The 144,179-nt window shown below is 41.6% G+C and overlaps 1 protein-coding gene, 3 long non-coding RNA genes and 1 pseudogene across 4 annotated transcripts; all 5 read right to left on the minus strand.

The window, feature by feature from the left end:
- Positions 1-4,451: 4,451 nt before the first annotated feature.
- LOC120032457 lies at positions 4,452-108,235 on the minus strand (annotated as a pseudogene).
- On the minus strand, positions 23,292-24,500 carry LOC120033040. Its single transcript, XR_005473895.1, has 4 exons — positions 24,397-24,500; positions 24,272-24,311; positions 24,066-24,146; positions 23,292-23,963 (listed from the first exon to the last, which is right to left on the minus strand). It is a non-coding gene; the product is annotated as an uncharacterized LOC120033040 (long non-coding RNA).
- Positions 49,600-51,861, minus strand: LOC120033041. The gene is made up of 3 exons (XR_005473896.1): positions 51,759-51,861; positions 51,627-51,666; positions 49,600-51,140 (listed from the first exon to the last, which is right to left on the minus strand). It is a non-coding gene; the product is annotated as an uncharacterized LOC120033041 (long non-coding RNA).
- LOC120033030 (B-cell receptor CD22-like) lies at positions 60,003-79,840 on the minus strand. Its single transcript, XM_038979321.1, has 11 exons — positions 79,713-79,840; positions 77,605-77,654; positions 63,592-63,669; positions 62,981-63,310; positions 62,470-62,673; positions 61,954-62,292; positions 61,629-61,871; positions 61,087-61,350; positions 60,453-60,492; positions 60,261-60,339; positions 60,003-60,178 (listed from the first exon to the last, which is right to left on the minus strand). The coding sequence occupies exons 3-11, from the start codon at positions 63,644-63,646 to the stop codon at positions 60,116-60,118; spliced, it is 1,617 nt and encodes a 538-aa protein (XP_038835249.1). The 5' UTR covers positions 63,647-63,669; positions 77,605-77,654; positions 79,713-79,840; the 3' UTR covers positions 60,003-60,115.
- A 17,235-nt stretch (positions 108,236-125,470) lies between the features above and the next one.
- LOC120032529 lies at positions 125,471-129,296 on the minus strand. The gene is made up of 3 exons (XR_005473832.1): positions 129,256-129,296; positions 128,329-128,406; positions 125,471-125,495 (listed from the first exon to the last, which is right to left on the minus strand). It is a non-coding gene; the product is annotated as an uncharacterized LOC120032529 (long non-coding RNA).
- Between the last annotated feature and the right edge of the window lie 14,883 nt (positions 129,297-144,179).

The following is a 144,179-nucleotide window of genomic DNA, read 5'->3' on the forward strand; positions in this document are numbered from 1 at the left end:
TGCCGCCTGCACTGCCCGTCTGCCCAGTGCCGCCTGCACTGCCCGTCTGCCCAGAGCCGCCTGCACTGCCCGTCTGCCCAGTGTCGTCTGCGCTATCCGTCTGCCCAGCACCGTCTGAACTGCCCGTCTGTCCTGAGCCTTCAAAGCCGCCCGTCTGTCCTGAGCCTTCAAAGCCACCCGTCTGTCCTGAGCCTTCAAAGCCGCCCGTCTGTCCTGAGCCTTCAAAGCCGCCCGTCTGTCCTGAGCATTCAAAGCCGCCCGTCTGTCCTGAGCCTTCAGAGCCGTCCGTCAGTCAGGAGCCGCTAGAGCCGTCCGTCAGTCAGGAGCCGCTAGAGCCGCCCGCCAGACAGGAGCAGCCAGAGCCGCCCGCCAGACAGGAGCAGCCAGAGCCGCCCGCCAGACAGGAGCAGCCAGAGCCGCCCGCCAGACAGGAGCAGCCAGAGCCGCCCGCCAGACAGGAGCAGCCAGAGCCGCCCGCCAGACAGGAGCAGCCAGAGCCGCCCGCCAGACAGGAGCAGCCAGAGCCGCCCGCCAGACAGGAGCAGCCAGAGCCACCCGCCAGCTATGACCTGCCAGAGCCGTCAGCCAGCCATGACCTGCCAGTGCCGTCAGCCGGCCATGACCTCTCAGTGCCGTCAGCCGGCCATGACCTGCCAGTGCCGTCAGCCGGCCATGACCTGCCAGTGCCGTCAGCCGGCCATGACCTGCCAGTGCCGTCAGCCGGCCATGACCTGCCAGTGCCGTCAGCCGGCCATGACCTGCCAGAGCCGTCAGCCGGCCATGACCTGCCAGAGCCGTCAGCCAGCCATGACCTGCCAGAGCCGTCACTCAGTCCGGAGCTGCCCCTCAGTCCGGAGCTGCCCCTCAGTCCGGAGCTGCCCCTCAGTCCGGAGCTGCCCCTCAGTCCGGTGCTGCCCCTCAGTCCGGTGCTGCCCCTCAGTCCGGTGTTGCCCCTTAGTCCGGTGCTGCCCCTTAATCCAGTGGGGTTAATATGGTGGGTAGCCATTAGGAGGAGGCCACGGAAGCGGGGATTAACTATGGTGGGGTGGGGACCACGTCCAGAGCCAGAGCCGCCACCGTGGACAGATGCCCACCCAAACCCTCCCCTATAGGTTCAGGTTTTGCGGCCGGAGTCCGCACCTTGGGGGGGGGATACTGTCACGTTCCTGACCTTATTTCCTTTGTTTTGTCTTTGTTTAGTTGGTCAGGACGTGAGCTGGGTGGGCATTCTATGTTATGTGTTTCTATGTTGGGTTCATTTTCTATTAGCCTGATATGGTTCTCAATCAGGGGCAGGTGTTTTACGTTTCCTCTGATTGAGAACCATATTAAGGTAGGCTGTTCTCACTGTTTGTTTGTGGGTGATTGTTCCTGTGTCAGTGTTTGTGCCACACGGGACTGTTTCGTTCGTTCGTTCGTTCATTCGTGTGATCCTTCCTGTTCGTGCGTTCTTGTTTTATGTTCTCAAGTTCAGGTCTGTTCACGTCGTTTATTGTTTTGTAGTTTATTCAAGTGTTTTTTGGTGTTCGTCTTTCTTTATAAATTAAGTATGTATTCAAACCACGCTGCATATTGGTCCGATCCATGCTCATCCTTAGACGAGGAGGAGGACGAGCGTTACATCATGTCCATAAAATGTCCCCCATTTCCACTTTATTTAACCTTTTACGGGGGCAGCCCGACACCGGTACACTTATGACAACATCCAGCTCAAAGTGCAGGGCGCGAAATTCAAAATCTGTTTTTTTTTAATATTTAACTTTCACACATTAACAAGTCCAAGACACCAGATGAAAGGTGCACATCTTGTGAATCAAGCCAACATGTCCGATTTTTAAAATGTTTTACAGGGAAGACAAAATATGTAAATCTATTAGCTAACCACGTTAGCAAAAGACACAACTTTTCTAACTCCATCAGTTTCTTACTCCATCAGGTGCTATCACAAATTCGACCAAATAAAGATATAAATAGCCACTAACCAAGAAACAAATTCATCAGATGACAGTCTGATAACATATTTATTGTATAGCATATGTTTTGTTCGAAAAATTTGCATATTTCATGTATAAACCATAGTTTACATTTCAGCTACAATCCGAAATTGCACCGAAAGCAGCCATAATATTTACAGACACCAACGTCAAATAGCTAATTACTCATCATAAAACATTTCTGAAAAATACATAGTCTGCAGCAATTGAAAGACAGGCATCTTGTGATTCCAAACAATATTTCCGATTTATTAAATGTTTTACAGCGAAAACAAAATGTATCGCTATATTAGCGTAGCTACAATAGACAGACACAATTGGGCGCCCACGGCCAGTTCACATGCACGACAGATATATGAAATAACATCATAAAATGGGTCTTACTTTTGCTGATCTTTCATCAGAATGTTGAAGAAGGTGTCCTCTGTCCAGATGAGTCGTTGTTTCGATTCAGAATGGCAAATTTCCCTCTTCAATTAGCATTGGCACTAGCCGATGGCATAAATTTCTCCAACGTAAACACAGTCAGAGGACGGAACACGGCAAAACTCCCGAATAAAGTTTCAATAATCTGATTAAACTATATTGAAAAAACATACATTACGATGATATGGTCACATGTATCAAAAAAAATTCGAGCCGGAGATGTTAGCCGTTCGTTACGAAGGCAAAACAGAAGTCAGTCCCACTTCCTTCAGAGTACCGGAAGTGGACGGTCAAGTCAAAGAAATAGGTTTTTTTCCACCACAGAACAAGATGAGCACAAAAATTTCTTCTCTGACATCCTCTTTACACCAATAGGAAGGCGTATAGAGTGTCAGCAGACTCCTAAGTGTCAAGACCATGTATAGGCATCAAGTTGAAAAGAGCATTGATTTCTGACATTTCACTTCCTGGTCAGGAAAAGTGCTGCAGAAGGACTTCTGTTTCACTCAGAGAAATAATTCCAACTGTTTTAGAAACTAGAAAGTGTTTTCTATCCAAAAAGAATAATAATATTCATATTGTACGAGCAAGATTTGAGTAGGAGGCCGTTTGAAATGGGCACGATTTCACTGGCTACTCAACACTTTGCCTTGCAGCCATAAGAAGTTAAATACAGAACCATGTTAACAATATGTTGATTATTCTATATGGAATGTTTATAATATATTAGAATGTGTTGCCTTGTCCCTCTGAGTTCTACATGGAACAGGTCAAAGTTCCATTTACATTTGGTCAGTTCCATGATGTCATTCATTCTATTCTACAAACCCATTCAATTTACACTCATCATCAGCTGTATCAAATGGGGGGACAAACCCTGCAATGACCCCCTTTAGTGTCTACAACATGGTTGTCGTAGAGGCAGTTACCGGGGAAACGCTACCCTCAAGATTCTAATGATGACATCATCTCCATCATATGGCATCAATGATGAAATTCTTCCCAGCTCAGGCCGAGAGAGAGGGGGAAGGAAATCAGAGAAGCACTCCTCTTCGCTTTGACACTTCACACACTCATACTGTGTGTCCAGTATGCTGTCTGTGCTGTGTGCCAGAGGACTACAAAAGGGGTGACACCCCCCAACACCCCCATTCTATCCAAGCCTCCTGTTCCCTTTTAAAGTAGGGACACAGTCCCTCCTCCTCTTCTTCAATCTTTGTATTCATTCTCCTCTTCCTCCCTCTGTCATATCCGGACGGTGCATGGTGGCCATGGTGGTCAGTGTTGTTAGGGTTGCCATGGTTTCCTGTCTCTTCTTCTCTGGTCAGGCTTCTGTTTGCCAGCAGCATACCACCCTGCCTCCCACTGCTGGCTTGCCTCTGAAGCTAAACAGGGTTGGTCCCTGGATGGGAGAACAGGACGCTGCTGGAAGTGATGTTGGAGGGCTGGTAGGAGGACTTCTTTCCTCAGGTCTAACAAACGATATCTCAAATGCCCTGTGTGGTTGTGGTCTTTTGGATGGAACGTTAAACAGGTGTCCTGACTCTCTGTGGTCATTAAAGATCTCATGCCACTTACCGTAAGAGTAGTGGTGTTAACCCCTGTGTCCTGGCTAAAATTCCCATGCCACCTAATCATTCCCAGCTTCCAATTGGCTCATTCATCCCCTCTCCTCCCCCCTGTAACTATTAGTTGTTGCTGTAAATCAGAATGTGCTCTCAGTCAACTTATCTGGTAAAATAAGAGAGCGAGACAAACAGTATGAAAACACAAATACCGGTGCTCCTGCCCCCACCTTCTGTCATTTGTCTGTCATTTTGTAAATGTCAAAGGTTGATATGAGTTGATTGGTAACACTTTAGAATAACTCATAATTAACACATTATAAATGCTTATATATGTTTATAAATGATAGTTGACGTTTTGACCAACAGAAGGTTGTCCTTACCCTGTGGAGGCGTACTGGGAGGCTGAGGAGATGTTAAGGCCTATAGGGTTGGTCCTCTGAGGAGAGGGAGGGGTTTTCTGCATCTAGCGGTCCGGGAACCTGATCACCAGCTTGGTGCTCTCCAGCTCCACCCCTGGACAGGAGGACAAACAGCAGGCACAGTCGAAATACATGCAATGGGACCAATAGCAAGGTCCCAAAAGTACAATGGAAATAATGTCATACTCCCAAAAGGACAATGGACTTAATAACATTGTCCCAAAAGTACAATGGAACCAATTACATTATATTTGGTTGTATTACCGGCACAAAGCTTGTTTTTCCTTTGCTGCCAGAAAGGAGTTGAATCGTTGTACTTTTCTCTCTGTGTTGGACAATGATGACAGTATTTATGTGCAAGACTCAAGCTCTCCACTGAAGGCTCTTGACTCTGTGTTATATGCAGAGACGTCTAACTCACCATTGTGATCTCTACAGTGCTGTCAGGTGGACATCAGTAGCAACACGCAGGCTCAAACCCTGGTACATTCTTATTCAGAAGACCATTTAATAAGGAAAACTGCCATTTTATATATCCTCTCTTCTAGCATGAAATGAGAACACATACAAACTCAGATCTCAATCTTGTTTTATACTAATATTTGTAAATGTAAACCAAACATGGAAAAACATGGAAAAAGATCCTTTCATTATTCAGCCCCCTGATCTTGAATTTCCCTCCAAGCCAACCTAAAACTCCAGTACCTGGTGTCTGGAGGAGTTCAAAGGACAAATATGTGAACAGTTTATTGAGACATGTACTGTGGCTGTTTCTAGTTGTCACCCCATGTCACTAGTTTGCATTGCCTCATGTAAGGAAGCCTGTTGTTTTACACCACACAAGCCTGCACACACACATACAAACACACACACAACCACCATTATTTTGTTGTTGTATTTGTGCTGTTGCCAGGGTCCTTTGTCTGTGTTGTTCGTTTAGTCATACTTCTTTTTTTTATTCCCCGTCCCCACAGGAGGCCTTTTGCCTCTTGCCAGGCCACCATTGTAAATAATAATTTGTCGTTAATTGACTTGCCTGGTTAAATTAAGGTTAAATAAATAGTGTCCTAAAAGTACAATGTAACCAATAGCATGGTCCCAAAAGTACAATATAATCAATAGCAAAGTCCTAAACGTACAATGGAACCAATTTCATAGTCCCAAAAATGCAATGGAAACAACAGCATGGCCCCAAAAGTACGATGGAACCAAATAGCATAGTCCCAAAAGTTCAAACTCCTAAAGTTCAAGCTAAATAATTGAGAGCACAACTCACATAGTTGATAGCATGTGACAGCATGTAGCTGCATCCCACCTCTCACCTTTAGCCTCTCCAAGGTGCAAGTGGCCATGTTGGCATTCTTGAAGTTGACAAAGGCACATAATCTCTCTGTTGGCATTCTTGAAGTTGACAAAGGCACATCATCTCTCTGATGGCATTCTTGAAGTTGACAAAGGCACATAATCTCTCGTATAGAATTCTGATACTCTCCCCACACCTACAGTACAGAACGTAGAATTAGAATGTAGAACTCTGATACTCTCTATCTCCCCTCACCTACAATAGAGAGTATCAGAGTTCTACATTCTAATTCTATGTTCTGTACTGTAGGTGCAGGGAGAAAGAGAGTATCAGAGTTCTACATTCTAATTCTATCTCCCCACACCTACTGTACAGAACGTAGAATTAGAATGAATAACACTGATACTCTCTATCTCCCCTCACCTACAGTACAGAACGTAGAATTCGAATGTAGAACTCTGATACTCTCTATCTCCCCTCATCTACAGTACAGAATGTAGAAGGGAAGAAGGGGACCACGGTCAAAACACATCCATTATAGCAACATTATAACAACCCAACATTATGAATTATCCCTAAATGGCACACTATTCCCTACATAGTGCACTACTTTTGAACAGGGCCATAGGGTATAGGAATATAGCAATAGTGTGCTATTTGGGACAGTCTATAGAACCTATAACTGTAAGGATGTATACACACATTACATGATGTATAATTTAGATGTGGAACAACTAAACAACAGACTGGGTGTGATTTCAGTGAATTAAGCTGGTCTGTAATGATGAGATAACCTTGTCTTAGATCTGGAGATTCATGTACGTGTCATGACGTTGGCAGTGGGGGTAGGTTTATGACAGTCATAAATACCTCTTTCCCCTTTTTTCTCTCTCCCTACTATAACTGATGTGACATAAGAAAACCCCTTGGTTAACATAGAGATTCTGGGTAACATCAGAAGTTGGGGGAAATGAACTATATTCTGGTAATTCGACCAACTGAACATATGCGGGGGTACTTAAGGTATATTATGTCAGTTCGGTTGCCCTCTGACACATTCTCATCAATGATAGAATGACATAAACTCTACTGTGGAAAGTCTAACTGTCAGAGGTATCGGATTCACATGGAATTGTTGTTTAATTCAAATGTTTGAATATGACATTATTTGTGAAGAGGTGAAATGTGATTTTAGCTTCCAAATGAGAGATCTGTGCTTTCATAAGTTTTCCTCTGCTCACAGTGGTCCGCCCCTGTGAAGAGGCAGGGGTTAGAAACTTTTCAGACACACCCCTCTCCCTCCACTATAAAAGCCACGAACAAGAATATAACTTGCTGTTCCGGGTACGCTAGGATGACGATCCAGTGTCAGAATGGTTCAGATAATAACTATAGATGAAGCCAACATCAGCATGGACTTTGATTGTGAATGGTATGAACTTTGAACTCGTATTCACTACAGAAGTGATATCTCCTAGCCTTTGAGTTAGCAACAGCTAAACGCAGGTTCGGAAGGACAGTCCAAGTATCCCGTCTAATACACACAACGTTATCCCGTGACTACCAGAGACATTCTTCAAAGGACAGAGGACTCGGGTTGGCGACACGGTCCATCTACCACCAACCTACTGAAGCGCAGCTCAGAGTAAATATTCATTGCATTTTCCTCTTCGAATGGGCGGTAATTTAGAATGCATAAGATACTGTATTTACGATAGTACAGCTCGCCTATGTTCAAGTCTCCCGCTCTTTCACTAGGACTCAGCCCTTCCCTTTGTGTAACAAGCTGTCATATCGATTCTGCCCGCTAGGGACGTTTTTCTGTATGACGTAATTTGTGATCAAGTTATGATTTAATTGTGTATGTGTGTTTCTGTGTGATTAGTTAGGTATTTAGTAAATAAATAATTAAACCCAATTTTGTATTGCTGATTCAACTTGTTAGCCAGGATTCTTGCAGATAATCAAGGACTTACAACTTTCAGATGAGACTGAATAAAATGACGATTAATGTGACTGCTATTTAGTAAAATATTACTAAATCTTTAACAGTTTATTCGAAAGATAACAGCTCTATAAATATTATTTCGTGGTGTCCCTCTCTAGTTAATTCATATTTACATGATTAGTTCAATCAGGTAATATTAATTACGGAGAAATTATTTTATAGAATAGCATGTCATAGCAATTAATCTGGCATAGTCAAAGACACGACATATTGGTGCCCCCTGTGAGGAGTCTAAGATAGAATGAGGCTTTCATTTTGATTCAGCCTGGATAAAATTGAAAAGCAGATTACATAATATACCAAGTTTATTATACACATTTTTGGAGTGATAGACAAGCATTTTTGGTTGTGTGTGCTGAAGATTCCCCCGCCCCGCGCTGTTCTCTGACATAGTCAGTGGATAACGTAAGCGAATACATTTCTTGTATGAGGCTGAGAAAGCTAATTATAGAAATCTGAGAAATAGTGCGTTTGGCCAAACGCAGGGCTATTTCTGCCTGGCGCGTTTCATACGCTGGTAGGGCAGGTCATTATTAATTTCTCGAGCGAGGACAAAGAGCCAGCCGATTGAAATTCAGGAGATATAGCGCGACCAGCGATAATTATCTCTCTCTCTCTCGCGATTCAACGCGAAGAGACCACGGGGCATTTCATGTTTGCCGCGTGTTCCGGTTAAAACATCGTCAAAAAACGCCGAAAAGGGTTTGAACATAATACGTTATTAGTAAAACCTTTTCCCTGCCAAGGGAATCCTACGTGCTACATTTTCAGGATCAAAGGAGGGTTAGCTGGCACGAGGTGCTAAAGCTAACAGGGAAAATAGCATTTTTTTTTTCTTCCTGGTGCCACGCTGGAATTCCTCCGCCTAGCGGAACAGAAGTCCCGCACCGGGTAGTTCCGTTTTATTTCAGCGTGTGAAGTCAGTGACCGCTGAAGTGGGCCCAGTATATTCGTTCATGAAGAATTATTCAGGTCACACTCAAGTCATTACTTATGATATCCAGACGAATATCAATGTCTTATCCAATTGAACTAATAAGTGTAAATCTGGCCATTTACATTCTGAAATGGATATTTTAAATAATATCCAAATTGTTGAGTTCTCTAAGACATTGCAAACTTTTTCCAAACTAATCTAGATGAAGCAACTTCTCAGGTTAATTAAAGTTTAATTCACAAATTGCCTATACAGGTTTGATTTATCATTAAATTGATTAATCAGTAAAATTTGGGTTTTTCAAAACCCATTCAGTATTCCAGTACTGACAGAATCCCCGCCCCAGCGGGAATCCCATGTGGTTTCGGCCTTAGGGAGAAGTGCCACAGTGTGGAATGTGCCCAACATTTGGTCTACTGACCACACTTATGATATCCAATCAACAGAGATTGTATGGATTATCGTCTCATTCAATTTCATAAGTCAAATTGTTGAACATAATTTAATGTTCTTCCAATCAAATGAGACACTTTTAAACTTCTCATATTAAGCACTTCTCAGGTTAATTAAAGTTTAATACCCAGATAGCCTACACAGGTAGGATTAATCATTGGCATTGATTAATTAATTCAATTTGTTTTTGTAAATTAATTCACGTCCAACTTCCACATTACTGGTACAGTACTGGTAGTTCGTCAACATCTATAAATAGATTAAACTTGTCTTTGCATCTTCCAATTAATTCCAAACCCAAACTTTGAATAAATTTAGGGAAAATTTTTCCTCTAAACTTTTCTAATAATGTGCAAGCTATCAAAGGAGGTGATCACCACTCCTCCGCTAAGTAGTGAACCTCCACCCATAAAAGGATTGATCTCTGACCTCAGCAGCGATACCAACCCTAATTATGCCATTAGTGAAAAAACAGCCGAAATTGCGAACGCTCTCCAAAATCAACCATCAAACACAGGCTTTGTGACGGTTCTCCCCACTTTTGCACTAATGTATCGCCATAAGAATGTGGCATCGGTTCAATACCACCGTGCACAGCTGAAGCACGTGCCAGTCATGGCTAGCATTGGGGTACAGGCGGAGAGAACTGAGCCACTATTGACAAGCAGGAAATGAAAACATTCTGCTAGTCGAGGAACTGCGTTTGAAATCTGAACAATTGAAAGTAATTGCAAATACTTATGACGATGAACGAGCACAAACTCTTCAACACAATCGTTGTCTCCAGGAACAACTCGAATTAGCCAAAACTAAATACGAGGTAGTCCACTCCAAACTAGATAAATCTGTTGAGTTATCTACAAATAGGAGCGCGCAATTTGATAACATGCAGGCAGTTTTATTGAACGTTACTCAGAGTAACACGGTTCTACTCAAAATTCTGCAGACCAAAGACGATCAGTTTATGAACACAATGACGAAGTTGGATGACAAATCAGCAGAACTCATTGAAGTCGCTGAACAAATGAATGATGAGAGAACTCGGGTGATGAAGATGGAAATCTTGATTTCTAAGCAAGAGGAAGAAATCTCATCACTGAATCTCTCGCTCCGTACTCAAGACCTCTATTTGCAAACCATGACAGATAAGTTTGAGCAAGCGCGACACTCACGTGTCCAAAATCAGTACTCTAAGCGCTCAAGTGGACTCTTCAATGCAGCAGAATACCACCCTTAGGTACCATCTGGAGGAAGTCCAGAAGGGTCACGCTCTACAGCGTGACTATCCATCCAAGCAACCGGAGCCCGGTACTCAAAGGAGTGAAGACGATAGGTTTCAGACATTGCCTCCGTCAGGTGTCCCCCAGTCTTCTCCGTTTGGCCATTCGGCACCGAGTAATATGGCGCCTCTTGGCCAACAAAGCCAAAGCTTGGCTTCTCCTCTTGGCCTTTTGGCCCCACTTTCCCCACAGGATAAAGCCCACCCTCTCCGCCCGCTTGACGCGGAATACCTTGACAAACTCGTCAAGTATTTCCCCACCTTTGACCCCATTCCAGGTCAGCCAAATGATACTGAGACGTTCCTAGCTGACATAGAGGACGCGTTGGATGGCTACCCGAACGCTACGGGTTCTGACAGGGTTTACCTGTTGAAGCGAACGTCGAATAGACACGTGACAAGGTTCATTCGCCTACAACAGCAACACGTGCTAAATGACTACGCTAAACTTGCCACAGCTTTGAAATTAGAATTCAGTGGTTCTGCAACTCGCAAACACGATAGCTCACTGGCTAACACGGTCAAACAAGCTCGGAATGAACACCCACAAGCTTACTATCATAGGCTTCGTTCAGCTTACTTTGGCCTACTCACTGAAACAGGCATGGAAGACCTGTTACCATTTAACCTGTTTGGGCTGCAAGCCCTAAGTCGGGATCAATATGACAACAGCCACTTCAAGTGCAGGGCGCGAAATTCAAAATCTATTTTTTTTAAATATTTAACTTTCACACATTAACAAGTCCAATACAGCATTTGAAAGATAAACATCTTGTCAATCCAGCCAACATGTCCGATTTTTTAAATGTTTTACAGAGAAAACACCACATATATTTATGTTAGCTCACCACCAAATAAAAAAGAGGACAGACATTTTTCACAGCACAAGTAGGATGCAAGTAGCATGCACAAGCCAACCTAACTAACCTAGAACCAACCTAAATAACCTAGAAAAAACTACCTCAGATGACAGTCCTATAACATGTTACACAATAAATCTATGTTTTGTTCAAAAAATGTGCATATTTTAGCTATAAATCAGTTTTATATTACTGCTACCATCATAGGTACAGTCAGAAATCGCACGGGAGTAGCCAGAGAAAATACAGACACCAACGTCAACTACTAATTACACATCATAAAACATTTCAGAAAAATATATGGTGGATAGCTAATGAAAGACAAAGATCTTGTGAATAGAGCTAATATTTCCGATTTTCTAAGTGTTTTACAGCGAAAACACAATATATCGTTATATTAGCTTACTACATTAGCTAGCACACAGCAGCATTGATTCTAGTCAAACGGTAGCATAGCACAGTTCGACAGATATATGAAAAAGCATCCCAAATTGGGTCCTTATCTTTGTTGATCTTCCATCAGAATGTTCTCCAAGGGGTCCTTTGTTCAGAAACGTCTTTATTTCGATCCAGAACGAACGATTTCCCTCTTGAATTAGCAAGCACACTGGCAGTGCGACGCTAACCTCTCCATCTTGACAAAATTCTTGCGTCGCATCACGTCTAAAGTCCAGAATAAATTTCAATAATATAATTAAACTATATTGAAAAAACATACTTTAGGATGATATTGTGACATGTATCAAATAAAATCGAAGCCGGAGGTCATATTCACCTTTAACGAGCGTTTTCCAGGAGCCAAGTACAGGTCCTACTTCGCGCCCAGAAAAAAAAAATAAAGTGCGCAAGTCTCACTCCAAGAGGTTGTGTTCAAACCCTGGACGAGATATTCAAGTCCTTTCTGCTCTCACTTCCGCATGACACCCAGGGGAAGGCGTATGACGTGTTTCTACAGTCCTAAGTGACATGCCCTTTTATAGACAAGGTCTTGAAGAGAGACATCGATGTTGGAAATCTCACTTCCGGATAGGAAATGGGCTGTAAAAATAGTTCTGTTCCACTTAGAGAAATAATTCAAACGTTTTTAGAAACTAGAGACTGTTTTCTATCCAATAGTAGTAATAATATGCATATTGTAAGAGCAAAAATTGATTAAGAGGCCGTTTGAAAATGGGCACATATTTTCCAGTTTTTCAATACGCCCCCTGCAGCCATAAGAAGTTAAACAAATGTTCCTGTCGAACATGTATCCCACCTTCATTACCTACTTGGGCACTGCAGCCCACATTGGCTTGCCTATCTTACAACTCAGAGAGCTTGCAAGCACAGCTTTTGAGGCATCAAAAGCTCGCAACGCCAAGAGCCCTGACCACTCGGTTTTGAAGTTTGACCAGGAGCACTCACTCCAGTCAGAGGGTGCATTATCAGGTATTGGAGCGTTAAGAGATGACGCACAACAACAGTTTCTACCACGAAACCATGATTCCAATAACCTCCGCGGTCGAAATAACCGTAAAGCACGTCGCCATCAAAACGACTACCGCTACAATCGACCTGTTCACTACGTTCCTGCACCCAACCCATACAAAGTGTCAGAGCACAAGGGTAACAAAGGGTTGAAGGATGATCAAAACGTAGACCAATGTTCTCCAGAAGTTCCACTAGGTGAAGAACTAAAGCGAGAAACATTTGAGAAAAGGGTAAAAGATAAGTCACAAGGACTAGACAGGGAATTACCGGACTCCAGGTCCGCAGGAATTAACACCCATAGCAAGGACGTTAAAATTCAAATCCCTCCTGCTTTCACTCGAGACCCTATCCAGGGCCCGATTGACCAAGAAACAAGCCCACGGGCTTCGTCTATAAACTCTGATACAAAGGTTGCGAAGAAAAAGGTCAAATGCTTCGTTAAAGCCAAGCCCACTCAAAATCGTAAAATTCAATCTGCTTCCACCTTGAACAGAATTGACACATCACGTTGTTGCGAAAGACCACTCCACTTTGTGGGGAACATGTCCACTAAACACGAATCGAAACGACCATACCTGGAAACAGTCCTGGAGGACTGCTTAACTTGTCATGCGCTAATTGATTCGGGTGCGACAATATCGCTCGTCCACCCTGTGTATGTCACTAGCCTCGAAACTGCTAATTGGAGCAGACTTGATGGATCGGTTACTCCCATTGATGGATTGGAAAACCAACCAGGTATGGTCACAGGCTACCGTGCCTTCTCCACCGACCACACTGTCTTTCCCTAACGCTAGCTGCAACGCAGTCATTCACGAGGGGTATCTGTCGAAAGCACCCCTTGGGAAAAAGACGTTTAAAAACCTGTTGGTGCAGAATCAGATCCAAGGGGATATTACGATATCTCAACACATTCCATCTGCCAACCTGATTGACCATTCTTTTCAGGATTTCGAGCCAGCTGTCTCTGTTAATAAACAACTTCCCTTCTCCGTGCAGTCGTGCAATACGGTAGTTGAGATGAATTCCTCTTGCCCTTCAGACATTTCCGCAAGCACTGCGGCCGTCTCAGCAAGAAAAACATTGATGCGCAGAGTATACTCTTCTTCCGATGATACACCTTCCGCTTTGTTGGGGACTGTCAACCCTTACAACGACACTAATGGCGTCAGTCCAGCAACTGACCCGATGATTCCCACTGGTGAAACACTTTGCGATATCACAGACCGATATCCTCGTCTCAGTTCACAGGTACTGAAGAGGTTGCCACGCGCGGACGCGGTGATGACTGACAGACCTCGACAGCCACTGAGGGTGTTGAAGCACAAACACCAGGAGATTTGGTTGAAAGGTTGCAGCCATTCTCATAATAACGCGGCCACTGACAACTCGTACATAGGGTCCGAACCTTTCGTTTGCGCCTCGGATACCAACACCACATGCTGGTGGGGGGGTCCCGAGACACAAAGGGGGGGAATAGTAGCCCAGACCCATGATGAGCCTTATCAAGGCCGGTGGGGGGGTCGAGACTACGGACAACACCGTACGAGGCTGCCAGAGCATAAATCAAATCTAGTTGTAAACTCCCCTTTGAGAACAGTGAGGAGCAGACATAATCCCTGTCTAGGGGCCTCTTAGAACACATCTAAGATAGTACTGAGGTGTACCACACTGGTCGTAAAGGAAGTCCAGTGGACTGAGAATGAGAATGAGAATGTGAGCAAGAGCGAGAGAAAATAGAATCCTCCGTACAGGAGAAAAAAGTTATTAGAAGTCAGGAACCACGATCACACCACGTACGACTGGTCTAATACTTACAGTACTTCTGTCATGAGGTTAGCTCCTCCGTGGATAACATAGCTATGAAGTATATTTCTTCATACCTACTGCCACTACAATAGTGGAAGACAGTGACTGGTAGTAAAACCATTACAGACTCCCTCGACACCAATTCTGACTGACCTCCAGGCATTGACCTGAAAATTACCTGACTACGTCAGACTCATTCTGAACAAGTTGTAATCTGCCAGAATACTTGGTTTCCTTCCCTTGGCATGTGTGCTTGCATAAGCATAAACGCACATGTACAACGGAACATCCAATTAGGATTTATGCTAGGATCACTTAAGGGTCCGAGCAAAATACCAGCCTTAGTAAAGTTTAACATTTATTTTGATTTTACATTTATTTTATTTTGAACTCTACAGCTACAGCACTCACCAGTTTTCTTCTCAGAAGTCCATAGGTCATCCCTGTAGACTGCCCAAAACTAGTGTCTTACAGCTGTAGACGTATCACATAGTTATCAACTTAGGATAGTACCTTAACCAACACCCCGCAAATTAGAAGAGCCCTAGATATGACATTAGACAATGCCATGATAGGGTCATTTTGCCAAGACCATGGACGTAGATAGAATACAGTCCAATTAGATGGTTAAGGTGGCATAACTATATTTTGTTTTGTTTATGCTTTCATTTCATTTTGTTTCATTTTCTTCGGCATGTAGAAAGTGATAGCCATAAACAACTTCCCCATACAACCATCAGTTAGTGCCACAACGCCGCTCATTTGGGAGGAAATGTAATGATATATTTCATGAGTGTGTGTGCATTGTTAACATCTGCCTAAGTTACTGCCCAGATCTTCCAGTCTGGACGACCAGACAACGGGTCCGGAACGGCGATCCCAATCCGGACCTCCGCTGCCCAGCCATGGAGCAGACTTCTTCATTTGCAGACACCCTACCCGGGTCGACCACACCAGAGGGGGGACTGCAACAGCGATCACCAACTGGACATCTGCTGTCCAGCCATGGAGCAGACTTCTTCATTTGCAGACACCCTACCCGGGTCGACCACACCAGAGGGGGGACTGCAACAGCGATCACCAACTGGACATCTGCTGTCCAGCCCTGGAGCAGACTTCTTCATTTGCAGACACCCTACCCGGGTCGACCACACCAGAGGGGGGACTGCAACAGCGATCACCAACTGGACATCTGCTTTCCAGCCCTGGAGCAGACTTCTTCATTCGCAGAAACCCTACCCGGGTCGACCACAACGATGGTCCACAACCAGGACAACCCACGGTCATTTGTATGTTGGTTTGCAACATGCAGGTTAATCGTAAGATTGAACCCAACACTGAAACAGGACCCAAGTGGTATATATAAAGATCCAGTCCATTTAAAAAATTGGAGACCTCTTACACTTCAGTGTTGTGATGCAAAAATCCTAGCAAAATGCTTGGCGCATAGAATAAAAAAAGTTTTGTCAGATATTATTCATCCTAATCAGACAGGTTTTTTACATGGACGATACATTGGAGATAATATAAGGCAAGTACTGGAAACAATAGAACACTATGAAATATCCGGGACACCAGGCCTGGTTTTCATAGCTGATTTTGAAAAGGCTTTTGATAAAGTACGACTGGAGTTTATATATAAATGCCTAGAATATTTCAATTTTGGGGAATCTCTTATAAAATGGGTTAAAATTATGTATAGTAACCCTAGGTGTAAAATAGTAAATAATGGCTACATCTCAGAAAGTTTTAAACTATCTAGAGGAGTAAAACAAGGTTGTCCACTATCGGCATATCTATTTATTATTGCCATCGAAATGTTAGCTGTTAAAATTAGATCAAACATTAATATTAAGGGATTAGAAATCCAGGGCCTAAAAACTAAGGTGTCATTGTACGCTGATGATTCATGTTTTCTTTTAAAACCACAACTAGAGTCTCTCCACGGCCTCTTAGAGGATCTAGATACATTTGCTATCCTCTCTGGATTAAAACCAAATTATGATAAATGTACCATATTACGTATTGGATCACTAAAAAATACACATTTTACATTGCCATGTAGTTTACCAATTAAATGGTCTGACGGAGATGTAGACATACTCGGTATACAAATCCCAAAAGAAAGAAATGATCTCACTCCAATAAATTTTTATAGAAAGTTAGCAAAAATAGATAAGATCTTGCTACCATGGAAAGGAAAATACCTGTCTATTTGTGGGAAAATCACCCTGATTAACTCTTTAATCATCACAGTTTACCTATTTGCTTATGGTTTTGCCTACACCTAGTGACCTGCTTTTTAAATTATATGAACAAAAAATATTCAATTTTATTTGGAACGGCAAGCCAGATAAAATTAAAAGGGCCTATTTATATAACGAATATGAATTCGGAGGGCAGAAATTATTAAATATTAAAGCATTAGACCTCTCACTAAAGGCATCAGTCATACAAAAGTTATACTTAAATCCAAACTGGTTCTCTAGTAGATTGGTACGAATGTCTCATCCTATGTTCAAGAAGGGCCTTTTTCCCTTTATTCAGATTACACCTGCTCACTTTCGGTTGTTTGAAAAGGAAATAATCTCCAAAATATCTTTATTTTTTAAACAAGCCTTAGAAAGTTGGTTGCAATTTCAGTTTAATCCACCTGAAAGGACGGAACAAATAGTACAACAAATATTGTGGTTAAATTCAAATATAGTAATTGATAAAAAAAACTGTATTTATCGAAGAAATGTTTAAAAAAGGTATAATTTTTGTGAATGATATCATAAATAGGACTGGTGGAGTAATGTCACACATGCAGCTAACACAGACATATGGAAATGTCTGCTCTACCCAAAATTACAACCAATTAATTGCAGCATTACCACAAAAATGGAAGAGGCAAGTAGAAGGGGAAAAAAGTAAGGAACTTGTATGTCGGCCCTATATTAAAGAACATAAATGGTTAAAGAAAAGTGTGATAAATAAAAACATATACCAATTTAATTTAAGGACCAAAAAACTGACAGCTGTGCCATATAAATTGCAAAATAGTTGGGAAGAGATTTTCGATGTACCCATTCCATGGCACATGGTTTATGAATTGATACGCAAAACAACGCCAGATTCAAAACTTCGAATTTTTCAATTTAAATTATTGTACAAAATTCTTGCAACTAATAGAATGTTATATATATGGGGGATACAATCTTCCCAGCTCTGCAGATTCTGCTGTGAGGAGGCAGAGTCATTAGATCATTTATTTTGGTATTGTCCGTATGTAGCTCGTTTTTGGTCACAGGTCCAGGAATGGTTGAAGAATTGCAACATTTGCGTAGAACTAACGCTACAGATAGCAATACTGGGGGATTTGAAAAGCCATAGTCAATCAATCAATAATATAATAATTATTTTAGCAAAAATGTTTATTTTTAATTTACAATCCGTGGAAGCTATGAGAATAGGAAGATTCAAATCTTTTGTGAAGCATCACAGCACAGTTGAAAAATATATGGCAAATAAAAATCCGAAATGGATGATGTTGGAAGATAGATGGGAAGGGTTGAGTGGAGCTGAAGGGTGGGACTAATAACAAGATAAACAATGTAGGGCATACGGGATCTGTGAAATGTGTATAGGTGCGGAGCCTTTGTGAAATAGCACAGTTACAAGTGGAAATCAAACTGGATGGACAACAGAAATAGAGGAAGGACTAAGAACAAACAAGAGAGAACTATTATAAAGTAGACTGTGTCTGTAAAATGTGTATAAGATGTATAAATTGAAGGTAAAAACAGAAATGTTTATCAGTTTACTCCAATTGGGGGATCGGTGGTAGGGTTTGCGGGGAATAATAATAAAGGTATACTCTTTAAAAAAGTATGTATGTCTATATAGGTATGTGTATGTATATATGTGTATATGTATGCATACGTGTATGGATATATATATTTACCCAAAAAAATATGGGGGATTGGAAATGATGCAGACAATTACATTGGAAGCAACATTCTTTCCGCAATATTAAGCTGATCCACCCCTTAAAAAAAAATAAAAAAATAAAAATAAAAAATAAAATAAAAAAGATTGAACCCAACATGGGGGGACTGTCAGGACATTGGCAGTAGGGGTAGGTTTATGACAGTCATAAATACCTCTTTCCCCTTTTTTCTCTCTCCCTACTATAACTGATGTGACATAAGAAAACCCCTTGGTTAACATAGAGATTCTGGGTAACATCAGAAGTTGGGGGAAATTAACTATAGTCTGGTAATTCGACCAACTGAACATATGCGGGGGTACTTAAGGTATATTATGTCAGTTCGGTTGCCCTCTGACACATTCTCATCAATGATAGAATGACATAAACTCTACTGTGGAAAGTCTAACTGTCAGAGGTATCGGATTCACATGGAATTGTTGTTTAATTCAAATGTTTGAATATGACATTATTTGTGAAGAGGTGAAATGTGATTTTAGCTTCCAAATGAGAGATCTGTGCTTTCATAAGTTTTCCTCTGCTCACAGTGGTCCGCCCCTGTGAAGAGGCAGGGGTTAGAAACTTTTCAGACACACCCCTCTCCCTCCACTATAAAAGCCACGAACAAGAATATAACTTGCTGTTCCGGGTACGCTAGGATGACGATCCAGTGTCAGAATGGTTCAGATAATAACTATAGATGAAGCCAACATCAGCATGGACTTTGATTGTGAATGGTATGAACTTTGAACTCGTATTCACTACAGAAGTGATATCTCCTAGCCTTTGAGTTAGCAACAGCTAAACGCAGGTTCGGAAGGACAGTCCAAGTATCCCGTCTAATACACACAACGTTATCCCGTGACTACCAGAGACATTCTTCAAAGGACAGAGGACTCGGGTTGGCGACACGGTCCATCTACCACCAACCTACTGAAGCGCAGCTCAGAGTAAATATTCATTGCATTTTCCTCTTCGAATGGGCGGTAATTTAGAATGCATAAGATACTGTATTTACGATAGTACAGCTCGCCTATGTTCAAGTCTCCCGCTCTTTCACTAGGACTCAGCCCTTCCCTTTGTGTAACAAGCTGTCATATCGATTCTGCCCGCTAGGGACGTTTTTCTGTATGACGTAATTTGTGATCAAGTTATGATTTAATTGTGTATGTGTGTTTCTGTGTGATTAGTTAGGTATTTAGTAAATAAATAATTAAACCCAATTTTGTATTGCTGATTCAACTTGTTAGCCAGGATTCTTGCAGATAATCAAGGACTTACAACTTTCAGATGAGACTGAATAAAATGACGATTAATGTGACTGCTATTTAGTAAAATATTACTAAATCTTTAACAGTTTATTCGAAAGATAACAGCTCTATAAATATTCTTTCGTGGTGTCCCTCTCTAGTTAATTCATATTTACATGATTAGTTCAATCAGGTAATATTAATTACGGAGAAATTATTTTATAGAATAGCATGTCATAGCAATTAATCTGGCATAGTCAAAGACACGACATACGCAAATAGGAGCTAATACCTAGACTTTAGCTCAGTGGGTTAGCATGGTCTAGAGTCACACTAACAACCCAGGTATGATACCCAGAGTTAAACATACACACCCAGTAGAGTCCTGAGGGGGAGGAGAGGTCCACCACCGGAGTCCTGAGGGGAGGAGAGTTCCACCACTGGAGTGCTGAGGGGAGGAGAGTTCCACCACTGGAGTCATGGGAGGAGGAGAGGTCCACCACTGGAGTCCTGAGGGAGAGGAGAGTTCCACCACTGGAGTCCTGAGGGGGAGGAGAGTTCCACCACTGGAGTCATGAGAGAAGGAGAGGTCCACCACTGGAGTCCTGAGGGGGAGGAGAGGTCCACCACTGGAGTCCTGAGAGGAGGAGTGGTCCACCACTGGAGTCCTGAGGGGATGAGAGGTCCACCACTGGAGTCCTAAGGGGAGGAGAGGTCCACCACTGGAGTCCTGAGGGGAGGAGAGATCCACCACTGGAGTCCTGAGGGAAGGAGAGTTCCACCACTGGAGTCCTGAGGGGAGGAGAGGTCCACCACTGGTGTCCCGAGAGGGAGGAGAGGTCCACCACTGGAGTCCTGAGAGGGAGGAGAAGTCCACCACTGGAGTCCCGAGAGGGAGGAGAGGTCCACCACTGGAGTCCTGAGGGGAGGAGAGGTCCACCACTGGAGTCCTGAGGGGAGGAGAGGTCCACCACTGGAGTCCCGAGAGAGAGGAGAGGTCCACCACTGGAGTCCCGAGAGAGAGGTCCACCACTGGAGTCCTGAGGGGAGGAGAGGTCCACCACTGGAGTCCTGAGGGGAGGAGAGGTCCACCACTGGAGTCCTGGGGGGGAGGAGAGGTCCACCACTGGAGTGCTGAGGGGGAGGAAAGGTCCACCACTGGAGTCCTGAGGGGGAGGAGATGTTCACCACTGGAGTCCTGAGGGGAGGAGAGGTCCACCACTGGAGTCCTGAGGGGAGGAGAGGTCCACCACTGGTCCTGAGAGGAGGAGAGGTCCACCACTGGAGTCCCGAGAGGGAGGAGAGGTCCACCACTGGAGTCCTGAGAGGAGGAGAGGTCCACCACTGGAGTCCCGAGAGGAGGAGAGGTCCACCACTGGAGTCCTGAGAGGGATGAGAGGTCCACCACTGGAGTTCTGAGAGGGAGGAGAGGTCCACCACTGGAGTCCTGAGGGGAGGAGAGGTCCACCACTGGAGTCATGAGGGGGAGGAGAGTTCCACCACTGGAGTCCTGAGGGGAGGAGATGTCCACCACTGGAGTCCTGAGAGGGAGGAGAGGTCCACCACTGGAGTCCTGAGAGGGATGAGAGGTCCACCACTGGAGTCCTGAGAGGGATGAGAGGTCCACCACTGGAGTCCTGAGGGGAGGAGAGGTCCACCACTGGAGTCCTGAGAGGGGAGCCGAGTGCTGCCTGCATTGTGGTAAACTTCTCCAGCAGCAACGATCTCTGCACTTCCTCAAAACCCAGGTCCTACATGAGAAAGAGAGAGAGATAGACAGAAAACCAAACCTCAGCTTCAGACACATTGAGTTTTCCAACTCTACTAGCACCAACTCCATCACATTTACATTTAAGTCATTTAGCAGACGCTCTTATCCAGAGCGACTTACAAGTACATACATTCATACTTTTTTTTTTGTTGCCCCCGTGGGAATCGAACCCACAACCCTGGCGTTGCAAGCGCCATGCTCTACCAACTGAGCCACACGGGGCCCCTGTCTCCCCTCACCATGATCTGCAGGACCTTGCAGTTGAAGACCTCAGTAGAGGACTCATCTCAGTCCTGATCCAGCTTTAACACCTAATCCATGGCCCTTTCTGCCTCACCATACTGCTGGAGAGAGAAGATGGGAGGGATGGGAGGAGGGGTGCGTGAGGGGAGGGAGAGAGGATGGGGGAGAGAGGGGAGATGAAGTGAGAGAAAGCAGGGGGAAAAGAGGGGAAGATAAGATGAGGGAGAAGAGATTGAGTCAGATTTCACCGACAGACACACACACACTGTCAGCAATTTCCACTTTCACAGTAGAGTGCTCAGACACTGACCTTTAACCCTATCAGTGCACTCCCCTTGAGGAAGTATCCCTTTGGCCAATCAGGGGCGAGCTGGATGGACTTCTGAGCGTCTGATAGGGCAGAGGGGTAGAGCTCCAGACACCATTAGGAGTACAAACCATTCCCAAAGAAATACAAGAAATGAGATCAAAGTAGAAATAGTCCATCCAGATCTTTACCACCTAGTAAATCTGTTGGACCACTTACATTAGAGTACTCCTTCAGTAGTCTAGGGAGCAACATACCCATACAGACATAGGCATTCACAAGAACAAATCCATACATTGTCTGAACTACTGGGAAAGAATCTGGCAAGGTCTAGACATGTATGTATGTATGTATGTATGTATGTATGTATGTATGTATGTATGTATGTATGTATGTATGTATGTATATGTATGTATGTATGTGTGTGTGTGTGTGCGTGCCCCTAGCCACTCATGGTTATGTGGTTCAATGGTTCCATCATGTGTCCAATAGGCAGAAATACAAGAAACGAGCAGAATGGATTTAGTTATGAATCAATGCATGTTAGTCAAACAATCAATTTATTTGTTGTCTATATATTGTCTACCTTTGAGCTAATTTACAACATATATTCAATGTATCTAAAATACGTAATAATTAATAATTTGATAATAAAACAAGCAATATCATGACGCTGAACAATATGGTATTACATAATATAAATTATAAAACGACCAATAACGACTGACAGCAGTGCAAAGTAAAACATCTTTAAACACATCAGGAGCAACTCGAGAGCTAAAAATATTTAAAAGCCCCTGTCCATGTTATTAATTTTTGTGTCACTAAGACAAGCCAAAACTTTATATGTTAAAAAAATCTGGAATTGGCAAAATCCCATAAAAAAAGATAAGCAATACAATCTATAGATAGTAAACAGATAAGTTGACATTTTGTGCCTGTAAACGAAACCCACAAATGCTGATGCTCCAGATACTCAACGAGTCTAAAGAAGGCCAGTTTTATTGCTTCTTTAATCAGACAACAGTTTTCAGCTGTGCTAACATAATTGCAGTATGGTTTTCTAATGATTAATTAGCCTTGTAAAATGATAAACTTGGATTAGCTAACACAACGTGCCATTGGAACACAGGAGTGACGGTTGCTGATAATGGGCCTCTGTACACCTATGTAGATATTCCATAAAAAAATCTGCCATTTCCAGCTACAATAGTCATTTACAACATTAACGTTAATGTTTACACTGTATTTCTGATCAATTTGATGCTATTTTAATAGACAATATTCTTTGCTTTACTTTCAAAACCAAGGACATTTTAAGTGACCTCAAACTTTTGAACGGTAATGCACATACTGTATTTATCATTAGGAGAACAATCTAAATTCCAGCATTCACTCAGAAGTTAAAGCTCATTGTCTCAAACCTTCTAGACTATAAAGCATTATGATAGTAAGAGAATAGCATTGTGAGGCCTAGCTTTGGTTTGATGCTGTTGCTCTTCAGTCCAGGTTCTGTTGTGGTTCTCTTCAGTCCAGTTTCTGTGGTGGTTCTCTTCAGTCCAAGTTATGTGGTGGTTTTCTTCAGTCCAGGTTCTATGGTGGTTCTCTTCAATCCAAGTTCTGTGGTGGTTCACTTCAGTCCAGGTAATGTGGTGGTTCTGTTCAGTCCAGGTTCTATGGTGGTTCTCTTCAGTCTACGTTCTGTTGTGGTTCTCTTCAGTACAGGTTCTGTGGTGGTTCTCTTCAGTCCAGGTTCTGTGGTCGTTCTCTTCAGTCCAGGTTATGTTGTGGTTCTCTTCAGTCCAGGTTCTGTGGTGGTTCTCTTCATTTCTCATAAATGGAGGGCTCATCATCTATTTGAGGGGCTGTGTGTGTCACTGCGAAGTCCCTCACATTCTGAAAGAAGACACATTGAATGAGAACTTTACAAACCACTCCCTATAACATTTTTATGTACACGGACACACAAACACACAAACTGCATTATAAGCGACTTACTGCCAGGGTGTCATACTCTGGTGACCTGGTCTTCATGTTCAGAGCCGTGTACATGTCACTGTTGGGGTCAGGATGGACACTCTGTGGAGAGAGACAGAAACACAAACACTCAATACTGCATAAAACACAAATACATGAATTAATTTGCTTACTGTCTATGTCTGTGGTATTGGGATTGAAATAACTTTGGTTGTTTACATTATTACCTGTGTGTCTGCTGTGGCATCACTTCCTCCTGTAGATCTCCTGCAATGAGGGACAGAGTGAGTTCTGCTCTCTACTGACCTCTAGTGGAAGTTACTAATACAGTAGATGTAAATGGCTGGCTCACCTCTTCATATAGCAGTAGATGGTGACTAGAAGAGCTACAGCAGTCAGGACAGCCACCACCCCCACCACAGGAACCCAGGGAAACACTGCTGCAGGATCTTGAGGTTATAAATGCATGGTGGAGATATGACATAGAGGAAACCAGGGAAACACTGCTGTAGTATCATGAGATTATAAATGCATGGTGGAGATATGACATAGAGGAAACCAGGGAAACACTGCTGTAGTATCATGAGATTATAAATGCATGGTGGAGATATGACATAGAGGAAACCAGGGAAACACTGCTGTAGTATCATGAGGTTATAAATGCATGGTGGAGATATGACATAGAGGAAACCAGGGAAACACTGCTGTAGTATCATGAGGTTATAAATGCATGGTGGAGATATGACATAGAGGAAACCAGGGAAACACTGCAGTAGTATCATGAGGTTATAAATGCATGGTGGAGATATGACATAGAGGAAACCAGGGAAACACTGCTGTAGTATCATGAGATTATAAATGCATGGTGGAGATATGACATAGAGGAAACCAGGGAAACACTGCTGTAGTATCATGAGGTTATAAATGCATGGTGGAGATATGACATAGAGGAACCCAGGGAAACACTGCTGTAGTATCATGAGGTTATAAATGCATGGTGGAGATATGACATAGAGGAAACCAGGGAAACACTGCTGTAGTATCATGAGATTATAAATGCATGGTGGAGATATGACATAGAGGAACCCAGGGAAACACTGCTGTAGTATCATGAGATTATAAATGCATGGTGGAGATATGACATAGAGGAACAAAGGGAAACACTGCTGTAGTATCATGAGGTTATAAATGCATGGTGGAGATATGACAGAGGAAACCAGGGAAACACTGCTGTAGTATCTTGAGATTATAAATGCATGGTGGAGATATGACATAGAGGAAACCAGGGAAACACTGCTGTAGTATCTTGAGATTATAAATGCATGGTGGAGATATGACATAGAGGAAACCAGGGAAACACTGCTGTAGTATCATGAGGTTATAAATGCATGGTGGAGATATGACATAGAGGAAACCAGGGAAACACTGCTGTAGTATCTTGAGATTATAAATGCATGGTGGAGATATGACATAGAGGAAACCAGGGAAACACTGCTGTAGTATCATGAGATTATAAATGCATGGTGGAGATACGACATAGAGGAAACCAGGGAAACACTGCTGTAGTATCATGAGGTTATAAATGCATGGTGGAGATATGACATAGAGGAAACCAGGGAAACACTGCAGTAGTATCATGAGGTTATAAATGCATGGTGGAGATATGAGATAGAGGAAACCAGGGAAACACTGCTGTAGTATCATGAGATTATAAATGCATGGTGGAGATATGACATAGAGGAAACCAGGGAAACACTGCTGTAGTATCATGAGGTTATAAATGCATGATGGAGATATGACATAGAGGAAACCAGGGAAATACTGCTGTAGTATCATGAGGTTATAAATGCATGGTGGAGATATGAGATAGAGGAAACCAGGGAAACACTGCTGTAGTATCATGAGGTTATAAATGCATGGTGGAGGTATGACATAGAGGAAACCAGGGAAACACTGCAGTAGTATCATGAGGTTATAAATGCATGGTGGAGATATGACACAGAGGAAACCAGGGAAACACTGCTGTAGTATCATGAGATTATAAATGCATGGTGGAGATATGACATAGAGGAAACCAGGGAAACACTGCTGTAGTATCATGAGGTTATAAATGCATGATGGAGATATGACATAGAGGAAACCAGGGAAACACTGCTGTAGTATCATGAGGTTATAAATGCATGGTGGAGATATGACATAGAGGAAACCAGGGAAACACTGCTGTAGTATCATAAGATTATAAATGCATGGTGGAGATTTGACATAGAGGAACCCAGGGAAACACTGCTGCAGTATCATGAGATTATAAATGCATGGAGGAGATATGACATAGAGGAAACCAGGGAAACACTGCTGTAGTATCATGAGGTTATAAATGCATGGTGGAGATATGACATAGAGGAAACCAGGGAAACACTGATGTAGTATCATGAGATTATAAATGCATGGTGGAGATATGACATAGAGGAAACCAGGGAAACACTGCTGTAGTATCTTCAGATTATAAATGCTTAGTGGAGATTTGACATAGAGGAACCCAGGGAAACACTGCTGCAGTATCATGAGATTATAAATGCATGGAGGAGATATGACATAGAGGAAACCAGGGAAACACTGCTGTAGTATCATGAGGTTATAAATGCATGGTGGAGATATGACATAGAGGAAACCAGGGAAACACTGATGTAGTATCATGAGATTATAAATGCATGGAGGAGATATGACATAGAGGAAACCAGGGAAACACTGCTGTAGTATCATGAGGTTATAAATGCATGGTGGAGATATGACATAGAGGAAACCAGGGAAACACTGCTGTAGTATCATGAGATTATAAATGCATGGTGGAGATATGACATAGAGGAAACCAGGGAAACACTGCTGTAGTATCATGAGATTATAAATGCATGGTGGAGATATGACATAGAGGAAACCAGGGAAACACTGCAGTAGTATCATGAGGTTATAAATGCATGGTGGAGATATGAGATAGAGGAAACCAGGGAAACACTGCTGTAGTATCATGAGATTATAAATGCATGGTGGAGATATGACATAGAGGAAACCAGGGAAACACTGCTGTAGTATCATGAGGTTATAAATGCATGGTGGAGATATGACATAGAGGAGACCAGGGAAACACTGCTGTAGTATCATGAGGTTATAAATGCATGGTGGAGATATGACATAGAGGAAACCAGGGAAACACTGCTGTAGTATCTTGAGATTATAAATGCATGGTGGAGATATGACATAGAGGAAACCAGGGAAACACTGCTGTAGTATCATGAGATTATAAATGCATGGTGGAGATATGACAGAGGAAACCAGGGAAACACTGCTGTAGTATCATGAGGTTATAAATGCATGGTGGAGATATGACATAGAGGAAACCAGGGAAACACTGCAGTAGTATCATGAGGTTATAAATGCATGGTGGAGATATGAGATAGAGGAAACCAGGGAAACACTGCTGTAGTATCATGAGATTATAAATGCATGGTGGAGATATGACATAGAGGAAACCAGGGAAACACTGCTGTAGTATCATGAGGTTATAAATGCATGATGGAGATATGACATAGAGGAAACCAGGGAAATACTGCTGTAGTATCATGAGGTTATAAATGCATGGTGGAGATATGAGATAGAGGAAACCAGGGAAACAATGCTGTAGTATCATGAGATTATAAATGCATGGTGGAGGTATGACATAGAGGAAACCAGGGAAACACTGCTGTAGTATCATGAGGTTATAAATGCATGGTGGAGATATGACACAGAGGAAACCAGGGAAACACTGCTGTAGTATCATGAGGTTATAAATGCATGGTGGAGATATGACACAGAGGAAACCAGGGAAACACTGCTGTAGTATCATGAGATTATAAATGCATGGTGGAGATATGACATAGAGGAAACCAGGGAAACACTGCTGTAGTATCATGAGGTTATAAATGCATGATGGAGATATGACATAGAGGAAACCAGGGAAACACTGCTGTAGTATCATGAGGTTATAAATGCATGGTGGAGATATGACATAGAGGAAACCAGGGAAACACTGCTGTAGTATCATAAGATTATAAATGCATGGTGGAGATATGACATAGAGGAAACCAGGGAAACACTGCTGTAGTATCATGAGGTTATAAATGCATGGTGGAGATTTGACATAGAGGAACCCAGGGAAACACTGCTGCAGTATCATGAGATTATAAATGCATGGAGGAGATATGACATAGAGGAAACCAGGGAAACACTGCTGTAGTATCATGAGGTTATAAATGCATGGTGGAGATATGACATAGAGGAAACCAGGGAAACACTGATGTAGTATCATGAGATTATAAATGCATGGTGGAGATATGACATAGAGGAAACCAGGGAAACACTGCTGTAGTATCTTGAGATTATAAATGCTTAGTGGAGATATGACATAGAGGAAACCAGGGAAACACTGCTGTAGTATCATGAGATTATAAATGCATGGTGGAGATATGACATAGAGGAAACCAGGGAAACACTGCTGTAGTATCATGAGATTATAAATGCATGGTGGAGATATGACATAGAGGAAACCAGGGAAACACTGCTGTAGTATCATGAGATTATAAATGCATGGTGTAGATATGACATAGAGGAAACCAGGGAAACACTGCTGTAGTATCATGAGGTTATAAATGCATGGTGGAGATATGACATAGAGGAAACCAGGGAAACACTGCAGTAGTATCATGAGGTTATAAATGCATGGTGGAGATATGAGATAGAGGAAACCAGGGAAACAATGCTGTAGTATCATGAGATTATAAATGCATGGTGGAGGTATGACATAGAGGAAACCAGGGAAACACTGCTGTAGTATCATGAGGTTATAAATGCATGGTGGAGATATGACACAGAGGAAACCAGGGAAACACTGCTGTAGTATCATGAGGTTATAAATGCATGGTGGAGATATGACACAGAGGAAACCAGGGAAACACTGCTGTAGTATCATGAGATTATAAATGCATGGTGGAGATATGACATAGAGGAAACCAGGGAAACACTGCTGTAGTATCATGAGGTTATAAATGCATGATGGAGATATGACATAGAGGAAACCAGGGAAACACTGCTGTAGTATCATGAGGTTATAAATGCATGGTGGAGATATGACATAGAGGAAACCAGGGAAACACTGCTGTAGTATCATAAGATTATAAATGCATGGTGGAGATATGACATAGAGGAAACCAGGGAAACACTGCTGTAGTATCATGAGGTTATAAATGCATGGTGGAGATTTGACATAGAGGAACCCAGGGAAACACTGCTGCAGTATCATGAGATTATAAATGCATGGAGGAGATATGACATAGAGGAAACCAGGGAAACACTGCTGTAGTATCATGAGGTTATAAATGCATGGTGGAGATATGACATAGAGGAAACCAGGGAAACACTGATGTAGTATCATGAGATTATAAATGCATGGTGGAGATATGACATAGAGGAAACCAGGGAAACACTGCTGTAGTATCTTGAGATTATAAATGCTTAGTGGAGATATGACATAGAGGAAACCAGGGAAACACTGCTGTAGTATCATGAGATTATAAATGCATGGTGGAGATATGACATAGAGGAAACCAGGGAAACACTGCTGTAGTATCATGAGATTATAAATGCATGGTGGAGATATGACATAGAGGAAACCAGGGAAACACTGCTGTAGTATCATGAGATTATAAATGCATGGTGTAGATATGACATAGAGGAAACCAGGGAAACACTGCTGTAGTATCATGAGGTTATAAATGCATGGTGGAGATATGACATAGAGGAAACCAGGGAAACACTGCAGTAGTATCATGAGGTTATAAATGCATGGTGGAGATATGAGATAGAGGAAACCAGGGAAACACTGCTGTAGTATCATGAGGTTATAAATGCATGATGGAGATATGACAGAGGAAACCAGGGAAATACTGCTGTAGTATCATGAGGTTATAAATGCATGGTGGAGATATGAGATAGAGGAAACCAGGGAAACACTGCTGTAGTATCATGAGGTTATAAATGCATGGTGGAGGTATGACATAGAGGAAACCAGGGAAACACTGCTGTAGTATCATGAGGTTATAAATGCATGGTGGAGATATGACAGAGGAAACCAGGGAAACACTGCTGTAGTATCTTGAGATTATAAATGCATGGTGGAGATATGACATAGAGGAAACCAGGGAAACACTGCTGTAGTATCTTGAGATTATAAATGCATGGTGGAGATATGACATAGAGGAAACCAGGGAAACACTGCTGTAGTATCATGAGGTTATAAATGCATGGTGGAGATATGACATAGAGGAAACCAGGGAAACACTGCTGTAGTATCTTGAGATTATAAATGCATGGTGGAGATATGACATAGAGGAAACCAGGGAAACACTGCTGTAGTATCATGAGATTATAAATGCATGGTGGAGATATGACAGAGGAAACCAGGGAAACACTGCTGTAGTATCATGAGATTATAAATGCATGGTGGAGATATGACATAGAGGAAACCAGGGAAACACTGCTGTAGTATCATGAGGTTATAAATGCATGATGGAGATATGACATAGAGGAAACCAGGGAAATACTGCTGTAGTATCATGAGGTTATAAATGCATGGTGGAGATATGAGATAGAGGAAACCAGGGAAACACTGCTGTAGTATCATGAGGTTATAAATGCATGGTGGAGGTATGACATAGAGGAAACCAGGGAAACACTGCTGTAGTATCATGAGGTTATAAATGCATGGTGGAGATATGACACAGAGGAAACCAGGGAAACACTGCTGTAGTATCATGAGGTTATAAATGCATGGTGGAGATTTGACATAGAGGAAACCAGGGAAACACTGATGTAGTATCATGAGATTATAAATGCATGGTGGAGATATGACATAGAGGAAACCAGGGAAACACTGCTGTAGTATCATGAGGTTATAAATGCATGGTGGAGATATGACACAGAGGAAACCAGGGAAACACTGCTGTAGTATCATGAGGTTATAAATGCATGGTGGAGGTATGACATAGAGGAAACCAGGGAAACACTGCAGTAGTATCATGAGATTATAAATGCATGGTGGAGATATGACATAGAGGAAACCAGGGAAACACTGCTGTAGTATCATGAGATTATAAATGCATGGTGGAGATATGACAGAGGAAACCAGGGAAACACTGCTGTAGTATCATGAGGTTATAAATGCATGATGGAGATATGACATAGAGGAAACCAGGGAAACACTGCTGTAGTATCATGAGGTTATAAATGCATGGTGGAGATATGACACAGAGGAAACCAGGGAAACACTGCTGTAGTATCATGAGATTATAAATGCATGGTGGAGATATGACATAGAGGAAACCAGGGAAACACTGCTGTAGTATCATGAGGTTATAAATGCATGATGGAGATATGACATAGAGGAAACCAGGGAAACACTGCTGTAGTATCATGAGGTTATAAATGCATGGTGGAGATATGACATAGAGGAAACCAGGGAAACACTGCTGTAGTATCATAAGATTATAAATGCATGGTGGAGATATGACATAGAGGAAACCAGGGAAACACTGCTGTAGTATCATGAGGTTATAAATGCATGGTGGAGATATGACATAGAGGAAACCAGGGAAACACTGATGTAGTATCATGAGATTATAAATGCATGGTGGAGATATGACATAGAGGAAACCAGGGAAACACTGCTGTAGTATCTTGAGATTATAAATGCTTAGTGGAGATATGACATAGAGGAAACCAGGGAAACACTGCTGTAGTATCATGAGATTATAAATGCATGGTGGAGATATGACATAGAGGAAACCAGGGAAACACTGCTGTAGTATCATGAGGTTATAAATGCATGGTGGAGATATGACATAGAGGAAACCAGGGAAACACTGCAGTAGTATCATGAGGTTATAAATGCATGGTGGAGATATGAGATAGAGGAAACCAGGGAAACACTGCTGTAGTATCATGAGATTATAAATGCATGGTGGAGATATGACATAGAGGAAACCAGGGAAACACTGCTGTAGTATCATGAGGTTATAAATGCATGATGGAGATATGACATAGAGGAAACCAGGGAAATACTGCTGTAGTATCATGAGGTTATAAATGCATGGTGGAGATATGAGATAGAGGAAACCAGGGAAACACTGCTGTAGTATCATGAGGTTATAAATGCATGGTGGAGGTATGACATAGAGGGAACCAGGGAAACACTGCTGTAGTATCATGAGGTTATAAATGCATGGTGGAGATATGACACAGAGGAAACCTGGGAAACACTGCTGTAGTATCATGAGATTATAAATGCATGGTGGAGATATGACATAGAGGAAACCAGGGAAACACTGCTGTAGTATCATGAGGTTATAAATGCATGGTGGAGATATGACATAGAGGAAACCAGGGAAACACTGCTGTAGTATCTTGAGATTATAAATGCATGGTGGAGATATGACATAGAGGAAACCAGGGAAACACTGCTGTAGTATCATGAGATTATAAATGCATGGTGGAGATATGACATAGAGGAAACCAGGGAAACACTGCTGTAGTATCATGAGGTTATAAATGCATGGTGGAGATATGACATAGAGGAAACCAGGGAAACACTGCAGTAGTATCATGAGGTTATAAATGCATGGTGGAGATATGAGATAGAGGAAACCAGGGAAACACTGCTGTAGTATCATGAGATTATAAATGCATGGTGGAGATATGACATAGAGGAAACCAGGGAAACACTGCTGTAGTATCATGAGGTTATAAATGCATGATGGAGATATGACATAGAGGAAACCAGGGAAATACTGCTGTAGTATCATGAGGTTATAAATGCATGGTGGAGATATGAGATAGAGGAAACCAGGGAAACACTGCTGTAGTATCATGAGGTTATTAATGCATGGTGGAGATATGACACAGAGGAAACCAGGGAAACACTGCTGTAGTATCATGAGATTATAAATGCATGGTGGAGATATGACATAGAGGAAACCAGGGAAACACTGCTGTAGTATCATGAGGTTATAAATGCATGATGGAGATATGACATAGAGGAAACCAGGGAAACACTGCTGTAGTATCATGAGGTTATAAATGCATGGTGGAGATATGACATAGAGGAAACCAGGGAAACACTGCTGTAGTATCATAAGATTATAAATGCATGGTGGAGATATGACATAGAGGAAACCAGGGAAACACTGCTGTAGTATCATGAGGTTATAAATGCATGGTGGAGATTTGACATAGAGGAACCCAGGGAAACACTGCTGCAGTATCATGAGATTATAAATGCATGGAGGAGATATGACATAGAGGAAACCAGGGAAACACTGCTGTAGTATCATGAGGTTATAAATGCATGGTGGAGATATGACATAGAGGAAACCAGGGAAACACTGCTGTAGTATCATGAGGTTATAAATGCATGGTGGAGGTATGACATAGAGGAAACCAGGGAAACACTGCTGTAGTATCATGAGGTTATAAATGCATGGTGGAGATATGACACAGAGGAAACCAGGGAAACACTGCTGTAGTATCATGAGGTTATAAATGCATGGTGGAGGTATGACATAGAGGAAACCAGGGAAACACTGCTGTAGTATCATGAGGTTATAAATGCATGGTGGAGATATGACACAGAGGAAACCAGGGAAACACTGCTGTAGTATCATGAGGTTATAAATGCATGGTGGAATATGACACAGAGGAAACCAGGGAAACACTGCTGTAGTATCATGAGATTATAAATGCATGGTGGAGATATGACATAGAGGAAACCAGGGAAACACTGCTGTAGTATCATGAGGTTATAAATGCATGATGGAGATATGACATAGAGGAAACCAGGGAAACACTGCTGTAGTATCATGAGGTTATAAATGCATGGTGGAGATATGACATAGAGGAAACCAGGGAAACACTGCTGTAGTATCATAAGATTATAAATGCATGGTGGAGATATGACATAGAGGAAACCAGGGAAACACTGCTGTAGTATCATGAGGTTATAAATGCATGGTGGAGATTTGACATAGAGGAACCCAGGGAAACACTGCTGCAGTATCATGAGATTATAAATGCATGGAGGAGATATGACATAGAGGAAACCAGGGAAACACTGCTGTAGTATCATGAGGTTATAAATGCATGGTGGAGATATGACGTAGAGGAAACCAGGGAAACACTGATGTAGTATCATGAGATTATAAATGCATGGTGGAGATATGACATAGAGGAAACCAGGGAAACACTGCTGTAGTATCATGAGGTTATAAATGCATGGTGGAGATATAGAGGAAACCAGGGAAACACTGCTGTAGTATCATGAGATTATAAATGCATGGTGGAGATATGACATAGAGGAAACCAGGGAAACACTGCTGTAGTATCATGAAGTTATAAATGCATGGTGGAGATATGACATAGAGGAAACCAGGGAAATACTGCTGTAGTATCATGAGATTATAAATGCATGGTGGAGATATGACATAGAGGAAACCAGGGAAACACTGCTGTAGTATCATGAGATTATAAATGCATGGTGGAGATATGACATAGAGGAAACCAGGGAAACACTGCTGTAGTATCATGAGATTATAAATGCATGGTGGAGAAATGACATAGAGGAAACCAGGGAAACACTGCTGTAGTATCATGAGATTATAAATGCATGGTGGAGATATGACAGAGGAAACCAGGGAAACACTGCTGCAGTATCATGAGATTATAAATGCATGGTGGAGATATGACATAGAGGAAACCAGGGAAACACTGCTGTAGTATCATGAGGTTATAAATGCATGGTGGAGATATGACATAGAGGAAACCAGGGAAACACTGCTGTAGTATCATGAGGTTATAAATGCATGGTGGAGATATGACATAGAGGAAACCAGGGAAACACTGCTGCAGTATCATGAGATTATAAATGCATGGTGGAGATATGACATAGAGGAAACCAGGGAAACACTGCTGTAGTATCATGAGATTATAAATGCATGGTGGAGATATGACATAGAGGAAACCAGGGAAACACTGCTGTAGTATCATGAGGTTATAAATGCATGGTGGAGATATGACATAGAGGAAACCAGGGAAACACTGCTGTAGTATCATGAGGTTATAAATGCATGGTGGAGATATGACATAGAGGAAACCAGGGAAACACTGCTGCAGTATCATGAGATTATAAATGCATGGTGGAGATATGACATAGAGGAAACCAGGGAAACACTGCTGTAGTATCATGAGGTTATAAATGCATGGTGGAGATATGACATAGAGGAAACCAGGGAAACACTGCTGTAGTATCATGGATTGATAGTACCAGTCAAAAGTTTGAACACACCTACTCATTCAAGGGTATCCTTAATTTTTTTTACATTTTCAACATTGACATAGAGGAAACCAGGGATTAACAAAATGAAACAATATTTATTTAATTCTATGTCATATGGTATGATAAGTGTCTAATATTGATAACTGTTATTTATTGTTGTTGACCTGTGTGATTATCAATGAATAGATGAAGATTAGGTGTACTTACACTGAACGTCCACAAACACAGAAGAAGAGTTGAGACGTCCATATTTATTCTCAGCCTCACAGTAATATTCTCCTCTGTCCTCAGAGATGATGTTAGTGATGCTGTAACTCTGTCCTGATGCTTTTGGTGAGGTTACGTTCTTCTTGTACCAGGTGTACTTGTCCACAGGTGGGTTGGCATCACTGCTGCAGGTCAGAGTCACTGAACTGCCCTCCACTATTTCATCAGAGGGACTGACTGATATTGAGGTGGTCTTTGGTTTATCTGATAGAAAAATGTGTCACAATACTTGCCTTTTGAGTTCAGGAAATATATCTGTCGAATCACATATAAAGTAAAATAGTGTAGAAAATGGAGATGATATGCAATACTTACACAAAACATTTACAGTAACACGCTTTGATATTTTGTCTCCAACTTCATTCTCAACCTCACAGTAGTATTCTCCTCTGTCCTCAGAGCTGATGTTAGTGATGCTGTAACTCTGTTCTGATGCTTTTGGTGAGGTTACGTTCTTCTTGTACCAGGTGTATTTGTCCAAAGGTGGGTTGGCATCACTGCTGCAGGTCAGAGTCACTGAACTGCCCTCCACTATTTCACCAGAGGGACTGACTGACACCGAGGTGTCCCTTTGGCCATCTGGTAAAGAGGATGCCATAAAAGGTAAGAGTACACAGAATCATAAAACACGGGACGAGATGTTAAAACTGTCCATTGTGCCAATAGATGGTATGCACTCACATGAGATTTGCCGTGATGTTGACAAAGTGGCATGGGAGGTTTATTTCTTAGACTGGGTCAAGATGTCAATTTTGGGACACATCCTCAGTAGTGTGCCTTCGAATCAGTGGGTGTTTTGGCCTTTAATCACTAAACACCCTCATCAAAGGTGGCCAACTAAAGGGTGATCAAGCCTTAGCTTGTGTCCCATGCCCAATTAAGATTTCCCACGGGACTATGCAAGGCAGGGGCGTCCTCTTCCCTGAGCCAGCCCTACAGCTGACCGCATACCTCAGATCTGAATTGGGTTCTCAGGTGGGGGTGGGGGGTCATGAAGTTATAGCCCAGCAAGGGTCCTTCCGTTTGATCCAGATCCACTGGCTGCCTCTGACGGTCTGCCGCAGAGCCGGTCCATGGATTCCAAGTTCTTTCAGCAACCTGATGGTGGAAGAAGCCACGAGTCCTCTGCATCCCACTTCAACTGGCCGGACTTTTGCATTCCAGCCACGCTGAGTTGCGTCTGCTGCCAACTCTGTGTAACGCAGTTTCTTACGCTCGTAGGCCTCTTCAACAGACTTTTCCCACGGGACTGTAAGCTCTATGATGTACACAGCCTTTCGTGAAGGGGACCAGAGTACCATGTCTGGCCTAAGGTTGGTAGAAGCAAAGCAATCTCAGGTGGAAAAATGAGTTGCTGGCCAATATCGACAAGCATCTTCCAGTCCCGGACCATGGCTAGGTGTCCAGTTTCTGGCTTCGTAGGAGGATGCTTGGGCCTTTTCTGTCCCTCCCAGATGAATGTTGCTGTTTTGACGGGATTGCTTGCTTTTGGAGGTAATGAATTGGTTGCACTCCTCTTGGTCTCAAGTGCTGCAGCCAGCCTCTTGAGGACCTGATTGTGCCTCCAGGTGTAGCGGCCTTGTGAGAGGCTGGTCTTGCAACCTGTCATTATCCTCTTGAGCCTATGGGGGGTGCTATTTCGACTTTGGAAAAATGTGTTCCCAAATTAAACTGCCTCGTACTCAATTCTTGCTCGTACAATATGCATATTATTATTACTATTGGATAGAAAACACTCTCTAGTTTCTAAAACCGTTTGTATTATTTCTCTGAGTGAAACAGAACTCATTCTGCAGCACTTTTCCTGTCAGGGAGTGAGATTTCAGAAATCGAGGTCCCTGTTCTGAGATCAGTTTATAAGTCTAAGCTATGAGGGTACATGCACTGCATACGCCTTCCTCTAGATGTCAGTAAGCGGGGAGATTTTGAATGGAGTGGATTGCGCAATCTGGGCCCTATATATAGACCCTGGAGCGGAAGGACCTTCCTTTTCAACAGTGCGCTTGACGCATGAAGACATCACAATGGCGTCCTGCAAACGCTTTCGTTTTAGTAGTTCTATATCTCCGGTCATGTTTTTATTCGTTATAGGTGTTAAAGACATCATAAGGTAGTTAATTTAAACCGACTTATAGCAGTTTATAGCAGTTTATTGTGATTTTCTGGGATTTCTTTGTGACGCGCTTCCACTAGTTGGGCACCTCTCCAGTGGGTGGCTAACGTTATCGGCTAATTCGACAGGACAAGAGGACATCTTTCAGCCAAAAGACGATTGTTCTGAAGAAAGGACACCTTGCCCAAGATTCTGATGGGAGCTCAGCTAATAGTAAGCAGTCTTTATGCTGTTAATTCGTACTTATGTTGACAAATGTCAGATAATAATTCCGCCATGAATTATGGTGCGGTCTCGCTTTAGCGCACGCTGTATGCTTGAAGTAACGTTAATTTTAAAAATGTAACCCAGCGATTGCATTAAGAACTAATTTGTCTTTCAATTGCTGTCCAACCTGTATTTTTTTAGTCAAGTTTATGAATAGTTTTCGATAAGAATAGGTGCCGTTCCAAGATGGCGCCGGACAGATTGCTTGACGTTATGGACACTATTATCATTGTATAAGCACGATTTGTGCCGCTAAATATGCACATTTTCGAACAAACTCTATATGCATTGTGTAATATGATGTTATAGGACTGTCATCTGAAGAATTCTGAGAAGGTTAGTGAAAAAATTTATATATTTGGTGGTTTATACGTTATTGCTATGTTTGGCTTGAATCAATGCTGTTGTAATGTTTGCTATTGTGCTAAGCTAATATAACGCTATATTGTGTTTTCGCTGTAAAACACTTAGAAAATCTGAAATATTGTCTGGATTCACAAGATCTGTGTCTTTCATTTGCTGTACGCTGTGTATTTTTCAGAAACGTTTTATGATGAGTATTTAGTTATTCCACATTGGTCTCTATAATTGCTCTGGCTGCTTCGGTGCTATTTTTGACGGTAGCTGTGATGGTAGCTGCAATGTAAAACTGATTTATACCTCAAATATGCACATTTTTCGAACAAAACATAGATTTATTGTGTAACATGTTATAAGACTGTCATCTGATGAAGTTGTTTGTTGGTTAGTTTGGTTGGTTCTTGGTTAGTTAGGTTGGCTTTGTGCATGCTACCTGTGCTGTGAAAAATGTCTGTCCTTCTTTGTATTTGGTGGTGAGCTAACATAAATATACGTGCTGTTTTCGCTGTAAAACATTTTAAAAATCGGACATGTTGACTGGATTCACAAGATGTGTATCTTTCATTTGCCGTATTGGACTTGTTAATGTGTGAAAGTTAAATATTTCAAAAAAATATTTTTTGAATTTCGTGCTCTGCCTTTTCAGTGGAATGTGGGAGGAGTTCCGCTGGCGGAACGCCTGAGTCAGACAGGTTAAATGCCTGAGAGTTGCTGGAGCTGGGCAGAGGGGGCAGGTCGGGTCTTCGCCATACCATTGATGTAGGTTTTTTGGTGATGGAAGCACATCATAAACAGCTCTTATGATGAAGCTGATGTTGCTTGCCTCCATTTGCCAAAGCTCACTCCAGTTGATCTTTCTCCTCTCCAGGCCTTCCCACCGCGTCCATTGCCCTTGTTTAGCAAGAGAGACAGCCTTTGCACTTCTTGCAGTCTCCTCCTGTCTGTGCACCTCCTCGACCACCAGCTTCCTGCGTTCAGATGTTGTTGCCTTATGGAACGTTGGTTTGCTTGCTCCCAAGCCAAAGCCCCCTCTTCCATGCTGGATATTCCCCACAATGTCTTGGTGTCTCAGGGATGATGTTGCTTGCTGCACAGCCTTGGATGATGTCCATTTCCGTCCAGTTTGTAGGGGAGGTGCAGCCTTGCTAATGGTCTGGTCTTTGGAGTCCTTCAATGTCATCTGAAGTCTTACTTTAGAGCACTTGTACTCCTCCGTTAGACTTGTAAGAGGTAGTTCAAGGACCCCTTTGCCATAGAGGCCGATGTTACTCAGGCATCGTGGGACACCCAGCCATTTCTTCTCGTATGAGGTAATGGTTCGCTCCATCTTCTCCACTGTTGTTATTGGGACCTCATAGACGGTGAGTGGCCACATTACCCGGGGAAGAAGTCCAAACTGTAGGCACCAAAGCTTGAGCTTCCCAGGCAGTAGGGTCTTGTTGATGTTCTCAAGACCGTCGGCGATGTCCTGCATTACTTGCTGCACTTGATCTTTATCCCGGAGGCTTTCGTTGTACCATCTACCCAGGCTCTTGACGGGTTGCTCAGACACCGTTGGTATCGGGTCATCTCCAATGCAGAACCTCACATCTTTAAGCTGTCCCTTGACTATGGATATGCTTCGAGATTTGCTTGGCTTGATTTTCATCCGGGCCCACTTGATGTTATCCTGCAGTTTTGCAAGTAGCCGCCTGGTGCATGCTGCAGTGGTGGTCAGTGTAGTCATGTCATCCATGTATGCTCGGATAGGTGGGAGACGGAGACCTTCCTTAGTTCTCTCACCGCCGACCACCCATCTCGATGCCCTGATGATGACTTCCATGGCCATAGTGAAGGCCAGAGGTGAAATTGTACAGCCTGCCATTATGCCTACTTCCAAGCGCTGCCATGTTGGTGTGAAGTCAGGTGTTGTGAAACACAATTGCAGGTCTTGGAAATAGGCCTTTACCAGTGTAGTGATGGGATCTGGTACGTGGAAAATGTTGAAGGATTCCCAGAGCAGTTCATGGGGAACTGAGCCAAAGGCATTGGCCAGGTCGAGGAAGATGACATAGAGGTCTCTCTTGTCCTTCTTAGCTGTTTGGATCTGGTGCCAAATCATACTAGTATGTACCAGGCAACCAGAGAAACCAGGAATGCCTGCTTTCTGTACAGATGTATCAATGTACTTGTTCATTTCCAGGTAAGTGGACAGCCTCTGTGCTATTATACTGAAAAAGATCTTCCCTTCGACGTTGAGAAGGGAGATTGGTCGGAATTGACTGATGTCTGTCGCATCCTTCTCTTTCGGGATTAGCACACCACCAGCCCTTCGCCATGCCTTTGGTATTATTTCTTTCTGCCACACTATCCTCATGAGCCTCCAAAGAAAGAAAGCGTAGAACATCCGGGGCGTTCTTGTAGAGCTTGTATGGTATTCCATTAGGCCCAGGAGCCGAGGCCGCTCTTGGATTGTCGGACAACGTTCTCTACTTCCTTCCATTTTGTAGGGTCAGTGTCCAGATTGAATTCTGGTGGTTGAATAGGTGGGATGTCATGTGGGAATTATCTGCTCATGCCTTTTTGTGTCCTGGTGGACCTTTTCCAGATGTTTTTCCAGTTGTGGCTTTGGAGTTTTTAGGATTCCGCACTTTTCCTTTGCGAAGAGGTCTTTGACAAACCTAAAGGGGGTTTTATAGAACTGTGTTCTTGAGTGTTCCTTCTTCCTACGAAGTTTCCTTAAGTTTTCCGCTCTTAGCAAGGTTGCCAGCCGACATTTGATGTCTGCTTGGAGTAGGATGAGACCTTCTCTCTCTGCATCAGAGGCCTTCTTCCACTGCTTTCTCACATGCCTTCTCTCTCTGACAAGTATCTTGATCTCTTGCTGCCTCCTAGATTTGACTGGCGCAGGTGGTGTCTTGCCATTTCTCCTTTCGTTTACATAGTATAATGCAACAATGTGTACTCTTACATTGCTCAGAAAACAGAAAACTTGGGGGGTGGGGCAAATAAAACCACCGCCTGTTGTGGAACCCTGGTCCATGTCATGGAAAAAGCAGGTTCTTAATGTTTTGTATACTCAGTGTATAGTTCTAGAATTATATCCCACATACTCACATGTGACAGTGAGAGTCTCTTCAGGAGAGTGGAGATCCTCATGGTTTTCTACAGCACAGGAGTATCTGCCTGTATCCTCACTGCTGACTGGCTTTAGGTACAGGTACTTGGTCTCATGCCTGATCAGACGTTGTCCGTTCTTGTACCAGATGTAAGAGGGGTTGTCCTGCAGAAAGCATATGGACTCACAGAACAGACAAAGACACTTTCCCTCTATGATGTTGGTTGGACCATTAATCCGCACCTGAAGACCTGGAGTAAAAAACATCATTAAAACCCTGAATCACCTGATCTATTAGAATAAACAAAGACTTTCCTACACAGAAGGTTCCTATTGTATCAATGTAAAATAATAGATTGAGATATTCATCCATCCACTGCTGCATTGTCACTGTGGCAGGAACAGGGTTAAACAATTCTGGTAACTCTCCAAAAATCCCCATGTTTTCCAGAATTTTCCAAGAATCAGAAGGAATTAATCCTCCAACCAGGATTTCTGGAATTTTGGGAAAGTTACCAAAATGTTGCATCACCAGGCAGGAGTCACATTCACTTGTAGGTTGTGAGTTCACTGTTACCTGTGACAGTCAATGTTGTTCCAGGGAAGCTGTACCCCCATCCTGAGGTTTCTGTGTTGAATATGAACTTGTACTCAGCAGAGTCCTCTTCTCTCAGATCTGTGATTCTCAGGGTGGAGTGACTGCTCTCCTTCTCTCCAACATACTCCACACGACCTGCATACCCTGGGTCTGTGGTTAGGTCCTCAGGGATCAACTCATGCTTCCAGCTGGCACTCCTTTTATAACTAAACCAGAGTGATGATGTGACAGTATCATAACCACTGTCATACGTGGAGGATATGTCCACTGATGACCCCTTCAAGGCACAGACTCCCTGATGGGGGTAAGTCACACTCCAACAGTTCTGACCACGGACACCTTAAACAATAACATGACAATATAGTGTTTTCTGTATTCTGTTCTCAGATCTTTCTGTGTGATGAGTGTTTCAGATGTGTAATTCACCAACATGAATGAATATAGCCTACTGAGGAATACTGTAGTTGAATCTACACTCACACACTGCAGGAGAGTGGAGATCCTCATGGTATTTTACGGCACAGGAAAAACTGTCTGTATCACTAATGTAGTCTGAGTACAGGCTGGAAGGGTCCTCCTTTACTTTGTGTCCGTTCCTATACCAGATGTAGGTGGGGTTGTCAGTCAGAGTACACGTGCCACAGTTCAGGGTCACCCATCTTGAAAACAGTGAAGTTGTAATCTTTACCTGAAGATCTGGAGAGAAATACAACACATGAAATACTGTATGAATTTACTGAGTTCTCTTCTGATGAAATGATACAAGCCATTCCTATTACAGTCTGTACAGACTATCATCCTGACCCTTATACTGAATAAACACAAATCAAGATATGTGTTGAACAAACCGACAATAACTAGACCATTCATTTTGTTTGAATACAAATTGTTAGTCCGTAGATTGATAATGCACATTTGTATTGAATCTTGATCTAGTATTTAGCACGGTATTACCTGTGACAGACAGAGTAACTCTGTGTTATACTGCCCTCCTAAATCTGAATAAACTATTTTAGAGACAATAATGATAGTCATTCTCTCTCAGGTCTCTGTTTCAACTACACCGAACAAAAATATAAATGCAACATGTAAAGTTTTGGTCCCATATTTCATGAGCTGAAATAATAAATCCCAGAAATGTTCCATATGAACAAAAATCACATTTGCCTCCTGCAGCGTGACACATCTCCTTCACAGAGAGTTGATCAGGCTGTTGATTGTGGCCATACACGTGGTCTGCGGTTGTGAGGCCAGTTGGACGTACTGCCAAATTCTCTAAAATGACGTTGGAGGCATCTTACGGTAGATAAATGAACATTAAATTATCTGGTAACAGCTCTGGTTGACATTCCTGCAGTCAGCATGCCAATTGCACACTCCCTCAAAACTTGAGACATCTGTGGCATTGTCTTGTGTGACAAAACTGCACAATTTATAGTGGCCTTGTATTGTCCCCAGCACAAGTTGCACCTGTGTAATAATAATGCTGTTTAAGCAGCTTCATAATATGCCACACCTGTCAAGTGGATGGGTTATCTTGGCGAGGAGAAATTCTCACAAACAGGGATGTAAACAAATTTGTGCACATCATTTGAGAGATGTACATTTTTTGTACATATGGAACATTTCTGGGATCTTTTATTTCAGCTCATGAAACATGGAACAAACACATTACATGTTGCATTTATATTTTTGTTCAGTGTCCAGTATGTCCTCTTATCTGAAATACTACATTTGGTATCACATACCACTACTGTGTCTGTATGACTGCCCTTAATAAGGTAATTACAGTAATAGATGTGAGATGAGTGACAGATTACCTGTGACAGTCAGGGAGACAGGTGTGCCAGCAAACTTTTCTCCAGATGTTATCAATCTGAACCTGTACCCAGCAGAGTCACTCAATCTCAGGTCTGTGATTCTCAGGGTACAGTCATTCTCCTTATCCCCAAGGTACTCTATATGACCCTCATACCCTGGCACTGAGCTCAGATCTTCAGGATCCATACCAGACAATTTAGTAAACCAGAAAGCTGTTTTGATCTCATGATAACTGGGATATGTGTAAGAGCAGGATATGTCCACTGCTGACCCCTTCAAGGCACAGATACTCTGATGGGTGTAAGTCACACTCCAACACTTCTGACCTGAAAGACAAGAAGACAATAGAACACCTTTATATTACCAATACACTTACGCTGTTTCGTTCACCTGCAAGAAAACCAAAAGTCACTAAAACGAAAGGGGGAAATAACAGAGTCACTGACAAAGACCAAAATGAGACCGGTTTCCAGGAAGTGTTCTGAAAGACACTCATGGGGGTGTCCATTGAAAGATGACTAGCATCAACAACTGGAACCAAAGAGACATGAGCGCCCACAAGATGTGCCCAATAAGAAGAAAACAAAATAAAAACACACACCAAATGTGAAGACAGGAAGCAAATCAAAAAGTGGAACAAAACAAAAGCAGGGAAGATAAATCATTGTTTTTTCCAGAAATCAGTAAGGGAGAATCAAGTAAAGGTGTTGACTCTCCACATTTCTTAAACACACTTCATCATCGGCCCAGCCACTCTTAAATATCACCTGGGCCAGCACAGGTGAAACACCTTCTCACTAACCAGATGGACAAGCGAGGTATAACACATACTGACTAACGAGGTGATCCCATCTCGAAAATAAACTAAAAGAAGTCAATACTGTTGATTAAGTAGTAAAACTAGTTTTCACCAGTTTAAATCATATGCTGTGAAAGTAACAAGGATGTGAATACTCCCTCAGCTTTGTAGTTTTTTCATTTTTTTCATTGGTTAAAAAAGTAGTGCAATGGTATACAAGTGCAAAAACATAATGAAAGGTATCTGGTAGAAGTAAATTCATCCATTGACTGCATTTTCATGAATTTGATTATATATCTTGAAGCTCGTTCAACACTGTGTGGCAAAGCATACAGACCTAAAGCAGAAGTGAACATCACATTCACAGCAAATTAAATAATGATTGTCTGACAACCTGAAGCAAATTTTGGATAAAAAAGTCCACACTCACACACTGCAGGAGAGTGGAGATCCTCGTGGCCTTTTACAGCACAGGAGTAGCTGTCTTCATAGTTCCTGGAGACTGGGTCTTTGTACTGGGGGGAGGTGCTCTCATCTAGATGTTGTCCGTTCTTGTACCAGATGTAGGTGGGATTGTCAGTCAGAGTACAGGTGGTGATACAGGTCAGTGTCTTATCCTGATGTCCACCAGTCACCTTCACCTGAAGACCTGGAGAATTAACAATATCACTGTAAATCCCTTTATCACTGACTTATCACTCTAACACAAAGATGGAAGAAATCCTATGTTATACAGACATAAACACAAACCAAGACATGTATCCTGAATAAAAGGGAATTCAACAGTTTAACTATATTGAATGTAACTGTACCTGTGACAGACAGAGTGACTCCAGGTTTGCCAGTATATCTCCATCCTCCAGTCTGATCTGTAAATCTGAATTTGTATGTAGCTGAGTCACTCTCTCTCAGGTCTGTGATTGACAGGGTGTGACCATTCTCTTTATCCTTACTGTATGTCACACGTCCTTTGTAGTCTGTGTCATCACTCAGACTTACAGGACTCTCAGCATCATACTTATTGAACCAGAGGGTTGTTGTGACTGTACCACTGGGATATGTGTAAGAGCAGGACAGATCCACTGTTGACCCCTTCAAGGTACAGATACTCTGAGTGGTGTAAGTCACACTCCAGCCATTCTGACCCAGTACCACTGAAACACACAGTCACACAACACAATGGTATCAGAATTAAGCCAAGGCCAATTGGCTCACACTGACAGTAAAGTTAGTAGATTGACAAACATGTCAAGTTATGAATGAGAACATACCTGTCACAGACCAGAGAAAGACCACCAACACACTTCCTGCTGTTCTCAAGGCCATTGTTGCATCTCCCACCCTGCAGTCTTAGAAACATAAACAACAACTCACTCTGTAGCTGGTGAATAACTCCACCTGATACATTGAAGTAGAAAATGTAAATGGGGTACAGGGCCTCATTACTGAAAATGAACCAGTCTCATATTGTGTTGTGTTGTATTGTGCTGTATGGTTGTCTATGTGAATACTGTCTGTCTGTAAGTCTATTGCACTATGTATGTAATGTGTGTGATGTGTTGCATGTCTGTCTACGTCTGTCTATTTAAGCTGACATGATGTATGATGCAAAAAGTATTTCCTCATGAATTCAATAAAGTCATGATCATCACCATCATCATCGTCACCATCATCAACAACCACTTATTGAACAGGTCTGTAGTACTGTAAACACATATTTCTACATTGATTGTTCTGAAACTGTTATTATCACAACCTCAAATATAGGAGGATAAATGTTCAATCCTCTATGGTCTGTCAAGCTGTACAGCAGCCTAAAGACTGACCACCAGGTTCAATGATAGCTCCTATCCCCAAACTGTGAGACTAAACAGGAAGTAACACACACACACACACACACACACACACACACACACACACACACACACACACACACACACACACACACACACACACACACACACACACACACACACACACACACACACACACACACACACACACACACACACACACATACACAATCTGTAGGGAAGGCCCATAAGGCCCATGGAGTCTGTATCAAAGTCTAGAGAGCTGGTTGTTATGGATGTAGAAAATTTAAAACACACATCCTACACAGTATAGATGTCAACCCTACTCCCTATCAGTCTGGTACTGAAGGGCCCTCAGATAAATCCACTGTGTCACACATTTTAAATAGTTTATTTGAATCCGCAAACCAAATTTAACATTTCAAAGGTCCCCCCCATGCATGCTGTTGGTGAGACTTCTTGTCTCACCTCGCTGGCTATCAGGTCAACAAGGTGGTCATGTCTAGAAATGTACAAATCCCCCCCCCCCCCCCCCACACACACACAAACACACTGCAGTGTTACAATGTTTGTTTGCATGACTATTTTACCCTGGTTAATCATCTCATCACTATGTAGATCAACACTCCTACACTGAGACACTTTATGAATACTGACCCTGATGTAACAACCAAAACACAGCTCAAAACATAACAAGAAGTAAAATGATACATTACCCTTCAAGTATATGACTAATGACTAAAAACAAATTACCCAAAACTATATTTCAAGATATTGTCAAGAGTACTTACAGAGTGAAGTGAAGGGGAGAAGTCTTGTACAGTGAGTCAACTGACTGGTAGTGAGTGGAAACTGCTAGTAAGTGTTAGTTCTGTGGTTGCGTTAAATGCGGAGACACATTTCAGTTAAAGGCATTCAGTTGTACTTTCCTTTCCCTTTGATGCATATTTAACCCTCTTGCTGTGTTCCGGTCAAATTGAATTGAAGGTTCCATGACTTTGTCCACACAGGGCACCTGAACACACTAAATACATTTTGATGATTTTCATTACATTTTGGGTGTTTTTTAAAACTTTTGTACTTCTGTGGTGTTCCATGGCAAAAATGACCAGTCATTAGCAATGAATGGGTGAGACTACAATTAGTGTATTAAATTGAGTTCAGGCACATGCCCATTCATCAGATGGACAGACTTCCTCTCCCAGACCCCCCCCCCCCCCCCCCCACACACACACACACACACACACACACACACACACACACACACACACACACACACACACACACACACACACACACACACACACACACACACACACACACACACACACACACACACACACACACACACACGCACCTCACTCCCCTTCTTGGTTTCCATGGCAATCCCCACAGGAACCTTTCTCCAATAAAATCTTCCCCCCACGGGAACCACACCTGTTAGCATTCTCACAAACAATCACAACATTGTTTCAATAATATATAGAACTTTTCACACAGCTCTGGTATATAAAGCTTTTTTGAGGCCTTGCTCACAATTCATTCTGTGGCAGCACAATGACCAAACGATATACTGTATGTGAGGCTCTTGATCATATCTTTGATCATGACACTGGTGAGAAGGAGGGAGTCCTTGTTAAACTTTGACACAAAGTAGTCTGTGATAAATAGCACAATATGTTTCATCTGAGTATTTGTCATAGTCAAAATAATCCATACATTACGCTTTTTTTTTTACTCATAAACGTGTTGTATGAGCTCAGGTCAATGAGGCCTACAGGCCATAAATAGCAAATAGAAGTTCAAAACTTCACAATAATTTAAGTTGATAAAAAGATGTATCACAACATTAGGTGATAATATATGTATTATTATGGATTTATAATCAGCTATAATGGGGCGGTCATTTTGGAGCGGGAACACAGAATTAGTTAACATGAAATGAACACAACAGGAGGGTTAAAGTAGTCAGAACACAAGTAGCTGAGACAGAACTGTCCTTTCCTTCCTCTTTAAGACATTAACATGCATGAGGATCAGAACAGCATGTCAGAGAAGGGAGGTTACTGTATTAAAATGGGCCCTACATTTCTATAATGGACACAATGTCCCCCATTTCCACTTTTATTTAAATACAGAACCATGTTAACAATATGTTGACTATTCTATATGGAATGTTTATAATATATTAGAATGTGTTGCCTTGCCCCTCTGAGTTCTACATGGAACAGGTCAAAGTTCCATTTACATTTGGTAAGTTCCATGATGTCATTCATTCTATTCTACAAACCCATTCAATTTACACTCCTCATCAGCTGTATCAAAGTGGTACTGAAGGTTCAGTGTTCTAGACTAGAGCTCTACCTACTGGCATCTCAACATTACTGCAGTGTTCTAGACTAGAGCTCTCCCTACTGGCATCTCTACATATCTGCAGTGTTCTAGACTAGAGGTCTCCCTACTGGCATCTCTACATATCTGCAGTGTTCTAGACTAGAGGTCTACCTACTGGCATCTCAACATTACTGCAGTGTTCTAGACTAGAGGTCTACCTACTGGCATCTCAACATTACTGCAGTGTTCTAGACTAGAGCTCTCCCTACTGGCATCTCAACATTACTGCAGTGTTCTAGACTAGAGCTCACCCTACTGGCATCTCAATATTATTGCAGTGTTCTAGACTAGAGCTCTCCCTACTGGCATCTCAACATTACTGCAGTGTTCTAGACTAGAGCTCTCCCTACTGGTATCTCACCATTACTGCAGTGTTCTAGACTAGAGTTCTCCCTACTGGCATCTCAACATTACTGCAGTGTTCTAGACTAGAGCTCTACCTACTGGCATCTAAACATTACTGCAGTGTTCTAGACTAGAGGTCTACCTACTGGCATCTCAACATTACTGCAGTGTTCTAGACTAGAGTTCTCCCTACTGGCATCTAAACATTACTGCAGTGTTCTAGACTAGAGCTCTCCCTACTGGCATCTCAACATTACTGCAGTGTTCTAGACTAGAGCTCTCTCTACTGGCATCTCAACATTACTGCAGTGTTCTAGACTAGAGCTCTCCCTACTGGCATCTCAACATTACCGCACCATCCTAATAATATCCTAATCACAACCCACCATCACTGTGTCTCATGTTAATATTACTCCTAAAGCTCTTATGAAGCATACACCCAATCACTATTACACTTAGTCTTACTTTAGGACATTTTCAAACAAGTCTCCACAACAATCTATTGCTGTCGGTCCTTAAAATAGCATGCAAAAGTATTATATATGAAACCACATGTACAATACTGTATCAGATTAATATGCAGAAATACATCTACAGAGTATACTGTACTTAACAGAAAAACAAAACAACATACATTCCAATAGCATTGCCATGCACAAAACAGTATTCAAGAGTTCATGTTTACAAACAAATTAGAAAATATACATATTTTAATTTATCGTCAAGCATACTTACAGAGTGAAGGGTAGACGTGTTGTAAGTCAACTTACTGTCAGTCTAAATAAACACACTGAGTGTGAAGTTTGAGATCTGTGGGTGATAAAACTTTGAATGAGTCAGTGTCCATAGAGTTTAATAGAGGGCGCGCTTGCTTCAAAGCCTGTTTTAGCATGGCTAAAGCCATTGAATACACCATTTCAGTTGGTTTACCAACTGTCAGTAAACTTATGGAAGTTGAAGAAGAAGACATTAAGTATTTTAAAATGGAAAAAGCCCTCAATGGCACTTCCCATTCTGTTACAGAAGCTGTCATGACAAAGATGCATAGATGTACCCTCTATCCAACTCTATGTTAGGGACCAAGAAGCTGATGCAGAGAGGGCTTCCTTCCTCAGTCACACAGACAGTGTTCGAGAGCATCAAAACTGTGATGTATGATGGGTAAATTGTGACTGACTGATCTATAAATAATATTGAGTAGTTATTTATCATGCAAGTTAATTTGTAGATCTCGACTCGCCTAAAAAGTTGGCTGCAATTTCAAACACTCCCACATTTACATAAAATTATAGCATTTGAAACCAAAAAAAATTCAAGTCATGGGACCGATGTTAATATATCACATATTAACATTCTCACATCATGTTCAAATCATCTATAAGAGACTTTGTTGAGATTAACATTGCTTTTTATACTTTTGGATGAAAAATGCTAATATTGGTCGCATGACTTGAATGGGATTTGTGCCACAAATGCTAAAACATTAGCAAGTGGAAACCGTACCAGGGGAAACTAAACCAAAGCATGGATTGCTGTCATACCATGTTCATAGACTGCTTACAGGGTAAGGAAACCAATGTGCCATTTTGTCATTTGGGTGAACTATCTCTTTAAAGCTAATTTACTGGAAAACATTCTAGATATTATAGCAATGTGTTAGTTCTCTTCAGGCCAGGTCCTGTGATGGTTCTCTTCAGTCCAGGTTCTGTGGTGTTTATTTTCAGTCCAGGTTCTATGGTAGTTTTCTCCCTCGGATGGTCTGATACACGGAGGGCTGAGCGTCTCTCTGAAGAGATGTGAACGTGTCACTGGGGGAGATTTTCACACTCAGAGAGAGACAGCGACACAGGAAACACAGTATGATCACTTTACACACTGCTCTATAGCATTCTCTCTCACTTCTACTTTCTGTGTCCATCTCTCTCCTCCTCCTCTTACTCTCTCTCTCTCCTCCACTTCCTCCTCCTTAATCTCTCTCTCTCTATCTCTCTTTCTCCTCCTCACTCTCTCTCTCCCTCACACACACGTAAATACTGTATACAAAATAAACACATAAATGAATACATACTTATTGCCAGTGTATCATAGTCATATCATAGGGCCCTTGGTTCTCATTTTCAGAGCTGTGTATGAGTCACGAGTCACTGATAGGGTCATAATGGACAATATGGAGATAGAAAGAGAGAGAGAGAGCTGTGCCAAGGTGACAGTGAACATTGTAGAAAAGAGACTATTGTGGCACAGTAAATTAATGTCACCAGGTGTACGGGTGGAATTTTAACTGATATAATCACCTGTGTGTCTGCTGTGGCATCACTTCCTCCTGTGGATCTCCTGTAAAGAGGGACAGAGTGAGTTCTGCTCTCTAGTGACCTCCAGTGGAAGTTGATATATATCACATGTAAACCTGGCTAGGGAACACTGACCTCTTCAGTGTGCAGGAGATGGTGACTAGAAGAGCTCCAACAGTCAGGAAAGCCCCCACCCCCACCACAGGAACCCAGAGAAACACTGGAGTCTGGAGAGCTGGACACAGGCCAGTCTGTGTTGAATACGGAGATGGAGATATGACAGGGGGAAACAGGAAAGAAGAGAATGAAACAATATTTATTTAAATAGAGGCCTACTAATTGTGTCATATGTTATGATAAGTGTGTAACATTGTTCATGATTATTTACGGTTGTTGAGCTGTGTGATTATCAATGAATAGATGAAAATTAGGTGTACTTACACTGAACGTCCACAAACACAGTAGAAGAGTTGAGAAGTCCATATTTATTCTCAGCCTCACAGTAATATTCTCCTCTGTCCTCAGAGATGATGTTAGTGATGCTGTAACTCTGTCCTGATGCTTTTGGTGAGGTTACATTCTTCTTGTACCAGGTGTATTTGTCCACAGGTGGGTTGGCATCACTGCTGCAGGTCAGAGTCACTGAACTGCCCTCCACTATTTCACCAGAGGGACTGACTGACACTGTGGTCTTTGGTTTATCTGATGTAAAAGGATTTAGTCAACATAATATTAACAATGAGGAAAATACATATATTTTTGATCTATAATGATGATTGGTAAGTAAGACCTGTCTCTTTTGCTTGAATGTAGAATACTGTAGAATACTATACTATTGCACTGTATATCCCCACAGTGTACATAGTCACACACTGCAGGAGAGCTGAGACCCTCATGGCCTTTTACAGCACAGTAGTAACTGTCTTCATCCTCACTGCTGATGTCCATTCTTGTACCAGATGTAGGTGGGGTTGTCAGTCAGAGTACAGGTGGTGATACAGGTCAGTTTCACCAAATAATGACTGTTCACCATATTCCCACCAGTCCTGTTCAGTTGAAGACCTGGAGAAAAAAACAGGTAATACATTATTTGGATAGTCCATCTGTAGATGCTCTACAGACTATCTAAAGACCATCAGTAACATTTTAACTATCTACTATCCCTATCCTTAATCATTTCCCTAACCCTAAACTTAACCCTTACCATAACCCAGCCCTAACCTTAACTCTAACCTAGAGTGTGCAAAGCTGTCATCAAGGCAAAGGGTGGCTATTTGAAGAATCTCAAATATAAATTATATTTTGATTTGTTTAACACTTTTTTGTTTACTACATGATTCCATATGTGTTATTTCATAGTTTTGATGTCGTCACTATTATTCTACAATGTAGAAAATAGTAAAAAAAAAAAAAGAAGAAAAACCCTTGAATGTGTAGGTGTTCTAAAACCTTGACTAGTAGTGTACATATAAAACAATCTAGGTAATTTACATTATTTGTATTGAAATAAATTGAATGTACAATGTTGACCCAGAGGATAGCACTTAAAAGTATTAATTAAAACAATTGTTTCCAAAGTGGTCCTATGAAGTAATAGAATAGAAACAGAATAGAATAACTAAATAATTAATTAATAAAACAATATCTAAAATGTTCTTAGCCTTCATATATAGTCTCACAAGTTTGATTATTGTTTCATTAACATAATAAGCTATAGTTATATAAAATTTGACTGGACCCCGAGCCTGCCCATTTCAGAAATACAACGTTTTTGTCGAAGTTCTTGTAATCAGATTTCTGTAATGTGAAAAATATTTAAAATTGTATTTTACAAATGTAATTTTTAAATGATTTTACTTAAAAAATATTAAAGTATTTAACAAAACAAATATTTAAAAAAATATTACTGGGTCATTCTCTTATTCATCATTGTTTAATGGCTGCAATCCTGTTAAGGGATGATATGACAACAGCCAGTGAAAGTGCAAGGCGCCAAATTCAAACAACAGAAATCTCATAATTAAAATTCCTCAAACATACATGTATCTTATACCATTTTAAAGGTAATCTTGTTGTTAATCCCACCAAAGTGTCCGATTTCAAATAGGCTTTACAGCGAAAGCACCACAAACGATTATGTTAGGTCACCAGAAAATCCCAGAAAAACACAGCAATTTTTCAACCAAAGACAGGAGTCACAAAAAGCAGAAATAGAGATAAAATTAATCACTAACCTTTGATGATCTTCATCAGATGACACTCATAGGACTTCATGTTACACAATACATATGTTTTGTTCGATAAAGTTAATATTTATATCCAAAAACCTCAGTTTACATTGGCTCCATGTTCAGAAATGCCTCCAAAATATCCGGAGAAATTGCAGAGAGCCACGTCAAATAACATAAATACTCATCATAAACTTTGATGAAAGATACATGTTTTACATAGAATTAAAGATACACTTGTTCTTGGGAATATTAGGGACTCTGAGCTGCATCATAGTCTTGGTAATCTTTCTGATACATTCAGATCCACCACCTTCCGGTACTAATTATACGACGCCGTTGTCATTGAGAAGGAGTAAAAGACAAACAATATAAAATACTGACCATCAAGGATGAGTGACTTACAGAATAAGGAGTCAAAGAAGGTCAAGATGTAGGATCTAAGGTAAAGATTAAACAATTTCCTCGGAAAGCAAATAACTTCACAAGGATTGGGATGGCCAGACTGAAGTACTCAGCCAACACACCTCGGTTCACTTTAACTCCTGATGAGTACCAGTGTTATAGATACAAGAAGGGCACCGAGAACTTAGGTGATTTTAATGGCTGTAAGGCAATCGTTAATGTGACTGACATAGGTTTGGAAGTACAGGAGAAAATTCTTAACCTCACAGCACCTATAACTGATGTATGGTGGGCTTGTACCAGCAAGGGACGCATACGATAGACACTACCAAAAGGGTGGTTAGGAACCTGCGCACCGGTGTTATTGGTCCAACCAGTTCGAGTTAGTCATCAGAGGCCAGTTATAGGAGGCCAAAGTAGGCACAGGAGGAGTTTTGATCAGGATGGGAGTAGCCTTGTCTAGATGGATGCTATTGGCATCCCCAGGGAAGTTCCAGATGAATACAAAGCTATGAATCAAATAGGTGAAGGCTTTACACTACGTTCTTTTGGTAATTGACAATAAATAAAGATGTGGATTGGATTAATTTCATCCATTATAATCAACAGAGATTCATGAATGAAACCGGGGATGCAGTAAAGGGGATCTCTGACCAATTATCCGCCACCTCCCTCATGACCTGGCAAAATAGGCTGGCTCTCGATATGTTATTGGTGGGGTATGTAGAATGATAGGGGTTCATTGCTGTACGTTTATTGTTAATATCAGTCAGTTAATATCAGTCAGATAATATCAGTCAGTTAATATCAGTCAGTTAATATCAGTCAGATAATATCAGTCAGTTAACATGCCATTTATGAATTAACTTTGACTGTAGGTTAGGCCTGCATTAGTTGATGTATTGTATGGTGAGGTAGCTTGTCATTAACCTGTTTGGCGTGCAAGCCCGACGTCGGTACACTTATGACAACAGCCACTTCAAGTGCAGGGCGCGAAATTCAAAATATATATTTTTTAAATATTTAACTTTCACACATTAACAAGTCCAATACAGCATATGAAAGGTACACATCTCGTGAATCCAGCCAACATGTCCGATTTTTAAAATGTTTTACAGGGAAGACAAAATATGTAAATCTATTAGCTAACCACGTTAGCAAAAGACTCCACTTTTATTACTCCATCAGTTTTTGACTCCATCAGTAGCTATCACAAATTCGGCCAAAGAAAGATATAAATAGCCACTAACCAAGAAACAACTTCATCAGATGACAGTCTGATAACATATTTATTGTATAGCATATGTTTTTTTCGAAAAATTTGCATATTTCAGGTATAAATCATAGTTTACATTGCAGCTACATTCAGAAATTGCACCGAAAGCAGCCATAATATTTACAGACACCAACGTCAAATACCTAATTACTCATCATAAAACATTTCTGAAAAATACATAGTGTACAGCAAATGAAAGACAGGCATCTTGTGATGCCAGACAATATTTCCGATTTATTAAGTGTTTTACAGCGAAAACAAAATGTAGCGTTATATTAGCTTAGCACAATAGCCAGAAACACTTGGGCGCCGGCGACTACGACAGATATATGAAATAACATCATAAATTGGGTCTTACTTTTGCTGATCTTTCATCAGAATGTTGAACAAGGTGTCCTTTGTCCAGATGAGTCGTTGTTTGGATTCAGAATGGCAACTTTCTCTCTCCATTTAGCAAGCGCGCTAGCCGGGTTGCACGGATCTCTCCATGTAAACAAACGGAAGAGAACGGAACACGGCAAAACTCCCGAAAAAATTTCAATAATCTGATGAAACTATATTGAAAAAACATACTTTACGATGATATGGTGACATGTATCAAATAAAATCAAAGCCGGAAATAATAGTCGCCTATAACGTCAGCAAAACAAAAGGCAACCCCACTGTCCAAATCGCGTTCTTCAGAGTACCGGAAATGGGGTACACGTCATTCCAAGAGGATTTATTCCATCCCAGATCGAGATAATCACCTCATTTCTTCTCTCACAGCCTTCTTGACACCCAGAGGAAGGTGTATGACGTGCATGTATACTAATAGCTCTTGTGCCCATTTATAGGCAGGAAGAGGAAGAGAGCATCGATTTCAGACTTTGAACTTCCGGGTCAGGAAAAGTGCTGCAGAATGAGTTCTGTTTCACTCAGAGAAATAATTCAAACGGTTTTAGAAACTAGAGAGTGTTTTCTATCCAATAGTAATAATAATATGCATATTGTACGAGCAAGAATTGAGTACGAGGCCGTTTGAAATGGACACATTTTATCAGGCTACTCAATACTGCCCCTTGCAGTTCAATGTATTTTTATATATATGACAAATAAACCAAACTTTGAACCTACAAACACAGGCCCTGATATAACAGCTAAAACACAGGCCCAGATTCTACAGCTAAAATCACATTCAAATCAAATCAAATGTATTTATCAAGCCTTTTTTACATCTACAGATGTCACAAACGTGATTATACAGAAACACAGCCTAAAACCACAAACAGCAAGCAATGCAGATGTAGAAGCACGGTGGCTAGGAAAAACTCCCTAGAATGGCATGATGAAACCTAGAGAGGAACTAGTCTCTGAGGGATAGCTAGTCCTCTTCTGACTGTGCCGGGTGAAGATTATAAGAGTACATTGCCATTAAAGCCAGGTCGTTATTTAATTTTTTATATTTAACCTTTATTTAACTAGGCAAGTTAATTAAGAAAAAAGTATTATTTTACAATGACGGTCTACCTTGGCCAAACCCTACCTTAACCCGGACAACACTGGGCCAATTGTGCTCCGCTCTATGGGACTCCCGATTACAGCTGGTAGTGATACAGCCCGGGATCAAACCAGGGTCTGTAGTGATGCCTCTAGCACTGAGATGCAGTGCCTTAGACTGCTGCACCACTCGGGAGCCCAAGATGTTCAAAGATTCATAGATGACCAGCAGGGTCAAATAATAATCACAGTGGTTATAGGTCAGGGTTATAGGTAACAGGTAACAGGTCAGGGTTAGGGGTGGGTGAGGGCCTCAGATTTCCACTTCATTACATATAGCCGGGCAGTTGCAGATGGGTTATTAGCAGTTGTGGGCGGTTGCAGGTGAACAAACAGCTGAGCCGCTCACCACCAGCGTGCGTGCGTGCATGTCATTTGTCAGGATCAGTGCTTGGTGTTGATCGGTTTAATGGTGACATCATGTGTCCAATAGTCAGAAATACAAGAAACAACAGCAGAGAGAAAATAGTTATGAATCAATGTATTAATAGTTGATCAAATAGTCAATTTATTTATTATCTTAAACTTTGAGCATATTTGCAACATGACGCCAACTTATTTGCAACTGTATTGACACTGAACCACAATATAAAAACTGGAAAAGGTAAACATGTATTTAATGTAGATAATATAGATAATGAAAAATGTGATAAAACAATTAATATCATGACACTGAACAATATGGTATTATGTAATAGCAATTCAAACTAAATTATTATTAAACAGGAGAAACCTGGTCCAAGAGCTAGAAATATGAAAAAGCTGTTAGTTACACTATATATAAACACAACAGTATGTGGACACCCCTTCAAACTAGTGGATTCGGATATTTCAGTCACACCCGTTGCTAACAGGTGTATAAAATTGAGCAAACATCCATGCAATCTCCATATACAAACATTGTCAATAGACAGGCCTTACTGAAGATCTCAGTGACTTTCAACGTGGCACCGCCATATCAAGCCACCTTTACAACAAGTCAGTGTGGCATATTTCTGCCCCGGGTCAACTGTAATTGCTGTTATTGTGAAGTGGAAACTTCTAGGAGCAACAACGCCTCAGCCGCGAAGTGGTAGGCCACACAAGCTCACATTACAGAACCGCTGAGAGCTGAAGTGCGTAAAAATGGTGTGTCCTCGGTTCCAACACTCACTACCAAGTCAAAACTGCCTCTGGAAGCAACATCAGCACAAGAACTGTATGTTGGCAACTTCATGAAAGGCGTGTCCATGGCCGAGCAGCCGCACACAAGCCTATGATCACCATGCGCAATGCCAAGTGTCGGCTGGAATTGTGTAAAGCTCGCAGCCATTAGACTCTGCAGCAGTGGAAACGCATTCTCTGTAGTGATGAATCACACTTCACCATCTGGCAGTCTGACGGACGAATCTGAGTTTGCGGACGCCAGACGAACGCTACCTGCCCCAATGCACAGTGCCAACTGTAAAGTTTGGTGGAGGAGGAATAATGGTCTTGGGCTGTTTTTCATGGTTCGGGCCCCTTAGTTCCAGTGATGGGAAATCTTAATGCTACAGCATACAATGACATTCTAGATGATTCTGTGCTTCCAACTTTGTGGCAACAGTTTGGGAAAGCCCTTTCCTATTTCAGCATGACAATTCCACTGTGCACAAAGCGAGGTCCATACAGAAATGGTTTGTCGATATTGGTGTGGGAGAACTTGACTGGTCTGCACAGAGCCCTGACCTCAACCTCATCGAACACCTTTGGGATGAACTGGAACTCTGACTGCAAGCCAGGCCTAATCGCCCAACATCAGTGTCCAACCTCACTAATGCTCTTGTGGCTGAATGGAAGCAAGTCCCCACAGTAATGTTCCAACATCTAGTGGAAAGCCTTCCCAGAAGAGTGGAGGTTGTTATGAGATGGAGCCATCATGAGGTTGCTACAACCTAGCCTATGAATTCAATTTACAACATAGGTGCACACAGGTCGAGATAAAACATTTGAGGCGACAAACAGTGACACATGGACAGACAGTTACACATTCAATACCACCTTGCACACTCTTGACTATATCTAGCTGATCTAGGGTGCAATCATCAGTCCAACAGTTTCAAATTACAGTGTCTATTGGAAAAATTCAGGTATGTTTATCCCCGTTTCATTCTGTTTGCTTCTGTTTAAAGAAACGTCGGAATGAATACACCCCGGATCACGGGTAAAGAAAGTTCACTTTCATAGCAGCCACGTTGTATTCCTTCTTGCATCTATGCACTCTCCTCCTCTCACCTTTTCCCTTTGCTTGTGGATATCAATGCACAACCCCATCGAATACCTTTGGGATAAATTGGAATCACCCAACATCAGTGCCCAACCTCACTAATGCTCTTGTGGCTGAATGGAAGCAAGTCCCCGCAGCAATGTTCCAATATCTAGTGGAAAGCCTCCCAGAAGAGATGAGGAAGTTATAAAAACAAAGGGGGGACCAACTCCATATTAATGCCCATGAATTTGGAATCAGATGTTCAACTAGCAGGTGTACACATACTGTAAAAAAATCTGGAAATGGCAAAATCCCATAGAACAAGAGCAGAAACCTAATATTAATCTACAGAGAGTAAACTGAAAAGTGGGCTTTTTGTGTTATAGAAAATCTAGAAATGATCAAATCTCATAGAAAAAGAGCAGAAGCATAAACCTTCCAATTTATCATCAATATACATAAATATTATTACAAGGAAATATAATTCAACTCCAGCACTTACTCAGAAGTTAAAGCTCATTGTCTCAAACCTTCTAGATTAGAAAGCATTATGATAGTAAGAGAATAGCATTGTGAGGCCTAGCTTTGGTTTGATGCTGTAGCTCTTCAGTCCAGGTTCTGTTGTGGTTCTCTTCAGTCCAGTTTCTGTGGTGGTTCTCCTCAGTCCAGGTTCTGTGGTGGTTCTCTTCAGTCCAGGTTCTGTGGTGGTTCTCTTCAGTCCAGGTTCTGTGGTGGTTCTCTTCAGTCCAGGTTCTGTGGTGGTTCTCTTCAGTCCAGGTTCTGTGGTGGTTCTCTTCAGTCCAGGTTGTGGTTCTCTTCAGTTCTCATAATCGGAGGCCTCAGCATCTATCTGAGGGACAGTGGGGGAGTCCCTCACATTCTGAAATAAGACACTGAATGAGCACATTACACACCACTCCGTAACATTTTTATGGACACACACACACATTAAACACACTTACTGCCAGGGTGTCATACTCTGGTGACCTGGTCTTCATGTTCAGAGCTGTGTACGTGTCACTGTTAGGATCAGGATGGACACTGTGGAGAGAGAGAGAGAGATGTCATGGTAACAGTGAAAATAGTATGAGAGAGACTGTCATGACATAGTAAATTAATGTCACCAGGTGTGGAGGTGTAACTGATATAGTCACCTGTGTGTCTGTTGTGGCATCACTTCCTGCTGTGGATCTCCTGTAAAGTGGGACAGAGTGAATTCTGCTCTCTAGTGACCACTAGTGGAAGTTTACATGTTACTAATACAGTTTTGCACATGAATGAATGAATATATTAATGCATTCATAACAAATCAGAGTGCTAAGGGGAAATTATAAAACATTTGAAAAATTCTGTCACTGGAACCACATGAGTCCAGAGAGACAGAGGATGAGAACCAGAACAACAACTATGATTCCTACAGCTGCAGTCAGAACTGATGTTTGTTTCCCTATAATAAAATATGGATGATATGAGTACATGGTATAATATGGTAATACAGGACTTTAATGGTGTTCGTATGAACTGACAATGAATATACACTAACAAAGGGCATTTATACTATAATCAGCCACTATACCAAACATTAGGAACACCTTCCTAACACGTGACATCAAAAGGGGATCAAAGCTTCACCTGGATTCACCTGGTCAGTCTGTCTATGTCATGGAAAGAACAGGTGTTCTTAATGTTTTGTACACTCAATGTTTAATTATAATAAGCCATATTCAAAGTATTAACATTAGATTGAAACACGTAGTTTTATATTGAAGTATTGAAATGTAACTTTACCTGCTACAATGATCATCAGAGCTGTAGAGTTAATAGATCCTCTTCCATTCTGGGCCTCACAGTAATATTCTCCTCTGTCCTCAGAGCTGATGTTAGTGATGCTGTAACTCTGTCCTGATGCTTTTGGTGAGGTTACGTTCTTCTTGTACCAGGTGTATTTGTCCACAGGTGGGTTGGCATCACTGCTGCAGGTCAGAGTCACTGAACTGCCCTCCACTATTTCACCAGAGGGACTGACTGACACTGAGGTGTTCATTGGGCCATCTGGTGGACAATATGTAACACATTGTTAATACATAGAGCTGTACATGAGGAGCATCATGGAACTTGGACTTGTGATTGAAATAAATGAAATATTAATATAAATATATGTAACTTAGACAATAATGTAACAATACAGTGTTTGTGAAGTACTTGTAGTCACTACAGTAGTGAGATTAGTACAATCATGGAACTTGGACATAGATTGAAATAACAGATAGAATAGATGAGAGAAGATGTTACTAAAATAATACAACAGGAGATGTATCACACAGGCTCACATGTGACAGTGAGAGTCTCTTCAGCAGAGGGGAGATCCTCATGGCCTTCTACAGCACAGGAGTAGCTGCCTGCATCCTCACTGCTGACTGGGTTTAGGAACAGACTGTTAGATTGGTTGGTTACATGTCCATTCTTGTACCAGATGTAGGTGGGGTTGTCAGTCAGAGTACAGGTGGTGCCACAGGTCAGTGTCACCTTCTGTCCCTCTGACACAGTGACAGGAGTCACCTTCACCTGCAGAACTAAATGAAAGGGTATTAAAACACTGAGTATATCATTAAGTAATTGTTTGCATTATTGATAGGATGTGACATGCAGTGTTACCTGTGACAGTCAGAGTTGTTCCAGGGAAGGTGGGCTCCCAGGTTGTCTGATCTGTTCTGAATCTAAACTTATACTCAGCTGAATCCTCCTCTCTCAGGTCTGTGATTCTCAGGGTGGAGTCACTCTGCATATTTCCAAGGTACTCCACACGACCTCCATACCCCGGGTTCAGGATTTGAGGCGCCTCATAAAGTTTTCCTTTTGTGTACCATTTTGTTTCAGAGACTGTATGACCCCTGGGAAATGTATAAGAGCAGGATATGTCCACTGATGACCCATTCAAGGTACAGACACTCTGATGGGTGTAAGTCACGTGGAAATAACTGTGACCCCCAACAGCTGAAACACAAGTACATTTTTCATATGGTGTAAGCATTTTGAACTGTAAAATCAACAACCATTAATCTAAATGAAATATTTGCTCTATTTCATGTCTGTTTCACTGCACATCAACACTGACCAATGATGTATTGAATGATTTTGACAGACTTTAAAAGGTGTATTAGTCACACTCACACACTGCAGGAGAATTGATGCCTTTTACAGCACAGTAGAAGCTGTCTTCAGTTTTAAAGTAGACTGAGTATGAGTGGGAGGAGGCCCCTTGTACAATCTTACTGTTCCTGTACCAGATGTAGGTGGGGTTACCAGTCAGAGCACAGGTGGTGCTACAGGTCAGTGTCGTTGACCACCATGTAGTGGTCACCTTCACCTGCAGGTCTGGAGTAGATAACAACATTAAAACCATCAATGACCTGTTATCTAGTTCAAATGAGGCAGGAGTGGACGTTCTCAAATCATCAATTCAGACATTCCTATTACACCATACATTCATATTAATTATATTATTTCTGTACAAATCAAGACAATTTTCTTGAACCAATTAAACAGATCAACACAATATATATTATCACTGTACCTGTAACAGACAGAGTGATTAAACAGATCAACACAATATATATTATCACTGTACCTGTAACAGACAGAGTGATTAAACAGATCAACACTATATATAATATCACTGTACCTGTAACAGACAAGGTGACTCCAGGATCACCAGTATACTTCCCTCCAGTCTGATCTGTTATAAATTTGAACTTGTACTCAGCTGAGTCACTCTCTCTCAGGTCTGTGATTTTCAGGGTGTGGCCATTCATCCTATCGCTACGGTACGTCACACGATCTTTGTAGTCTGGGTCGTCTCTCAGATTTAAAATTTTAGTGAACCAGAAGGTTGTTGTGACTGTATAACCTCTGGGATATGTGTAAGAGCAGGACAGATCCACTGTTGACCCCTTCAAGGCACAGATACTCTGAGTGGTGTATTTTACTCTCCAGCCATCCTGACCCAGTACCACTGAAACACAGTCACAAAACACAATGGTATCAGAATTAGGACAAGGTCTATTGGTTCCCACTGACAGTAGGGTTTGTCTCCACTTTGTTGCCATTGTTGCTGAGTTGAGTGTGAATGGAAACCACAGATAAGCATCACAGTGAGGTGTGAAAAGATAACTATTGAAAGTGAAGTGGAGACTCCTAACAGAACACACCAGAATAACATTATGACTCTTATCCTTTTAGAAATGTCTGTAGATTGATAAACAGAGCAACTAAAAGATAGGAATGAGACCATACCTGCTACAGACCAGAGAAAGACCACCAACACACTTCCTGCTGTTCTCAAGGCCATTGTTGCATCTCCCACCCTGCAGTCTTAGAAACATAAACAACAACTCACTCTATAGCTGGTGAATAACTCCACCTGATACACTGAAGTAGAAACTGTAAATGAGGTACATGGCCTCATTACTGAAAATGAACCAGGCTCATATTGTGTACTGTATTGTGCTACAGACGTGGATCTTAATTTGATCACTCTTTTGTTGTAGAGAATTTTCCTGCTTCCTGGAAATGCAAACTTGTAGTGTATTCAAGGTTTAAAAAGGCTTCTAACTGTCCTGGATCAAATCAAATTTTATTTGTCACATACACATGGTTAGCAGATGTTAATGCGAGTGTAGCGAAATGCTTGTGCTTCTAGTTCCGACAATGCAGTAATAACCAACAAGTAATCTAACCTAACAATTCCACAACTACTACCTTATACACACAAGTGTAAAGGAATAAAGAATATGTACATAAAGATATATGAATGAGTGATGGTACAGAACGGCATAGGCAAGATGCAGTAGATGGTATAGAGTACAGTATATACATATGAGATGAGTAATGTAGGGTATGTAAACATAAAGTGGCATAGTTTAAAGTGGCTAGTGATACATGTATTACATAAAGATGGCAAGATGCAGTAGATGATATAGAGTACAGTATATACATATACATATGAGATGAGTAATGTAGGGTATGTAAACATTATATTAAGTGGCATTGTTTAAAGTGGCTAGTGGTACATTTTTACATAATTTCCATCAATTCCCATTATTAAAGTGGCTGGAGTTGAGTCAGTATGTTGGCAGCGGCCACTAAATGTTAGTGGTGGCTGTTTAACAGTCTGATGGCCTTGAGATAGAAGCTGTTTTTCAGTCTCTCGGTCCCTGCTTTGATGCACCTGTACTGACCTCGCCTTCTGGATGACAGCGGGGTGAACAGGCAGTGGCTTGGGTGGTTGTTGTCCTTGATGATCTTTATGGCCTTCCTGTGACATCGAGTGGTGTAGGTGTCCTGGAGGGCAGGTAGTTTGCCCCCGGTGATGCGTTGTGCAGACCTCACTACCCTCTGGAGAGCCTTACGGTTGTGGGCGGAGCAGTTGCCGTACCAGGCGGTGATACAGCCCGACAGGATGCTCTCGATTGTGCATCTGTAGAAGTTTGTGAGTGCTTTTGGTGACAAGCCGACATTCTTCAGCCTCCTGAGGTTGAAGAGGCGCTGCTGCGCCTTCTTCACAACGCGGTCTGTGTGGGTGGACCAATTCAGTTTGTCCGTGATGTGTACACCGAGGAACTTAAAACTTTCCACCTTCTCCACTACTGTCCCGTCGATGTGGATAGGGGGGTGCTCCCTCTGCTGTTTCCTGAAGTCCACAATCATCTCCTTTGTTTTGTTGACGTTGAGTGTGAGGTTATTTTCCTGACACCACACTCAGAGGGCCCTCACCTCCTCCCTGTAGGCCGTCTCGTCGTTGTTGGTAATCAAGTCTACCACTGTAGTGTCGTCCGCAAACTTGATGATTGAGTTGGAGGCGTGCCTAGCCACGCAGTCGTGGGTGAACAGGGAGTACAGGAGAGGGCTCAGAACGCACCCTTGTGGGGCCCCAGTGTTGAGGATCAGCGGGGTGGAGATGTTGTTACCTACCCTCACCACCTGGGAGCGGCCCGTCAGGAAGTACAGGACCCGGTTGTACAGGGCGGGGTCGAGACCCAGGGTCTCGAGCTTGATGACGAGTTTGGAGGGTACTATGGTGTTAAATGCTGAGCTGTAGTCAATGAACAGCATTCTCACATAGGTATTCCTCTTGTCCAGATGGGTTAGGGCAGTGTGCAGTGTGGTTGCGATTGCGTCGTCTGTGGACCTATTGGGTTGGTAAGCAAATTGGAGTGGGTCTAGGGTGTCCGGTAGGGTGGAGGTGATATGGTCCTTGACTAGTCTCTCAAAGCACTTCATGATGACGGAAGTGAGTGCTACGGGGCGGTAGTCGTTTAGCTCAGTTACCTTAGCTTTCTTGGGAACAGGAACGATGGTGGCCCTCTTGAAGCATGTGGGAACAGCAGACTGGGATAAGGATTGATTGAATATGTCCGTAAACACACCAGCCAGCTGGTCTGCGCATGCTCTGAGGACGCGGCTGGGAATGCCGTCTGGGCCTGCAGCCTTGCGAGGGTTAACACGTTTAAATGTCAGGTGAACAGAATGACTTGAGTTCCTGTATGTTGTTATGATCACACCACGTCTCATTAATCATAAGGCATACACCCCCGCCCTTCTTCTTACCAGAAAGATGTATGTTTCTGTCGGCGCGATACGTGAAGAAACCAGCTGGCTGCACCGACTCCGTTAGCGTCTCTTGAGTGAGCCATGTTTCCGTGAAGCAGAGAATGTTACAATCTCTGATGTCTCTCTGGAATGTTACCCTTGCTCGGATTTCATCAACCTTATTGTCAAGAGACTGGACATTGGCGAGTAGTATGCTAGGGAGTGGAGCGCGATGTGCCCGTCTCCGAAGCCTGACCAGGAGACCGCTACGTTTGCCCCTTTTACGGCGTCGCATAGGGTCGCCGGCTTGGATCAGATCTATTGTATTGGGTGGAAGGCAAAACACTGGATCCGTTTCGGGAAAGTCATATTCCTGGTTATAACGATGGTGAGTTGACGTTGCTCTTATATTCAGTAGTTCCTCCCGACTGTATGTAATGAAACCTAAGATTACCTGGGGTAACAATGTAAGGAATAACACATAAAAAAACAAAATACTGCATATTTTCCAAGGAACGCGAAGCGAGGCGGCCATCTCGGTCGGCGCCTATCAATCCCTCTGCTGCTGCTCATTCCGTGCACCAGTTCTGGAAGTCTACGTCACCGGTTTTCTAGGCATCACTGAACTGTCTAATTACACCTGGTTCCCATTTCCCCTGATTAGCAATTGCATAAATGTGCTCTCTGTTCACCATTGTCTTGGTCAGTTATTGTTCCTATGTCCGTTGGTCTTGTGAGTACCTGTGCTTTGTTGCTTTGGCTTTCGTGCTACGTGTACTTGTTATTACGTGTCTCGCCCCGTGTATTATTACGGGTCTAGTCCCGTGTATTATTACGTGTTTCGTCCCGTGTATTACGTGTTTTGTCCTGTGTATTTATTAGCGGTTTAACATGGCTGTTTTGTTTGGATTTCATCCCTGTGTTTTGGGCTTTGTCCCCAGTGCCTTTTTATGGCAGGTTGTATTGTTTGGTGGACTATTAAAACCTATTACGTATTCCTGCGCCTGTCTCCTGTCATTTATACAATGTGACACTAACGTTTGTAATTTAAAATGTCAGACTTGATTTTCCCTAACAAACTGTCAACCACCACATGAATTATAATCCACATAATAATTCACTTTTCCTGTTGCTGCAGGAATATTAAGATCCTACTTCTGTATACGGTTCTGTGAATACTGTCTGTATTGCACTGTAAACACATATTTCTACATTGATTGTTCTGAAACTGTTATTCTCAGAACCTCAAATATAGGAGGATAAATGTTCAAACCGCTACGGTCCGTCAAGCTGTACAGCAGCCTAAAGACTGACCACCAGGTTCAATGATAACTCCTATCCCCAAGCTGTGAGGCTAAACAGCAAGTGGCTCACACAGTCTTGTACAATTAACCCTGTGGGGACACAATTCAGTCCTGTACACAATCCTATTTTCCCTTACCTTGACCCCAAAACCTACTAACCCTAGCTCCTAAACCTAATTCTAACATTAATTTAAAACTTAGCCCTAAACCCCCTAGAACTTGCATTTGATCTTGTGGGGACTAACAAAATTTTTGTCCATTTACTATTCTTGTGGGGACTTCTGGCCGATAATGCTCACACACGGAGACCATCTGTAGGAGAGACCATGTGTAGGGAAGGCAAATAAGCCCATGGAGTCTGTATCAAAGTCTAGAGAGCTGGTTGTTATGGATGTAGCAAAGATAAAACACACATCCTACACAGTATAGATGTCAACCCTACTACCTATCAGTCTGGTCCTAAAGGGCCGTCAGCTAAATCAACTGTGTCACACGCAGACACACACTTAGGCCCACATGTACACACACACACACACACATGTACACACACACACACACACACACACACACACACACACACACACACACACACACACACACACACACACACACACACACACACACACACACACACACACACACACACACACACACACACAGCAGTGCTACAATGTTTGTCTGCATGTCTTTTTTACCCTGGTTAATCATCTCATCACTATGTAGATCAACACTCCTACACTGAGATACTTTATGAATACTGGCCCTGATGTAACAACCAAAACACAGCTCAAAACATAACAAGAAGTAAAATTATACATTAACCTTCAGGTTTATGACTTATGACTAAAAACAAATAACCAGAAACTATATTTCAAGATATTGTCAAGAGTACTTACAGACTGAAGTGAAGGGGAGAGGTCTTGTACAGTGAGTCAACTGACTGGTAGTGAGTGGGAACTGCTAGTAAGTGTCAGTTCTGTGGTTGATACATATTTAAAGTAGAACACAAGTAGCTGATGCAGAACTGTCCTCTCCTTCCTCTTTAAGACATTAACATGCATGAAGACCAGACCAGCACATCAGAAAAATTAGGTTACTGTATTAGAGTGGGCCCTACATTTCTGAAATGGACAAAATGTCCCCCATTTCCACTTTTCATTGAATACAGAACCATGTTAACAATATGTTGACTATTCTATATGGAATGTTTATAATATATTAGAATGTGTTGCCTTGTCCCTCTGAGTTCTACATGGAACAGGTCAAAGTTCCATTTACATTTGGTCAGTTCTATGATGTCATTCTATTCATTCTATTCTACAAACACATTCAATTTACACTCCTCATCAGCTGCATCAAAGTGGTACTGAAGGTTCCAGTGTTCTAGACTAGAGTTCTCCCTACTGGCATCTCAACATTACTGCAGTGTTCTAGACTAGAGGTCTCCCTACTGGCATCTCAACATTACTGCAGTGTTCTAGACTAGAGGTCTCCCTACTGGCATCTCAACATTACTGCAGTGTTCTAGACTAGAGTTCTCCCTACTGGCATCTCAACATTACTGCAGTGTTCTAGACTAGAGCTCTCCCTACTGGCATCTCAACATTACTGCAGTGTTCTAGACTAGAGGTCTCCCTACTGGCATCTCAACATTACTGCACCATCCTAATAATAATGTCCTCATTAATGTTGGACTAATAACAACATTACAAACTGACAATACATCAGATAGAATGGTGAAACACAACACTGGCTACTAGACAAAATAACATTTAATCACAAAAACACTGATGTCTGTAGTATTACAACATGCCACTATCATATTATGTTACACTGTTGACCTTTGTGTACAGTACTGGTAGTAGCATTAGTTAGCAGAGGAATCAGTATCATCATCACCATAACCTGCTGTATTGACTGCTGCTGTCCATATACTGTATAGTCTAATGTAGCCTGTTATCCATATAGTATAATGCAGCCTGCTGTATTGACTGCTGCTGTCTATATACTAAATAGTCTACTGTAGCCTGTTATCCATATATAGTCTAATGTAGCCTGTTATCCATATATAGTCTAATCTAGCCTGTTATCCATATATAGTCTAATGTAGCCTGTTCTCCATATATAGTCTAATGTAGCCTGTTATCCATATATAGTCTAATGTAGCCTGTTATCCATATATAGTCTAATGTAGCCTGTTCTCCATATATAGTCTAATGTAGCCTGTTCTCCATATATAGTCTAATGTAGCCTGTTCTCCATATATAGTCTAATGTAGCCTGTTCTCCATATATAGTCTAATGTAGCCTGTTATCCATATATAGTCTAATGTAGCCTGTTATCCATATATAGTCTAATGTAGCCTGTTATCCATATATAGTCTAATGTAGCCTGTTATCCATATATAGTCTAATGTAGCCTGTTCTCCATATATAGTCTAATGTAGCCTGTTCTCCATATATAGTCTAATGTAGCCTGTTCTCCATATATAGTCTAATGTAGCCTGTTATACATATATAGTATAATGTAGCCTGTTATCCATATATAGTCTAATGTAGTATGTTATCCATATATAGTCTAATGTAGCCTGTTCTCCATATATAGTCTAATGTAGCCTGTTCTCCATATATAGTCTAATGTAGCCTGTTCTCCATATATAGTCTAATATAGCCTGTTCTCCATATATAGTCTAATGTAGCCTGTTATCTATATATAGTCTAATGTAGCCTGTTATCCATATATAGTCTAATGTAGCCTGTTATCCATATATAGTCTAATGTAGCCTGTTATCCATATATAGTCTAATGCAGCCTGTTCTCCATATATAGTCTAATCTAGCCTGTTATCCATTTATAGTCTAATCTAGCCTGTTATCCATATATAGTCTAATGTAGCATGTTATCCATATATAGTCTAATGTAGCCTGTTATCTATATATAGTCTAATGTAGCCTGTTATCTATATATAGTCTAATCTAGCCTGTTATCCATATATAGTCTAATGTAGCCTGTTATCCATATATAGTCTAATGTAGACTGTTATCCATATATAGTATAATGCAGCCTGTTCTCCATATATAGTCTAATGTAGACTGTTATCCATATATAGTATAATGCAGCCTGTTCTCCATATATAGTCTAATGTAGCATGTTATACATATATAGTCTAATCTAGCCTGTTATCCATTTATAGTCTAATCTAGCCTGTTATCCATATATAGTCTAATGTAGCATGTTATCCATATATAGTCTAATGTAGCCTGTTATCTATATATAGTCTAATGCAGCCTGTTCTCCATATATAGTCTAATCTAGCCTGTTATCCATTTATAGTCTAATCTAGCCTGTTATCCATATATAGTCTAATGTAGCATGTTATCCATATATAGTCTAATGTAGCCTGTTATCTATATATAGTCTAATGTAGCCTGTTATCCATATATAGTCTAATGTAGCCTGTTATCTATATATAGTCTAATGCAGCCTGTTATCCATATATAGTCTAATGTAGCCTGTTATCCATATATAGTCTAATCTAGCCTGTTATCCATTTATAGTCTAATCTAGCCTGTTATCCATATATAGTCTAATGTAGCATGTTATCCATATATAGTCTAATGTAGCCTGTTATCCATATATAGTCTAATGTAGCCTGTTCTCCATATATAGTCTAATTTAGCCTGTTATCCATTTATAGTCTAATCTAGCCTGTTATCCATTTATAGTCTAATGCAGCCTGTTATCCATATATAGTCTAATGTAGCCTATTATCCATATATAGTCTAATCTAGCCTGTTATCCATATATAGTCTAATGTAGCCTGTTATCCATATATAGTCTAATGTAGCCTGTTATCCATATATAGTCTAATGTAGCCTGTTATCCATATATAGTCTAATCTAGCCTGTTATCCATATATAGTCTAATCTAGCCTGTTATCCATATATAGTCTAATTTAGCCTGTTATCCATATATAGTCTAATCTAGCCTGTTATCCATATATAGTCTAATGTAGCCTGTTATCCATATATAGTCTAATGTAGCCTGTTATCCATATATAGTCTAATCTAGCCTGTTATCCATATATAGTCTAATGTAGCCTGTTCTCCATTTATAGTCTAATGTAGCCTGTTCTCCATATATAGTCTAATGTAGCATGTTATCCATATATAGTCTAATGTAGCCTGTTATTCATTTATAGTCTAATGTAGCATGTTATTCATTTATAGTCTAATGTAGCATGTTATCCATATATAGTCTAATGTAGCATGTTATCCATATATAGTCTAATGTAGCCTGTTATCCATTTATAGTCTAATCTAGCCTGTTATCCATTTATAGTCTAATCTAGGCCTGTTATCTATATATAGTCTAATGTAGCCTGTTATCCATATATAGTCTAATGTAGCCTGTTATCCATATATAGTCTAATGTAGCATGTTATCCATATATAGTCTAATGTAGCCTGTTATCTATATATAGTCTAATGTAGCCTGTTATCCATATATAGTCTAATGTAGCCTGTTATCCATATATAGTCTAATGTAGCATGTTATCCATATATAGTCTAATGTAGCCTGTTATCTATATATAGTCTAATGTAGCCTGTTATCCATATATAGTCTAATGTAGCATGTTATCCATATATAGTCTAATGTAGCATGTTGTCCATATATAGTCTAATGTAGCCTGTTATCCATATATAGTCTAATGTAGCCTGTTATCCATATATAGTCTAATGTAGCCTGTTATCTATATATAGTCTAATCTAGCCTGTTATCCATATATAGTCTAATGTAGCATGTTATCCATATATAGTCTAATGTAGCCTGTTATCTATATATAGTCTAATGTAGCCTGTTATCCATATATAGTCTAATGCAGCCTGTTATCCATATATAGTCTAATGTAGCCTGTTATCCATATATAGTCTAATGTAGCCTGTTATCCATATATAGTCTAATGTAGCCTGTTATCCATATATAGTCTAATGTAGCCTGTTATCCATATATAGTCTAATGTAGCCTGTTATCCATTTATAGTCTAATGCAGCCTGTTATCCATATATAGTCTAATTTAGCCTGTTATCCATATATAGTCTAATGTACCCTGTTATCCATATATAGTCTAATCTAGCCTGTTATCCATTTATAGTCTAATGCAGCATGTTATCCATATATAGTCTTATGTAGCATGTTATCCATATATAGTCTAATGTAGCCTGTTATCCATTTATAGTCTAATCTAGCCTGTTATCCATATATAGTCTAATCTAGCCTGTTATCCATTTTTAGTCTAATCTAGGCCTGTTATCTATATATAGTCTAATGTAGCCTGTTATCCATATATAGTCTAATGTAGCCTGTTATCCATATATAGTCTAATGTAGCCTGTTCTCCATATATAGTCTAATCTAGCCTGTTATCCATTTATAGTCTAATCTAGCCTGTTATCCATATATAGTCTAATGTAGCCTGTTATCCATTTATAGTCTAATGTAGCCTGTTCTCCATATATAGTCTAATGTAGCATGTTATCCATATATAGTCTAATGTAGCCTGTTATTCATTTATAGTCTAATGTAGCATGTTATTCATTTATAGTCTAATGTAGCATGTTATCCATATATAGTCTAATGTAGCATGTTATCCATATATAGTCTAATGTAGCCTGTTATCCATATATAGTCTAATGTAGCCTGTTATCCATATATAGTCTAATGTAGCCTGTTATCTATATATAGTCTAATGCAGCCTGTTCTCCATATATAGTCTAATCTAGCCTGTTATCCATTTATAGTCTAATCTAGCCTGTTATCCATATATAGTCTAATGTAGCATGTTATCCATATATAGTCTAATGTAGCCTGTTATCTATATATAGTCTAATGTAGCCTGTTATCCATATATAGTCTAATGTAGCCTGTTATATATATATAGTCTAATGTAGCCTGTTATCTATATATAGTCTAATCTAGCCTGTTATCCATATATAGTCTAATGTAGCATGTTATCCATATATAGTCTAATGTAGCCTGTTATCTATATATAGTCTAATGTAGCCTGTTATCCATATATAGTCTAATGTAGCCTGTTATCCATATATAGTCTAATGTAGCCTGTTATCCATATATAGTCTAATGTAGCCTGTTATCCATATATAGTCTAATGTAGCCTGTTATCCATATATAGTCTAATGTAGCCTGTTATCCATATATTGTCTAATGTAGCCTGTTATCCATATATAGTCTAATGTAGCCTGTTATCCATATATAGTCTAATGTAGCCTGTTATCCATATATAGTCTAATGTAGCCTGTTATCCATATATAGTCTAATGTACCCTGTTATCCATTTATAGTCTAATGCAGCCTGTTATCCATATATAGTCTAATTTAGCCTGTTATCCATATATAGTCTAATGTACCCTGTTATCCATATATAGTCTAATCTAGCCTGTTATCCATATATAGTCTAATGTAGCATGTTATCCATATATAGTCTAATGTAGCATGTTATCCATATATAGTCTAATGTAGCCTGTTATCCATTTATAGTCTAATCTAGCCTGTTATCCATATATAGTCTAATCTAGCCTGTTATCCATTTTTAGTCTAATCTAGGCCTGTTATCTATATATAGTCTAATGTAGCCTGTTATCCATATATAGTCTAATGTAGCCTGTTCTCCATATATAGTCTAATGTAGCCTGTTCTCCATATATAGTCTAATCTAGCCTGTTATCCATTTATAGTCTAATCTAGCCTGTTATCCATATATAGTCTAATGTAGCCTGTTATCTATATATAGTCTAATGTAGCCTGTTATCCATATATAGTCTAATGTAGCCTGTTATCCATATATAGTCTAATGTAGCCTGTTATCCATATATAGTCTAATGCAGCCTGTTCTCCATATATAGTCTAATCTAGCCTGTCATCTATATATAGTTGTCACGACTTCCGCCGAAGGCTCCTCTCCTTGTTCGGGCGGCGTTCGGCGGACGACGTCACCGGCTTTCTAGCCATCGCCGCTCCATTTGTTCATTGTTCAATTTGTTTTGTCTTGTTCTCTGCACACCTGGTTAACATTCCCTAATCACACTGCATGTATTTATTCCTCTGGTCCCCCCCATGTCTTTGTGTGAAATTGTTTTGTTACGTGTTTAGTGTGATGCGCCAGACTGGTTTTCCCCCCGGGTATCGTATTTTGACCCGTTGTATGTATTTGTCATACATTTGTGTATTTGTGAGTGTTTTCACGCTTATTGACTTTTATCTGTGGGTGGAGGATTTTTGACGCAGTTGTGTCCGTCTTGTGCTATTGCTAAATAAAAGTGTGCCTGATCACAACTCACTGGTCTCCTGCACCTGACGGCTGCGTGGTCCCATGGTGTTTATACGTGCGTATTATTGTTTGTACAGATAAACGTGGTACCTTCTGGCGTTTGGAAATTGCTCCTAAGGATGTATCAGACTTGTGGAGGTCTACCATTTTTTCCTGAGGTCTTGGCTGATTTCTTTTGATTTTCCCATAATGTCAAGCGAAGAGGAACTGAGTTTGAAGGTAGGCCTGGAAATACATCCACAGGTACACCTCCAATTGACTCAAATGATGTCAATTAGCCTATCAGAAGCTTCTAAAGCCATGACGTCATTTTCTGGAATTTTCCAAGCTGTTTAAAGGCTCAGTCAACTTAGTGTATGTAAACCTCTGACCCACTGGAATTGTGATACTGTGAATTATAAGTGAAAAAATATGTTTGTAAACAATTGTTGGAAATATTACTTGTGTCATGCACAAAGTAGATGTCCTAACCGACTTGCCAAAACTATAGTTTGTTAAGAAGAAATTTATGGAGTGGTTGAAAAACAAGTTTTAATGACTCCAAGCTATGTGTATGTAAACTTCCAACTTCAACTGTATATAGTATAATGTAGCCTGCTATCCACATTTATACTACCGTTCAAAAGTTTGGGGTCACTTAAAATGTCCTTGTTTTTGAAGAAAAGCACCTTTTTTGTCCGTTAAAATAACATCAAATTGATCAGAAATACAATGTAGACATTGTTCATGTTGTAAATGTCTATTGTAGCTGGAAACGGCAGATTTAATGGTAAATCTACATAGGCATACAGAGGCCCATTATCAGCAACCATCATTCCTATGTTCCAATGGCACGTTGTGTTAGCTAATCCAAGTTTAGCATTTTGAAAGGCTAATTGATCATTAGAAAACCCTTTCGCAATTATGTTAGCACAGCTGAAAACTGTTGTCTGATTAAAGAAGCAATAAAACTGGCCTTTGTGGCGGATGAATCAGAATTAGTTGGGTAACATAGATAATTAAGATGTCTTATCTGCATAATATGCTTATGTGATATACTTGTTATTAGAATGTATCCCTTTGGACTCTGGTGATGGCAGTTGCACTTCTTCCCTCAGCTGGGGCTCAGTCACCTGGGGCCCAGAGAGGGGAGAGGTCAGGCTTGTCTTTCACATATCCCTGGTGCTATGCAGAATATCAGACAGGGAAGAGGACAAGATGGAACATTGTCTTCATATGTGAATGTGTCTTTACCTGTTCTTAAACAATGTGAAGGGATGGCGTGATTAATGGGGAACCAATTACTTGTCTCCACAATGTCTGTGCCCAAGTCACTCCCTCCTTTGGCATTGGTGGGAGGTGCATGTCAGTGTCTGGAACCATTGTATGTTCTCTCTTATGCTGCAACTTATCCTGGGATAGTGTATGACCTAGAGGCTCACTCCCCTCAGTGAGCTTGTCCAGGAGTGGGGTCAAGAAGGGGTTTTACTTGAGATGGGAGAATATAGAGTTGACAATTGAGTTATGCCATTGGATGAGTTGGTGTTTTTGTGCTATAAAGTACCAGGAACGAGAATAGAACCTCGTCTTAGGGGCCAAACTGAACGATAATTTATAGCGAATGCTATCTGGCTACGGGATACTCCTTTCTCATTTATAAAGTCTCACTTTGTGAACTGTTCCTAATATCTGTGGTTTGTTATGTCAACTAGGGGGTGGATCTTTGCTATAAAAGATCTCAGTAGCCATTGTGTTGTCACTCTCAATGGTTCATGAGAAATGGTGAATCGTTGAAAGTCATTGCTATGTGCAAAGCTCTTAATATTAAAGATTTAGTTTAAGTATAACTGACTGGTGAGATAAATTTGTCTCTCCTTATTTGATAGTAAAGAAATGAACCACCACACCTTCTTTAGACTAGTTGAGTATCTGGAGCATCAGCATTTGTGGGTTCGATTATTTGTTATTCTTATCTCTTGCTTTTTGGGGGGTATTTTCTTAAAACTGCGTTGTTGGTTAAGGGCTTTTAAGTAAGCGTTTCACTGTAAGGTCTACCTACCCCTGTTGTATTCAGTGCATGTGATAAATACAATTTTATTTGATTTGATTTAATACTACTCCTAAACACAACCCACAGTCACTGTGTCTCATGTTAATACTACTCCTAAACACAACCCACCATCACTGTATCTCATGTTAATACTACTCCTAAACACATCCCACCATCACTGTGTCTCATGTTAATACTACTCCTAAACACAACCCACCATCACTGTGTCTCATGTTAATACTACTCCTAAACACAACCCACCATCACTGTGTCTCATGTTAAAACTACTCCTAAACACAACCCACCATCACTGTGTCTCATGTTAATACTACTCCTAAACACAACCCACCATCACTGTGTCTCATGTTAATACTACTCCTAAAGCTCTTTTGAAACATCAACTCAATCACTCTTACTGTCACTCTTACTTTCGGCCATTTTCAAAATGTCTCCACAACAATCTATTGCTCTCAGAGCTCTTACAATAGCATGCACAAGTTTTTATGTGAAACATGTACAATTTACATCCCATCTTTTGTAGCACAATATAGCTCAGTATTTGTCAAGGGTGCCAATCATTTTGGTCGTGACTGTATATCCAACAATCAGATAAATATGTAAAAATACATTTATATATACACACACACACACACACACACAGTTATACTTGACCCTGTTATACTTTGACAGTGAACATGACCCCATTGAATGGAGATCTGGGTATTACTGGCAAACTCTACTGATCATGTTTTAAACATGTAAATGAATAAACTGAACTAAACTAAACACATGAAACCACAGTCCAGGGTCAGTATTCACAAAGTGTATCAGAGTAGGAGAGCTGATCTGGGATCAGTTTAGCCTTTTAGATCATAATTATATGAACCGTCTGAGACACTTTATGAATACAGGCCCTGATGTAACAACCAAAACACAGTTCAAAATAAATCATCAAGTACAAAGATACAGTAAGTCATGTGACGTACGGCTAAAAACATCAAAACTAAAACTATATTTCAAGATATCGTCAAGTATACTTACAGAGTGAAGTGAAGGGGAGAGGTCTTGAACAGTTAGTTAACGTACTGTCACTGTGTGGAAACAAGAAGTAGTCTACTGTAAGTATTAGTAGAAGCAGGCGTAGCCTAAGTGTGAGTTCTGTGGTTGACACATTTTAAAAGTAGCATAGTCTAGTCAATGCATTAACATGCAGGAACAGCATGTCACATAAGGGATATTACTGTATCTAAATAGAAAATGGTCTAAATTCAGCATACTGTAGTTGCATTTCTTTATTTGAGGAGTGGACCTACATGTTTAACAAGAGACACAATGTGACCCATTCCCATCACTCCTCATCAGCTGGTACTGAAGGTTCCAGAACAGATGAAAGGGGGGTATTTTTGGTACTGGTGTTCTAGACTAGAGCTCTCCCTACTGACATCTCAACATTACTGCAGCTTCCAGGCTTCATATGTCCCTACTAGTCCGATGTAAATATACAAAATAGAAGGTCAAATAACATTCAAAAATGTTAAAAATATATATAGAATAAACCAGGCATGCACATAAAAATACTGTGTTATTGGGACTTATGTTGAACTGGCGTTTGAATTGAGTGAACTAGTGATCAACTAGCTTGTTAGCTACATGAAGCTGATGTTATTCAGTGATAAACAAGTATTTTGTGCATCACACAGCTACTCTGAATGGACTGGATTGTGAACAATATGATGTGCTGCCACTGAATTACAGCAAGACCCCATAGTTAGCTAGTGAGCTAGCCAGTTAGCTAACTTTTATCTATCAACATTAGCTAGCTAGAAACAACAGACAACAGTGAGCTGTCATTATGCCAAGGCCAAGGCAAGCTGCTCTGAGTGTCCAGTGTGTTCTTGTGTGAAAGAGATGTGTTCAGCTCACTGATCTTCAGAACAATGGACCCAAAGTGAACCCTGACATCCATATAACTAAGTCTGTCTGTCTGGGATTATTGTGTCCTACTGTATCTACATGATGCGTGTTTTTTGAAATTTACATTGAATAATCTTTCATGTAATTGTTTATTGCTGCTTCGTTATTGTTATTTTGTGTAATTCCTTTTTTTTAGCATTTTCATAATTTAAAAAATCTAATATTTTCTTACATAAAAACAACTGCACTGCATTGTTGGTTTAAGGGCTTGTCAGCAACCATTTCACAGTAAGGTTGTATTCAGCGCATGTGACAAGTACAATTTGATGTGATTTGTGTGTTTAGTTGCTGGACATTGCTCCCTCTGACACTGGGTTTCTGAACCTCTAAAAGTCTGAGCCGTTTGGAGGGTTCTACTAGCTGACATATGGAATTGTTTTAAGGTGGTCATACCATGGATCATTTGGCTATTTGATTTTGAATTATAGTACCCCTTTAGGTAAAAAAAAATGAAATACATAAAAATGATTTGATAAAATATTGAATTTGGCCTTTACTGCTATAGACAATACAAACGCATTGAACAACACATTCATAAATGGTTAAAAACAAAAGAGTGAAAAAAATGTATCATAAGGACTAAAGTTTTGAAGTGACTGTCCTATATCTAGGGGATATAACAACATGTGTTTTTTTGGACACATACACTATACAAAAGTATGAGGACACCCCTTCAAATTAGTGGATTAGGTTATTTCAGCCACACCTGTTGCTGACAGATGTATAAAATCGAGCACACAGCCATTATATCTCCATAAACATTGGCAGTAGAATGGCCTTACTGAAGAGCTCAGTGACTTTCAACACGGCACCTTCATAGGATGCTACCTTTACAACAACTCAGTTTGTCAAATTTCTGCACTGCTAGAGCTGCCCTGGTCAACTGTAAATGTTGTTATTATGAAGTGGTAACGTCTAGGAACAACAACAAGATCACCGCGCGCAATGCCAAGCGTCGGCTGGAGTAGTGTAAAGCTCACCGCCATTGGACTCTGGAGCAGTGGAAACGCGTTCTCTGGAGTGGTGGGTATAATTTGTGGAACGTTCCAACAGGAATCCGTTCCAAAAACGTCGTAAATATCAAGATTGCCAACAAACAACGCATACAGAGTCGTATAACAGTAGAATGAGATACCGGGTAGGGAGTGAGCTTTGTAATTACGTTTTTCACTCACCACGTTTATTCGGAAAAAATGTCTCTCTTCGTTCTGGTAGCCTCCACCATTTCTCGTTCGTTGGTTTAGTTATTATTTCCGGTGTTCCTGCATTCGCTGGTGAACTCTGTTGCGCCTCAATTGGGGAATCGCTGTGGTTGAAATGTAACTAATGACCGCAAGCCCCAGTATTTTTATTAGCTAGGTGGCTTGTACACAATTGTTACCGATGATACTGTATATACCTACTCGTACTACAGAAACATGCATTGTATTTTGACAAGTTCTTTCGGTGTTAATCCTGTTTCCCAGATATAGCAGGTAAACTGTGTCTGTTGTGGAGTTCATCTTGCCTAGTTAAATAAAGATAAAATAGAACATTTAAAATATATACTATGACCTATTTCAGTTAACCCCAAGATGCTTGATTTACTACAACTGCTTTTGAATAACTTTCCAGTCGTTTGTGTTTTACATTACGACATTTGAAAGTCTGTTTATTGGACATATATATTAGTGTCTAATAAAAAAAGAGCAATGTATGTAAAGCATCCCATCTGTGTTAAGGTTATAGTGTGTGTGTGTATGGTGTAGTTTCTCTTGATGTCCACTTGGTGTCAGCAGTTTCAATAATGTCACACCAGGTTCACATGTTTTCATGTGTAACAAATGAAATAGTATTTGTGACATGCGCAGAATTCTACATATGTAGACCTTACAGTGGAATTCTGACTTACAAGCCCTTAAAACCTCTTTAGCGCTAGGGGTCAGATTATTATTATTTTTTTTAAATAACGTTCCCAAGGTAAACGGACATTTTCTCTGGCCCAGATCGTAGAATTATCATATAATTTATAGATTAGAAAACACTCCAAAGTTTCCAAAACTGTCAAAAATATTGTCTGAGTATAACAAAACGTATTCTGCAGACGAAAATCTAAGCCGGAAGTGGTTTTTTAATGTTTTTAATCTGTTTCCTGGACCGTCTATCTTCCATTTAAAGGGGTATCAACCAGATTCCCTTTCCAATGGCTTCCTCAGGCTGTGACCAGGCTTTAGACATAGTTTCAGGCTTTTATTTTGAAAAATGAGCGAGATTTTTCAAAAGTAGTCAGGTGTCCTCTGAATAGTTCCTGCGCACGAGAGAGGAGCTCTCCATTTTCCCTTTCTCTCTTAATGAATAGGTTATGGTCCGGTTAAAATATTTTTGATTATGTTTGTTAAAAACAACCTGTGGATTGATTATAAAAAACATTTGACATGTTTCTACGACCATTACTGATACTTTTTGGAATTTGTCGAACGGAACAAGGCTTTGGTTTCTGAACATAATGCGCAACCCAAATTGCGTTTTTTTGTGATAAAAGTAATATTTATTGAACAAAAATAACATTTGTTGTGTAACTGGGAGTCTCGTGAGTGCAAACATCCGAAGATTATCAAAGGTAAGCGATTCATTTTATTGCTTTTCTGACTTTCGTGACCATGCTAATTTGGGGCTAGCTGTTGTAGCATTGATTGATACACTCACAAAAGCTTAAATTTCTTTCGCTGTAAAGCATATTTTCAAAATCTGACACGATAGGTGGATTAACAATAAACTAAGCTGTGTTTTGGTATATTTCACTTGTGATTGCATGATTATAAATATTTTTTGTAATATTTATGCATTTGGCGCCCTGCAATTCTAGCGGTTGTTTAGGAAAGTGATCCCGCTAAAGGGATCCGTAGCGCAGAGAAGTTAACACATTTTTCTTAAAACTAAATTGTTGGTTAAGTAAAAATTAAGAAATAAAAGTAACAAATAAATAAAGAGCAGCAGTAAAATAAAAATAGCGAGGCTATATACATGGGGTACCGGTACAGAGTCAATGTGTAGGTAGGGGCACCGGTTAGTCGAAGTAATTGAGGTGTTCCTTTCAAGTCCAGCGGTGTAAATTACTTAACAAAAATGTATTTAAAGTACTCCACTACATTCTGTTTATATGTGTTTTTTTTGTATCTGTACTTTTACTCTTCCTGTATTTCTTTACAACTTTTAAATTTTACTTCACTACATTTCTAAAGAAAATAATGTATTTTTTACTCCATACAGTTTCCCTGGCACCCAAAAGTACTTTAATTTTAAGTTTAATTTCGAATGCTAAGTCTGACAGGAAAATGGTCCAAATCACACTTATCAAGAGAACAACCCTGGTCATCCCTACTGCATCTGATATAGCGGACTTACTAAACACATGCTTCGTTTGTAAATTATGTCTGAGTGTTGGAGTGTTCCAATGGCTATTTCTTAAATTTAAAAAACAAGAAAGTTGTGCTGTCTGGTTTTTAATTAATGGAAGGTCAAATAATTTATACTTTTACCACTGATACTTTACCACAACTCTATTAAAGGACATTCTACACAAGGTGTCACTTAATTTCTTGCTATTTGATGGGAACTAGCCTCTACCCCGCCTACACACCTCAAGTTAGCTCTTTCATGCCCACAAAAGGCAACATCAAAAATGGCTCTCTAAAAATTGCTCTTCTTGGATTTCACCTCTCAAACTCTGGTTTGGGGAGCAACCACCATAACCACCACTCTACCAGAAAGACAGAGACTGGATGTCAAGGGGTACTTGAAAATAAACAAATCAAAGACAACATTTCAGAGGTTGGAGAACGTACTTCTTGGATCCACCAACCGTTCCTCAATCTTCTTCTGATGACTACAAGCATAGATTATGAATCTTCAAAACCTACACTATAGGATGGATGTGTTTAGGAACGGGGGACGAAATTCGAAAGGGACGTGTTTTCAATTACCAGCAAATAAACCCTAAAAATGTTATACCATCATCTTAATGTTGGAACTTTGTCCATAAATTTGCCTACTACTGTCTATAAGCTATCATAACATGTGGGTTTTGTCTTGGGGACAAGGTATCGTAATGCCTTTGAATGGTCTACAAAGCATGCCCCCAGGTAAAAGTAGCCATCTGCAGACAAGGTTTGTGTCTAATCCAAATTAAAGTTTGTTACTCCATGACATATCACAACACTATTGAATTTACATTCTTTACAATGATACTGGAGTCTGACTATTTTTTGGCCCTTCCTCTGACACCGCCTAGTTTATACAGTAGGTCCTGGATGGCAGGAAGCTTCTACCCAGTGATGTACTCGTCCGTCAGCAATCAAATTGTATTCATAAATCCCTTACAACATCAGCCGATGTCACAAAGTGCCATACAGAAACCCAGCCTAAAACCCCAAAACGGCAAGCAATACAGATGCACCACACTGCCAGGTCTCTTACCTCCTCATAGCCTGGTTCCTCTCTAGGTTTCTTCCTAGTGGCTTCCTAGTGTGGAGTGCAATAGAGATTGCATCATCTGTGGATCTGTTGGGGCAGTATGCCAATTGGAGTGGGTCTAGTGTTTCCGGCATGATTGCTTGATGTGAGCCATTACCAGCCTTTCAAAGGACTTCATGGCTACCAATGTGAGTGCTATGGGGCGCTAATCATTTAGGCAGGTTACCTTTGCTTTCTTCGGCACAGGGACTATGTTGGTCTGTTTGAAACATGTAGGTATTACCGACTCGGTCAGGGAGAGGTTGACAATGTCAGTGAAGACACTTGCCTGGTAATCAGTCTGGCCCCGCGGCTTTGGGAATGTTTACCTGTTTAAAGGTCTTGCGCACATTGCCTATGGAGAGCCTGATCACACAGTCTTCCGGAACAGCTGGTGCTCTCGTGCATGCTTTAGTGTTGCTTTGCTCGAAGCGAGCATAAAAGGCTTTTAGCTCATCTGGTAGGCTCTCGTCACAGAGCAGCTTGTGGCTGGGTTTCCCTTTGTAGTCATGAATATTTTCCAAGCCCTTCCACATCCAACAAGCATCAGAGCCGGTGTAGTAGGATTCAATCTTAGTCCTGTATTGACGCTTCAGGACAAGTCTCTGAATTTCCTTGAGTGGGCCAGCCAGAACCCTGACTTGAATCCAATCTAACATCTCTGGAGAGACCTGAAAATAGCTGTGCAGCAACGCTCTCCATCGAACTTGACAGAGCTTGAGAGGATCTACAGAGAAGAATGGGAGAAAATCCCCAAATACAGGTGTGGCAAGCTTGTAGCATCAGACCCAAGGCTGCAATTGCTGCCAAAGCTGTTTCAACAAAGTATTGAGTAAAGGGTCTGAATACCTATGTAAATTTAATCACATTTTGATTTAATAAATTGGATTTAATTTCTAAATGTCACACCCTGATCTGTTTCAACTTTCTCGTGATTGTCTCCACCCCCCCCCAGGTGTCACTTATTATCCCCCCTGTCTGTGCCAGTTTGTCTTGTATGCTTTTCAAGGCAACCAGCATTTTCCCTTACTCCTGCTTCTATTCTCTTTTGCTAGTCCTCACGTTTTTCTTTTACCCTTGCCTGTTTTCTGGACTCTGTACCCGCCTGCCTGACCATTCTGCCTGCCACTCTGTACCTCCTGGACTCTGAACTGGTTGACATTTTACCTTTCCACGACCATTCTCTTGCCTAGCCCTTTTGGATTGTTTAATAAATATCAAGACTCGAACCATCTGCCTCCCATGTCTGCATCTGGGTCTCGCCTTGCTCTTATACTAAACCTGCTTTTGCTTTGACATTGTTCGCTATTGTGTGTAGATTGATGAGAGAAAACCAATGTAATCAATTGTAGAAGGCTGTAACGTAACAAAATGTCAAACAAGTCAAGGGGTCTGAATACTTCCCGAAGCACAGTAAATATTGATAAGTCACCTTGTACCAAATATTTTTTTAACCACAGTTAAATTCAGAAATGGTAGGTTGAGACTAATACAGTCAGGATAGTATAACGTATCCCATCATACCCAAGACATTTAGTACAGTCTTCCAATACATTAATCAAGAGTCAATGACTTTATACCATTATGGTAGTTAAGGCTTTTTAATGCCACTGATGGTAAACACCAACTGTGTGTCCAAATTCCTTTTCATCAATATAATGGTTAACGTTCTCTGTAGAAGTTGCAGAAAGGAAAATACCTACTGTAGCTATGTAGGCTTCTTGCTGGTTACCAATTGTCACAAAAAAAAAACATAATAGGTTGGCTTTTAAATTCCAAATTAAACTAGCATGTGCATTTCTCTAAGAACCTAGAGGTAAATCTCAGTAAGATAACTGAAGAAAAAAAAAGTTAACTGAAATCCACTATCATTCGCTTATGCCAGCTTAACCATAACCCATCTATACAGTTCAGTATTGCAATATTATTACATTATCGGGGTACTGTTACTTTAATTACATTTGACTATATAAAACAAATACCCTACAAGTAAAAGTATATAATTAACAAAGTACTGAGTAAAAATTGTTTTAAAAATCCAACATGCCTTAGATATTTGGTCAATTTTTCTGTTACCTTAATGTTTTCACACATTACCTTTCCCTTTCAATTTAAGGGAGAAGTAGCAAATGTGCTGTAGGAAGTAATTTCATTGGTTGCAACAAAGGCACATCTGTGTGGGCCAAAAAAAATACCATAATTTCTATCAGCATGTTAAATGCACAACCAGAGTGAAACAAATTCGAGACCACCTTTACTCCACACACAGAGACACGTACAAAGCTCTCCCTACACTTGGCAAATCTTACCATAATTATCAGGTATGAGGGTAAGACCCATATGCAGACCACATCGAAGAAACAATAGTTTAATACTCAAACAGGGGCAAGCAATAGTAACTTTAGTTAACTCTACCGACATGAACATACTACCTCAACCATCCGGTGCCCCCGCACATTCACTCTGTACCGGCACCCCCCTGTATATATTGTTATTTTTTAATGCTGCTCTTTAATTACTTGTTACTTTTATCTATTATTCTTATCTGTATTTTTTTAACTGCACAGTTGGTTAGGGGCCGTAAGTAAGCATTTCACTGTAAGGTCTATACCTGTTGTATTCAGCGCATGTGACTAATAAAATTTGATTTGACAGTACAAGGCAGGCAGGAGTCAGTAACCAGAGGTGTGGCAACGGTACCGGACGGCAGGCAGGCTCAGGTTTTGGGTAGGCAGACGTCAGAAACAGGAGACAAAGAGCTGTGACATATGAGTTTAACTCTGGACACATTTCCTGGAGGTTGATACCCCTGGAAACACTTGAACGGAGATAGGCCCGTGGCAGAGCAGGGTAGGGTGTCGCGGGCGTACTCGACCCACACCAGCTGCTGGCTCCAGGTGGTGGGGTTGGCCGAGACCAGGCAGTGCAGAGTAGTCTCTAGATCCTGGTTTGCTCGCTCCGACTTGCCATTGGACTGGGGGTGGAACCCAGAGGACAGGCTGGCTAACGACACAATGAGGGCGCAGAATGCCTTCCAGACCCGGGATGAGAACTGAGGCCTCCGGTCGGAGACCAGGTCCACCGGCAGTCCACGGATCCGGAAGACGTGCTACACCATGGGCTGGGCCGTCTCCTTAGCCAAGGGGAGTTTGGGGAGAGGAATGAAGTGGGCGGCTTTGGAAAACCGGTCGACCAGTCAGGATGACAGTGTTGCCCTCAGACGGGAGGGTGTGGGGGAGAAACCCGTGACAAAATCCAGGGATATGTTGCTCGGCTCTCCATTAAAGCGTTCTGGAGGAGGTAACCTGGGGTTCCCAGGAAGGTAGAGTGGCCGGTGGGACGGCGCTGCTAACCGCCGAGTGACTGAGGAGCGGTGGGGTTACCCCCGTGGCAGGCTGCCCTCCAGAGAACTCGCAGATTTGCTCTAGCAGCATGTCCAACGCCCGGGTATGGCGGGTCAGTAACCAGAGGTGGGTCAAAGGTACCAGATGGCAGGCAGGTTCAGGGTAGGGGTAGGCAGAGATAATAAATCAAACGGGAAGCAAAGGTCCAGGTCGACAGGCAGGCAGAGGGTTCAGGTGGGCAGGCTCAGGGTCAGGCAGAGTGGTCAGGCTCAGGGTCAGGCAGAGTGGTCAGGTAGGCAGGCACAGGCTCAGGCAGAGTGTTCAGGTGGGCAGGCACAGGGGCAGGCAGAGTGGTCGGGTGGTCAGGGTCAGGTGGTCAGGCTCAGGGGCAGGCAGAGTGTTCAGGCTCAGGGTCAGGCAGTGTTCAGGTGGGCAGGCACAGGGGCAGGCTCAGGGTCAGGCAGGGTGGTCAGGTAGGCAGGCACAGGGGCAGGCAGAGTGGTCAGGCAGAGTGGTCGGGTGGTCAGGCTCAGGGTCAGGTGGTCAGGCTCAGGGGCAGGCAGAGTGTTCAGGCTCAGGGTCAGGCAGTGTTCAGGTGGGCAGGCACAGGGGCAGGCAGAGTGTTCAGGTAGGCAGGCTCAGGGTCAGGCAGAGTGTTCAGGTGGGCAGGCACAGGGGCAGGCAGAGTGGTCAGGTGGTCAGGGTCAGGTGGTCAGGCAGAGTGTTCAGGCTCAGGGTCAGGCAGAGTGTTCAGGTGGGCAGGCACAGGGGCAGGCAGAGTGTTCAGGTGGGCAGGCTCAGGGTCAGGCAGAGTGTTCAGGTAGGCAGGCTCAGGGTCAGGCAGAGTGGTCAGGGTCAGGCAGGGTGGTCAGGTAGGCAGGCACAGGGGCAGGCAGAGTGTTCAGGTAGGCAGGCTAAGGGGCAGGCAGAGTGTTCAGGTAGGCAGGCACAGGGGCAGGCAGAGTGTTCAGGTAGGCAGGGTCAGGCAGAGTGGTCAGGCTCAGGGTCAAGCAGAGTGGTCAAGTGGGCAGGCTGAGGGTCAGGCAGAGTGTTCAGGTAGGCAGGCACAGGGGCAGGCAGAGTGTTCAGGTAGGCAGGCACAGGGGCAGGCTAAGGGCCAGGCAGAGTGATCAGGCTCAGGCAAAGTGGTCAGGTGGGCAGGCTAAGGGTCAGGCAGAGTGTTCAGGTAGGCAGGCACAGGGGCAGGCAGAGTGGTCAGGCAGAGTGTTCAGGTAGGCAGGCTCAGTCATTAATATGCATGAGGACCAGAACAACATGTCAGAGAAGGGAGGTTACTGTATTAGAGTGGGTCCTACATTTCTGAAATGGACAAAATGTCCCCCATTTCCACTTTTATTTAAATACAGAACCATGTTAACAATATGTTGACTATTCTATATGGAATGTTTATAATATATTAGAATGTGTTGCCTTGTCCCTCTGAGTTCTACATGGAACAGGTCAAAGTTCTATTTACATTTGGTCAGTTCCATGATCTCATTCATTCTATTCTACAAACCCATTAAATGTACACTCTTGTCAGCTGCATCAACGGGGTACTGAGGTTCCAGTGTTCTAGACTAGAGCTCTCCCTACTGGCATCTCAACATTACTGCACCATCCTAATAATAATGTCCTCAATAATGTTGGGCTAATAACAACATTACAAACTGGAAATGAATCGGATAGAATGGTAAAACACAACACTGTGTACTTGACAAAGTCACATTTAAATCACACAAACACTGATGTCTGTAGTATTACAACATGCCACTATCATATTATGTTACACTGTTGACCCTTGTGTACAGTACTGGTAGTAGCATTAGTTAGCAGAGGCATCAGTATCATCATCACCATAACCTGCTGTATTGACTGCTGCTGTCCATATACTGTATAGTCTAATGTAGCCTGTTATCCATATATAGTCTAATGTAGCCTGTTATCCATATAGTATAATGTAGCCTGTTATCCATATAGTATAATGTAGCCTGCTGTATTGACTGCTGCTGTCTATATACTAAATAGTCTTATGTAGCCTGTCATCCATTTATAGTCTAATCTAGCCTGTCATCCATATATAGTCTAATTTAGCCTGTCATCCATATATAGTCTAATTTAGCCTGTTATCCATATATAGTCTAATTTAGCCTGTTATCCATATATAGTCTAATGTAGCCTGTTATCCATATATAGTCTAATGTAGCCTGTTATCCATATATAGTCTAATGTAGCCTGTTATCTATATATAGGCTAATGCAGCCTGTTATCCATATATAGTCTAATGTAGCCTGTTATCCATATAGAGTCTAATGTAGCCTGTTATCCATATATAGTCTAATGTAGCCTGTTATCCATATGTAGTCTAATGTAGCCTGTTATCCATATATAGTCTAATGTAGCCTGTTATCCATATATAGTCTAATGCAGCCTGTTCTCCATATATAGTCTAATCTAGCCTGTCATCTATATATAGTTGTCATGACTTCAGACGAATTCGTCTCCTCTCCTTGTTTTGGTGGCGTTTGGAGGTCGACGTCACCGGCTTTCTAGCCATCGTCGCTCCATTTGTTCATTGTTCCATTTGTTTTGTCTTGTTCCCTGCACACCTGGTTTACATTCCCTAATCACACTGCATGTATTTATTCCTCTGTTCCCCCCAATGTCTTTGTGTGAAATTGTTTTGTTACGTGTTTAGTGTGATGCGCCAGACTGGTTTTTCCCCCCGGGTATCGTATTTTGACCCGTTGTATTTATTTGTCATACATTTGTATATTTGTGAGTGTTTTCACACTTATTGAATTTTACCTGTGGCTGGAGGATTTTGGACGCAGTTGCGTCTGTCTTTTGTGCTTTTGCCAAATAAAAGTGCGCCTGATCACAACTCACTGCTCTCCTGCACCTGACTTCGCATCAGTAGCACACAACCCTGACAGAATTTCACACCACCCATGGAGGCAGCAGGAGCAGGTACCCCGGTCAGAGGAGTCGACGAGCGCATCCGGGAACACTCGGCAATGCTGCATCATCTCAGTGCCACGGTGGATCGCGTTGTCCAGACCATGGACCGTTGGGAGAGACAGGAAGTCTCTCCAGTGCCTCGACCAGCGCAACCGGAGTTACCTCTACCCGTCCCTCCTGGATCCAATCCCAGTGGGATGCGTCTCTCCCTTCCCAGGGAGTATGGTGGGACGGCAGCACGGTGCCAGAGGTTCCTATTACAGCTGGACCTATACCTGGCCACCGTTCACCCAGCTCCCTCGGGAAGGGAGAGGGTGTCCGCCCTCGTCTCAAGCCTCTCGGGGAGAGCTCTGGAGTGGGCAAACGCCGTGCGGGGAGAAGGAGACGCAGCGTTGGACCACATCGAGGAGTTCGATGTGATAAGACAATAAGATGTCTTATCTGCATAATATGCCTATGTGATATACTTGTTATTAGAATGTATCCCTTTGGACTCTGGTGGCAGTTGCACTTCTTCCCTCAGCTGGGGCTCAGTCACTTGGGGCGCAGAGAGGGGAGAGGTCAGGGTTGTCTTTCACATATCCCTGGTGCTATGCAGAATATCAGACAGGGAAGAGGACAGGATGGAACATTGTCTTCATATGTGAATGTGTCTTTACCTGTTCTTAAACAATGTGAAGGGATGGCGTGATTAATGGGGAACCAATTACTTGTCTCCACAATGTCTGTGCTCAAGTCACTCCCTCCTTTGGCATTGGGGGGAGGTGTATGTCAGTGTCTGGAACCATTGTATGTCCTCTCTGATGTTGCACTTATCCTGGGATAGTGTATGACCTAGAGGCTCACTCCCCTCAGTGAGCTTGTCCAGGAGTGGGGTCAAGAAAGGGTTTTACTTGAGATGGGGGTATCTAGAGTTGACAATTGAGTTATGCCATTGGATGAGTTGGTGTTTTTGTGCTATAAAGTACCAGGAACGAGATTAGAACCTCGTTTTAGGGGCCAAACTGAACGATAATTTATAGTGAATGCTATCTGGCTACGGGATACTCCTTTCTCATTTATAAAGTCTCACTTTGTGAACTGTTCCTAATATCTGTGGTTTGTTATGTCGACTAGGGGGTGGATCTTTGCTATAAAAGATCTCAGTAGCCATTGTGTTGTCACTCTCAATGGTTCATGAGAAATGGTGAATCGTTGAAAGTCATTGCTATTGCAAAGCTCTTATGATTAAATATTTAGTTTAAGTATAACTCTGACTGGTGTGATAAGTTTGTCTCTCCTTATTTGGTAGTAAAGAAATGAACCACCACACCTTCTTTAGACTAGTTGAGTATCTGGAGCATCAGCATTTGTGGTTTCGATTTATTTGTTATTCTTATCTCTTGCTTTTTGGGGGGTATTTTCTTAAAACTGCGTTGTTGGTTAAGTGCTTTTAAGTCAGCATTTCACTGTAAGGTCTACCTACCCCTGTTGTATTCAGTGCATGTGATAAATACAATTTTGTTTGATTTGATTTAATACTACTCCTAAACACAACCCACAGTCACCGTGTCTCATGTTAATACTACTCCTAAACACAACCCACCATCACTGTGTCTCATGTTAATACTACTCCTAAACACAACCCACCATCACCGTGTCTCATGTTAATACTAATCATAAACACAACCCACCATCACTGTGTCTCATGTTAATACTACTCCTAAACACAACCCACCATCACCGTGTCTAATGTTAATACTACTCATAAACACAACCCACCCTCACTGTGTCTCATGTTAATACTACTCCTAAACACAACCCACCGTCACTGTGTCTCATGTTAATACTACTCCTAAACACAACCCACCATCACTGTGTCTCATGTTAATACTACTCCTAAACACAACCCACCGTCACTGTGTCTCATGTTAATACTACTCCTAAACACAACCCACCATCACTGTCTCATGTTAATACTACTCCTAAACACAACCCACCGTCACTGTGTCTCATGTTAATACTACTCCTAAACACATCCCACCATCACTGTCTCTCATGTTAATACTGCTCCTAAACACAACCCAACATCACTGTGTCTCATGTTAATACTACTCCTAATCACAACCCACCATCACCGTGTCTAATGTTAATACTAATCATAAACACAACCCACCATCACTGTGTCTCATGTTAATACTACTCCTAAACACAACCCACCATCACCGTGTCTAATGTTAATACTACTCATAAACACAACCCACCCTCACTGTGTCTCATGTTAATACTACTCCTAAACACAACCCACCGTCACTGTGTCTCATGTTAATACTACTCCTAAACACAACCCACCATCACTGTGTCTCATGTTAATACTACTCCTAAACACAACCCACCGTCACTGTGTCTCATGTTAATACTACTCCTAAACACAACCCACCATCACTGTGTCTCATGTTAATACTACTCCTAAACACAACCCACCGTCACTGTGTCTCATGTTAATACTACTCCTAAACACATCCCACCATCACTGTCTCTCATGTTAATACTGCTCCTAAACACAACCCACCATCAATGTGTCTCATGTTAATATTACTCCTAACACCACCCACCATCACTGTGTCTCATGTTAATACTACTCCTAAACACAACCCACCATCACTGTGTCTCATGTCAAAACTACTCCTAAACACAACCCACCGTCACTGTGTCTCATGTTAATACTACTCCTAATCACAACCCGCCATCACTGTGTCTCATGTTAATACTACTCCTAAACACAACCCACCATCACTGTGTCTCATGTTAATACTACTCCTAAACACAACCCACCATCACTGTGTCTCATGTCAAAACTACTCCTAAACACAACCCACCATCACTGTGTCTCATGTTAATACTACTCCTAAACACAACCCACCATCACTGTGTCTCATGTCAAAACTACTCCTAAACACAACCCAACATCACTGTGTCTCATGTTAATACTACTCCTAATCACAACCCACCATCACTGTGTCTCATGTTAATACTACTCCTAAACACAACCCTCCATCACTGTGTCTCATGTTAATACTACTCCTAATCACAACCCACCATCACTGTGTCTCATGTTAATACTACTCCTAAACACAACCCACCATCACTGTCTCATGTTAATACTACTCCTAAACACAACCTGCCATCACTGTGTCTCATGTTAATACTACTCCTAAACACAACCCACCATCACTGTGTCTCATGTCAAAACTACTCCTAAACACAACCCACCATCACTGTGTCTCATGTTAATACTACTCCTAATCACAACCCACCATCACTGTGTCTCATGTTAATACTACTCCTAAACACAACCCACCATCACTGTCTCATGTTAATACTACTCCTAAACACAACCCACCATCACTGTGTCTCATGTTAATACTACTCCTAAACACAACCCACCATCACTGTCTCATGTTAATACTACTCCTAAACACAACCCACCATCTCTGTGTCTCATGTTAATACTACTCCTAAACACAACCCACCATCACTGTGTCTCATGTTAATACTACTCCTAAACACAACCCACCATCACTGTGTCTCATGTTAATACTACTCCTAAACACAACCCACCATCACTGTGTCTCATGTTAGTGTCACTTCCGGCGCCGAAAAGAGATGGCCGCCTCGCTTCGCGTTCCTTGGAAAATATGCAGTATTTTGTTTTTTTACGTGTTATTTCTTACATCGGTACCCCAGGTAATCTTAGGTTTCATTACATACAGTCGGGAGGAACTACTGAATATACGATTAACGTCAACTCATCATCGTTCCTACCAGGAATATGACTTTCCCGAAACGGATCCAGTGTTTTGCCTTCCACCCAATACAATGGATCTGATCCCAGCCGGCGACCCTGTGCGACGCCGAAAAAGGGGCAAACGAGGCGGTCTCGTGGTCAGGCTTCGGAGACGGGCACATCGCGCTCCACTCCCTAGCATACTACTCGCCAATGTCCAGTCTCTTGACAACAAGGTTGATGAAATCCGAGCACGGGTAGCATTCCAGAGAGACATCAGGGATTGCAACGTGCTCTGCTTCACGGAAACATGGCTAACTCAAGGGACGCTAACGGAGTCGGTGCAGCCAGCTGGTTTCTTCATGCATCGCGCCGACAGAAACAAACATCTTTCCGGTAAGAAGAGGGGCGGGGGGGTATGCCTTATGATTAACGAGAAGTGGTGTGATCATCATAACAACACACAGGAACTCAAGTCATTCTGTTCACCTGATCTAGAACTCCTCACAATCAAATGTCGACCGCATTATCTACCAAGGGAATTCTCTTCAATCATAATCACAGCCGTATATATTCCCCCCCAAGCAGACACATCGATGGCCCTGAACGAACTTTATCTGACTCTTTGTAAACTGGAAACCACACACCCTGAGGCTGCATTCATCGTAGCTGGGGATTTTAACAAGGCTAATCTAAAAACAAAACTCCCTAAATTCTATCAGCATATCGATTGTGCTACCAGGCCTGGAAAAACCCTAGACCATTGTTATACTAATTTCCGCGACGCATATAAGGCCCTCCCCCGCCCCCCTTTCGGAAAAGCTGACCACGACTCCATTTTGTTGATTCCAGCCTACAAACAGAAACTCAAACAACAGGCTCCCGCGCTCAGGTCTGTTCAACGCTGGTCCGACCAATCTGAATCCACGCTTCAAGACTGCTTCGATCACGCGGATTGGAATATGTTCCGCATCGCGTCCAACAACAATATTGACGAATATGCTGATTCGGTGAGCGAGTTCATTAGGAAGTGCATTGACGATGTCGTACCCACAGCAACGATTAAAACATTCCCAAACCAGAAACCGTGGATTGACGGCAGCATTCGCGTGAAACTGAAAGCGCGAACCACTGCTTTTAACCAGGGCAAGGTGACCGGAAGCATGACCGAATACAAACAGTGTAGCTATTCTCTCCGCAAGGCTATCAAACAGGCTAAGTCCCAGTACAGAGACAAAATCGAGTCGCAATTCAACAGCTCAGACACAAGAGGTATGTGGCAGGGTCTACAGTCAATCACGGATTACAAAAAGGAAACCAGCCCCGTCGCGGACCAGGATGTCTTGCTCCCAGACAGGCTAAACAACTTTTTTGCCCGCTTTGAGGACAATACAGTGCCACTGACACGGCCCCCTACCAAAACCTGCGGGCTCTCCTTCACTGCAGCCGAGGTGAGTAAAACATTTAAACGTGTTAACCCTCGCAAGGCTGCAGGCCCAGACGGCATTCCCAGCCGCGTCCTCAGAGCATGCGCAGACCAGCTGGCTGGTGTGTTTACGGACATATTCAATCAATCCTTATCCCAGTCTGCTGTTCCCACATGCTTCAAGAGGGCCACCATTGTTCCTGTTCCCAAGAAAGCTAAGGTAACTGAGCTAAACGACTACCGCCCCGTAGCACTCACTTCCGTCATCATGAAGTGCTTTGAGAGACTAGTCAAGGACCATATCACCTCCACCCTACCGGACACCCTAGACCCACTCCAATTTGCTTACCGACCCAATAGGTCCACAGACGACGCAATCGCAACCACACTGCACACTGCCCTAACCCATCTGGACAAGAGGAATACCCATGTGAGAATGCTGTTCATCGATTACAGCTCAGCATTTAACACCATAGTACCCTCCAAACTCGTCATCAAGCTCGAGACCCTGGGTCTCGACCCCGCCCTGTGCAACTGGGTCCTGGACTTCCTGACGGGCCGCCCCCAGGTGGTGAGGGTAGGTAACAACATCTCCACCCCGCTGATCCTCAACACTGGGGCCCCACAAGGGTGCGTTCTGAGCCCTCTCCTGTACTCCCTGTTCACCCACGACTGCGTGGCCATGCACGCCTCCAACTCAATCATCAAGTTTGCGGATGACACTACAGTGGTAGGCTTGATTACCAACAACGACGAGACGGCCTACAGGGAGGAGGTGAGGGCCCTCGGAGTGTGGTGTCAGGAAAATAACCTCACACTCAACGTCAACAAAACAAAGGAGATGATTGTGGACTTCAGGAAACAGCAGAGGGAGCACCCCCCTATCCACATCGACGGGTCAGTAGTGGAGAAGGTGGAAAGTTTTAAGTTCCTCGGTGTACACATCACGGACAAACTGAATTGGTCCACCCACACAGACAGCGTTGTGAAGAAGGCGCAGCAGCGCCTCTTCAACCTCAGGAGGCTGAAGAAATTCGGCTTGTCACCAAAAGCACTCACAAACTTCTACAGATGCACAATCGAGAGCATCCTGTCGGGCTGTATCACCGCCTGGTACGGCAACTGCTCCGCCCACAACCGTAAGGCTCTCCAGAGGGTAGTGAGGTCTGCAGAACGCATCACCGGGGGCAAACTACCTGCCCTCCAGGACACCTACACCACCCGATGTCACAGGAAGGCCATAAAGATCATCAAGGACAACAACCACCCAAGCCACTGCCTGTTCACCCCGCTATCATCCAGAAGGCGAGGTCAGTACAGGTGCATCAAAGCAGGGACCGAGAGACTGAAAAACAGCTTCTATCTCAAGGCCATCAGACTGTTAAACAGCCACCACTAACATTTAGCGGCCGCTGCCAACATACCGACTCAACTCCAGCCACTTTAAAAATGGGAATTGATGGAAATTATGTAAAAATGTACCACTAGCCACTTTAAACAATGCCACTTAATATAATGTTTACATACCCTACATTACCCATCTCATATGTATATACTGTACTCTATATCATCTACTGCATCTTGCCATCTTTATGTAATACATGTACCACTAGCCACTTTAAACTATGCCACTTTATGTTTACATACCCTACAGTACTCATCTCATATGTATATACCGTACTCTATACCATCTACTGCATCTGCCATGCCGTTCTGTACCACCACTCATTCATATATCTTTATGTACATATTCTTTATCCCTTTACACTTGTGTGTGTGTGTAAGGTAGTAGTTGTGGAATTGTTAGGTTAGATTACTTGTTGGTTATTACTGCATTGTCGGAACTAGAAGCACAAGCATTTCGCTACACTCGCATTAACATCTTCTAACCATGTGTATGTGACTAATAAAATTTGATTTGATTTGGTTTGATTTTAATACTTCTCCTAAACACAACCCACCATCACTGTGTCTCATGTTAATACTACTCCTAAACACAACCCACCATCACTGTGTCTCATGTTAATACTACTCCTAAACACAACCCACCATCACTGTGTCTCATGTTAATACTGCTCCTAAACACAACCCACCATCACTGTCATGTTAATACTACTCCTAAACACAACCCTCCATCACTGTGTCTCATGTTAATACTACTCCTAAACACAACCCACCATCACTGTGTCTCATGTTAATACTACTCCTAAACACAACCCACCATCACTGTGTCTCTTGTTAATACTACTCCGAAACACAACCCTCCATCACTGTGTCTCATGTTAATACTACTCCTAAACACAACCCACCATCACTGTCATGTTAATACTACTCCTAAACACAACCCAAAGTCACTGTGTCTCATGTTAATACTACTCCTAAACACAACCCACCATCACTGTGTCTCATGTTAATACTACTCCTAAACACAACCCACCATCACTGTGTCTCATGTTAATACTACTCCTAAACACAACCCTCCATCACTGTGTCTCATGTTAATACTACTCCTAAACACAACCCACCATCACTGTGTCTCATGTTAATACTACTTCTAAACACAACCCACCATCACCGTGTCTCATGTTAATACTACTCCTAAACACAACCCTCCATCACTGTGTCTCATGTTAATACTACTCCTAAACACAACCCACCATCACTGTGTCTCATGTTAATACTACTCCTAAACACAACCCTCCATCACTGTGTCTCATGTTAATACTACTCCTAAACACAACCCACCATCACTGTGTCTCATGTTAATACTACTCCTAAACACAACCCACCATCACTGTGTCTCATGTTAATACTACTCCTAAACACAACCCACCATCACTGTGTCTCATGTTAATACTACTTCTAAACACAACCCTCCATCACTGTGTCTCATGTCAAAACTACTCCTAAACACAACCCACCATCACTGTGTCTCATGTTAATACTACTCCTAAACACAACCCACCATCACTGTCTCATGTTAATACTACTCCTAATCACATCGATTAGATTAGGTGCCTCTCCAAGATGGCGCCGGCCAGAATGCATGAAATGCTGCTACTGATCACATTGTATAACCACGATTTGTGCTGCTAAATATGCACATTTTTGAACAAAACCTATATGCATTGTGTAATATGATGTTACAGGACTGTCATCTGATGAAGTTTATCAAGGTTAGTCAAATTATATATCTTTTGCTGGATTGTTACGATCGCTAACATTTGCTGCTGGTAAATGCGGTTGTGTTTCTGGCTATTGTGGTAAGCTAATATAATGCTATATTGTGTTTTCGCTGTAAAACACTTAAAAAATCTGACATATTGGCTGGATTCACAAGATGTTGGGCTTTCATTTGCTGTACGCTGTGTATTTTTCAGAAATGATTTATGATGAGTAATTAGGTATTTGACGTTGGTCTCTGTAATTATTCTGCCTGCATCGACGCTATTTCAGATTGCAGCTGCAATGTAGAACTGTGATTTATACCTGAAATATGCACATTTTTCTAACAAAACATATGCTATACAATAAATATGTTATCAGACTGTCATTTGATGAAGTTGTTTCTTGGTTAGTGGCTATTTATATCTTTATTTGGTCGAATTTGTGATAGCTACTGATGGAGTAAAAAACTGGTGGAGTAAAAAAAGTGGTGTCTTTTGCTAACGTGGTTAGCTAATAGATTTACATATTGTGTCTTCCCTGTAAAACATTTTAAAAATCAGAAATGATGGCTGGATTCACAAGATGTGTATCTTTCATCTGGTGTCTTGGACTTGTGATTTAATGATATTTAGATGCTAGTATTTACAGTGGGGAGAACAAGTATTTGATACACTGACGATTTTGCAGGTTTTCCTACTTACAAATCATGTAGAGGTTTGTAATTTTTATCATAGGTACACTTCAACTGTGAGAGACGGAATCTAAAACAAAAATCCAGAAAATCACATTGTATGATTTTTAAGTAATTAATTTGCATTTTATTGCATGACATAAGTATTTGATCACCTACCAACCAGTAAGAATTCCAGCTCTCACAGACCGTTTCGTTTTTCTTTAAGAAGTCCTCCTGTTCTCCACTCATTACCTGTATTAACTGCACCTGTTTGAACTCGTTACCTGTATAAAAGACACCTGTCCACACACTCAATCAAACAGACTCCAACCTCTCCACAATGGCCAAGACCAGAGAACTGTGTAAGGACATCAGGGATAAAATTGTAGACCTGCACAAGGCTGGGATGGGCTACAGGACAATAGGCAAGCAGCTTGGTGAGAAGGCAACAACTGTTGGCGCAATTATTCGAAAATGGAAGAAGTTCAAGATGACGGTCAATCACCCTCGGTCTGGTGCTCCATGCAAGATCTCACCTCGTGGGGCATCAATGATCATGAGGAAGGTGAGGGATCAGCCCAGAACTACACGGCAGGACCTGGTCAATGACCTAAAGAGAGCTGGGACCACAGTCTCAAAGAAAACCATTAGTAACACACTACGCCGTCATGGATTAAAATCCTGCAGCGCACGCAAGGTCCCCCTGCTCAAGCCAGCACATGTCCAGGCCCGTCTGAAGTTTGCCAATGACCATCTGGATGATCCAGAGGAGGAATGGGAGAAGGTCATGTGGTCTGATGAGACAAAAATAGAGCTTTTTGGTCTAATCTCCACTCGCCGTGTTTGGAGGAAGAAGAAGGATGAGTACAACTCCAAGAACACCATCCCAACCGTGAAGCATGGAGGTGGAAACATCATTCTTTGGGGATGCTTTTCTGCAAAGGGGACAGGACGACTGCACCGTATTGAGGGGATGATGGATGGGGCCATGTATCGCGAGATCTTGGCCAACAACCTCCTTCCCTCAGTAAGAGCATTGAAGATGGGTCGTGGCTGGGTCTTCCAGCATGACAACGACCCAAAACACACAGCCAGTGCAACTAAGGAGTGGCTCCGTAAGAAGCATCTCAAGGTCCTGGAGTGGCCTAGCCAGTCTCCAGACCTGAACCCAATAGAAAATCTTTGGAGGGAGCTGAAAGTCCGTATTGCCCAGGGACAGCCCCGAAACCTGAAGGATCTGGAGAAGGTCTGTATGGAGGAGTGGGCCAAAATCCCTGCTGCAGTGTGTGCAAACCTGGTCAAGAACTACAGGAAACGTATGATCTCTGTAATTGCAAACAAAGGTTTCTGTACCAAATATTAAGTTCTGCTTTTCTGATGTATCAAATACTTATGTCATGCAATAAAATGCAAATGAATTACTTAAAAATCATACAATGTGATTTTCAGGATTTTTGTTTTAGATTCCGTCTCTCACAGTTGAAGTGTACCTATGATAAAAATTACAAACCTCTACATGATTTGTAAGTAGGAAAACCTGCAAAATCGTCAGTGTATCAAATACTTGTTCTCCCCACTGTAAATACTAGCATCTAAATATCATTAAATCACAAGTCCAAGACACCAGATGAAAGATACACATCTTGTGAATCCAGCCATCATTTCTGATTTTTAAAATGTTTTACAGGGAAGACACAATATGTAAATCTATTAGCTAACCACGTTAGCAAAAGACACCACTTTTTTTACTCCACCAGTTTTTTACTCCATCAGTAGCTATCACAAATTCGACCCAATAAAGATATAAATAGCCACTAACCAAGAAACAACAATTACAGACCTCTACATGCTTTGTAAGTAGGAAAACCTGCAAAATCAGCAGTGTATCAAATACTTGTTCTCCCCACTGTACTTGTGACGCTATGCTAGGCTATGCTAGTCAGCTTTTTTACTGATGGGGGTGCTCCCGGATCCGGGTTTGGGAGGAATTAGAGGTTAAAATAGCATGCACACGTCTTTATGTGAAACCACATGTACAACGTACATCCCGTCTTTTCTAGCATACAATATAGCTCAGTATTTGTCAAGGGTGCCAATAATTTTGGTTGTGACACAGTTATACTTGACCCTGTTATACTTTGACAGTGAACATGACCCTATTGAATGGAGATCTGGGTATTACTGGCAAACTCTACTGATCATGTTTTAAACATGTAAATGAATAAACTGCACGCGCCTTCCCCTGGATGTCAGTAACCAATGAGAATTGGAATGGAGTTTCTAGGCAGATCTCAGACCTTATAAAAGCCCATGGCATGGGGGGTGCACTCTTTTCATTGTTCGTCATTGCGCAAAGCAGGACCTCAGCATGGCGTTCGGAAAAGCTCAAGTTATCGGCCTTAGATATATCCGTCTGTGATTTAATTCGATATAGGTGTTAGAAACATCATAACGAAGTTATTTTAAACCGAGTTATATCAGTTTATGCGAGTATATTGCGATTTTCGGATTTTCCTTATTATTGCGTTTTGAAGATTTGGGCATGTCTGCGCCACATAGCTAATGTTAGCTGCTATTTCCAAAGTTGAAGAGGACGTTTTACAACCGAGCAACGATTCTTTTGGACAAAGGACAACTTGCCCAAGATTCTGATGGAAGCTCGTCCAAAAGTAAGAGCTATTTATGATGTTAATTCGTATTTATGTGGAAAAATGTAAAAGGATTTGTCCGCCATTAATTTCTGCACTGGTCTGGCTGTAACGCACACTGTATGTCTAGTAACGTTAATTTTAAAAATCTAACACAGCGGTTGCATTAATAACTAATGCATCTTTCATTTGCTGTCCAACCTGTATTTTTTAGTCAAGTTTACGATTATTTATCGATTAGATTAGGTGCCTCTCCAAGATGGCGCCGGCCAGAATGCCTGAAATGTTGCTACTGATCACATTGTATAACCACGATTTGTGCTGCTAAATATGCACATTTTCGAACAAAACCTATATGCATTGTGTAATATGATGTTACAGGACTGTCATCTGAGGAAGTTTATCAAGGTTAGTCAAATGATATATCTTTTGCTGGATTGTTACGATCGCTAACCTTTGCTGCTGGTAAATGCGGTTGTGTTTCTGGCTATTGTGGTAAGCTAATATAATGCTATATTGTGTTTTCGCTGTAAAACACTTAAAAAATCTGACATATTGGCTGGATTCACAAGATGTTGGGCTTTCATTTGCTGTACGCTGTGTATTTTTCAGAAATGTTTTATGATGAGTAATTAGGTATTTGACGTTGGTCTCTGTAATTATTCTGCCTGCATCGACGCTATTTCAGATTGCAGCTGCAATGTAGAACTGTGATTTATACCTGAAATATGCAAATTTTTCTAATAAAACATATGCTATACAATAAATATGTTATCAGACTGTCATCTGATTAAGTTGTTTCTTGGTTAGTGACTATTTCTATCTTTATTTGGTCGAATTAGTGATGGCTACCTATGCAGGAAAAAAATGGTGGAAAAAAAAGTTGTGTCTTTTGCTATGGTGGTTAGCTAATAGAAATACATATTGTGTCTTCCCTGTAAAACATTTAAAAAATCGGAAATGATGGCTGGATTCACAAGATCTGTATCTTTCATTTGGTGTCTTGGACTTGTGATTTCATGAACATTTTATTATATGATATCCCTGTAGCTTTAGGCTAGGCTATGCTAGTCAGCTTTTTTGATGGGGGGATCCCGGATCCGGGTTTGTGACCCGGTAGAGGTTTAACATGCAGCAACAGCATGTCACATAAAGGATGTTACTGTATCTAAATAGAAAATGGTCTAAAGTCAGCATACTGTAGTTACATTTCTTTATTTGAGGAGTGGGCCTACATGTTTTACAAGAGGCAAAATGTGACTCATTCCCATCACTCCTCATCAGCTGGTACTGAAGGTTCCAGAACAGATGAAATGGGAGTATCTTTGGTACCAGTGTTCTAGACTAGAGCTCTCCCTACTGGCATCTCAACATTACTGCAGCTTCCAGGCTTCATATGTCCCTACAAGTCCGATGAAAATATACAAAATAGAAGGTAAAATAACATTTGAAAATGTAAATATATATAGAATAAAACAGTCACGCACATAAAAATACTGTGTTATTGGGACTTATGTTAAACTGGTGTTTGAATTGAGTGAACTGGTGATCTCAGCTAGCTTGTTAGCTACATGAAGAGGCTGTTATTCAGTGATAAACAGTAATTTTGTGCATCACACAGCTACTCTGAATGGACTGGATTGTGAACAATACGATATGCTGCCACTGAATTACAGCAAAACCCCATAGTTAACTAGTGAGCTAGCTAGTTAGCTAACTTTTAGCTATCAACATTAGCTAGCTACAAACAACAGACAACAGTGTCATGTCATTATGCCAAGGCCAAGGCAAGCTGCTCTGAGTTTCCAGTGTGTTCTTGTGTGAAAGAGATGTGTTCAGCTCACTGATCTTCAGAACAACGGACCCAAAGTGAACCCTGACATGCATAAAACTAAGTCTGTCTGTCTGTCTGGGATTATTGTGTCCTACTGTATCTGCATGTTGCTTGTTTTTTGAAAATGACATTGAATAATCTTTCATGTAATTGTTTATTGCTGCTTCGTTATTGTTATTTTATTGTGTAATTCATTTTTTTAGCATTTTTATAATTTCAAAAGTCTCATATTTTCTTACATATAAACAACTGCATTGTTGCTTAAGGGCGTGTCCATGACCATTTCACAGTAAGGTCTACACCTGTTGTACTCAGCGCATGTGACAAATACAATTTGATGTGATTTGTGTGTTTAGGTACTGGACATTGCTCCCTCTGACACTGGGTTTCTGAACCTCTAAAAGTCTGAGCCGTTTGGGGGGTTCTACTAGCTGACATATGGAATTGTTTTAAGTTCTAATTTGATTTTGAATTATAGTATCCCTTTAGGTAAAAAAATTAAATACATAAAAATGATTTGATAAAATATTGAATTTGGCCTTTACTGCTATAGACAATACAAACACATTGAACAACACATTCATAAATGGTAAAAAAAAAAAAGACAGTGAAAAAATGTATCATAAGGACTAATGTTTTGAAGTGACTGTCCTATATCTAGGGATATAACAAAATGTGGTTTTTTTGGACACATACACTATACAAAAGTATGAGAACACCCCTTCAAATTAGTGGATTAGGTTATTTCAGCCACACCTGTTGCTGACAGATGTATAAAATCGAGCACACAGCCATGAAATCTCCATAAACATTGGCAGTAGAATGGCCTTAATGAAGAGCTCAGTGACTTTCAACATGGCACCTTCATAGGATGCTACCTTTACAACAAGTCAGTTTGTCAAATTTCTGCACTGCTAGAGCTGCCCTGGTCAACTGTAAATGTTGTTATTATGAAGTGGTAACGTCTAGGAACAACAACGGCTCAGCCGTGAAGTGGTAGGCCACACAAGCTCACAGAACGGGGTCCGCTGAGTGCTGAAGCACGTAGGGTGTAGAAATCGTCTGTCCTCGGCTGCAACACTCACTCCCGAGTTCCGAACTGCGGCTAGAAGCAACTTCAGCACACAAACTGTTCGTCGGGAGCTTCATGAAATGGGTTTCCATTTCTTAAGATCACCGTGCGCAATAACAAGCGTCGGCTGGAGTAGTGTAAAGCTCGCCTCCATTGGACTCTGGAGCAGTGGAAACGCGTTCTCTGGAGTGATGAATCACGTTTCACCGTCTGGCAGTCCGACGGATAAATCTGGGTTTGGCGGATACCAGGAGAACGCTACCTGCCCCAATCGACAGTGCCAACTGTAAAGTTTGGTGGAGGAGGAATAATGGTCTGGGGCTGTTTTTCTAGATCCCTTAGTTCCGGTGAAGGGAGACCTTAACGCTACAGCAAACAATAATATTCTATACGATTCTGTGCTTCCAACTTTGTGGAAACAGTTTGGGAAAGACACTTTCCTGTTTCAGCGCGACAATGCCCCCGTGTACAAAGCAAGGTCCATACAGAAATGGTTTGTCGAGATCGGTGTGGAAGATCTTGAATGGCCTGCACAGAGCCCAGACCTCAACCCCATCGAAAACCTTTGGGTAGAATTGGATCACTGCCCAAGCTCACCAATGCTCTTGTGGCTGAATGGAAGCAAGTCCCCACAGCAATCAAATCAAATGAAATTGTATTCATCAAATACACGTGTTTAGCAGTTGTTATTGCGGGTGTTAGCCAAATTGCTGTAGCGAAATGCTTGAAGCAACGTTCCAACATCTAGTGGAAAGCCTTCCCAGAAGAGTGGAGGTTGTTATAGTAGCAAACATATCAGCTGTATATGACCAGGCAAAAAAAACTTTCCAAGCCAAACTATTACACACACCCTATATCGTTGTCACCATATTAGCTAAAGTAACGTCATAGTCAACATAGTGCAAAGACCTGGCTAGATCATAAAGGAACAATTGTCCAGACAGAGGATTGAGTTTACGAATTTACGTTTTATTAACCCAACTTCACACAGGCTACTGTTTGGCCGTAGCCCATGCCAAATAAATGAAGGATACCCTATAAAAAAACGTGAACTTTTCTTGTGAAGGCCAGATGTAAGAGAGAGAACAATGGCTAAACCTGGTCTTAACTTCCAATGCTCCATCCCCCTGCCCAACCCCCTCCACGCCACTCCACCAACCACCAGGATGCCCGGCATCAGAACATTCCAGGCATTCCGTGATTGGCAAGTTGATTGGCATGTCAGACCCCGCGAACACTGGGTACTGGTAAGTACAACACAACCAACTAATAGCCTAACACATAACTTCACAGCTGTCTGTGTGGGTCGCTACAATAGCTAATAGAACTAATGCGTTAGTAATCCCGCTAAAATCATGCAGTAACGTTACTGTGTACAGTCAGTAAGCAGTTTAGCACTTACACAGGCGAGTCCCGATGGCAATAAATCAGTAAAACCAAAAGCTTACCTTGACTTGGAAGAGTTCCAGTGTTCTGTTGGATAGTCATAGACATCTAGCTAACATAGCATCCCTCTGTTTGAGCAGGGTGTTTGAGTAGGCTAAACTAGATAGCTGCATTTGCTGGCTAAGTAAGTGAAAGAGAAAAAGAATTACGAAATCTGTCTCTATCGCTCTCTATCTTGCTTCTCCTTCATTTTGGAAAAAAAGTGTTTGTTCAAAACTGTTCAACTATTGTCTTTCTCTCTGAGTCAACTACTCACCACATGTTATGCACTGCAGTGCTAGCTAGCTGTAGCTTATGCTTTCAGTACTAGATTCATTCTCTGATCCTTTGATTGGGTGGACAAAATGTCAGTTCATTCTGCAAGAGCTCTGATAGGTTGGAGGACATGCTCTGGAACTTGTCATAATTACTGTGTAAGTCTATGGAAGGGGGCGAGAACCATGAGCTTCCTAGGTTTTGTATGGAAATCAATGTACCAGGGGACGGAAGCTAGCTGTCCTCCAGCTACACCATGGTGCTACCCTACAGAGTGCTGTTGAGGCTACTATAGACCTTCATTGCAAAATAGTGTGTTTTAATAATTTGTTTGATTAGATAGTTTCATCTAAAAATGATAACTTTTTAATGTTTAACTTTTTTTTTTTAATAATGAAATTCACTAAGGAGGATGGCCCTCCCCTTCCTCCTCTGAGGAGCCTCCATTGTGTTACATGGCCCTCTCTGCCTCACCATACCGCTGGAGAGAAGAGGGGAGGAGGGAGGGAGGGGGGAGGAAGAGAGATGGCGAGAGTCAGAATTCTGACAGACAGACACACACACACACAAAGCATCGTGCAAGTTCACAGTAGATAGCTCAGATAGTGACCTTCAACCCTGTTAGTGCACTCCCTTTGTGGAAGTATCCCTTTGGCCAATCAGGAGCAAGCTGGATGGACATCTGAGCATCTGATTAGTCAGAGGAGTAGATCTCCAAACACCCGTAGATGTATCAATTATTCACAAAGAACCAGAGAGAAAGAGAGAGAGAGTTTGGACAAGATTACACAAATCTAATTTCAGGTGGGAGTATAGTGGTGTGATATGTTGTGTACATGTGGTGTTTGGGGTCAGAGGTTAAGCTTTAAGGTGTTGTGTACCTGTGGTCTTTGGGGTTACAGTGTATAGACTCAGAGAACATGTCCACATCCTGAGAGTACTGGCTGCTTAAACAGCTGAATACCCTTCTCTGGAGGAGAACACACACATACAGTGTTAAACTGGGGTCATTTCAGTGAATAGAAATAATCATTCTGAGACAATTGTGTTCATGTCACCTGTTAGTGAGACTCTCTTCCTCTTCACAGGGTCTGGACTCTCCACCTGATATGAGACAACTCAGTTAACACTGCCTCCGTGTGTGTGTGTGTGTGTGTGTGTGTGTGTGTGTGTGTGTGTGTGTGTGTGTGTGTGTGTGTGTGTGTGTGTGTGTGTGTGTGTGTGTGTGTGTGTGTGTGTGTGTGTGTGTGTGTGTGTGTGTGTGTGTGTGTGTGTGTGTGTGTGTGATTGGTGATTAATTGTTAATGCACACTTCGGGAAGGGTGGAGAAAAGGGACGCAGCCAGAAAGTACTGGGGCCAGGGGCAGAGAGGAACAGGGGCAGAGAGGAACAGGGGCAGAGAGGAACAGGGGCAGAGAGAGGAACAGGGGCCAGGGGCAGAGAGGAACAGGGGCAGAGAGCAACAGGGGCAGAGAGGAACAGGGGCCAGGGGCAGAGAGAAACAGGCAAAGCCTAAATCGTTTTCCTAGATATGGTCTATGTCTTTGCCAGGGTAGAGGAATTCACATCTTTCATCAATGTCGTTTTTTTTCTTTAATTGTCACTCGACGAATGTGAATTCAGAGAATCCAATCAGAGAGGGAAACGTAAATATACGCCACGTGGCACCGGATAAAGATACAGATAAAAATTACATTTAATAATGAAACTTCATCTGATTTGATAAAACTGTATTTTATTATTAATGAATACAACTGATTGACATAATAAAACAGTCATTTGTACACTCAGCTCCCCCACATGCTGAGTGAGGGGTTACAGACAGATTGTCATTTTACATTGATGCTCTCAAACAATCATTGTGTACTCCTCATATTTTCACTTTAGTCAACTGAACATACATGTATTAGTCCACTGAACAGACATGTATTAGTCCACCAAACAAACACTGAGTGTACAAAATATTAGGAACACCTGCTATTTCCATGACATTAACTGACCAGGTGAATCCAGGTGAAAGCTATGATCCCTTATTGATGTCACTTGTTAAATCCACTTCAATCAGTGTAGATGAAGGGGAGGAGACACGTTAAAGAAGGATTTTTAAGCATTGAGACATGGGTTGTTGTGTATGTGTGCCATACAGATGGTGAATGGGCATGATAAAATATTGAAGTGCCTTTGAACGGGGTACAGTATTAGGTGCCAGGCACACTGCTTTGAGTGTGTCAAGAACTGCAACGCTGCTGGGTTTTTCATGCTCAACAGTTTCCCGTGTGTATCAAGAATGGTCCACCACCAAAAGGACATCCAGCCAACTTGACACAACTGTGGGAAGAACTGGAGTCAACATGGGCCAGAATCCCCGTGGAACGCTTTTGACACCTTGTAGAGTCCATGCCCCGACGAATTGAGGCTGTTCTGAGGGCAAAAGGGGGTGGTGCAACTCAATATTAGGAAGGTGTTATGGGTCTTGTTCCAATATCCACAGCAGCACACTACTTGTTTCATTTAAGGTGGTCCAGTGTGGATGTTAGAACACCCCATGGACACTGGTGACGTTCCAGGCTGACTCATGGTTGCGTGCCACGTCACTGACTGTGCAGTCGTGCATCAGTTTGCTATATCATGATTGGGTTAGCTGACATCTTAAACAAACACCTATCCAGGTGTTGTGAGAGAAGGCAGGTGAGTGCAATTTAGTCTGCCTGGAACATGCCCCATATTCAATTAAAAAGCATTGATTATTTATCCCCTGTAGGGGCAATTACTTGGCACCCTATGGCATCAGGCTGGCAAAGCGACATCACAAGGAGTCACACATTCAGGTCACATGTCCAGTCACATGACCATACATACATACACAGTAAAACACATGATAACAACAGATGTCAGCCCCCTTAGTGTCTACAACATGGTCATCACAGAGGAGGTTCACTGGGCAAAGATCCCTTCAAGGTTCTAATGATGATGTCATTTCCATGTTTCACAGCTCAGGCCGAGGGAGAGGGGGAAGGAAATCAGAGGTGCACTCCTCTTCACTTTGATTGACACTTCACACACTCATTATATATGTCCAGTGTTCTGTCTGGGATCTGTGGTCTGTGCCAGAGGACTACAAACGGGGTGACACCCCCCAAGCATCCTGTTCCCTTTTAAAGTAGGGACACAGTCCCTCATCCTCTTCCTTAATCTTCTTCATTCTCCTCCCTTTCTACTATCCAGTCGCTGCGTGGTGGTCAGGGTTGCCATGGTTTCCTGTCTCTTCCTTTCTGGTCAGGCTTGTGTTTGAAGCGACACTTGTCACCATAGAAACAGCCGGTGGTCCTCCAGAAGAAACACTCGTCACCATTGATGGGAGCCATCCTCCTGGTCCTGGGAGAGAGAGAGACAAACAGTATGAAAACACAAGCACCTGCACCTGCACCTTCCATCACTTTGAACATTTCAAAAGTTTATATGAGATGATTGGTAACACTTTAGAATAACTCATAAATATTCATTATAAATGCTTATATATATGTTTATAAATCGTAGATGATGTTTTGACAGACAGATGGGTGTCCTTACCCTGTGGAGGCGTACTGGGAGGCTGAGGAGGTGTTGAGGCCTATAGAGTTGGTCCTCTGAAGAGAGGGAGGGGTTCTCTAAGTCTAGCTGTCTGGGAACCTGATCACCAGGCTGGTGCTCTCCAGCTCCACCCCCTGGACCGGAGGACAAACAGCAGGCACAGTCCAAATACATGCAATGGGACCAATAGCATAGTCCCACAAGTACAATGGAACCAATAACAAAGCTTGTTTTTCCTTTGCTGCCAGAAAGGAGTTGAATCGTTGTACTTTTCTCTCTGTGTTGAACGATGTTGATACTATTTAAAGCTCTAAACTGAAGCTCTAAACTGAAGGCTCTCATGCAGAGACATCTAACACACCATTGTGATCTCTACTGTGCTGTCAGGTGGACATCAGTAGCAACACGCAGCATCAAACCCTGGTCCATTCCTATTCAGAAAGCCATTCAAGGACAACTGAGGGGAGGGGAGGGGAGGTAGAGGAGATGAAGTGAGAGTGAAGGGAGGAAAGGATGGGGAGATAGAAGGAGTGGAGAGAGGGAGAAGACAGACCGACACACACACACACACAATCAGCAATGTCCACGTTCACAGTAGAAAGCTCAGACACTGACCTTCAACCCCATCAGTGCACTCCCCTTAAAGAAGTATCCCTTTGTCCAATCAGGGGCGAGCTGGATGGACTTCTGAGCGTCTGATAGGGCAGAGGGGTAGAGCTCCAGACACCAGTAGCAGTATGAACTACATTCCAAAAGAACCAAAGAAATGAGATCAATGTAGAAATAGTCCATCCAGATCTTTACCACCTAGTAAATCTGTTGGCCCACTTACATTAGAGTACTCCTGCAGTAGTCTAGGGAGCAACATACCCATACCACACACACACACATACACGCAAAAACACACACACGCACATTTAAACACACACACACACAAACACAAGCACACACACACATACACACACACACAAGCAAAAACACACACGCACAAACACATATAAACACAAACACACACACACACATAACGTCTGAACTACCGGGAAAGACTCTGTCAAGTTCCAGACTCAGTGTGTGTTTGTGTGTGTGTGCGCGTGCATGTTCGTGTGTGTGTTTGTTGATGAACAGTGCTGATTGTTGATCTATTACAGTTTATCTCCTGACAGTAATGGAGTATGCCTGGCTGGCCTACAGGCTAGCCACTCATGCATTATGTTGCTCAATGGCGCCATCATGTGTACAATAGGCACAAATACAAGAAACATAATTGATTTATTTGTTGTCTATTTATTGTCTAACTTTGAGCTTATTTACAACACGATACATGTACTGTATTCAATGTAAAAAAAAAAATGCAAAATGTAATGTATCTAAAATAGGTAATAATTCATAATTTGATAATAAAACAAGCAATATTATGACACTGAACAATATGGTATAACATAATATAAAATATAAAATGACAAATAATATCTGACACCAATACAAAGTAAAACATATTTAAACAAATCAGGAGCAACTCCAGAGCTAAAATTATTTAAAAGCTCTTATCAATATTATTCCTTTTGTGTCACTAAAACAAGCCAATACTTTATCTATTATAAAAAATCTGGAATTGGCTAAATCCCATAGAAAAATATCAAAAACAGATATGTACACAAGAAAATAAGGCTATTTATTAAGCGGAGCTAGTTCAGAAAGGAAACCCGAGTGCCTGCCTCAACTGAGATTGCACCAATTAGAGGCTAGTATCATTCACGACTTCCTTATTGACTGGGTCTGCTCTTACATCCTTCTGCCGCTTGCTGCTACTAAGCGCTGGCTTCTTTCTCTCCATTGACTCTGCAGCTGTAACTAGCTGTTTCTCGCTATGCTGCTGATTTCTGATACAATGTTTTCTTTGTAAGTGCTCGCTAGCTGTGTTTGAACCTCGCCCGCATCGTTCAATATGCTCATGTTGCAATGTTTGGCTGCTGCGGGGATGTGATTGATTGCGAGGATCAACCATGTTGCTGCTCTGTTTTCAGTTAATAGCTGGATACAAACTAGCTAGCTAAGTAGAATTAGCCTCAGGAGTAGTCTATCATACTGCCTACTTGTTTGTTCCCAATACCAGCTTTCGAGCTGAGTCAGTGTGCTCCGCGAACCATCATGGAGAATAGTCCTTCATCCATACAAGGAGTAAGTAGTCTATGCTAGACTAGCATACAGGCTATGTGTTGCTATACAGTGAGTGAGAAGCAATATTTTCTGATCATGAGCAGAAGATGGTGTTTATCACAGTGATTCAGTAGTATTTCAGTCTGTGGACGTTAACTAGTTTAGTACAGTATGTGTCCAGCTCACGAAACCGCTGCAATCAATGCACACTATCAGCCATAGCTTACATTTTACAGGTCATCTCAGTCACATTAGTCGGTGTGACTTTCGCCGACAGTCACTATTCAAATGTTGTACACAATATTTCTGGTTATTATTCTTGGAACCCTATTCCCTTACACAGTTTAAACTAGAAGCCTTCAAATGAACTTGCAGACTGGTCTGGACTAGTGCATTTGTATAGTTACACTTTAGCTGCACTTCTACTCTGATTTGCTCAGAGCGTCTGCTAGCTCATTAGTGCAGGGGTTCTTCAACCTTTTCAGCCTGAGACCGAATACAACATTCTGTGTTTTCCTGGGACCCAAACTCAGGAAAATATGCAACTATACATAATTATCAGTACATGTCATTGCCCTTATGCCTAAAAACAAATGCAATATAGACAAAAACAAATAACAATTAAATTAAATATCCATATAAGTATGTATTAATGTTTATTTTCCTCCATTAAAAACATATCTGTCTAGGTTGGAACTGTTGCTGTTAAAATACAATAAATCATTTTAATTCTGAATTGGAATAAAAGGATTGATCACATAACACAGATGAATAACAGAACACACACACAGGCTTTTTGATAGTGCAACCCTAAGTAACAGTACAGATGAAAAATGATCAGGCCTACTGTACATCTTAGTGTAGAAATGATTGTTGAAAGTCTAGGTTGAAACTGTTGCTGTTAACCTGTTTTGGCTGCAGCCCGACGTCGGTACACTTATGACAACATCCAGCTCAAGTGCAGGGCGCGAAATTCAAAAGATATTTTTTTTAAATATTTAACTTTCACACATTAACAAGTCCAACACAGCATATGAAAGGTACACATCTTGTGAATCAAGCCAACATGTCCGATTTTTAAAATGTTTTACAGGGAAGACACAATATGTAAATCTATTAGCTAACCACGTTAGCAAAAGACACCACTTTTCTTACTCCATCAGTAGCTATCACAAATTCGACCAAATAAAGATATAAATAGCCACTAACCAAGAAACAACTTCATCAGATGACAGTCTGATAACATATTTATTGTATAGCATATGTTTTGTTAGAAAAAATGTGCATATTTCAGGTATAAATCATAGTTTACATTGCAGCTATAGTCAGAAATTGCACCGAAAGCAGACAGAAAAATTACAGACACCAACGCCAAATAACTAAATACTCATCATAAAACATTTCTGAAAAATACATAGTGTACAGCAATTGAAAGACAGGCATCTTGTGATTCCAGACAATATTTCCGATTTATCAAGTGTTTTACAGCGAAAACACAATATAGCGTTATATTAGCGTAGCCACAATAGCCAGAAACACTTGGGCGCCGACGACCAGTTCACATGCACGACAGATATTAGAAATAGCATCATAAAATGTTTCTTACTTTTGGTGATCTTCCGTCAGAATGTTGGACAAGGTGTCCTTTGTCCAGAACAGTCGTTGTTTGGATCTGGAACGGCAAATTTCCCTCTTGATTTAGCATGGGCACTTGCCAAGTGGCACGGATCTCTCCAACGTCAACAAAGTCAGAGAACGGAACACGGCAAAACTCCCGAAAAAATTTCAATAATCTGATTAAACTATATTGAAAAAACATACTTTACGATGATATGGTCACATGTATCAAATAAAATCTAAACCGGAGATGTTAGTCGTCCATAACGACAGCTAAACAGAAGGCAAATCCATGTCCTCTTTCGCGCGCTCCAGAAACAGGAAATGGACGGTCACGTCATACAAAGAGCTTTAATTCCACCTCAGACCAAGATAGACACGAAATTTCTTCTCTCACCGCCTCTTGACAACCAGGGGAAGGTGTATGAAGTGTACGTAGACTCTTACGTTCATTGCCCATGTATAGGCATGAAGTTGAACGGAGCATCGATTTCTGACATTCCACTTCCTGGTCAGGAAATGTGCTGCAGAATGAGTTCTGTTTCACTCAGAGAAATAATTCAAACGGTTTTAGAAACTAGAGAGTGTTTTCTATCCAATAGTAATAATAATATGCATATTGTACGAGCAAGAATTGAGTACGAGGCCGTTTGAAATGGGCACGATTTAACTGGCTACTCAATACTGCCCCTTGCAGCCATAAGAAGTTTTAAACTACAATACATATTTTTTTATTCTGAACTGGAATAAACTGATTGATCACATCTGTAGACCAGAAAACCCCCACACAGTCCTAATGAGAGCATGTCTATTCTGGGCTCTGTTTTTGACAGTGCAACACTGAGGTTATGCTCAGCCTTGAAACTGTTTCTGTACTTGTTTTTTAAGTATGTCAGAGTTGAGAACCCTGACTCACATTGGTATGTGGTGCCAAACTGGACCAGAACATCTACTGCTTTCTCAGTCAGGCAGGAGACCGCTTCCTACTGTAGATGAGCAGCCCAGAACTGTGAATGTGTTTGCCTCAAAAAGCATCAGTTTATTCCAGTTAAGATTAACAATTATTATTGTATTTTGAGAGCAACAGTTCCAACCTAGACTAGTTTTCAACAATCATTTCTACAGTAAGATGTAAAGTAGGCCTGATAATTTTTCATTTTCATCTGTACTGTTACTAGGGTTGCACTATCAGTAGCTAGCTTGCTTTGGCGAATGTTAGCTATTAGCCGTGTACAAGGCCAGGGGATTGTTTGAAAGAGAAACTCACATATACTACTATGAGAGTTAGTTAGTACTCCCTTATTACTGCTTATCACCGGTTATAAAATGCCAACAATCTGAACGACAGCGCTGCGTCGTGTAGCGGAGTGATCTTCAAGAAAACCGCAGAAAAAGAGATCCGGTACACAACTCCGATGCACACAGGCATCTCCCTCTCACACTCGTGCAGCTGCCAAACTGAGCATAGACCGCAGCTTAAGCAGAAAGCACATTGAACAGAGAGCGCAGATGCACTTGGCCAAATCAATTCCAGTAATTAATGAAACAATTATGTATTTACACTGACACGTCGCGACCCACCATTAACAGGTCCGTGACTCAACTTTATGAAAGGTTGCATTAGTGCATACTGACTGGTTGCATCACCGACTGTTATGGCAACTGCTCGGCCTCCGACCAAAAGGCGCGTATGGCCCAGTACATCACTGGGGCCAAGCTTCCTGCCATCCAGGACCTCTAACCTGGCGGTGTCAGAGGAAGGCCATAAAAATGGTCAGACTCCAGCTACCCCAGTCATAGGCTGTTCTCTTTGCGACCGCACGGCAAACGGTTCCGGACCGCCAAGTCTAGGTCCAAAAGGCTTCTTAACAGCTTCTACCCCCAAGCCATAAGACTCCTGAACAGCTAATCAAAGGGCTACCAAGACACTGCTGCAACACTCTGTTTATTATCTATGCATAGTCCCTTTAACTCTACCTACATGTACATATTACCTCAACTAACCGGTGCCCCCCAAATTGACTCTGTACAATACCCCCTGTAGAGGGGTTGGGTTAAATGCAGAAGACAAATTTCAGTTGAATGCATTCAGTTGTACAACTGACTAGGTACCCCCTTTCCCTTTATATATCCTCTCTAATGTTATTTTACTGCTGCTGTTTAATTATTTGTTACTTTTATTTTCTATTTTTTACTTAACACTTATTTTTTCGTAACTTATTTTTTTGTAACTTCTGAAAGCATAGTTGGTTAAGGGGCTTGTAAGTAAGCATTTCCCTGTAAGATCTACATCTGTTGTATTCAGCATTTCCCTGTAAGATCTACACCTGTTGTATTCAGCATTTCCCTGTAAGATCTACACCTGTTGTATTCTGCATTTCCCTGTAAGATCTACACCTGTTGTATTCAGCATTTCCCTGTAAGATCTACACCTGTTGTATTCAGCATTTCCCTGTAAGATCTACACCTGTTGTATTCTGCATTTCCCTGTAAGATCTACACCTGTCGTATTCAGCATTTCCCTGTAAGATCTACACCTGTTGTATTCAGCATTTCCCTGTAAGATCTACACCTGTTGTATTCAGCATTTCCCTGTAAGATCTACACCTGTTGTATTCTGCATTTCCCTGTAAGATCTACACCTGTTGTATTCTGCATTTCCCTGTAAGATCTACACCTGTTGTATTCAGCATTTCCCTGTAAGATCTACACCTGTTGTATTCTGCATTTCCTTGTAAGATCTACACCTGTTGTATTCAGCATTTCCCTGTAAGATCTACACCTGTTGTATTCTGCATTTCCCTGTAAGATCTACACCTGTTGTATTCAGCATTTCCCTGTAAGATCTACACCTGTTGTATTCTGCATTTCCCTGTAAGATCTACACCTGTTGTATTCTGCATTTCCCTGTAAGATCTACACCTGTTGTATTCAGCATTTCCCTGTAAGATCTACACCTGTTGTATTCTGCATTTCCCTGTAAGATCTACACCTGTTGTATTCTGCATTTCCCTGTAAGATCTACACCTGTTGTATTCAGCATTTCCCTGTAAGATCTACACCTGTTGTATTCTGCATTTCCCTGTAAGATCTACACCTGTTGTATTCTGCATTTCCCTGTAAGATCTACACCTGTTGTATTCAGCATTTCCCTGTAAGATCTACACCTGTTGTATTCTGCATTTCCCTGTAAGATCTACACCTGTTGTATTCAGCATTTCCCTGTAAGATCTACACCTGTTGTATTCAGCATTTCCCTGTAAGATCTACATCTGTTGTATTCAGCATTTCCTTGTAAGATCTACACCTGTTGTATTCAGCATTTCCCTGTAAGAGCTACACCTGTTGTATTCTGCATTTCCCTGTAAGATCTACACCTGTTGTATTCTGCATTTCCCTGTAAGAGCTACACCTGTTGTATTCTGCATTTCCCTGTAAGATCTACACCTGTTGTATTCTGCATTTCCCTGTAAGATCTACACCTGTTGTATTCAGCGTTTCCCTGTAAGATCTACATCTGTTGTATTCTGCATTTCCCTGTAAGATCTACATCTGTTGTATTCTGCACATGTGACAAATACAATTTGATACTGTTGCATGAGTCACATTATTAGTTTCCATTTTATGGTATAATTTGTGTCACTCTAATATTTACTTCATCCTTATCTGCAACAGTAGGTTCAGGCTCTGATTTATTAGCCATGTTCTAATCCTGTTATGTATTTTACATAGGTAGTCCTCCCTGTCGGTCCATCATTGTATGCTACTGTAGCGATCACTTCATTCTAGTCATCATGTATTAGCTACTGTTATTCATTCTTATTCATCTTCTGCTAGTAATACATTTACGCATGTTATCATGTATGCTTGTACATAGTGAGTATGCAGGCATCTTATACCCTGATGAGACTCACTCTGCTACAGTAGTTTTAGTGAGAGTGGGTCATATCTACCACCATCGGGCTGGCCCAAATGCTGTTGGCCGCTATATGCGCTGTTCAGCAGTCGAGCATTACTGGGTCTTTTTATCATTAAGCATATATTCATAGATGTACGGCATCATTTAAAATGTCATACTACTTCTTAAACCGAACTTTCTTCCTCAGATTTCAAGTTATCACATTGGACCTTAGTCCAAAGCTGACGCTGTGATTACTAATCAAGGCTAGCTATAATTTCAGCTGTGTTGGATGGGATGTTGATACTAGCATGACCTAGCATGTGTTGGTCTTACTATAGTTGCAGCTGTGTTGGATGGGATGTTGATACTAGCATGACCTAGCATGTGGTGGTCTTACTGTAGTTTCAGCTGTGTTGAATGGGATGTTGATACTAGCATGACCTAGCATGTGGTGGTCTTACTATAGTTTCAGCTGTGTTGAATGGGATGTTTATTCTAGCATGACCTAGCATGTGGTGGTCTTACTATAGTTTCAGCTAAGTTGGATGGGATGTTGATACTAGCATGACCTAGCATGTGGTGGTCTTACTATAGTTTCAGCTGTGTTGGATGGGATGTTGATACTAGCATGACCTAGCATGTGGTGGTCTTACTATAGTTTCAACTGTGTTGAATGGGATGTTGATACTAGCATTACCTAGCATGTGGTGGTCTTACTATAGTTTCAGCTGTGTTGAATGGGATGTTTATTCTAGCATGACCTAGCATGTGTTGGTCTTAGTTCAACATATTTCTACATGAAATGTTATCAAATCTGGAAAAAGCAAAATCTTATAGAAAAATAGAAGAAGCCTAATCTATCCCATTTATCATCTATATACAAACTGTATTTATCATTAGGATAACACTCTAAATTCCAGCATTCACTCAAAAGTTAAAGGTCATTGTCTGGAAAACCTAATAGATAAGAAAGCATAATGATAGTAAGAGAATAGCATTGTGAGGCCTAGCTTTGGTTTGATGCTGTTGCTCTTCAGTCCAGGTTCTGTTGTGGTTCTCTTCAGTCCAGGTTCTGTGGTGGTTCTCTTCAGTCAGGTTCTGTGGTGGTTCTCTACAGTCCAGGTTCTGTGGTGGTTCTCTTCAGTCAGGTTCTGTTGTGGTTCTCTTCAGTCCAGGTTCTGTGGTGGTACTCTTCAGTCAGGTTCTGTGGTGGTTCTCTTCAGTCAGGTTCTGTGGTGGTTCTCTTCAGTCCAGGTTCTGTGGTTGTACTCTTCAGTCAGGTTCTGTGGTGGTTCTCTTCAGTCCAGGTACTGTGGTGGTTCTTTTCAATCCAGGTTCTGTGGTGGTTCTCTTCAGTCCAGGTTCTGTGGTGGTTCGCTCCAGTTCTCATAATCGGAGGGCTCAGCATCTACCTGAGGGGCTGTGTCACTGTCCAGGTTCTGTGGTGGTTCGCTCCAGTTCTCATAATCGGAGGGTTCAGCATCTACCTGAGGGGCTGTGTCACTGTCCAGGTTCTGTGGTGGTTCGCTCCAGTTCTCATAATCGGAGGGTTCAGCATCTACCTGAGGGGCTGTGTCACTTTTCAGGTTCTGTGGTGGTTCGCTCCAGTTCTCATAATCGGAGGGCTCAGCATCTTTCTGAGGGGCTGTGTCACAGGGGAGTCCCTTAATCTGAAAAAAGACACTCTGAATTAGCACTTTACGAACCACTCCCTCTACATTTTCATGTAAATTAATTTGCTTACTGTCTGTGGTATTGGGATTGAAATAACTTTGGTTGTTGACATTATTACCTGTGTGTCTGCTGTTGCATCACTACCTCCTGTGGATCTCCTGTAATGAGGGACAGAGTGTGTTCTGCTCTCTACTGACCTCTAGTGGAAGTTGATATGTTACTAATACAGTAGATGTAAATGGCCGGCTCACCTCTTCATATAGCAGTAGATGGTGAGTAGAAGAGCTCCAGCAGTCAGGACAGCCCCCACCCCCACCACAGGAACCCAGGGAAACACTGCTGCAGGGTCATGGGTTAATAAATGCATGATGTCAGAATGAAATCTGTAAAGTTACAGAGCACAAAAATAGACAGAATGTGTCATACTTACATATAACATTAATATGGACAGGGATAGTCTCTCTCCCAATAATGTTCAGGGCCTCGCAGTAGTATCCCTCTCTGTCCTCAGAGCTGATGTTATGGATGGTGTATCTCTGTCCAGAATGTCTCATCGACATGTTCTTGTACCAGGTGTAATTCTGCACAGGTGGGTTGGCGTCACTGCTGCAGGTCAAAGTCACTGAACTGCCCTCCACTATTTCACCAGAGGGACTGACTGACACCGAGGTGTTCTTTGGGCCATCTGGTAAAGGACCATTAAAAAGACATTAACATCTTGGTTATGGTATATATTATCTTGGCTTTCTGAAGACATTAGATTTAGCAAATAAAGTACATCAGCGCATTTTACAAGATATATTAAAATAATTACATTGAGAAAAATGTAAAGCACATGCTCTGAGGTTCCAACATGATGTTACTTCATAAAGAATACAACTGGAGATAGATACAAAATATTTACAATGTTAATATTGCAAGCTAATGATTTAAACCCTATGTACTTACATCTGACGGTGAGAGTCTCTTCAGCAGAGGGGAGATCCTCATGGCCTTCTACAGCACAGGAGTATCTGCCTGCATCCTCACTGCTGACTGAGAATAGGATATAGACAGCAGAGTAGGTGTTGCTGTTTGGTATAGGCTGTCCATTCTTATACCAACTGTAGGCTGTGATGGGGTCCAGTGTACATTTGGTTCTACATGTCAGTGTGACTCTCTCCCTCTCTGACACAGATGTAGAATCCATCTCCAACACAACATCTGGAGTAAAAGGAAACAAATCATTAATATCCTCCTAAATACACAATATATTCAAAAGTATGTGGACACCCTTTCAAATGAGTGGATCCAGCTATTACAGCCACACCCGTTTCTGGCAGGTGTGTAAAATCGAGCACACAGCCATGCAATCCTCATAGACAAACATTGGCAGTAGAATGGCCTTACTGAAGAGCTCAGTGACTTTCAACGTGTCACCGTCATAGGATGCCACCTTTCCAAGAAGTCAGTTCGTCGAATTTCTGCCCTGCTAGAGCAGCCCCGTTCAACTGTAAGTGCTGGTTTTGTGAAGTGGAAACATCTAGGAGCAACAGCGGCGCAGCCGCAAATTGGTAGGCCACACAAGTCAAGCTCACAGAACGGGCCCGCCGAGTGCTGAAGCGCTTAGCACTTTAAAATCGTCTGTCCTGGGGTGCAACATTCACTACCAAGTTCCAAACTGCCTTTGGAAGTAACTTCAGCACAATAACTGTTCGTCGGGAGCTTCATGAAATGGGTTTCCATGGCCGAGCAGCCGCACAAAAGCCTAAGATCACCATGAGCTATGCCAAGTCGACACAAGATGGCGCCGGCGGAGATGGTCACCTCGCTTCAGGTCCTTAGAAAACGATGCAGTTCTTTGTTTTTTTATGTATTATTTCTTACATTGTTAGCCCAGAAAATCTCAAGTGTTATTACATACAGCCAGGAAGAACTATTAGATATAAAAGCGACGTCAACTTACCAACAATACGACCAGGAATACGTCTTTCCCGAAGCGGATCCCTTGTTCGGAACTCCACCCTGACATCGGATCTTTTCCCAGAGGCCGACCCAAAACAATGCGGTCGCCGCAGGAGAGGCAGACGGAGCGGCCTACTGGTCAGACTCAGAAGGCGAGCACACCATCCACCGCTTCCGACCATATTACTCGCCAATGTCCAATCTCTAGACAACAAGGTGGACGAAATTTGGGCACGAGTTGCCTTCCAGAGAGACATCAGAGATTGTAACATTCTCTGTTTCACGGAAACATGGCTCACTATGGATACGTTGTCAGAGTCGGTACAGAAACCCGGTTTCTTCATGCATCGCGCCGACAAAAACAAACATGTCTCTGATAAGAAGAAGGGAGGGGGTGTATGCCTTATGACTAAATACTTGTGGTGTAATCATAACAACATGCAGGAACTCAAGTCCTTCTGTTCACCTGACCTAGAATTCCTTAAAATCAAATTCCGACAGCATTATCTTCCAAGAGAATTCTCTTAGATTATAGTCACAGCCGTGTATATTTTCCCAAAGCAGATACCTCGTCGGCCCTGAAAGAACTTCAAACTGGAAACCATACATCCCGAGGCTGCATTTATTGTAGCTGGGGATTTTAACAAAGCTAACCTGATAACAAGCCTTCCTAAATTTTATCAGCATATCGACTGCGTGACTCGAGCTGGTAGCATTCTGGATCACTGCTACTCTAACTTCCGTGATGCATACAAAACTCTCCCCTGCCCTGCCTTCGGCAAATCTGACCATGACTCTATTTTGTTGCTCCCAGAATATAGACAGAAACTAAAACCAGAAACGCCCATACTCAGGTCTATTCAACGCTGGTCTGACCAGTCGGATTCTATGCTTCAAGATTGCTTCGATCACGTGGACTGGGATTTGTTCCGGATAGCATCAGACAATAACATTGATGTATACGCTGACTCGGTGAGCGAGTTTATTAGCAAGTGCATCAGAGATGTCGTACCCACTGTGACTATTAAAACGTTTCCTAACCAGAAACAGTGGATTGATGGCAGAATTCTTGCAACATTGAAAGCGCGAACCACCGCTTTTAACCATGGCAAGGCGACCGGAAACATGACCGAATACAAACAGTGCAGCTATTCCCTCCAAGGCAATCAAACAAGCGTGTCGGTATAAGGACAAAATAGAGTCGCAATTCAACGGCTCAAACACGAGACGTATGTTGCAGGGTCTACACTCAATCACGGATTACAAAAAGAAAACCAGCCCCGTCGTAGACACCGATGTATTACTCCCAGACAAATTAAACAACTTCTTTGCTCGCTTTGAGGACAGTACAGTGCCACTGACATGGCCCGCTACCATAGACTGTGGGCTCTCCTTCTCCGTGGCTGACGTGAGTAAAGCATTTAAACGTGTTAACCCTCGCAAGGCTGCCGGCCCAGATGGCATCCCTAGCCGTGTCCTCAGTGAATGCGCAGACCAGCTGGCTGGTGTGTTTACGGACATATTCAATCAATCCCTATCCCAGTCTGCTCTCCCCACATGCTTCAAGAGGGCCACCATTATTCCTGTTCCCAAGAAAGCTAAGGTAACTGAACTAAATTACTATTGCCCCGTTGCACTCACTTCTGTCATCATGAAGTGCTTTGAGAAACTAGTCAAGTATCATATCACCTGACTTGGTGATAGACCTAGACCCAGTCCAATTTGCTTACCGCCCCAATAGGTCCACTGATGACTCAATCGCCAACACACTGCACACAGCCCTATCCCATTTGGACAAGAAGAATACCTACGTAAGAATGCTGTTCATTGACTACAGCTCAGTACCCTCCAAACTCGTCGTTAAGACCCTAGGTCCTCTATGCAACTGGGTCCTGGACTTTCTGACGGGCTGCCCCCAGGGGGTGAAGATAGGAAACAATATCTCCAACCAGCTGGTCCTCAACACTGGGGCCCTACAAGGGTGCGTTCTCGGCCCTCTCCTGTACTCCCTGTTCACCTATGACTGCGTGGCCATGCACGGTTCCAACTCAATCATCAAGTTTGCAGACGACACTACAGTGGTAGGCTTGATGACCAACAACGACGAGACGGCCTACAGTGCGGAGGTGAAGGCCACCGGAGTGTGGTGTCAGGAAAATAACTTCTCACTCAACGTCAACAAAACAAAGGAGATAATCGTGGACTTCAGGAAACGGCAGAGGGAGCACCCCTCCATCCACATCGACAGGACAGTAGTGGAGAAGGTGGAAAGTTTTAACTTCTTCGGGATTGGTGTCCAACCTAAGTGTATGTAAACTTCCGACTTTAACTGTATGTCCTCTGATGTGAAATACAAGATTTGTTATTTTTCTGTTACATACCACTACTAAGCCTGTATTACTGCCCTTAATAAGGTAATTAAAGTTATCTACAGTTGAAGTTGGAAGTTTACATACACTTAGGTTGGAGTCATAATTAAAACTCGTTTTTCAACCACTTCACAAATTTCTTGTTAACAAACTATAGTTTTGGCATGTCGGTTTGGACATCTACTTCGTGCATGACACAAGTAATTTTTCCAACAATTGTTGACAGACAGATTATTTCACTTATAATTCACTGTATCACAATTCCAGTGGGTCAGAAGTTTACATACACTAAGTTGACTGTGCCTTTAAACAGCTTGGAAATTCCAGAAAATGATGTCATGGCTTTAGAAGCTTCTAATAGGATAATTAACATCATTTGAGTCAATTGGAGGTGTACATGTGGATGTATTTCAAGGACTACCTTCAAACTCGGTGCTTCTTTGCTTGACATCTTGGGAAAATCTAAAGAAATCAGCCAAAAATTGTAGACCTCCACAAGTCTGGTTCATTATTGGGAGCAATTTCCAAACGCCTGAAGGTACCACGTTCATCTGTACAAACAATAGTACGCAAGTATAAACACCATGCGACCACGCAGCCGTCATACCGCTCAGAACTGTTTGGCCATAATGACCATCTTATGTTTGGAGGAAAAGGGGGAGGCTTGCAAGCCGAAGAACACCATCCCAAATGTGAAGCACGGGGGTGGCAGCATCATGTTGTGGTGGTGCTTTGCTGCAGGAGGGACTGGTGCACTTCACAATACAGATGGCATCATGAGGCAGGAAAATTATGTGGATATATTGAAGCAACATCTCAAGACATCAGTCAGGAAGTTAAAGCTTGGTCGCAAATGGGTCTTCAAATAGACAATGACCCAAGCATACTTCCAAAGTTGTGGCAAAATGGCTGAAGGACAACAAAGTCAAGGTATTGGAGTGGCCATCACAAAGCCCTGACCTCAATCCCATAGAAAATGTGTGGCCAGAACTGAAAAAGCGTGTGCGAGCAAGGAGGCCTACAAACCCGACTCAGTTCCACCAGATCTGTCAGGAGGAATGGGCTAAAATTCACCCAACTTATTGTGGGAAGCTTGTGGAAAGCTACCCAAAACGTTTGACACAAGTTAAACAACTTAAAAGCAATGCTACCAAATACTAATTGAGTGTATGTAAACTTCTGACCCACTGGGAATGTGATGAAAGAAATCAAAGCTGAAATAAATCATTCTCTCTACTATTATTCTGACATTTCACAATCTTAAAATAATTTGGTGATCCTAACTGACCTAGAACAGGGAATTTTTACTCTGATTAAATGTCAGGAATTGTTAAAAACTGAGTTTAAATGTTTTTGACTAAGGTGTATGTAAACGTCTGACTTCAACTGTATGTGAAATGTGTGACAGATTACCTGTGACAGTCAGGGAGACAGGTGAGCCAGAAAACTTATCTCCAGATGTTATGAATCTGAACATGTACCCAGCAGAGTCACTCAATCTCAGGTCTGTGATTCTCAGGGTACAGTCACTCTTCTTATCCCCAAGGTACTCTATATGACCCTCATACCCTGGCACTGAGCTCAGATCTTCAGCATCCATACCAGACTCCCATTTAGTAAACCACAAAGCTTTTTTGATCTCATGATAACTGGGATATGTGTAAGAGCAGGATATGTTCACTGTTGACCCCTTCAAAGCACAGATACTCTGATGGGTGTAAGTCACACTCCAACACTTCTGACCTGAAAGACAAGAAGACAATATAACACCTTTTATAAATCTATAAATCTTCAATTACAATATCTACTACTACACACTGATGTTGTAAAAGTAAAAAACAACATGTTGAATAGACTAATGATCAATATTCAGTATCACAACTTTAAACAACATTGTATTCATAAGAAATTTGTATTAAAAAGTCCACACTCACACACTGTAGGAGAGAGGAGATCCTCATGGCCTTTTACAGCACAGGAGTAACTGTCTGCATCACTAAAGGAGTCTGAGTACAGGCTGGAAGTGTCCTCCTTTACTTTGTGTCCGTTCTTGTACCAGATGTAGGTGGGGTTGTCAGTCAGAGTACAGGTGGTGCTGCAGGTCAGTGTCTCACCAGTCACCTTCACCTGAAGACCTGGAGAAAAAACAATATCACTGTAAATCCCTTTATCACGGACTTATCACTCTAATACAAAGATGAAGGAAATCCTATGTTATACAAACATAAATACAAACCAAGACATTTTCCTGAACTAAATGGAATTCAACAGTTTAACTATATTGAATGTAACTGTACCTGTGACAGACAGAGTGACTCCAGGAATGCCAGTATATCTCCATCCTCCAGTCTGATCTGTAAATCTGAATTTGTACGTAGCTGAGTCACTCTCTCTCAGGTCTGTGATTGACAGGGTGTGACCATTCTCTTTATCCTTACGGTATGTCACACGTCCTTTGTAGTCTGTGTCATCACTCAGACTTACAGGACCCGCAGCATCATTTTTAGTGAACCAGAAGGTTGTTGTGACTGTATAACCACTGGGATATGTGTAAGAGCAGGACAGCTCCACTGTTGACCCCTTCAAGGTACAGATACTCTGAGTGGTGTATGTTACACTCCAGCCATCCTGACCCAGTACCACTGAAACACAGTCACACAACACAATGGTCTCAGAATTAAGCCAAGGCCAATTGGCTCACACTGATGCCTGTAGATTGACAAACATGTCAAGTGTAATGACTAAACAATGACTACATTTAGATAAACCTATAACTAATTGAACTCAACCCTGTATTATTATATCTGATTAATAATGTTAATTCATAAGGAAGGGATTATGTAGCATGAACAAGGAGTAATTAAAACATAATAAACACCATTCCAACTTAGTTAGAGAGGTATGTGGTGTGGGTTATAAAGTAAGCCAAAAGGATCGTTAAACTATGGTTGAACCGACCCAACTTAGCCCTGAGATGTTTAGATAAGGCAGTGAGTAACTTCTTAGGTCTTCCATTATCTTGGGTTGTCTGCTAAAGTGGTAATACATTATAGTGAGCCTTTAGGAGAATAAATGATATTGTGTGTCATGTGTGTGCGCTGGTGAGTTGGAATGAACTTTTGAACCTGTTTTTATCCTGGTCAAGAGGAGGAGCTTTATTCTGTAACCAATGACGTCATATTTTGTATATCAACTGTTGTTTGTGGTTAAATGGGAGCGTGCTCCGAGAATAAATACTATTATCTATTTTTAATAAGACTCTTCCCTGTCTATTTTATGTTAATAAGGATCTTACAAATTCTTAGAAACAGAGTGATTTTAATTAATGAGCACATAAAGGAATTATGAAATTCCTCTAGCAACTATATAACACAACATTTATTTGTCACAAAACCATCAGAAGGCCTGTAAATATTTCTAGAGTTGAAAATGAGATGGACTTTTATCTGCAAAAATCTATTTGATGGAAACACAACTATGATGGAAAAATGTGCATACTATTTTTATGCAGATTCTAAAATATTTTCATGAAAATGTATTGCAAATTGAATGGAAACCTGACTATAGACACCTTATAGACTCTGGCAAATGCGCTAGTACAGTCTCACTTTGATTATGCTGCACATCATGGTTCACCAGCAGCACCAAACATCTGAAGAATAAGTTACAGACCAGCCAAAGGCTTGTAAGAATTGTACTTAAACTTATTTGGAGGTTGAGCATTTTTTGTCTGTATCTCTGTAATGTGTCTGTATCTCTGTAATGTGCCTGTATCTCTGTAATGTGTCTGTATCTATGTAATGTGTCTGTATCTATGTAATGTGTCTGTATCTATGTAATGTGTCTGTATCTATGTAATGTGTCTGTATCTCTGTAATGTGCCTGTATCTCTGTAATGTGTCTGTATCTCTGTAATGTGCCTGTATCTCTGTAATGTGTCTGTATCTATGTAATGTGTCTGTATCTATGTAATTGTATATGTATTTATGTAAAACATAGGGACCACAATGGAAATAAGTCCCCGACTTTATTGTGCAATCCTTTAAAACAACAATCCTGGTCACTTTTAAAAAACTCTGTTTTTGTATTTCTTTAACTGATCAATAAAATAAATCAATCAATCCAACCTGTGCAGCAGCCATTTGATGAATGGAAAGAGAAATCTGTCACAAAACACCAACAAGTTGAATGACATTCAGAGATTGTCAAGCCTTCAATACTGGGTAAGACTACAAGGTAAGGAAGGATGTATTTTCTGTTTGTCCAGACTGAGATCGAGTATTGATTGTGGTTTTAAAAATGCAAAACATGGTATTGAAGTGCTCGAAGTCATTATGCTGGTTGGTTGTGTGGTGCATTGGCACAGAAACCTGTTGGTGGAAAATTTGTCGCATGCTATTTTATATACTGTACATACAAAGGTGGCATCAAAATGTTGAAAATCAGATTTCCCCCCTAGCTGATCATTGTCTGCAGCCGGCTCTGATCGTAGTGTAAAGAAACAGGGAGAGTGAGCTCGTCCGTGGTGGTCGGCGAACCCTCAACCTTCTGGCCAATAACTCCGCGTGGAATTAACTGTCCCACAAAAACATGCTGAAGTGGCGAAGTCAATTTTCACATTTATAAACACACAGTCGCTATATAATGAATATGAACTGGGTGGGTTGAGATTATTAAATATAAAAGCACTAAAACTCTCTCTAAAAGCTTCACTTATACAAAAGTTTTACTTGAACCCAAAATGGTTCTCAAGTAGATTACTAAGAAAAACTCATCCCTTGTTAATAAATGGCCTTTTTGTCTTTGTGCAGATTGCCATGTCTAACTTTCGATGAATTTAAAATGAAAACTTCTTCAAAGTATCTGTCTTTTTCAAACAAGCATTGCACAGCTGGTTACAATTTCAATTTCATCCCCCAGAAAAGATAGAACAAATATTACAACAAATATTATGGTTGAACTGGTTGATAAAATACCTGTATTTATGGAAAATATGTTTGAAGAGGGTATTTTGTTTTTAAATTATATTGTAAATTGGAATGGTAGAATTATGTATTTCATGGAGTTATCGGAATTGTAAGATTACAACCAATTGAACACAGCTTTACCCCCCAAAATTGAGTCGCTACATTTATTGTTATTTGTGGTTGTAAACATTATTTTGAGTTGATTATGTGGGGAGAGTCGTGTGAAAATATGATTAACTCTGTGGAGGGTTGTGCATTTAGTTTTTCACCTTAAGATGGACCAATTTCAAACTGAGTAGGGTTTGTCCACATTGTTGCCATAGTTGCTGAGTTGAGTGTGAATGGAAACCACAGATAAGCATCACTCAGTGAAGTGTGAAAGATAACTATTTAAGTGAAGTGGAAACTCCTAACAAAACACACCAGAATAACATTATGATTCTTATCCTTTTAGAAATGTCTGTAGATTGATAAACAGAGCAACTAAAAGATAAGAATGAGACCATACCTGCTACAGACCAGAGAAAGACCACCAACACACTTCCTGCTGTTCTCAAGGCCATTGTTGCATCTCCCACCCTGCAGTCTTAGAAACATAAACAACAAATCACTCTATAGCTGGTGAATAACTCCACCTGATACATTGAAGTAGAAACTGTAAATGAGGTACAGGTCCTCATTACTGAAAATGAACCAGGCTCATATTGTGTTGTGTTGTATTGTGCTATATGGTTGTCTATATGAATACTGTCTATAAGTCTACTGCACTATGTATGTAATGTGTGTGACGTGTTGCATGTCTGTCTACATCTGTCTATTTAAGATGACATGTAGTATGATGCAAAAACTATTTCCTAATGGATACAGTAAAGTCATCACCATCATCACCATCACCATCACCATCATCACCATCATTATAAACAACAACAACATATTGAACAGATCTGTAGTACTGTAAACACATATTTCTGAATGTTCTGAAGCTGTTTTATTCTCAGAACCCCAAATATAGGAGGATAAATGTTCAATCCTCTACGATCCGTCAAGCTGTACAGCAGCCTATAGACTGACCACCAGGCTCAATGACAGCTCCTATCCCCAAGCTGTGAGGCTAAACAGCAAGTGACTCTCACACACGTACACATGCGTACACACACACACACACACACACACACACACACACACACACACACACACACTGCAATGTTACAATGTTTGTCTGCATGTCTATTTTACCCTGGTTAATCATCTCATCACTATGTAGATCAACACTCCTACACTGAGACACTTTATGAATACTGGCCCTGATGTAACAACCAAAACACAGATCAAAACATAACAAGAAGTAAAATGATACATTACCCTCAAGTATATGACTTATGACTAAAACAAATAACCAAAAACTATTTTTCCAGATATTGTCAAGAGTACTTACAGAGTGAAGTGAAGGGGAGAGGTCTTGTACAGTGAGTCAACTGACTGGTAGTGATTGGGAACTGCTAGTAAGTATCAGTTCTGTGGTTGATACATATTTATAGTAGAACACAAGTAGCTGATGCAGAACTGTCCTTTCCTTCCTCTTTAAGACATTAACATGCATGAGGACCAGAACAGCATGTCAGAGAAGGGAGGTTACTGTATTAAAATGGGCCCTACATTTCTATAATGGACAAAATGTCCCCCATTTCCACTTTTATTTAAATACAGAACAATGTTAACAATATGTTGACTATTCTATATGGAATGTTTATAATATCTTAGAATGTGTTGCCTTGTCCCTCTGAGTTCTACATGGAACAGGTCAAAGTTCCATTTACATTTGGTCAGTTCCATGATGTCATTCATTCTATTCTACAAACACATTCAATTTACACTCCTCATCAGCTGCATCAAAGTGATACTGAAGGTTCCAGTGTTCTAGACTAGAGGTCTCCCTACTGGCATCTCAACATTACTGCAGTGTTCTAGACTAGAGTTCTCCCTACTGGCATCTCAACATTACTGCAGTGTTCTAGACTAGAGCTCCACCTACTGGCATCTCAACATTACTGCACCATCCTAATAATAATGTCCTCAATAATGTTGGGCTAATAACAACATTACAAACTGACAATACATCAGATAGAATGGTGAAACACAACACTGGCTACTTGACAAAGTCACATTTTATCACACAACCACTGATGTCTGTAGTATTACAACATGCCACTATCATATTATGTTACACTGTTGACCCTTGTGTACAGTGCTGGTAGTAGCATTAGTTAGCAGAGACATCAGTATCATCATCACCACAACCTGCTGTATTGACTGCTGATGTCCATATACTATATAGTCTAATGTAGCCTGTTATCCATATAGAGTCTAATGTAGCCTGTTATCCATATATAGTATAATGTAGCCTGTTATCCATATATAGTCTAATGTAGCCTGTTATCCATATATAGTCTAATGTAGCCTGTTATCCATATATAGTCTAATGTAGCCTGTTATCTATATATAGTCTAATGTAGCCTGTTATCCATATATAGTCTAATGTAGCCTGTTATCCATATATAGTCTAATGTAGCCTGTTATCCATATATAGTCTAATGTAGCCTGTTATCCATATATAGTCTAATGTAGCCTGTTATCCATATATAGTCTAATGTAGCCTGTTATCTATATATAGTCTAATGTAGCCTGTTATCCATATATAGTCTAATGTAGCCTGTTATCCATATATAGTCTAATGTAGCCTGTTATCCATATATAGTCTAATGTAGCCTGTTATCCATATATAGTCTAATGTAGCCTGTTATCCATATATAGTCTAATGTAGCCTGTTATCCATATAGAGTCTAATGTAGCCTGTTATCCATATATAGTCTAATGTAGCCTGTTATCTATATATAGTCTAATGTAGCCTGCTATCCATATAGAGTCTAATGTAGCCTGTTATCCATATATAGTCTAATGTAGCCTGTTATCCATATAGAGTCTAATGTAGCCTGTTATCCATATATAGTCTAATGTAGCCTGTTATCCATATATAGTCTAATGTAGCCTGTTATCTATATATAGTCTAATGTAGCCTGCTATCCATATACAGTTGAAGTCGGAAGTTTACATATACCTTAGCCAAATACATTTAAACTCAGTTTTTCACAATTCCTGACATTTAATCCTTGTAAAAATGCCCTGTCTTAGGTCAGTTAGGATCACCACTTTATTTTAAGTATGTGAAATGTCAGAATAATAGTAGAGAGAATGATTTATTTCAGCTTTAATTTCTTTCATCACATTCCCAGTGGGTCAGAAGTTTACATACACTCAATTAGTATTTGGTAGCATTGCCTTTAAATTGTTTAACTTGGGTCAAACGGTTCGGGTAGCCTTCCACAAGCTTCCCACAATAAGTTAGGTGAATTTTGGCCCATTCCTCCTGACAGAGCTGGTGTAACTGAGTCAGGTTTTTAGGTCTCCTTGCTCGCACATGCTTTTTCATTTCTGCCAACAAATGTTCTATTGGTTTGAGGTCAGGGCTTTGTGATGGCCACACCAGTACCTTGACTTTGTTGTCCTTAAGCCATTTTGCCACAACTCTGGAAGTATGCTTGGGGTCATTGTCCATTTGGAAGACCCATTTGCGACCAAGCTTTAACTTCCTGACTGATGTCTTGAGATGTTGCTTCAATATATCCACAGAATTTTCCCGCCTCATGATGCAATCTACTTTGTGAAGTGCACCAGTCCCTCCTGCAGCAAAGCACCCCAACAACATGATGCTGCCGCCCCCGTGCTTCACGGTTGGGATGATGATCTTCGGCTTGCAAGCCTCCACCTTTTTCCTCCAAACATAATGATGGTCATTATGGCCAAACAGTTATATTTTTGTTTCATCAGACCTGAGGATATTTCTCAAAATGGTACGAACTTAGTCCCCATGCGCAGTTGCAAACCGTGGTCTGGCTTTTTTATGGCGGTTTTGGAGCCGTGGCTTCTTCCTTGCTAAGCGGCCTTTCAGGTTATGTCTGTACCTGTTCATTCCAGCATCTTCACAAGGTCCTTTGCTGTTGTTCTGGGATTGATCTGCACTTTTCGCACCAAAGTACTTTCATCTCTAGGAGACAGAACGCGTCTTCTTCCTGAGCGGTATAACGGCTGCGTGGTCCCATGGTGTTTATACTTGCGTACTATTGTTTGTACAGAAGAACGTGGTACCTTCTGGCATTTGGAAATTGCTCCCAAGGATGAACCAAACTTGTGGAGGTCTACAATTTTTTTTCTTTTGATTTTCCCATGATGTCAAGCAAAGAGGCACTGAGTTTGAAGGTAGGCCTTGAAATACATCCACAGATACACCTCAAATTGACTCAAATGATGTCAATTAGCCTATCAGAAGCTTCTAAAGCCATGACGTCATTTTCTGGAATTTTCCAAGCTGTTTAAAGGCACAGTCAACTTAGTGTATGTAAACCTCTGACCCACTGGAATTGTGATACAGTGAATTATAAGTGAAAAAATATGTCTGTAAACAATTGTTGTAAAAATTACTTGTGTCATGCACAAAGTAGATGTCCTAACCGACTTGCCAAAACTATAGTTTGTTAAGAAGAAATTTGTGGATTGGTTGAAAAACAAGTTTTAATGACTCCAACCTAAGTGTATGTAAACTTCCAACTTCAACTGTATATAGTATAATGTAGCCTGCTATCCATATATACACTACAGTTCAAAAGTTTGGGGTCACTTAAAATGTCCTTGTTTTTGAAGAAAAGCACCTTTTTTGTCTGTTAAAATAACATAAAATTGATCAGAAATACAATGTAGACATTGTTAATGTTGTAAATTACTATTGTAGCTGGAAACGGCTGATTCTTTATGTAATGTCTACATAGGCGTACAGAGGCCCATTATCAGCAACCATCATTCCTATGTTCCAATGGCACGTTGTGTTAGCTAATCCAAGTTTATAATTTTGAAAGGCTTATTGATCATTAGAAAACCCTTTTGCAATTATGTTAGTACAGCTGAAAAGTGTTGTCTGTTTAAAGAAGCAATAAAACTGGCCTTTGTGGCGGATGAATCAGAATTGGTTGGGTAACATAGATAATTAAGATGTCTTATCTGCATAATATGCTTATGTGATATACTTGTTATTAGAATGTATCCCTTTGGACTCTGGTGTTGGCAGTTGCACCTCTTCCCTCAGCTGGGGCTCAGTCACTTGGGGCCCAGAGAGGGGAGAGGTCAGGCTTGTCATTCACATATCCCTGGAGCTATGCAGAATATCAGACAGGGAAGAGGACAGGATGGAACATTGTCTTCATATGTGAATGTGTCTTTACCTGTTCTTAAACAATGTGAAGGGATGGCGTGATTAATGGGGAACCAATTACTTGTCTCCACAATGTCTGTGCTTAAGTCACTCCCTCCTTTGGCACTGGGGGGAGGTGTATGGCAGTGTCTGGAACCATTGTATGTCCTCTCTGAACTTGCACTTATCCTGGGATAGTGTATGACCTAGAGGCTCACTCCCCTCAGTGAGCTTGTCCAAGAGTGGGGTCAAGAAGGGGTTTTATTTGAGATGGGAGAATATAGAGTTGACAATTGAGTTATGCCATTGGATGAGTTGATGTTTTTGTGCTATAAAGTACCAGGAACGAGATTAGAACCTCGTTTTAGGGACCAAACTGAAGGATAATTTATAACGAATGCTATCTGGCTATGGGATACTCCTTTCTCATTTATAAAGTCTCACTTTGTGAACTGTTCCTAATATCTGTGGTTTGTTATGTCGACTAGGGGGTGGATCTTTGCTATAAAAGATCTCAGTAGCCATTGTGTTGTCACTCTCAACGGTTCATGAGAAATGGTGAATCGTTGAAAGTCATTGCTATTGCAAAGCTCTTAATATTAAAGATTTAGTTTAAGTATAACTCTGACTGGTATGATAAGTTTGTCTCTCCTTATTTGGTAGTAAAGAAATGAACCACCACACCTTCTTTAGACTAGTTGAGTATCTGGAGCATCAGCATTTGTGGGTTCGATTATTTGTTATTCTTATCTCTTGCTTTTTGGGGCGTATTTTCTTAAAACTGCGTTGTTGGTTAAGGGCTTTTAAGTAAGCATTTCACTGTAAGGTCTACCTACCCCTGTTGTATTCAGTGTCAATACTACTCCTAAACACAACCCACCCTCACTGTGTCTCATGATAATACTACTCCTAACCACAACCCACCATCACTGTGTCTCATGTTAATACTACTCCTAAACACAACCCACCATCACTGTGTCTCATGTTAATACTACTCCTAAACACAACCCACCATCACTGTGTCTCATGTTAATACTACTCCTAAACACATCCCACCATCACTGTGTCTCATGTTAATACTACTCCTAAACACAACCCACCATCACTGTGTCTCATTTTAATACTACTCCTAAACACAACCCACCATCACTGTGTCTCATGTTAATACTACTCCTAAACATAACCCACCATCACTGTCATGTTAATACTACTCCTAAACACAACCCACCATCACTGTCATGTTAATACTACTCCTAAACACAACCCACCATCACTGTGTCTCATGTTAATACTACTCCTAAACACAACCCACTGCCACTGTGTCTCATGTTAATACTACTCCTAAACACAACCCACCATCACTGTGTCTCATGTTAATACTACTCCTAAACACAACCCACCTTCACTGTGTCTCATGTTAATACTACTCCTAAACACAACCCACCATCACTGTGTCTCATGTTAATACTACTCCTAAACACAACCCACCATCACTGTCTCATGTTAATACTACTCCTAAACACAACCCACCATCACTGTGTCTCATGTTAATACTACTCCTAAACACAACCCTCCATCACTGTCTCATGTTAATACTACTCCTAAACACAACCCACCACCACTGTGATGTTAATACTACTCCTAAACACAACCCACCATCACTGTCATGTTAATACTACTCCTAAACACAACCCACCATCACTGTGTCTCATGTTAATACTACTCCTAAACACAACCCACCATCACTGTGCCTCATGTTAATACTACTCCTAAACACAACCCACCATCACTGTGTCTCATGTTAATACTACTCCTAAACACAACCCACCATCACTGTGTCTCATGTTAATACTACTCCTAAACACAACCCACCATCACTGTGTCTCATGTTAATACTACTACTAAACACAACCCACCATCACTGTGTCTCATGTTAATACTACTCCTAAACACAACCCACCATCACTGTGTCTCATGTTAATACTACTCCTAAACACAACCCACCATCACTGTGTCTCATGTTAATACTACTCCTAAACATAACCCACCATCACTGTGTCTCATGTTAATACTACTCCTAAACACAACCCACCATCACTGTGTCTCATGTTAATACTACTCCTAAACACAACCCACCATCACTGTTTCTCTTGTTAAAACTACTCCTAAAGCTCTTATGAAGCATCCACTCAATCACTCTTACTCTTACTGTCACTTTTGCTTTAGGGCCATTTTCAAAATGTCTCCACAGCAATCTCTTGCTCTGAAAACAATCTATTACTCTCAGAGCCCTTAAAATAGCATGCAAAAGTATTTATGTGAAACAACATGTACAATGTACTTCCTATCTTTTGTAGCACACAATATAGCTCAGTACTTGTCAATGGTGCCAATAATTTTAGTCTTGACTGTATATCCAAAAATCAGATTAATATGTAAAAATACATGTATACACACACACACGCGCACGCACACGCACACACACACACACATGTGCGCACGCGCACACGCACACGCACACACATACACACACACACACACACACACACACAGTTATACTTGACCCTGTTATACTTTGACAGTGAACATGTTCCTATTGAATGGAGATCTGGGTATTACTGGCAAACTCTACTGACCATGTTTTAAACATGTAAATGAATAAACTGAACTAAACTAAACACATGAAACCACAGTCCAGGGTCAGTATTCACAAAGTGTATCAGAGTAGGAGAGCTGATCTGGGATCAGTTTAGCCTTTTAGATCATAATTATATGAACCGTCTGAGACACTTTATGAATACAGGCCCTGATGTAACAACCAAAACACAGTTCAAAATAAACCAACAAGTACAAAGATACAGGAAGTCATGTGATGTTTGGCTAAAAACATCAAAAACTATATTACAAGATATCGTCAAGTGTACTTACAGAGTGAAGTGAAGGAGAGAGGTCTTGTACAGTTAGTCAACGTACTGTCACTGTGTGGAAACAAGAAGTAGTCTACTGTAAGTGTTAGTAGAAGCAGGCGTAGCCTAAGTGTGAGATCTGTGGTTGACGCATTTTAAAAGTAGCCTAGTCTAGTCAGGGCATTAACATGCAAGAACAGCATGTCACATAAAGGATGTTACTGTATCTAAATAGAAAATGGTCTAAAGTCAGCATACTGTAGTTACATTTCTTTATTTGAGGAGTGGGCCTACATGTTTTACAAGAGGCAAAATGTGACCCATTCCCATCACTCCTCATCAGCTGGTACTGAAGGTTCCAGAACAGATGAAAGTGGAGTATCTTTGGTCCCAGTGTTCTAGACTAGAGCTCTCCCTACTGACATCTCAACATTACTGCAGCTTCCAGGCTTCATATGTCCCTACTAGTCCAATGAAAATATACAAAATAGAAGGAAGAAAATGTCAAAAATATATAGAGAATAAAACAGTCACGCATGTAAAAATACTGTTATTCAGACTTATGTTGAACTGGCGAATTAGTGATCTCAGCTAGCTTGTTAGCTACATGAAGCTGCTGTTATTCAGTGATAAACAAGTATTTTGTGCATCACACAGCTACTCTGAATGGACTGGATTGTGAACAATATGATGTGCTGCTGCTGAATTACAGCAAGACCCTACAGTTAGCTAGTTAGCTAGCTAGTTAGCTAACTTTTATCTATCAACATTAGCTAGCTACAAACAACAGACAACAGTGTCATGTCATTATGCCAAGGCCAAGGCAAGCTGCTCTGAGTTTCCAGTGTGTTCTTGTGTGAAAGAGATGTGTTCAGCTCACTGATCTTCAGAACAACGGACCCAAAGTGAACCCTGACATGCATATAACTAAGTCTGTCTATCTGTCTGGGATTATTGTGTCCTATTGTGTCTGACTGATGCGTGTTTTTTTTAAATGACAATGAATAATCTTTCATGTAATTATTTATTGCTGCTTTGTTATTGTTATTTTATTGTGTAATTCATTTCTTTTGCATTTTTATAATTTAAAAAATCTCATATTTTCTTACATAAAAACAACTGCATTGTTAGTTAAGGGCTTGTCAGTAAACATTTCACAGTATGGTCTACACTTGTTGTACTTGGAGCATGTGACAAATACAATTTGATGTGATTTGTGTGTTTAGGTACTGGACATTGCTCCCTCTGACACTGGGTTTCTGAACATCTAAAAGTCTGAGCCGTTTGGGGGGTTCTACTAGCTGACATATGGAATTGTTTTAAGTTCTAATTTGATTTTGAATTATAGTATCCCTTTAGGTAAAAAAATTAAATACATAAAAATGATTTGATAAAATATTGAATTTGGCCTTTACTGCTATAGAGAATACAAACGCATTGAACAACACATTCATAAATGGTAAAAAAAAAGACAGTGAAAAAATGTATCATAAGGACTAATGTTTTGAAGTGACTGTCCTATATCTAGGGAAATAACAACATGTGTTTTTATGGACACATACACTGTACAAAAGTATGTGAACATCCCTTCAAATTAGTGGATTAGGTTATTTCAGCCACACCTGTTGCTGACAGATGTATAAAATCGAGCACACAGCCATGCAATCTCCATAAAATTGGCAGTAGAATGGCCTTACTGAAGAGCTCAGTGACTTTCAACATGGCACCTTCATAGGATGCCACCTTTACAATAAGTCAGTTTGTCAAATTTCTGCCCTGCTAGAGCTGCCCTGGTCAACTGTAAATGCTGTTATTATGAAGTGGTAACGTCTAGGAACAACAACGGCTCAGCCGTGAAGTGGTAGGCCACACAAGCTCACAGAACGGGGTCCGCTGAGTGCTGAAGCACGTAGCGTGTAGAAATCGTCTGTCCTCGGCTGCAACACTCACTCCCGAGTTCCGAACTGCGGCTAGAAGCAACTTCAGCACAAGAACTGTTCGTCGGGAGCTTCATGAAATGGGTTTCCATTTCTTAAGATCACCGTGCGCAATAACAAGCGTCGGCTGGAGTGGTGTAAAGCTCGTCGCCATTGGACACTGGAGCAGTGGAAACGCGTTCTCTGGAGTGATGAATCACGCTTCACCATCTGACAGTCCCCGGCTGACGAATCTGGGTTTGACGGATGCCAGGAGAACACGCTACCTGCCCCAATGCATAGTGCCCACTGTAAAGTTTGGTGGAGGAGGAGGAATAATGGTCTGGGGCTGTTTTTCTTGGTTTGGGCTAGATCCCTTAGTTCCAGTGAAGGGAGATCTTAACGCTACAGCAAAGAAGACACTTTCCTGTTTCAGCGCGACAATGCCCCCGTGTACAAAGCAAGATCCATACAGAAATGGTTTGTCGAGATCGGTGTGGAAGATCTTGAATGGCCTGCACAGAGCCCAGACCTCAACCCCATCGAAAACCTTTGGGTAGAATTGGAACGCCGACTGCAAGCCAGGCCTAATCGCCGAACATCACTGCCCAAGCTCACCAATGTTCTTGTGGCTGAATGGAAGCAAGTCCCCACAGCAATCAAATCAAATCAAATTGTATTTGTCAAATACACGTGTTTAGCAGTTGTTATTGCGGGTGTTAGCCAAATTGCTGTAGCGAAATGCTTGAAGCAACGTTCCAACATCTAGTGGAAAGCCTTCCCAGAAGAGTGGAGGTTGTTATAGTAGCAAACATATCAGCTGTATATGACCAGGCAAAAAAAACTTTCCAAGCCAAACTATTACACACACCCTATATCGTTGTCACCATATTAGCTAAAGTAACGTCATAGTCAACATAGTGCAAAGACCTGGCTAGATCATAAAGGAACAATTGTCCAGACAGAGGATTGAGTTTACGAATTTACGTTTTATTAACCCAACTTCACACAGGCTACTGTTTGGCCGTAGCCCACACCAAATAAATGAAGGATACCCTATAAAAAAGTGAACTTTTCTTGTGAAGGCCAGACATAAGAGAGAGAACAATGGCTAAACCTGGTCTTAACTTCCAATGCTCCATCCCCCTGCCCAACCCCCCTCCACACCACTCCACCAACCACCAGGATGCCCGGCATCAGAACATTCCAGGCATTCCGTGATTGGCAGATTGATTGGCATGTCAGACCCCGCGAACACTGGGTACTGGTAAGTACAACACAACCAACTAATAGCCTAACACATAACTTCACAGCTGTCTGTGTGGGTCGCTACAATAGCTAATAGAACTAACGCGTTAGTAATCCCGCTAAAATAATGCAGTAACGTTACTGTGTAGAGTCAGTAAGCAGTTTAGCACTTACACAGGCGAGTCCCGATGGCAATAAATCAGTAAAACCAAAAGCTTACCTTGACTTGGAAGAGTTCCAGTGTTCTGTTGGATAGTCATAGACATCTAGCTAACATAGCATCCCTCTGTTTGAGCAGGGTGTTTGAGTAGGCTAAACTAGATAGCTGCATTTGCTGGCTAAGTAAGTGAAAGAGAAAAAGAATTACGAAATCTGTCTCTATCGCTCTCTATCTTGCTTCTCCTTCATTTTGAAAGAAATGAATTTGTTCAAAACTATTCAACTATTGTCTTTCTCTTTAAAGTCAACTACTCACCACATTGTATGCACTGCAGTGCTAGCTAGCTGTAGCATATGCTCTCAGTACTAGATTCATTATCTGATCCTTTGATTGGGTGGACAACATGTCAGTTCATGCTGCAAGAGCTCTGACAGGTTGGAGGACGTGCTCTGGAACTTGTCATAATTACTGTGTAAGTCTATGGAAGGGGGCGAGAACCATGAGCCTCCTAGGTTTTGTATGGAAATCAATGTACCAGGGGACGGAAGCTAGCTGTCCTCCAGCTACACCATGGTGCTACCCTACAGAGTGCTGTTGAGGCTACTATAGACCTTCATTGCAAAATAGTGTGTTTTAATAATTTATTTAATTAGATAGTTTCATCTAAAAAGGATAACTTTTTAAATGTTTACCATTTTTTTTTTAAATAATGAAATTCACTAAGGAGGATGGCCCTCCCCTTCCTCCTCTGAGGAGCCTCCATTGTGTCACATGGCCCTCTCTGCCTCACCATACCGCTGGAGAGAAGAGGGGAGGAGGGAGGGAGGGGGGAGGAAGAGAGATGGCGAGAGTCAGAATTCTGACAGACAGACACACACACACACAAAGCATCGTGCACGTTCACAGTAGATAGCTCAGATAGTGACCTTCAACCCTGTTAGTGCACTCCCTTTGTGGAAGCATCACTTTGGCCAATCAGGAGCAAGCTGGGTGGACTTCTGAGCATCTGATAAGTCAGAGGAGTAGATCTCCAAACACCCGTAGCTGTATCAATTATTCCCAAAGAACCAGAGAGAGAGAGAGAGAGAGAGAGAGAGTTTGGACAAGATTACAGAAATCTAATTTCAGGTGGGAGTATAGTGGTATTTTATGTTGTGTACCTGTGGTGTTTGGGGTCATAGGTTAGAGGTCAAGCTTTAAGGTGCTGTGTATCTGTGGTCTTTGGGGTAACAGTGGATAGCCTCAGAGAACATGTCCACACCCTGAGAGTACTGGCTGCTTAAACAACTGAATACCCTTCTCTGGAGGAGAACACACACATACAATGTTAAACTGGGGTCATTTCAGTGAATCATTCTGAGACAATTGTGTTAATGTCACCTGTTAGTGAGACTCTCTTCCTCTTCACAGGGTCTGAACTCTCCACCTGAAATGAGACAACTCAGTTAACACTGCCTCTGTGTGTGTGTGTGTGTGTGTGTGTGTGTGTGTGTGTGTGTGTGTGTGTGTGTGTGTGTGTGTGTGTGTGTGTGTGTGTGTGTGTGTGTGTGTGTGTGTGTGTGTGTGTGTGTGTGTGTGTGTGTGTGTGTGTGTGTGTGTGTGTGAGATTGGTGATTAATCGTTAGTGCACACGTCAGGAAGGGTGGAGAAAAGGGACGCAGCCAGAAAGTACTGGGGCCAGGGGCAGAGAAGAACAGGGGCAGAGAGGAACAGGGGCAGAGAGGAACAGGGGGAGAGAGGAACAGGGGCAGAGAGGAACAGGGGGAGAGAGGAACAGGGGCAGAGAGGAACAGGGGGAGAGAGGAACAGGGGGAGAGAGGAACAGGGGCAGAGAGGAACAGGGGCAGAGAGGAACAGGGGGAGAGAGGAACAGGGGGAGAGAGGAACAGGGGGAGAGAGGAACAGGGGGAGAGAGGAACAGGGGCAGAGAGGAACAGGGGCAGAGAGGAACAGGGGCAGAGAGGAACAGGGGCAGAGAGGAACAGGGGGAGAGAGGAACAGGGGGAGAGAGGAACAGGGGCAGAGAGGAACAGGGGGAGAGAGGAACAGGGGCAGAGAGGAACAGGGGGAGAGAGGAACAGGGACAGAGAGGAACAGGGGCAGAGAGGAACAGGGGCAGAGAGGAACAGGGGCAGAGAGGAACAGGGGCAGAGAGGAACAGGGGCAGAGAGGAACAGGGGGAGAGAGGAACAGGGGCAGAGAGGAACAGGGGCAGAGAGGAACAGGCGCAGAGAGGAACAGGGGCAGAGAGGAACAGGGGCAGAGAGGAACAGGGGCAGAGAGGAACAGGGGCAGAGAGGACAGGGGCAGAGAGGAACAGGGGCAGAGAGGACAGGGGCAGAGAGGAACAGGGGCAGAGAGGACAGGGGCAGAGAGGAACAGGGGCAGAGAGGAACAGGGGGCAGAGAGGAACAGGGGCAGAGAGGAACAGGGGCAGAGAGGAACAGGGGCTAGGGGCAGAGAGGAACAGGCAAAGCCTAAATCGTTTTCCTAGATATGGTCTATGTCTTTGCCAGGGTAGAGGAATTCACATCTTTCATCAATGTCGTTTTTTTTCTTTAATTGTCACTCGACGAGTGAATTCAGACAATCCAATCAGTGAGGGAAACGTAAATATACGCCACGTGGCAGCGGATAAAGATACAGATACAAATGACATTTAATAATGAAACTTCATCTGATTTGATAAAACTGTATTTTATTATTAATGAATACAACTGTTTGACATAATAAAACAGTCATTTGTACACTCAGCTCCCCCACATGCTGAGTGAGGGGTTACAGACAGATTGTCATTTTACATTGATGCTCTCAAACAATCATTGTGTACTCCTCATATTGTCACTTTAGTCAACTGAACATACATGTATTAGTCCACTGAACAGACATGTATTAGTCCACTGAACAGACATGTATTAGTCCACTGAACATACATGTATTAGTCCACTGAACAGACATGTATTAGTCCACTGAACATACATGTATTAGTCCTCTGAACAGACATGTATTAGTCCACTGAACAGACATGTATTAGTCAACTGAACAGACATGTATTAGTCCACTGAACAGACATGTATTAGTCCACTGAACATACATGTATTAGTCCTCTGAACAGACATGTATTAGTCCTCTGAACATACATGTATTAGTCCTCTGAACAGACATGTATTAGTCCACTGAACATACATGTATTAGTCCTCTGAACAGACATGTATTAGTCCTCTGAACATACATGTATTAGTCCTCTGAACAGACATGTATTAGTCAACTGAACAGACATGTATTAGTCCTCTGAACAGACATGTATTAGTCAACTGAACAGACATGTATTAGTCCACTGAACATACATGTATTAGTCCTCTGAACAGACATGTATTAGTCCACTGAACATACATGTATTAGTCCACTGAACAGACATGTATTAGTCCACTGAACGACATGTATTAGTCCTCTGAACAGACATGTATTAGTCCACTGAACAGACATGTATTAGTCCACTGAACAGACATGTATTAGTCCACTGAACAGACATGTATTAGTCCACTGAACAGACATGTATTAGTCCACTGAACAGACATGTATTAGTCCACTGAACAGACATGTATTAGTCCACTGAACATACATGTATTAGTCCTCTGAACATACATGTATTAGTCCTCTGAACATACATGTATTAGTCCTCTGAACAGACATGTATTAGTCCTCTGAACATACATGTATTAGTCCTCTGAACAGACATGTATTAGTCCTCTGAACATACATGTAGTAGTCCTCTGAACAGACATGCACTAGTCCACTGAACACACATGTATTAGTCCACCAAACAAACACTGAGTGTACAAAATATTAGGAACACCTGCTATTTCCATGACATTAACTGACCAGGTGAATCCAGGTGAAAGCTATGATCCCTTATTGATGTCACTTGTTAAATCCACTTCAATCGGTGTAGATGAAGGGGAGGAGACCGGTTAAAGAAGGATTTTTAACCATTAAGATATTTGAGACATGGATTGTGTATGTGTGCCATTCAGAGGGTGAATGGGCATGATAAAATATTGAAGTGCCTTTGAATGGGGTACAGTATTAGGTGCCAGGCGCACTGCTTTGAGTGTATCAAGAACTACAACGCTGCAGGGTTTTTCATGCTCAACAGTTTCCCTTGTGTATCAAGAATGTTCCACCACCAAAAGGACATTCAGCAAACTTGACACAACTGTACGAAGCATTGGAGTCAACATGGGCCAGAATCCCCGTGGAACGCCTCGACACCTTGTAGAGTCCATGCCCCGACGAATTGAGGCTGTTCTGAGGGCAAAAGGGGGTGGTGCAACTCAATATTAGGAAGGTGTTATGGGATGTTCCAATATCCACAGCAGCACACTACTTGTTTCATTTAAGGTGGTCGAGTGTGGATGTTAGAACACCCCATGGACACTGGTGACGTTCCAGGATGACTCATGGTTGCGTGCCACGTCACTGACTGTGCAGTCGTGCATCAGTTTGCTATATCATGATTGGGTTAGCTGACATCTTAAACAAACACCTATCCAGATGTTGTGAAAGAAGGCAGGTGAGTGTAATTTAGTCTGCCTGGAACATGCCCCATATTCAATTAAAAAGCATTGATTATTTATCCCCTGTAGGGGCAATTACTTGGCACCCTATGGCATCAGGCTGGCAAAGTGACATCACAAGGGGTCACACATTCAGGTCACATGTCCAGTCACATGACCATACATACACAGTAAAACACATGATAACAACAGATGTCAGCCCCCTTAGTGTCTACAACATGGTCATCACAGAGGAGGTTCACTGGGCAAAGAT

This window comes from Salvelinus namaycush, chromosome 39 (assembly GCF_016432855.1).
Source record: "Salvelinus namaycush isolate Seneca chromosome 39, SaNama_1.0, whole genome shotgun sequence".
NCBI lineage: Eukaryota > Metazoa > Chordata > Actinopteri > Salmoniformes > Salmonidae > Salvelinus > Salvelinus namaycush.

What these genes read in the sequence shown, in the direction of transcription:
- LOC120033030 (XM_038979321.1), bottom strand. Translation starts at nt 63,646, where the DNA reads ATGGCCTTGAGAACAGCAGGAAGTGTGTTGGTGGTCTTTCTCTGGTCT. An exon ending in CATCAATTCTCCTGCAGTGT is followed by an intron (nt 62,293 to 62,469) that starts GTGAGTGTGACT and finishes CTTGTGTTTCAG; the next exon opens with CTGTTGGGGGTCACAGTTAT. An exon ending in ATGCCACAACAGACACACAG is followed by an intron (nt 60,340 to 60,452) that starts GTGACTATATCA and finishes CTCTCTCCACAG; the next exon opens with TGTCCATCCTGATCCTAACA.